A 121,896-nucleotide genomic window follows, 5' to 3' on the forward strand; every position below is an offset into this window, starting at 1 on the left:
CGGGACCAGTTGATAGTCCTAAAAATTTGTTCTTTATTTTTCCAACTACCCAAATATATACCAGTTGTTTTATTTAAATTAATTTTTGAACCCGAAGCCTTTTCATATAAATTAAGTGTATCGAAGGAATTCACAATTGATTGCTCGTCTTTATTAAAAAGTTGCGTGTCGTCCGCAAACGTGCTAATTTTTGCCTCTAAATTTCGCGCCAAAATTGAAACATTCTAGACAACTGTCTAACCACCTCCATTCAACCCTATCAAACGCTTTCTGTTGATCCAAGAATATTACTGAACCTTCCATATTTTCTTTATCGGTAAATTCAAACATATCTTGGATAAGTCTGTTTGCTTCAGAAATATTACGCCCAGGAATAAACCCCTTTTGATCCGGATGAATGATATCCCCAAAGTATGTTTTTATTCTATTTGCCAAAACTTTAGCTATGATTTCATAATCAACATTTAATAATGTTAACGGTCTCCAATTACGTATTTCTTCTCTTTCACCAGTTGTATAGAGTAATGTTAAAATACCCCTAGTTTGAGATTTTAATAACTCAGCTGATTGGAACATTTCTAATAAAACAGCTATAAAATCGTCTTTTATAATGTTCCAATAATATTGATAAAATTCAACTGCTATCCCGTCATCACCTGGTGATTTATTTTTCTTCATTTGATATATACATTTTGCTATTTCTTCTTCGGTAATGTTTCTTTCCATAAAGTTTTTTTGCTCTTCTGTCAGTTTTTTTTTCTACATTTCCTAGCAAAGTATCTGCGGCATCTCGGTCCCAACCTTCAGATGTAAACAGTTTTTTTTTTTATAAACTTTCTTTTGTTCTGATAAAATCGTATCGATTCCTTCTTTATAGTTACAATCATCAGCTTTTATTCTATACCACATCTTTTCACCAACTCTCGTTTTTTTTTTTCTAAATTAAAAAAATAACGAGAAGAAGTTTCATGTTCCTCAAACTCTTGAATTCTAGAGCGAATCCTATGCCCTTTCTGCTTTTTGCGTGTAATATAACTTTATTTCTTTGGTTAATTTATCGAAGTCACTATTATTATCTTGATTATAAGATTGACATGTACTCAATTCATCAAGTTCCCTTTCTTTATTTTTGATGTCGTTCTCTTTCCTATTTATATTTTTTGAAACAAGAATAGTGAGTTGTTTTATCTTTATTTTTACGATCTCCCACCAATCACCAAGGTTTCTGAATTTATGTTTTTCTGATTTCCAGAATTCCCAAAATGTTTCAAACATTCTTTTGAAAATAACAGACTCTATAATCAATTCTAGATTGTGATTTACCTCTTCTAAAGGTAATTTTTTTTCTTCAGGATTTCGCACTCTCCACACGTCTTTTAATTCAGACGTTTCAATAAATTCTTTAAGCTGTTGTGGTGTCGAGTCGTCTTTCCGGGACGACGGTCTACGAACCGACATATTATCAAGCGTACAATTTAGGTCCCCAGTATAAATATAATTATCATCAGTGCGATTTACTACAAGGTTTTGAAAGATTTTTTTTCTCTCCGCACTTATATTCGGTGCGTATACATTTACTAAATTAAACAAATTAAACAGAGCTGTATCGTCTCTTGTTATAGCGCACTCCAATAGCCTACCGTCGTCGTCTCGTTGATTCTCCGTGACTTTTATATTATAATCTACTCTAAATGTTTGTATGGATATATTTATAGACACTTAAGCATGTTTGTATGTTTTATATGGATATATTTATATACACTTAAGCATGTTTGTATGTTTTGTATGGATATATTTATAGACACTTGAGCATGTTTTGTGTGTTTTAAATGGATATATTTATAGACACTTGAGCATGTTTTGTGCGCTATATTCACAGACCAGTGAACTTATTGGACGGAGATCAGGATAGGCTGGCATACGCTGCTGCGTTTGGCTGTACGACTTCCACTATCATCACTATCCTCACGACAGTGGCTCATACCACACAGTGGTCAGCGCTGGTCTTCTGTAAGTAAAATTTGTAATGGGAACAACCAACCAATTGAAAAAATATATTTTTGAAACAGCCCCTGTGTATAGAACGTTGAGCCAAGGATAAAATGTCTGGCAGCCACTGATTGGCCAGTATGTTATGAAGTGAGAAAATAGATATGTAGCCTGATAGGTAACTACCAATAAGAAATGTTGATATAAATTTCTTAAGTCCGATTGGTTTTTTTCCCAAAGGTTCACGTAATAATAGTAAACAGGTAAACATTTAAGATTTTTGAGAATTTTTACTGCGAAATTCACCTATTTTCAAAATGGCTACCCTGGAGAAAATTTGAGCTGAAGGACCCAACTTTTTTTTTTGATTAGGTGTTATATCAGACCCTAAACTTTTGTTATAAACCATAATCGTCATATTTAATTCAAGCATTTGAATGAAATTATCCAAAACGTTAACACTAAGGTCTATGGGAAAACAATTGGTTGGTTGGTCTCTAATGAAGGGCTGTGAATTCCTTGTTTTAACCTTCATGACGATTAAGTGTCCTTTGACGGAGACCTCCAAACATTGTGTTATTCCATCTGACGTCGCATTGTACATTGTTACCTGCAACAGGCACAAAACATGGCATTATACGTTGTTGTTTTTGTTCTGTGACGTAACGTATTTTCAGCCTTCATTTGTAGTGTGTAATACGATGTTTTATTACAAATGCGGTATTGATGACGTTGTGGCGAATATTATGGAATAAGATGAAATAAAGATGCAGAGGTTGATATTGGTTATATGTGAGCTCCATATATTATATCGATTAAACATAGTACCATATCTGTTTTATTATATCTCGGTATCGATATTAGAACCCTGATTGCGTAAGGTTCTATCCAAATTGCATCTTGTTTTATGATATTCACAACACCGCCATACATATACCGTCTTTGGCATTACATCTAATTCCACTCTCGAGCAATTTTGCAGACAAATAACCACTAGAACAATGCGATGATTCCATTATAATTAAATAAGTGTTTATATAATAATCCGAAATTTTATGTAAATGACGGTAGCGACTAAACAACAACTGTTCTGAATACATGATGACAAAATTAGATGATCTGACCACACGGGAACCTTGTACAATGTTTACTTGCCGAAATATATGCAATTTAATTCCAATCCAAACCGCAACACAGCTTCAGGTCGCCATCTTTGCTCGAATCAAAGCATCTGGGCGTTTGAAAGAGTCTGTACAGCAAAGCTTCTAACTGATCTTGTGAAACAAATTTTAAGATTAAAATAAAAACGAAGTGTGAATTTTAGAATAATTTGATTTCAATTACTTATGCATTAGGTTAGCGAATCGAAGCAATTATTTACGATAAAACTTTAATGTTGCATTAAATATTGATCACAATATATTTATTTAGACATTTTTTTTATTTCTTCCATTTCATTTCATTTCAAGTGTTGATTTAGATTTCCGAATAAATTCGCGGGAAATGAATTTGATGACGTAACCGGAAGTCCACATGCTACTAGAACGTGACCCGGAAAGCATGCATAACGATAATAAAAACAGAAGATCATTTAACAGTATACCGGATTATTTTCGCATTTTTTGAGAAACCAATGTGCTAAAATACAACGGAAGGTAACACTGATTTTATTCCTAGCTATCGTATCAAGTTAAACGAACAGTTATTGCGAAAATAGTAGCATTTGCTTCACCTACATTTTGTAGTTGGGCTAGACCTACTTTCGATTTACAGTTTACAGATATGGTCGAAATCATCTTCTCAACCATAGTCGATCTAATTGCTTATCTGCGGGTTTTTTTCTATTAAGAATATTTGTACTTCTCATGTACAGTGTGTCTTTGTTTAAAATTGACTGGTCTGCATGTCTGATCTGACAACCTCAGCAGACCACAGGGTCAAGTTATTATCGTATCCTTTTGTAAACACCTCATAATAAATGTATCAACGGCAGAATCGTCTGGATTACTTCAATTTTTACCTTTTAAATACTTTAATATATAAATACTTATTACCGGTTAGCTTGTAATGAAATAATAACACTATAACAATGAGATGACACCACTATAACAATGAGATGATACCAATATAACAATGAGATGATACCAATATAACAATGAGATGATAACACTATAACAATGAGATGATACCACTATAACAATGAGATAATACCACTAACAATGAAATGATACCACTATAACGATGAGATAATAACACTATAACAATGAGATGATATCACTATAACAATGAGATGATACCAATATAACAATGAGATGATAACACTATAACAATGAAATAATATCACTATAACAATGAGATGATACCACTATAACAATGAGATAATACCACTAACAATGAAATGATACCACTATAACGATGAGATAATAACACTATAACAATGAGATGATATCACTATAACAATGAGATAATAACACTATAACAATGAGATAATACCACTATAACAATGAGATAATAACACTATAACAATGAGATGATATCACTATAACAATGAGATAATAACACTATAACGATGAGATAATAACACTATAACAATGAGATAATACCACTATAACAATGAGATGATACCAATATAACAATGAGATGATAACACTATAACAATGAAATAATATCACTATAACAATGAGATAATACCACTAACAATGAGATGATATCATTATAACAATGAGATGATAACACTATAACAATGAGATGATACCACTATAATAATGAGATGATATCATTATAACAATGAGATGATACCACTATAACAATGAGATAATACCACTATAACAATGAGATAATACCACTATAACAATGAGATGATACCAATATAACAATGAGATGATAACACTATAACAATGAAATAATATCACTATAACAATGAGATGATACCACTATAACAATGAGATAATACCACTAACAATGAAATGATACCACTATAACGATGAGATAATAACACTATAACAATGAGATGATATCACTATAACAATGAGATAATAACACTATAACAATGAGATAATACCACTAACAATGAGATGATACCAATATAACAATGAAATAATATCACTATAACAATATGATAACACTATAACAATGATATGATAACACTATAACAATGAGATGATACCACTATAACAATGAGATGATATCATTATAACAATGAGATGATACCACTATAACAATGAGGTAATACCACTAAAACAATGAGATGATATCATTATAACAATGAGATGATAACACTATAACAATGAAATAATATCACTATAACAATGATATGATAACACTATAACAATGAGATGATAACACTATAACAATGAGATGATACCACTATAACAATGAGATATCATTATAACAATGAGATGATACCACTATAACAATGAGATAATACCACTAAAACAATGAGATGATATCATTATAACAATGAGATGATACCACTATAACAATGAGATGATAACAATGAGATGATACCACTATAACAATGAGATGGTACCAATATAACAATGAGATGATACCACTTTAACAATGAGATGATACCACTATAACAATGAGATGATACCACTTTAACAATGAGATGATACCACTATAACAATGAGATGATGCCACTATAACAATGAGATGATACCACTATAACAATGAGATGATACCGCTATAACAATGAGATAATACCACTAAAACAATGAGATAATACCACTATAATAATGAGATAATATAACTAAAACAATGGCATGGTACCACTATAACAATGAGATAATACCACTAAAACAATGGTATGATACCACTAAAACAATGAGATAATACCATTAAAACAATGGCATGATACCACTATAACAATGAGATAATACCACTTAAACAATGAGATAATACCAATATAACAATGAGATGATACCAATATAACAATGAGATGATACCACTATAACAAAGAGATAATACCACTAAAACAATGAGATAATACCACTATAATGATGAGATAATATAACTAAAACAATGGCATGGTACCACTATAACAATGAGATAATACCTCTAAAACAATGAAATGATACGAATATAACAATAAGATCATACCACTATAACAATGAGATAATACCACTAAAACCATGGCATGATACCACTAAAACAATGAGATAATACCGCTAAAACAATGGCATGATACCACTAAAACAATGAGATAATACCACTTAAACAATGAGATGATACCACTATAACAATGAGATGATACCACTATAACAATGAGATAATACCACTATAAGAATGAAATAATACCACTATAAGAATGAGATAATACCACTATAACAATGAGATGATACCACTATAACAATGAAATAATACCATTATAACAATAAGATGATATCACATTAACGATAGGATAATGACTCTTTAATAAAGACGTAAAATGTATTTGGTCATCTTCACCTCACTGAAAAGGATGTAAAATGTATTTGGTCACCTTCACCTCACTGAAAAGGATGTAAAATGTATTTGGTCACCTTCACCTCACTGAAAAGGACGTAAAATGTATTTGGTCACCTTCACCTCACTGAAAAGGATGTAAAATGTATTTGGTCACCTTCACCTCACTGAAAAGGATGTAAAATGTATTTGGTCACCTTAACCTCACTGAAAAGGACGTAAAATGTATTTGGTCACCTTCACCTCACTGAAAAGGACGTAAAATGTATTTGGTCACCTTCACCTCACTGAAAAGGACGTAAAATGTATTTGGTCACCTTCACCTCACTGAAAAGGACGTAAAATGTATTTGGTCACCTTCACCTCACTGAAAAGGATGTAAAATGTATTTGGTCACCTTCACCTCACTGAAAAGGATGTAAAATGTATTTGTCACCTTCACCTCACTGAAAAGGATGTAAAATGTATTTGGTCATCTTCACCTCACTGAAAAGGATGTAAAATGTATTTGGTCACCTTCACCTCACTGAAAAGGATGTAAAATGTATTTGGTCACCTTCACCTCACTGAAAAGGATGTAAAATGTATTTGGTCACCTTCACCTCACTGAAAAGGATGTAAAATGAAACTGTCTAAATCTATTATCGTGATTAACATAATCAGAATAGGTGACGACACTTTAATAGTGATAACATTGTAATACCTGGTCATATCACCTAGCCGTTTTGTAATATCATTAAAGGGAATAAGAAATAAGATGGCAACCATTTACGCGTCCACTGCCTCTCTAGACACAGCCCGCCATGTTAACCATGGTAGGATATCATACCGCTTCATTGTAAGGTGTCACTGTTGATTACACGACAGATTGAGACATTAGGGAAATGTCGAGCATATAGCGAATGTATGACAATTTTTACTTCCAGCTTTAGTGGTGATACTATCGTCCATTGCGGTCGGGCTTACATATTACCCCCTGTTTGTATGCCTGACACCAAGCTTCAGATTCGTTCACTCTACGATCGGCTTTGGCTACTCCACGTTATGGTAATGTATCGGCTCTCCATAATAATTCTCATCTATGGCCTTTATTTAGGGATATGGGCATATATCTGATAAGTATAGTGAAACTTTTATGATATTATGTCCAGGGGACTTAAGCTGCTTGGGCCAACACGGTCATGAGCGCAAAAAGGATAAGATTTATCTGTTAAATCAGGTGTCTCTGCTAAAAACAGTAACACTGGGGGAAATATTGCAAAAATATAGAGAAACTTTTTACTGAGCATCAGAGAATTGTTAAGCTATATCATTCAAATGTGTAGACATTATTCTGTGGTGGAGCCTTACTTGTCAGTAAACGAGAAATCCTCCTGCACCTTCCATTCTTGTCATAGATCTCACCTATGTATAGATTTAATGAAACTTAATATGTAACCGTAGATGTGGATATCAAATTCAGCAATGATAAGATTCACTCATGCTATCGATAGGGCCAATTGGTCTTTTTTGATTGGATCATGCGTATTTTTGCTCAATTATTTGCACGCAATAAAATCATCTAGTTATTTATTTTGATTGATATAGTTGTTTTTGTATTTTTCCTTCATTGCCTGAGTTATGATCTTTGCCTTAAATTGAATGAGCAATATTTTTTTCACTGATTTAATTGTGTTCCGCACCATACAAGGCGTGTCAGATCGGGAAAATGCTATATTTGGAAGTAAACAGTCAATCACGTGACAAAACGACACGTGCACCATGTTACTAGGTAGACAAATGTTTTTCGTTTAAACATTATATCAAATATACAACAACATCACATCTACACAAATTACAATTGGTTAGAAAAACAAGCTTAAAGCTTTTATTAATTAATTTCCCATTTACTTGGACACCTTGTTATCATATGAATTATAACAAAAGTTGATCATTTTACATAAATAAATGCACATATACATGTGGTGATTAGAATTTATCATAGACATGGTTGCTGACACCATTAAGTTGTTAATAAATATAAAGATGACATTATGGTACGAAGAATAGGATACCGTACAATAACTTTCAGCACACAATATTAACTCAAACATTTACTAACATAGATACATATCATTTTCTACCGTCAAGAATGTAGTGTTATGCTTTAAAGCACGTGATTACGAATGGACTGCAAAAGGAAGTTGTATTTTTGACCTTCACATTTTTTTTACTTAAATGTAAAAAGAGCATGTTCATACGCAAAATCCATCACATGTTTATGTCTTGTTCTTTATGTATGCAAAAATTATCTTCTTGCTTGGCATATGATATCTAACATGTTAGGATCAGCATGTTCACTTTAGAATAATGCAGAAATCATTTGTAACGTTTCCCCTTAAAACCATACATTCAATTTCATTTTTGGCACTGAAATGTCACTATATTCTTGCATTATGTACACGTGGTGTTTTCCAGATTTGACACGCTGAGTTCAAATATTCAGACGTGGTTAAAGCTGGTATCTAAATTAAAAAAAAAAAATATTGAAATATTTTTACCGGTGCAAACTTTGGCGTAACTACGCGTTAACTCATATAAAATTCACTAGACATTTATGTTTTGTAGGCTCGTGATATGGTCAATGAGAATCACGAATTATGTTATTTGCATAAAGACATCAGAGTTGGTAAGTAGTTAAGATGATGCAGTTATGATAAACAACCAGTATAAAGAAAAATGTATTTTATCTATTCATGCAGCATTATAGACTGAGGCACCTATATAGATGAAGTTGATCTGGTGTGGCGTATTAGATACTCACTGAGGATTTCGGGTCATTCAGGCCTACACAATTGTACATCACTTCAAATGTTGTCATATCAATAACATTAGGCCTTTTGGGAATTAATTACTGATCGAAGTGATCATTAACACAAACATGACGATATTGTTCGTTGTTTATTAACTAAAAATATCTCTTTCATGTTCTCTGTCTGTTTGCGATCTTTTGTCTAATTTACTTTTGTTTTGGTTAATGGGCAATTTGCCTCGAAAAATCGACAATATATGGTCAAAGGATATTGTCCTACAAATATTCATATGCTCTTACATATATACAATGTATATGATATAAACCTGTGCAAAACATCAATTAACGGGTGGCGAAAACTTCAGACTATAATTTTGAATAGCCATCCAGTCATTTGGACTACAAATTAGTCGAGAGGCGATGGAGCCGCTAGAAAAGACACATGATAAGATGTTGTGTGAGTTCTTCAAGTACGTAACATGTGGCCAATTGTCTTTCATTTATGCCGAGTTGGAAGCCGGTTTGGAGTTCGGTATAGAATGACGTTCTTTATTAAGGCGTTGCTGATCATCCCAACTCATGCAATGGTCTATGGGGACCACCTGCATGTCATACCATATATGGTTCGGCATGTTGAAATGTCTCGCTACTCACAGGTCCTGGAGTTTCTGCTTGATGGAACAAATTGATTGTTGATTCAATAGAAATAATAGTTTGACAACCTGACATTTTATTTTAAATTCTTGGCTTATATTGATATATTGATATATTTAATAAGAATTTTTCACATTATATCCATATTTTATAAATATTCTTTTGTAGCATACGCTTTAGTTCAAATCATGATTGTAAAATACTCCGGAAAACAGTCTTTAAAACTGTTACGATGAGGCATGATGAAGATTGATGAGATAACTAAGGACAATATAATTTGATCAATGGTGTAATCTATCAAACAAAGCAATATCGTTTGTAAAATACCTATGACGAATCTGTTCTAAAATGCACAAGTTTCATAAAAAAAAGATACTCATTTTCTTATTTGTTTACTTGTACTTGTTTTTCCAGATCTTAACCGCGGCATTAATAGTGGCTTACATACCACAGATGGTCTGTCTTCTGTACCTCTCTCTAAGGTTCCTCTACATGTTGGCGACAGATGTGACAAGCACTTTCAAGGTCTGTAGAGATGTAAGTTCATGATATAAACGAGGATGTTCATGATATTCACGACATGGTAACCTAGGACTTCTCATAGCAAACGATCTCACGGACGTTCATTGTACTTACGACATAAGAACCTTGGATTTCTCTTAACAAATAATCTCACGGACGTTCATTATACTAACGACATGGGAACCTTGGATTTTCCATAAGAGATGATCTAACGGACGTTCATTATATTTACGACCTGGATAACTAAGATATAACAGTGGTTCTCATGAATGTTCATTATCTTAACGACCTGGGGAACTGGGTTTTTCATAGCAGTGGTACCTGGGTCCTTAGGACCTCTCATAGTAAGAACTTCTATGGACGGTCATTATCTCAACACCTTGGATACTTAGGAGTTATCATAGTAGGACTCCCTTGGATGTCCAATATCTTAATTTCCCGGGTCCTTAGGACCTCTCATAGTAAGGACTCCCGTGGGCGTTTATCATTTGATGACCTGGGTACCTAGGGCTTCTTATAGCGATGGTCGTTATCGTTGACAACTATCACGAAGTTCCAATGATCTCTATTATCCTGCATAAAACAACATTGATTTGTCCGTCTATAGGCAAGATATGGAAAACGTGATAGCGGGAACAAGCCTTCAGAGATTCGGTTAGCAGATATTTTAATTTCAAGAACAACAGAGAATACCAACATAGTAACAGTTACGTAGTTTTTTACTCAAAATCGATAAGACGAAAGTGAAACATCAACAGAAAATATAGACTGTCATGGAGGCCCTTAAAATGTATAAGGAGAATAAGATAAGATATTCCGGAAAGAGTAACGTATACGTCTACTGTTTCAAAGACAGTTATTTATATTCTAGTAGCTATCAAATAATGTTACATCCTAACTAAAATTCGAAAGCTTTAATATGCAATTTATCTTCTGTTCAATTTAGGGGAATCCTGGACATTCGGAGCTAGCCTGTACAATCAAGGTCAGTTATGATATAGCTTTCTTTTATACATTACAATTGTACAGTGTGTGAATTGTTGTTTTATCTACATTATGATGCATGATATATACATATGTATGTAATACATATTTAAAGAATACAATAACAAAGAATAAAAATTAATACGAAAACACTCAAACGTGCTGGGGCTCGAACTAGGGACTTCTCGCTCCGTTATCGAACATACTAAATATATACAACTGGCCAGTGAGATCCCCGCCAGTAAGGTAAGGTGACCTTGTACCTTATATTGTTATGTAACTTTGATTCATGTTCTATGTACTGTCGCTATAATATTTATTACTCATTGTTCAAAGATAATGTTGGAAAGACGGGAAATCGAAAACACTTAAAATTTCATCAGATTGATATATACATTTAATATTTCAATGCAATGAATTATCATTAGCCGGACGATCAAGACAGGACACACCTTTATTCTCTGATTATTTTTAATTGCATGTCGTAATAGTCAAACAATGACCGCCTTGCCAACTCGAAACAAATACAGCATGTGCGAGGGCTATTCCTGAAAACAGAAAAACCGGAACCACCTGGGTAAGTAGATATGTACATACTAGGCTTACAGGGAACGCATATTTCTGGGCGATTAGAAATTATCGTAAAATCTGCAAATCGTTATTAGACAAGTCATATGTAAATCTAGTTTCGAGTTTTAGGTCGTCTCCCTTACCATCACTGACGAGTTCTTGAAGGACAAAGCCGCCGTGTGATGCACCTAATATCACTGACTCGTCAGTGATGTTGGGCAACAAACGGTGACCTTATCCTTCAAGGACTCGTCAGTGAAGTTAGATAACAAGCAGTGACCTTATCCTTTAAGGACTCGTCAGTGATGTTCGACAACATACAGTGGCCTTATCCTTGAAGGACTCGTCAGTGATGTTGGACACCATATAGCGGCCTTGTCCTTCTAGGACTCGTCAGTGATGTTAGGTGCATCATACAGCGGCCGTGTCCTTATGATGCAGTTCCACTGGATTTAACTTTCAATTTGCTTTCAAGGGTTCTACTATTTGTGTGGCTTTTGTACAATCATTTGAGATTGCAGAATCTAGCGAACAACATAACTTTGGAAACGTCTCCTAGTTATTGAAACCCACAGCTTCGAGAGAAAATAAGTAACCCCACTTATCTTATAAAACTATTTATCCCGGTATTATTTGAGCTACCCCTAGTGTTATAAAGTCAACCAGCGCATTATGCTTTGAACTAGAATCCTAATATTATATAGCCGATAACATTTTGGTGATAAGTTTGATTTCTCCATAGTTATAGTGTGGTGTGATAGTTTAGCGAGTACACGATTAGTTTTTCCACCTCAAAATCGGTTTTAACCTAATTAGCGATTGACTAAATCAATATTATATCCAGAGTTCTGTTTTAGTGACAAAAACTTTTGGTACCGTCTGATATAGAAAACACGTACACATTATAACTACATAGCGGCTATTTATCTATCCACGACTTGGTAAGTTAATGGTGAGAACATTTCACGGAGGGTTTTTAGAATATCATGTTTTGGTAAATACATCTGTTGTATCAAACATTGATTTACCCATTCATTAAAAGAAAGTTTGATTTCTTTCAGGCAATACATGTCTAAACTTGTTGACACCATGCAACTAAGCTACAAAGGGGATCGACCTTTTAGGTATTCACATCGTGTTGTCGCTACCTTTACCGTGACACTCATCTGTCTATATCAGGTATATATATACTAACATATCTCTGTATCAGATATACATGTAGTCCAATCAATTTTTTACTTTATGGACTGATAACAAATTTCTAAGCCAATGGAAATGCTTGTTAAACAAAAGAAGATTCAATTATGTAGGTAATGTTCTTAAATCTAACTGTTTCAGGTGTGCAGCGATTACCTTAATGATCTATAAATATCCAAACAGCATCAAGTCATTGTTTATAATTGTTAAATATCGTTTAGGAACTTTCAAACGACACGACAATTATCCACAGATCCCCCCCCCCCCCCCCTTTTTTTATTAGGGTATATCGACAATGCATTCACTAAAACATCTCGTAATTATCTTACAGATATCCAATATGAACACCTTTAGATTTATATTCAAACTAGGTGTTCAATGTAAAAACATGTAATTTACATCCAAAGTATTATAACTTGCATGATGAATGAAAACACACTATTGCTTATTTCTAAAGCTTGATTTCCCATTACATACATACTGGCTGGATGGTTTCAATAAACGCAGAACACCATATATGAACAGTATATTGCTATCGTGAACGTAATAGTGTAAAGAGCCAGTGCGACAGCAACGAACTATCTCGAACCATCCTTTGCATGTTTTTACTCTGTTTATTAGTTATAATTACTCTGAATAAGCAGCTGAATTACCATAGTTCTCGGATATATGCATTTTTTTTAATAGAATTGTTTTGGAAAGAATCTATCAGTTTGTTTAGGCCTGCTTTCTATAAGCCACGTCTATGTTGCGTCTAGTCAAACGATAGGGGGATAGTTATTATAGTTTTTCCCATCAAACATTATCATGATCACACTTTAATTATGTTTGATTATTTTATTATGATTAACATACCTAGTTTGAAAGGTCAACTTCGCTCGCTATTACTAGCTATACAATGTATCTGACTCCTATAGTCTTCAACATTAGGTATTATTCATCACATCAGCAGATCTTACCCTTGGGATCTCACATAATATGGCAAAGACTTGTTATATTGAAGAGCTGATCAGAACAATTAACCTTGCAAAGCAATTAAAGTTTACCAAGAGATATTTTGATGATGTGTTATCTTAAGAAAATTCTGCCAACGACCATTGAATGATCATTATTAGTTCATTTATTAAAATTTCGTGATATTCCCTTCATTTCCCCTTTCCTCTACTTCAAATTCAAATGCTTTTCAGAAATAGCGCCAACAAAATCAACTGGCAAAATCCGGTATGACCACCTGTCGGCCATTTTGTTTCACTGATCATAATCAAAATTAAATGGGAACAATTAGGAACTAAAGGGCACCAATGTATGAAGTTAATCTGTTTACCGCAATCTTTACTTTCATCGTCACCTGAAGGTATATCATACATCTGATCTGTTTCATAAACGTAATGATTTAATTTTAAAATTGTTGATTTTATAATAATATATATCAATATCTCGCTTCCAATATAAAGACCACGATGCATGTTTACTGTGGACTAATATAATCTAACATGGGTCTGTTCCATGGACAAGGATATCTCAACCCGAGTGTGGCCAGTCAGCACGAGGCTTGCCGAGTGCTGGCCAGCCAAACTCTTACACGAGGATTGAGATATCCTTGTTTGCTGAACAGACCCATGTTTGATGATTTTCTCACATACTTCAATTTCCTCGCGCCATCTTCGGTGTTCCTTGGAATATGCGTCAACATTGATGACGTCATCATTTTACATTGCGTAACTATGTCGTAAATGTCGTTTCGCCACGTGTAATCGAGTTCTCATTTTTATTCATGACGGGTGTCATAATCCATGTGCATGTATTGTTTAGATTGGTTTGTATTATCGCATTATTCATTATTTATTGATATCAGGTAGATGTAACAGTTTTCGGAATTGGAACATATTTGATAGTCCAGCTAAACAACGTGACTGCATCTCACCGATCGCAAAACTCTTCCAATGTTTTTTTTAGTTTCATTTCTGAAGAAAATGTAAAAACATTTATTGACGTTCTGAAAGGTAAGTATAAGATTATTACTACATTTGTTACCAGTGAAATGTCGAAAATTATTCAAAAGTAATCTTTTTCAACCCTTTTTGATATATTTTTTTCTGATTTGACCAATCAAAGCACTGTTTTCAAACGACAATGAGAGAGCAATTGCTCTGATAATACAGGGACATTCGCAACGTCATATAGCCAAGCAATATGGTGTACATGAGGCAATACTATCTCGTTTAGTTGGGCGTATCAAAGCCACAGGGAGATTGGGTGACTGTCCCAGCAGCGAACTCCCGCGCATAACGTCGCGACGTCATGATAGAGGCATACACTTCTACGTCTCTCGCACCTCCGTAACCGATTTCAGACGGCGATGGAGCTGCCACGATGTCGGTCAGTGTGTCCAAGAACGGTTCGGAATCGGTTGCTGGAGTTTCATTTAAGGCCATGACGTCCCTTTTTGTCCGCCACTTACGCAGAGGCAAAGCCAACGTCGAATATAGTGGCTGCTTTCACATGCACTTAATCGGTTTCGTTTGGCCTATTGAACATCTGACCGTATTCAGTCGTTATATTCAGTGGTCGGTAAAGTCAACTTTCACTGTTTATACCTCATTCTTAACTTAAACGCCATATCCCTTCTGAGTATGAAAGTTATGGAATTTCATCAAATTTGTAAGAAAATACGTGGACTTATTTGTTCTTTTATCAATGACATATTCGCGGGAAATGACATTTTAATTCAAGGTAACGTAATGCACTACATTCCATAATCCTGTTCAGCTAATTTAACTTGTCTCTAACTACAAATACATACCCGGGATTGACTGTAGAGAATTCTCTCCTTTATAGTTATTATCATTTATTCTATAGTATCTTTCTACGTCTCCTTCCTATTGACAACCCTGCTGTCAGTGGTCACAATTTTCCAAATCATGGTCTCGTATCGGAAGAACATGGAGGCGCTGTATAGAGGAGATTTCACCGTCATTCCTAGCCAGGCTTACCGACAATCAGCAATTACTATAATGGTAAGGACGTCATACCTAGGGAGACTCACCAACAATCAGTAATTATCATAAGGATTAGGACATCATTACCAGGGAGATTTATCTACAATCAGTAATTACTATAAGGGTTAGGACGTCATTCCAAAGATACTTATCAACAATCAGTAATTACTATAAGGGTTAGGACGTCATTCTTAGTGAGACTTATCGACAATCATTGATTACTATGGTAAGGACGTCATTCCTAGGGACACTTATCTACAATCAGTAATTACAATAATGGTTAGGGAATCATAATTAGGTAGACTTATCGACAATCAGTAATTACTATAATGTCGATGACGTCATTCCTAGAGAGATTTATCGACAATCATAGATTACTATGGTAAGGATGTCATTCCAAGAGAGACTTATCAATAATCAGTATTTACTATAATGGTTAGGGGATCATCATTAGGTAGACTTATCGACAATCAGTAATTACTATAATGTCGATGACGTCATTCCTAGAGAAATTTATCGACAATCATTGATTACTATGGTAAGGATGTCATTCCAAGAGAGACTTATCAATAATCAGTAATTACAATAATGGTTAGGGAATCATAATTAGGTAGACTTATCGACAATCATTGGTTACTATGGTTAGGACAGTATCATTAATTTACCGAGCAGTCATTCCAACTGAGGTTTACCAACAATTACCAATATGTTAGAATTTGAAGATTTCAAAATGTTTTGTTGTACCATATACATTGTTTTGTTTCAGACTGACAATTTACATTATCCAGGTTACCAGATAGCCTATCTCTTTTGGAGTGAGTATTATAATATCACATCGTAGCCATTTGCACGTATAAAGAATGTCAATGGCTAAATCCACAACCAAACTCTCTGGACTTACATAAAAATTATATGTAACAGAACCCACTACCAACCTCTCCTGTCTTACCTAAATACTGTCAATGTCTGACCCCACCATCATACTCTCTAGACTTAACAGATGACTGTCAATGTCTGACTCCACTTCCAAACTCTCTAGATTTACCTAATGACTGTCAATATCTGACCCCATTTCACACTCTCCAGTCTTACCTAAAGACTGTCAATGTCTGACCCCACCACTACCAAACTCTCTAGACTTACCTAATGACTGTCAATGTCTGATCCCACTACTTTCTAGACTTACCAAATGACTGTCAATGTCCCCACTACCAAAATCTCTCATTACCAGGTATTACCAAAAACATACTAGTAACTGTTCCTCACTAACATATTATCAGCTGTTACCAAATATTATATAGACGTTCTACCAATCTGTTCATCATTTTTTTTATATATATAGACGTTCTACCAATCTGTTCATCATTATATATGTATATGTATAGGCGTTCTACCAATCTGTTCATCATTTTATATATGTATAGACGTTCTACCAATATGTTTATCATTTAATATATGTATAGACGTTCTAACAATCTGTTCATCATTCTATATATATATATATAGACGTTCTACACATCTGTTCATCGTTTAAGATATATATATGGACGTTCTACCAATCTGTTCATCATTTTATATATGTATAGACGTTCTAATAATATGTTTATCATTTAATATATGTATAGACGTTCTAACAATCTGTTCATCATTCTATATATATATATATATATATAGGCGTTCTACCAATCTGTTCATCATTTCATATATATAGACGTTCTACCAATCTGTTTAACATTTTATATATATATATAGACGTTCTACCAATCTGTTCATCATTTTATATATATAGACGTTCTACCAATCTGTTCATCATTTTATATATATAGACGTTCTATCGATCTGTTCATCATTTTATATATATATAGGAGTTCTACCAATCTGTTCATCATTTTATATATATAGACGTTCTACCAATCTGTTCATCATTTTATATATATATAGAGGTTCTAACAATCTGTTAATCATTTTATATATATAGACGTTCTACCAATCTGTTCATCATTTTATATATATATAGAGGTTCTAACAATCTGTTCATCATTTTATATATGTAGACGTTCTACCAATCTGTTCATCATTTTATATATATAGACGTTCTACCAATCTGTTCATCATTTTATATATATAGACGTTCTACCAATCTGTTCATCATTTTATATATATATAGAGGTTCTAACAATCTGTTCATCATTTTATATATATAGACGTTCTACCAATCTGTTCATCATTTTATATATATATAGAGGTTCTAACAATCTGTTAATCATTTTATATATATAGACGTTCTACCAATCTGTTCATCATTTTATATATATATAGAGGTTCTAACAATCTGTTCATCATTTTATATATGTAGACGTTCTACCAATCTGTTCATCATTTTATATATATAGACGTTCTACCAATCTGTTCATCATTTTATATATATAGACGTTCTACCAATCTGTTCATCATTTTATATATATATAGAGGTTCTAACAATCTGTTCATCATTTTATATATATAGACGTTCTACCAATCTGTTAATCATTTTATATATATAGACGTTCTGCCAATCTGTTCATCATTTTATATATATAGACGTTCTACCAATCTGTTCATCATTTTATATATATATAAAGGTTCTAACAATCTGTTCATCATTTTATATATATAGACGTTCTACCAATCTGTTCATCATTTTATATATATATAGAGGTTCTAACAATCTGTTCATCATTTTATATATATAGACGTTCTACCAATCTGTTCATCATTTTATATATATATAGAGGTTCTAACAATCTGTTCATCATTTTATATATATAGACGTTCTACCAATCTGTTAATCATTTTATATATATAGACGTTCTACCAATCTGTTCATCATTTTATATATATAGACGTTCTACCAATCTGTTCATCATTTTATATATATATAGAGGTTCTAACAATCTGTTAATCATTGTATATATATATAGGCGTTCTACCAATCTGTTCATCATTTTATATATAGAGAGAGGTTCTAACAATCTGTTTGTTATTTTTATATGTAGACGTACTTCCGAATTTGTTTATGATTTTGTATATATAGACGTTCTATCAATTTATTTATATATATACATCCTTTCCAATTTGTTTATGATTTTGTATATGTAGACTTTCTTCCCAATCTGTTCATCATTTTATATATAGACCTTCTTTTCATGACATCGCTTTGTTATATATTACAGGTTACGTGATACATATATTCGTGTTATTTATCACCTGCCTGATTCTTGCATATGTCATTGTTCTCCCGATTCTGGGTAAAGCACCTATGTGCTTCCTGCAGCCCTTTCTAACACTTCTGTAAGTATCCGCTAGTCATACGTAAGGTGTGATTATTTTGTATATAATAAATCGAAATATGATATCTAGGATTTTTTATTTCATTTGAACTTTCATAGCTTACACGTGTGTTAAAAGTAATATGATATCTAGGATTTTTTATTTCATTTGAACTTTCATAGCTTACACGTGTGTTAAAAGTAATTTTTTAGGCTTATAGCATGTGATATATGGTGATGGTATAATGTCATCGTGTTATAAAGAAGGATTATCACCATAGTACAATATAACCATATATTTACATCCTGTGTTGCCTATGTGTCGTTAGTAAACCAAATTGTACAATTTACAATGATTCGGTCAGCGTAGGAATACACTCCATATGTTGTAGGTTACATAAAATTAATGGCTGCCCAGTTACTTTCCGCCTAGAGAGCTTTCGAATGTTAGCATTTATTCATATTGGCCACCACAAAATATAAAGCTACTTCACAAGTTATGACGCTAAGATGTTTTTGATAAAAAAAATGTAGTTATCGGAACCGAACCCCTGTGAAGTTTCACATCGTCTGCTAAGGACACTGATCTAACTGGTTAGAATTGGAATCTGCTTCGAATGAAATATCCTAAGAATCGTTTTCAACTGCTCTCCAGACGACCTTCATTTAAAATAATTTAAGAGCGGACGTTCTGAAAATAGTCCTGTGGTTAGAAACATTCTTGTTTCTGAGGAAACAATCAAGTCTATCCGGTGCATTACCTGTCTAACGCCGCATCACTTTTAAATGATAACGGTTTATCATTCCGCAGGAAAACAGCTTTAATCTTACACAATAAGAAAGTATGCAATAGTGGACAAATTTACGATATCTACACACGTATATAATATATATAATAAAGCCAAAATTTTGCAAAAAAAGAAAAAAAAAAAACAGCAACAACAAACAAACAAAAACAAACAAAAAACAAAACAAAAACTTGAACTTTATGGCGTCAGTGACATGGTGAACGTGTCATAAGCTGCAGTAAAAACAGTTTTTGTTTACCAAGTGTTAGTATATAGTCGATATGAATACAATTTGCGTGACAGATAAGACTTCATGTCGCCATAATGGACGACATTCCCTTTATCTGTCACCCAAATTGTATTCACGGCTGGTACATATACTACCATTTGGTAACAGTTCAATGCTTAAGTCACCATCATCTGAAAACCAGTTTGTGATTAAGAGGGATTATTACCTTAATATAATATAGCCATATCACCATCATCTTTTATGTATAACATCGGGTCCCCTGTATCGCTAGATAATTCTATTCTTATATTGACATTATACAATCATTATTTTTGTAATTCGCAAGACTTGGTTTGATGTTGTTACATGCCAAATTAACACCATTGCCATTTTACGCCATACTTTATTATAAATCCAATGGTTCATGTATAACACTACCACGATTTGAGAGGTTGAAATAGTAAGATGTATTTCACATTAACATACTACATATATCTAAATGTCAGCTGCTATGCATATTGTATGACGTAATTTGAGTGCTTCGGTTTATATCTTTTGCGACTGAAATACTTTTGTAGGTGTTAATATATCGTCACCTTGTCTTTGTGAAGTAGTTAAATGTACCTTTTTACACCTTTTAACAGATAATCATTATAATATTGAACTATTTGTGAGTTTGATTTAAAGTGGTGTTTTCTTGTTACGTTCCAGATCAACAACTGCGATACGCCTTTTGATATATATGATTCAAAAGGTTGTGTCCAGAAAATGGCTACTGCAGAACTATGAAGTATTAAACAAGCGGTCAGACAGCATGGAGAGAGTGTTGTCTCTTCAAAACAGGTAATAGACACATTTTCTAGTCTAACATAACTATCAAAATTGTTTAAAGCCTCTGTATAATTTCGTACCATAGAACTTATGACAAAATTACAACAATATGGTAAATGATAGAATACCTGCACATAGCATAACTAAGATATAATTTGAGAATCATAACTATATTTAGTTGTTAATAGACCCGATTGCAATTTAAACTGGGACACAACCCTATGATTACGGGGAATCTCCAATGCGGCGCTCCACTCTCTAAATGTAAATGAGCCGCTGAAGATATGTCATGCACGCATGTGCAAACTGGTTTGTTTTGAAGAATGGCGGAATGGCAACCGAATCAGAAGTCCGAAGTCGATCAGACGTATTGGTTACTGCTGCGAAGGCAAATGAAAGAATTTGGTAATATGACTTACGGAGTCAACGTTAGTCTGTTAAAATTTTGTTACTAAAATAAAGATATCTGATAGGTTAAACGTGAAAAGCCATAATGAATTGACAGCAAAACTTAAATTAACCTAAATTAACAGCGTTATTGGTATGCCAAGTTTTCTGCCGTAATATCCCATATCTTAATTAACAGCGTTAGTTGTGAACCAAGTTTTCCTCCCTAATATCCCATATCTTAATTAACAGCGTTATTGGTAGGCCAAGTTTTCTACCGTAATATCCCATGTCTAAATTAGCAGTGTTAGTGGTAGGCCAAGTTTTCTACCGTAATATCCCATGTCTAAATTAGCAGTGGTAGTAAATTTATCATATTCATTACATAGTTTTATTCCAAAAAACAGTATTCATCACCCCCAAGCAACATTTGCATTTACTTTAATTCCTTAATTTCATACATAAAATGTAAATACGTATTAAATACATGCATATGGTATACATAAAATAATGTCTTGTTACATATGTATATGAACGGTATATGTTGAGGGGCTGATAATATATCTTGTAGTGTATGCCAGAGACAGCCAGGAAAGACACAAACACCATACCATATAAATATTTACAAAGTAACATATATCCTGAAGGGACTGTGGCTTTGTTTATTGCAGAGAAGCCTACCACAACATTGCGTACTTCATGTTCTTTTACTACATTTTCATCGCTTTAATCCGATGTCTGATGAGAATATTCAAGGCTGTTTTCCTGGGTGTAATCCTGTTTGGAAGAATAGACAGAAGCGGACTCATGAATGGCTTTGAGACCTGGGATACAGGTAAACGTGGGATACAGGTACTGTAAGACGTGGGATACAGGCACTGTAGGACGTGGGGTACAGGTAATGTAAGACGTGGGGTACAGGTACTGTAGGACGTGGGATACAAGTACTGTAAGACATGGGATACAGGTACTGTAAGGCGTGGGATACAGGTACTGTAAGACATGGGATACAAGTAAACGTGGGATACAGGTACTGTAAGACGTGGAATACAGGTACTGTAAGACATGGGATACAAGTAAACGTGGGATACAGGTACTGTAAGACGTGGGATACATGTACTGTAGGACGTGGGGTACAGGTACTGTAAGACGTGGGATACAGGTACTGTAAGACGTGGGATACAGGTACTGTAAGACGTGGGATACAGGTACTGTAAGACGTGGGATACATGTACTGTAAGTCGTGGGATACAGGTAAACGTGGGATACAGGTACTGTAGGACGTGGGATACAGGTACTGTAAGACATGGGATACAATTACTGTAAGCCATGGGATGCAGGTACTGTAAGACGTGGGATACAGGTACTGTAAGACGTGGGATACATGTACTGTAAGTCGTGGGATACAGGTACTAGACATACATTTTGCAAGTTATGCATTGCGAAATGGTATTCTCGTCTGACTATAGAGATAATTTTGAATGCTAGAATGAAGTTTGAAACCACATTTGAAAATACGAGTCTATATGAAAACTCACTTCACATAATGCAATATACATCATGTAAGGATAACTGTTTTAGATGGGTCAATGCAATTGTTGCAGCATTATTGAACATTGCTTGCCGGTGAAAACATTGGTTAAGAAGAATGATCGCTGCTCTGTTTTCGAGCTGGTATGGTTTGAATTCATCAAGGCAATACACATCATATACTTCAAAAGTGTTAAAATTAAAAACACTTTTTGCCTGATAGATCCCACATTTGCTGCTTTCTGAACAACAGGCAAAGCATTTGAATTGTGCTAGTTTACCAGATTAAACTAACATGTTACATTATGTATATTACAAAAGACAGGAGTTGTTAGTGATACCTCAATAGAGCATTATGGTCATTTACTGTTTGTTAATTGTAAGTATATATAATTCCATTTCAATTATCCGAATTAAATTTTCCACTTTTTCACTATTTGTCCACCTATAATATGGAGAGAATTTATTTAGGCTCTGCCTGTTATTCAATCCAATTGACCTTGTAAATAACACCTGTACATATATGTCAATAAAATTTGTTGAAATGAAATGAAATAGGGCATTGTGGTCCAAACATTTGAATGATCACACTAACGACAGGAAGTGACGAATAGCTCTCGTGGTACAAAAGTTCCATGAAAATCGGCATCATAGTCAGATCATAGTGACCCGTCGCGTTCAGCTTCAAAATATATATACGTAACGTTTCATATTTAACATCACCTACGATGTACCAAACACTGTGTTGAAGTAACTCTCGTCGAATGGTGTAATGGAGAACACTACAGACGGATAATTTGCTCAGATCTATACAAAGCTTGGTATAACAATTGGACCATAGCAACATATAACCATTTTAATGTTTTACGCGGTTTTTTTTGCAGGCTATATGGCGTACGTGAGTTTTCTTCAGATGGAGCTGGTTCACTGTCACCCCGTTGTGGTAGTATTCTGTGATCAACTCTCCAATAGGTCACCCGCCAACGTCCAAATACCAATGCATAATGCCAATGCTCTACCAGGAAACACAAGGTCAAGGTCGACATCAAGAGATCCGTTAGTGACGTCATCGTCTGCGGAACGTTATGGAACGACAAAAGATGTCAACGCTGTCACTGTTATACCCAAGTACAATAGGAGGATACATAATCGATGGCTTAAAGTATATACTCTGCTGAAAAACCCCTCTCTGGTAGTCAAATGATGTTAGAAAGGAATTATGGTATAGTACATATATTTGATAGACTGGATCAATGCATGTTCCGACTTTAAAAATTATGGTTGCTATGGCAACTGGTCACTATAAACAGGTTTTCCGATAAGAACCATAACTGTAAGTTTGTCCGGACAAATTATGGTTGCTATGGCAACTGGTCACTATATCACTGGGTTATCTTAGTTACATGTAGGCTCTAATTAATAGTTCCAATTCACCATTGACTCGTGCCGATTGCGGGGGTATTAGCCAGCCATCCTGGCGACATTTCTAGTTTAATTCAAGATTTGCATTTCATTAGCTTAATATGTGTGCATCCCAAGGCTTTATGATTGCGTTTGTGAAACCGGAACACCCTTGTTTATTTGTGAAGCCATACCGGGACACGATAGTTTATTTGTGAAGTCATGCCGGAATACGATAGTTTATTTGTGAAGTCATGCCGAAACACGATAGTTTATTTGTGAAGTCATGCCGGAACACGATAGTTTATTTGTGAAGTCATGCCAAAACACGATAGTTTATTTGTGAGGCCATGCCGGAACACGATAGTTTATTTGTGAAGTTATGCCGAAACACGATATGTTATTTGTGACGCCATTCCGGAGCATGATAATTTATTTGTGACGCCATTCCGGAACATGATAATTTATTTGTGCGCCATTCCGGAGCATGATTATTTATTTGTGACGCCATTCCGGAGCATGATAATTTATTTGTGACGCCATTCCGGAACATGATAATTTATTTGTGACGCCATTCTGGAACATGATAATTTATTTGTGACGCCATTCCGGAACATGATAATTTATTTGTGACGCCATTCCGGAACATGATAATTTATTTGTGACGCCATTCCGGAGCATGATAATTTATTTGTGACGCCATTCCGGAACATGATAATTTATTTGTGACGCCATTCCGGAACATGATAATTTATTTGTGACGCCATTCCGGAGCATGATAATTTATTTGTGACGCCATTCCGGAACATGATAATTTATTTGTGACGCCATTCCGGAACATGATAATTTATTTGTAACGCCATTCCGGAACATGATAATTTATTTGTTACGCCATTCCGGAGCATGATAATTTATTTGTGACGCCATCCCGGAACATGAAAATTTATTTGTGACGCCATTCCGGAACATGATAATTTATTTTTGACGCCATTCCGGAGCATGATAATTTATTTGTAACGCCATTCCGGAACATGATAATTTATTTGTTACGCCATTCCGGAGCATGATAATTTATTTGTGACGCCATCCCAGAACATAATAATTTATTTGTGACGCCATTCCGGAACATGATAATTTATTTTTGACGCCATTCCGGGACACGTTCACTTTATCTGTGACGCCATACCGGAACACGATAATTTATCTGTGAAAATATAATGGGACATGATTGTTTATTTGTGACACCATATCGGAGCAAGATATGGGGTTTTTTTTTGTGACGCCTTACCGGAACACGATAGATGATTTAGGACGCCATACTTCACATGCCATTTCAGTCCCCCGTCAAGATTGCATGTCGTTTTACCATGACCATACATGACATTTCAGTGTTTTCCCCCAGATGATGTGTCGCTCCACATTATCCATACATGCCATTTCAGTGCCCCGTCCATGTACATAGATGACATTTCAGTGTGTGGCACTTTTGTCGAAATTGGCCCCGTCATTCATTGAAGAAGTCGTCTTTTGACTGGAGAAGTAAATGAACTCCTAAGAACACATATTCTCTCATATCTCGCCATGTTCGATAGAGTTTGCCCATGTAAGATAGCATTTCACGCGCGCGGAGCAATCTGCGTTCAAGGGGGACAACTCTTACAAGGTCGTCTGCTTGTGTTTATATCCGACAGTCCTTATGGTCGGTGTCGGTTTTGAAACGTTGGACTTAATAATAGAAATACATACATTCTGAGATAAATATATGTCATACCAACAATAAACCGATAGGGCTACACGTTTAAACGATAAGCCATTTCATCTGAGCGAAAATATAGCCTAACTCCGTTACTGTAGACTAGGGCTACAGTACGGGCTTGTTATAACAGTTTAATAACAGTTACGACTGTACAGTACAGTACTGTACAGACTGGTCTACCCTACAGGTTTGTCATTTGCCATTAAAAACATGCAAATACACTATCACCTGACAATGATAGGAAGTTGAATAAAAGGCCATAAATAAAAAAAAGTTTATAAAAAAGAAAATGTCAAACATCACAACCGATGAAATGGTTCCGTTTGCGTCGGCACAAGGGGCCTGGAATTTGTTTACTCTACAGTACAGTAGGGCTACTCATTAACCTTTGTAATTGGAAATTGAGAATTCGCTCTGAAAAGAACGAACATTCGGTAAAAATGACACCCCTCGATGTTCATATAAAAATAAATATTTATTTTAATTGTAACACATATTCTTTATTTGTGTAGAGTAACCGGGATAACTAACTGTCATCTTAGCATTCCATCGTTATCGACGGACCTTCCTTCATCATTCCATCAAGAAAACCGGTTAAACACATATAATCCTATGTCACAGAAAAGATCGAATACTCGTATCGAGTCACTTTTCGCTGGTTCACACATTAAGTTGCCAAAATCACTGTGAATTTAAAACTACCAACCCACGAAACATGGCGATCGAGACTGACATCACTCTCAATAGCCTTGAACTATGAATGGAATTCCAATGACAGTTGTGACGCCATGTAGTGACGTAGTATTTTATAAAAGAATGTGACTTGGCAATAAAAAGTACATTGTGTTCCGTGAAATGATCAAATATGTCGAGGTGCAAATCAAATTATATGTAAAATTGGAAAACTCATTTCAGAGTTGGATTTTTCAAGTTATTGTTGTTAGAACTACTTTTTCTCGGATGTTGACAATTTGATCACGGCCATGTCAAAAGTCGGTCAAGTTAAAGCAATTTTTATCGGCGAATTTTTCATTCGTCCATCACGTTCATCGTTAACCACAAAAGGAATGGAATTTGGGTGCAAACTGAGTTTGCCAATATCGGGTATGATCTTTCAGAATATTTTTAGTAAAAACGTCAAATAAAGAACTTAAAAAATTGAACAAATTGAATGGCTGAGGGACTCTTTCGCCAGAAATTTGGTGGTGATATGAGAGAAAAAGACTCTTCCATTATGTGTGTATGTAGGATAGGGATATTCCACCCTCGGGATCACAAGATGTGGTAAAACCCTCGGCAAGCCTCGGGTTTCACCACATTCTGTGACCCCTCGGGTGGAATATCCCTATCCTACATACACACATATGAAAGAGTCTTATAATCTTCTAGTGTCCATACCATTTTACTGCTATAAATGAGACTTGGATCATTGTTTTAAGGACTGTATGCGGTAAATGAGTGTGTGTTTGTGTGTGTGTTGTAGACGTGTATGTCTGTTTAAGGCGTATGATGTTGACATGTGTGTGTTGTAGACTTGTATGTCTGTTGTAGGCGTATGATGTTTTCGTGTGTGTATTGTAGACGTTTTGTAGTTACATTCTTTCGATATATTTTATTGTGTTTTTTCTACAATCGAATTTAAATTTCTTTGAAATTAATCCCAATAATGTTTCACATAGTTGAGTATATCTAGTATCCCATGCTTGTTCTTGTTTTACTTGCATTTCCAAGCAATAAATTAAGTATTCATTCAAATCATCGAAACTTATATGGCAATCAACATAAAATAAAAAAAAAATAAAAACTTTTGCGTGTTCCATTTATGACTCGTTATCTAGTGGACAGGTATTGTCCTTTTAAAGGTACGAGGGGACTAAGACTCTGACAGGTATTGTCCTTTTAAAGGTACGAGGGGACTAAGACCCTGACAGGTATTGTCCTTTTAAAGGTAAGAGGGGACTAAGACCCTGACAGGTATTGTCCTTTTAAAGGTACGAGGGGACTAAGACCCTGTCAGGTATTGTCCTTTTAAAGGTACGAGGGGACTAAGACCCTGACAGATATTGTCCTTTTAAAGGTAAGAGGAGACTAAGACCCTGACAGGTATTGTCCTTTTAAAGGTAAGAGGGGACTAAGACCCTGCTAGGTATTGTCCTTTTGAAAGTACGAGGGGACTAAGACCCTGTCAGGTATTGTCCTTTTAAAGGTAAGAGGGGACTAAGACCCTGCTAGGTATTGTCCTTTTAAAGGTACGAGGGGACTAAGACCCTGACAGGTATTGTCCTTTTAAAGGTACGAGGGGACTAAGACCCTGACAGATATTGTCCTTTTAAAGGTACGAGGGGACTAAGACCCTGACAGGTACTGTCCTTTTAAAGATAAGAGGAGACTAAGACCCTGACAGGTATTGTCCTTTTAAAGGTAAGAGGGGACTAAGACCCTGACAGGTATTGTCCTTTTAAAAGTACAAGGGGACTAAGACCCTGACAGGTATTGTCTATTTAAAGGTACGAGGGGACTAAGACCCTGACAGGTATTGTCCTTTTAAAGGTATGAGGGGACTAAGACCCTGTCAGGTATTGTCCTTTTAAAGGTAAGAGGTGACTAAGACCCTGTCAGGTATTGTCCTTTTAAAGGTACGAGGGGACTAAGACCCTGACATGTATTGTCCTTTTAAAGGTACGAGGGGACTAAGACCCTGTCAGGTATTGTCCTTTTAAAGGTAAGAGGTGACTAAGACCCTGTCAGGTATTGTCCTTTTAAAGGTAAGAGGGGACTAAGACCCTGCTAGGTATTGTCCTTTTAAATGTACGAGGGGACTAAGACCCTGTCAGGTATTGTCCTTTTAAAGGTACGAGGGGACTAAGACCCTGACAGGTATACATGTTAACCAAGTGTACTACACAGTGTTGGTCTAGTTTGTGTACAATGTACATGTTAACCAAGAGTACTACACAGTATGTTACTTTAGTTTGTGTGCAATGTACATGTTAACCAAGGGTACTACACAGTGTTGGTCTAGTTTGTGTACAATTTACATGTTAACCAGACGATTTACGCTGCTCCATGGTAACATACGACTGTTCACTAGCAGGCCTATCCATTTAACAGGCTGTATACTTGTTTCCTACACACAGCCCCAAACAGACTACGTTATCGCCAATTCGTCTGGTTTTGTTCAAATAACCACAAATATTGAAATAAAATTAATCTATATGCTGTGTACGCGCGTCATTGCGAGCATTCTGCCTACAAGACACGCGCATTCCTGCTTTTGGAGCCCTCACAAAACTTTCCCTGATAACTGAGGACGCGGGATAAGGCCCTCGTGGATACACATGTATCGTGATTTAGGGGTATATATAGATCAAGGCAATATTATATATATGTGTTTATTTATAAGAAATGTTAGAAAATAGATAACACTTAGTTGAATGAGATGAGAAAATACATTCAAGAGTGTTTTACGTTGCCTTCAAGTAGCATTTTGGAAACCGCCTGATATGTATCCGTATGGTACGTGGACTAGTCAGCAGTGATAAGACAGTTTATTCCCAGGTAAAAACCAATCCTCTGGTGCTAAAATACGCGTGCATATCGATCGTGCAAGCTTCGAGACACCGACATTGTTATCGGGTACAGGTAGCTGCCATCCGTACACAACTACACAAACACTTTATTGAGGAATATCAAACATTGGGAGAAAATAGTAATCAAAATCCATTGAATTCAATTCATATAGAATTACACTTTTGAAAAAATAGATGAAATTATGTTTTAGTGATTATCTTTGTGCAAGAGTTATCTCTCTTTCATATAAAAACGAACAGCTTAAACCCAAAAGTGTCAAATTTGAGAAGATACCAGTGTATATACTCAAAAACCACATCAACATGAATGAAATGTCAAAACTAATGTACGACTATATTTTATGTAAACGTTACATCATATATAAAATAAACGTGCTTTTAATATCTTTACCGGGTCGAAACCATCAAGTGATGACATATAAACCAGTTATGTTTTATAAATTGAAACTTGGGCCTTTCCGCCATTATTTTGGGAGTAACAGAATGATGTGGTCGTTTTAACACGTACGACCTCGCTCATATTCCCCCGTGGTGTAAAACTAACTATACGGGAGTTTGTCTGCGTGGCATCTGTATAAATATGAGGAAACTAGCACTAAACGTAATCCTAAAATACAAAGTTACATTTGAATTGTCGTTAGTAATAAGGATAATTTCACGTTTATAATGGCATGATATGATATGATATTATACGTATTGAAGGAGGTACTCAAGGATGTTGTTTTTAAGTCCTACTAAAGGGCTGTGTACCCAAGGACTGGTCATATTTGGTTAGTTTATGTCGACGAGGTAGCACTCTAAAGTAAACAAGACAAGGGGCTTTTGCAAAATGGACAATATTAGTGAAAGAGCAGTGATCCAATATTTGCATAAAAAAGTTTAACACCTAAGAATAGCAATAATGATATGGTAAGCACTAAGGGCCCCTTCATATGCGACAGTGAAAAGGTGGGTGGCGGAATTTAAACGCGACCGACAGAGCATTGAGGGTGACCCCCGTCCTGGAAGGCCTGTCAATGATGCAACACCAGAAATGGTCAATCAAGTTCATGACATTGTTATGACTGACAGACGAGTCACAGAAAGATATATAGCCAGTAGAGTTGGCATTTCACAGCGAAAAATATGCTAATCTTAACCTTTTGGAGGAAGATCCTGCCAACTTCTTCAGAGATTTGTCTATACGGATGAAACATAGGTCCATCATTTTACCCCAGAGACCAAACAACAATCGAAACCAAGGAAGCATTCAGGCTCTCCCCCGCCAAAGAAGGCAAAGACTGTTCCAACACCTGGGAAGGTTATGACCTCGGTTTTCTAGGATGCAGATGGTATTCTGCTGATAGATTATCTCCAAAAGGGACAAACAATCAATGACACATACTATGCTTCACTTCTGAGGCTGTTACGGGAAAATATTTAACTTAAGCTCTGCAGAAAGCTCACTAAAGGTGTGTTAAACCATCAGGACAATGCTCCTGTTCACAAGTCTGTCATTGCCATGACTGCCATTCACGATTGTGGCTTTAAATTGATTGAGCATCCCCCTTATTCACCTGATCTCGCTCTATCAGACTTTGATCTATTTCCAAAACTAAAAACAAGTATTTTAGGCACCCACTTTCAGTCCGATGATGACGTCATACATGCAGTGGATGGCTTTCTGGGCAGCCACGAAAAGGAGTTATATTAAAGTGGCATTGAGGCCCTTAAACACCGCTGGCAAAAAAGTATAGATACTGAAGGAGATTTTGTTGAAAAATAATACAATACATGTATGTCCCGCAAAATACAAATCCTTCAATATGAGGCTCACAACATATCAATCAGCCCTCGTATGGCATGATATGATATGATAAGATATATGATATGATATGATATATGATATGATATATGCTATGAAATATGATATGAAATATGATATGATATGATATATGATATGATATATGATATATGATATGATATGGTATATGATATGATAAGATATATGATATGATAAGATAATATATGATATATGATATGATATGATATATGATATATGATATGATATGATATATGATATGATATGGTATATGATATGATATATGATATGATATGATATGGTATATGATATGATATGATATGATATGATATGATATGATAAGATATATGATATGATATGATATATGATATGATATATGATATGATATATGATATGATATATGATATGATATGATACATGATATGATATGATATATGATATGATATGATATGGTATGGTATATGATATGGTATGGTATATGATATGGCATGATATGATATGATAAGATATATGATATGATATGATATGATATGATATATGATATGATATATGATATGAAATATGATATGAAATATGATATGATATGATATATGATATGGTATATGATATATGATATGATATGGTATATGATATGATATATGATATGATAATATATGATATGATATATGATATATGATATGATATATGATATGGTATATGATATGATACATTTTTTATATGATATGATATGATATATGATATGTTATATGATATGATATGATATGATATGATATATGATATGATATATGATATGATATATGATATGATATGATAAGATATATGATATGATATGATATGATATGATATATAATATGATATTTGATATGATGTATGATATGATATGATATGATATGATATGATATGATAAGATATATGATATGATATATGATATGATAAGATATGATATATGATATGATATATGATATGATATGATATGGTGTATGATATGATATATGGTATGATATATGATATGATATGATATATGATATGATAAGATATATGATAAGATTTGATATATGATATGATATATGATATGATATATGATATGATATATGATATGATATGATATATGATATGATATAATATGATATGATATGGTATATGATATGATATGATATGATATGGTTTATGATATGATATGGTATGGTATGGTATGGTTTATGATATGATATGGTATATGATATGGTATATGATATGATATGGTATATGATATGGTATATGATATGATATGATATATGATATGTTATGGCATATGATATGATAAGATAAGATATGATATGATATGATATATGTTATGATATGATATGATTCTATATTCATATCTAAATTAACGGAATAGAGTTGATCATCACATGTCGACTTTTTGACGCGAAAAATGTTTTCCAATTAAAATTGCCAAGAACCTGTTTTCTTTAATAATAAATATCATAAATAATTACAATAATACATAGAGGTTCCCCAACGAAAGGTGGTTGCTCCTATTTTGATCCAACTCTCGTTAGTTGATTTTCTAATTTTAAAAAGTCACGAGGTTTAGCGAGTGCCTTTTCAAAATAAGAAAAATGAACTAACGAGAGCTGGATTAAAATTATAAACAATCTTCACAAGACATCACCTAGAGACCGCACCTTCGTTGAAGAGATGAGAAACATAATTTGACAATCAATTATAAAACTATGTCACGACCTATAGGGAGAGAGGGAGAGAGGCAGGGAGAAAAAGAGATGGGGTGACATCTTGGAATGGAGTCATCAAGCTGAGTGTAACAATACAGATGGTCAGAAGACGTGAGCAATAGAAAGAGCTGGATGTCATGTCAACTGTGGCGCCACCACGGTCCACCACATGACTACGAGATAAGTGAAGGTGACGAAAGGTTACAAATAATGACCTGAGATCGAAACCTTCCTTATCACGAATGATATCAGGAAATCTCATCAAGCATGGATAAATGTTTACTCCATAACATACAATGTATTTATCTCAAATGTGGATATCGATAAGTTTGGATTATTTCCAATATTAGATTGTTTTAGATCTTACTATATATCCACATGTAGAACATTGTCGGTGTTTGTAAGGTCCTCTCGGAATACTGTCATGCGGACATACATTCGTTAACGTGATTACGTCGAAATGTCGATCTTATTATTACTTTTTTGTTATAAAATAGTTTCATTTACAGTGTTCAGATATAATATTCTCAATATCAATATATATAAGTCGAGTTTTATAAAACAGGTCATTGTTCCGTGCGTACAAATCAGACTACATTATCATACGTAAAAAATACAGATTCCCGTCAGTAAACATGGCCCAGATAGGCAGGCCCCACCCTCGGGCTAAAGGGTTGTAAATATTTACCTGGTGAGATTGATTGAAGCTGTATATTTAGACTGATCACACGTCACACGCGGGAGTTCGTTCTATTTCGGTACAGCTTCTCCGTACTAGCCGAGAAAACCGTACAAACACCAATTCAGAAAAGTTTAACTCGTGTTTGTACTGATCACAAAAGTGATTCTCTCAAATGAGAACAGGACTCATAGTGTCAATTTAGCAACAGCAAAGGCTATATTTTTCCAGACGACATTGATTCTTATAAACTTTCAATATTAAATATGTTAAATGATCGCAGGACGCATACAGTTGTGGGGATCATCTGTTAGGGGTTCGCACGAGGTCCATCTAGAGATACTACATGTACATACTTGTCATTTGTTTAACATAGAATATCAGAAAACCTTTAAAATCAGCTGGGCAGTATGGAATACGTAGTCATCTATAGATCTGAGTGAGAAATGTATAGCCCATGTATTGATCAGAGTGAGAAATATTAGCCCGTGTATTGACCAGAGTGAGGAATGTATAGCCCATGTATTGATGTAGGTGTGGGATGTATAGCACGTGTGTTGATGTAGGTGTGTGATGTATAGCCCGTGTGTTGATGTGGGTGTGGGATGTATAGCCCGTGTGTTGATGTAGGTGTGGGATGTATAGCCGGTGTGTTGATGTAGGTGTGGGATGTATAGTCCGTGTGTTGATGTAGGTGTGGGATGTATAGCCCGTGTATTGATGTAGATGTGGGATGTATAGCCGGTGTGTTGATGTAGATGTGGGATGTATAGCCCGTGTGTTGATGTAGGTGTGGGATGTATAGCCCATGTGTTGATGTAGGTGTGGGATGTATAGCCCGTGTGTTGATGTGGGTGTGGGATGTACAGACCGTGTGTTGATGTGGGTGAGGGATGTATAGCCCGTGTGTTGATGTAGGTGTGGGATGTATAGTCCGTGTGTTGATGTAGGTGTGGGATGTATAGTCCGTGTGTTGATGTGGGTGTGGGATGTATAGTCCGTGTGTTGATGTAGGTGTGGGATGTATAGCCCGTGTGTTGATGTAGGTGTGGGATGTATAGCCCGTGTGTTGATGTAGGTGTGGGATGTATAGCCCGTGTGTTGATGTAGGTGTGGGATGTATAGCCGGTGTGTTGATGTAGGTGTGGGATGTATAGCCCGTGTGTTGATGTAGATGTGGGATGTATAGCCCGTGTGTTGATGTAGGTGTGGGATGTATAGCCCGTGTGTTGATGTGGGTGTGGGATGTATAGCCCGTGTGTTGATGTGGGTGAGGGATGTATAGCCCGTGTGTTGATGTAGGTGTGGGATGTATAGTCCGTGTGTTGATGTAGGTGTGGGATGTATAGTCCGTGTGTTGATGTAGGTGTGGGATGTATAGTCCGTGTGTTGATGTGGGTGTGGGATGTATAGCCCGTGTGTTGATGTAGGTGTGGGATGTATAGCCCGTGTGTTGATGTGGGTGTGGGATGTATAGCCCGTGTGTTGATGTAGGTGTGGGATGTATAGCCCGTGTATTGATGTAGGTGTGGGATGTATAGCCCGTGTGTTGATGTAGGTGTGGGGTGTATAGCCCGTGTGTTGATGTGGGTGTGGGATGTATAGCCGGTGTGTTGATGTAGGTGTGGGATGTATAGCCCGTGTGTTGATGTAGGTTTGGGATGTATAGCCCGTGTGTTGATGTGGGTGTGGGATGTATAGCCAGTGTGTTGATGTAGGTGTGGGATGTATAGCCCGTGTGTTGATGTAGGTGTGGGATGTATAGCCCGTGTGTTGATGTAGGTGTGGGATGTATAGCCCGTGTATTGATGTAGGTGTGGGATGTATAGCCCGTGTGTTGATGTGGGTGTGGGATGTATAACCCGTGTGTTGATGTAGCTGTGGGATGTATAGCCGGTGTATTGATGTAGGTGTGGGATGTATAGCCCGTGTTTTGATGTAGGTGTGGGGTGTATAGCCCGTGTATTGATGTAGATGTGGGATGTATAACCCGTGTGTTGATGTGGGTGTGGGATGTATAGCCCGTGTATTGATGTAGGTGTGGGATGTATAGCCCGTGTGTTGATGTAGGTGTGGGATGTAAGCCCGTGTATTGATGTAGGTGTGGGATGTATAGCCCGTGTGTTGATGTAGGTGTGGGATGTATAGTCCGTGTGTTGATGTAGGTGTTGGATGTATAGCCCGTGTGTTGATGTAGGTGTGGGATGTATAGCCCGTGTGTTGATGTAGGTGTGGGATGTATAGCCCGTGTGTTGATGTAGGTGTGGGATGTATAGCCGGTGTGTTGATGTAGGTGTGTGATGTATAGCCCGTGTATTGATGTAGGTGTGGGATATATAGCCAGGGTATTGATGTAGGTGTGGGATGTATAGCCCATGTGTTGATGTAGGTGTGGGATGTATAGCCCGTGTGTTGATGTAGGTGTGGGATGTATAGCCCGTGTATTGATGTAGGTGTGGGATGTATAGCCCGTGTGTTGATGTAGGTGTGTGATGTATAGCCCGTGTGTTGATGTAGATGTGGGATATATAGCCAGGGTATTGATGTAGGTGTGGGATGTATAGCCCGTGTGTTGATGTGGGTGTGGGATGTATAGCCCGTGTGTTGATGTAGATGTGGGATGTATAGCCAGGGTATTGATGTAGGTGTGGGATGTATAGCCCGTGTGTTGATGTAGGTGTGGGATGTATAGCCCGTGTGTTGATGTAGGTGTGGGATGTATAGCCCGTGTATTGATGTAGGTGTGGGATGTATAGCCCGTGTGTTGATGTAGGTGTGGTGATGTATAGCCCGTGTGTTGATGTGGGTGTGGGATGTATAGCCCGTGTGTTGATGTAGGTGTGGGATGTATAGCCCGTGTATTGATGTAGGTGTGGGGTGTATAGCCCGTGTGTTGATGTAGGTGTGGGATGTATAGCCCGTGTGTTGATGTAGGTGTGGGATGTATAGCCCGTGTGTTGATGTAGGTGTGGGATGTATAGCCCGTGTATTGATGTAGGTGTGGGATGTATAGCCCGTGTGTTGATGTAGGTGTGGGATGTATAGCCCGTGTATTGATGTAGGTGTAGGGATGTATAGCCCGTGTGTTGATGTAGGTGTGGGATGTATAGCCCGTGTATTGATGTAGGTGTGGGATGTATAGCCCGTGTGTTGATGTAGGTGTGGGATGTATAGCCCGTGTATTGATGTGGGTGTGGGATGTATAGCCCGTGTGTTGATGTAGGTGTGGGATATATAGCCCGTGTGTTGATGTAGGTGTGGGATGTATAGCCCGTGTGTTGATGTAGGTGTGGGATATATAGCCAGGGTATTGATGTGGGTTTGGGATGTATAGCCCGTGTGTTGATGTAGGTGTGGGATGTATAGCCCGTGTGTTGATGTAGGTGTGGGATGTATAGCCAATGTGTTGATGTAGGTGTGGGGTGTATAGCCCGTGTGTTGATGTAGGTGTGGGATGTATAGCCCGTGTATTGATGTAGGTGTGGGATGTATAGTCCGTGTGTTGATGTAGGTGTGGGATGTATAGTCCGTGTGTTGATGTAGGTGTGGGATGTATAGTCCGTGTGTTGATGTGGGTGAGGGATGTATAGCCCATGTATTGATGTAGGTGTGGGATGTATAGCCGGTGTGTTGATGTGGGTGTGGGATGTATAGCCAGTGTGTTGATGTAGGTGTGGGATGTATAGCCCGTGTATTGATGTGGGTGTAGGGTGTATAGCCCGTGTGTTGATGTAGGTGTGGGATGTATAGCCCGTGTGTTGATGTGGGTGTGGGATGTATAGCCCGTGTGTTGATGTAGGTGTGGGATGTATAGCCCGTGTGTTGATGTAGGTGTGGGATGTATAGCCCGTGTGTTGATGTAGGTGTGGGATGTATAGCCCGTGTGTTGATGTAGGTGTGGGATGTATAGCCCGTGTGTTGATGTAGGTGTGGGATGTATAGCCCGTGTGTTGATGTAGGTGTGGGGATGTATAGCCCGTGTGTTGATGTAGGTGTGGGATGTATAGCCCGTGTGTTGATGTAGGTGTGGGATGTATAGCCCGTGTGTTGATGTAGGTGTGGGATGTATAGCCCGTGTGTTGATGTAGGTGTGGGATGTATAGCCCGTGTGTTGATGTAGGTGTGGGATGTATAGCCCGTGTGTTGATGTAGGTGTGGGATGTATAGCCCGTGTGTTGATGTAGGTGTGGGATGTATAGCCCGTGTGTTGATGTAGGTGTGGGATGTATAGCCCGTGTGTTGATGTAGGTGTGGGATGTATAGCCCGTGTGTTGATGTAGGTGTGGGATGTATAGCCCGTGTGTTGATGTAGGTGTGGGATGTATAGCCCGTGTGTTGATGTAGGTGTGGGATGTATAGCCCGTGTGTTGATGTAGGTGTGGGATGTATAGCCCGTGTGTTGATGTAGGTGTGGGATGTATAGCCGGTGTATTGATGTAGGTGTGGGATGTATAGCCCGTGTGTTGATGTAGGTGTGGGATGTATAGCCCGTGTGTTGATGTAGGTGTGGGATGTATAGCCCGTGTATTGATGTAGGTGTGGGATGTATAGCCCGTGTATTGATGTAGGTGTGGGATGTATAGCCCGTGTGTTGATGTAGGTGTGGGATGTATAGCACGTGTATTGATGTAGGTGTGGGATGTATAGCCCGTGTGTTGATGTAGGTGTAGGATGTATAGCCCGTGTGTTGATGTAGGTGTGGGATGTATAGCCCGTGTGTTGATGTAGGTGTGGGATGTATAGCCCGTGTGTTGATGTAGGTGTGGGGTGTATAGCCCGTGTGTTGATGTAGGTGTGGGATGTATAGCCCGTGTATTGATGTAGGTGTGGGATGTATAGCCCGTGTGTTGATGTAGGTGTGGGATGTATAGCCCGTGTGTTGATGTAGGTGTGGGATGTATAGCCCGTGTGTTGATGTAGGTGTGGGGTGTATAGCCCGTGTGTTGATGTAGGTGTGGGGTGTATAGCCCGTGTGTTGATGTGGGTGTGGGATGTATAGCCCGTGTGTTGATGTAGGTGTGGGATGTATAGCCCGTGTGTTGATGTGGGTGTGGGATGTATAGCCCGTGTATTGATGTAGATGTGGGATGTATAGCCCGTGTGTTGATGTAGGTGTGGGATGTATAGCCCGTGTGTTGATGTAGGTGTGGGATGTATAGCCCGTGTGTTGATGTAGGTGTGTGATATATAGCCAGGGTATTGATGTAGGTGTGGGATGTATAGTCCGTGTGTTGATGTAGGTGTGGGATGTATAGCCCGTGTGTTGATGTAGGTGTGGGATGTATAGCCCGTGTGTTGATGTAGGTGTGGGATGTATAGTCCGTGTGTTGATGTAGGTGTGGGATGTATAGCCGGTGTGTTGATGTAGGTGTGGGATGTATAGCCCGTGTGTTGATGTAGATGTGGGATGTATAGCCCGTGTGTTGATGTAGGTGTGGGATGTATAGCCCGTGTGTTGATGTAGGTGTGGGATGTATAGCCCGTGTGTTGATGGAGGTGTGGGATGTATAGACCGTGTGTTGATGTAGGTGTGGGTGTATAGCCCGTGTATTGATGTAGATGTGGGATGTATAGCCCGTGTGTTGATGTAGGTGTGGGATGTATAGCCCGTGTGTTGATGTAGGTGTGGGGTGTATAGCCCGTGTATTGATGTAGGTGTGGGGTGTATAGCCCGTGTGTTGATGTAGGTGTGGGATGTATAGCCGGTGTATTGCTGTAGGTGTGGGATGTATAGCCCGTGTGTTGATGTAGGTGTTGGATGTATAGCCCGTGTGTTGATGTAGGTGTGGGATGTATAGCCCATGTGTTGATGTAGGTGTGGGATGTATAGCCCGTGTATTGATGTAGGTGTGGGATGTATAGCCCGTGTGTTGATGTAGGTGTGGGATGTATAGCCCGTGTATTGATGTAGGTGTGGGATGTATAGCCCGTGTGTTGATGTAGGTGTAGGGATGTATAGCCCGTGTGTTGATGTAGGTGTGGGATGTATAGCCCGTGTGTTGATGTAGGTGTGGGATGTATAGCCCGTGTGTTGATGTAGGTGTGGGGTGTATAGCCCGTGTGTTGATGTAGGTGTGGGATGTATAGCCCGTGTATTGATGTAGGTGTGGGATGTATAGCCCGTGTGTTGATGTAGGTGTGGGATGTATAGCCCGTGTGTTGATGTAGGTGTGGGATGTATAGCCCGTGTGTTGATGTAGGTGTGGGATGTATAGCCCGTGTGTTGATGTAGGTGTGGGATGTATAGCCCGTGTGTTGATGTAGGGTGTGGGATGTATAGCCCGTGTGTTGATGTAGGTGTGGGATGTATAGCCCGTGTGTTGATGTGGGTGTGGGATGTATAGCCCGTGTATTGATGTAGGTGTGGGATGTATAGCCCGTGTGTTGATGTAGGTGTGGGATGTATAGCCCGTGTGTTGATGTAGGTGTGGGATGTATAGCCCGTGTGTTGATGTAGGTGTGGGATATATAGCCAGGGTGTTGATGTAGGTGTGGGATGTATAGCCCGTGTGTTGATGTGGGTGTGGGATGTATAGCCCGTGTGTTGATGTAGGTGTGGGATGTATAGCCCGTGTGTTGATGTAGGTGTGGGATGTATAGCCCGTGTGTTGATGTAGGTGTGGGATGTATAGCCCGTGTGTTGATGTAGGTGTGGGATGTATAGCCCGTGTATTGATGTAGGATGTGGGATGTATAGCCCGTGTGTTGATGTAGGTGTGGGATGTATAGCCCGTGTGTTGATGTAGGTGTGGGATGTATAGCCCGTGTGTTGATGTAGGTGTGGGATGTATAGCCCGTGTGTTGATGTAGGTGTGGGGTGTATAGCCCGTGTATTGATGTAGATGTGGGATGTATAGCCCGTGTGTTGATGTAGGTGTGGGATGTATAGCCCGTGTGTTGATGTAGGTGTGGGGTGTATAGCCCGTGTGTTGATGTAGGTGTGGGATGTATAGCCGGTGTGTTGATGTAGGTGTGGGATGTATAGTCCGTGTGTTGATGTAGATGTGGGATGTATAGCCAGGGTATTGATGTAGATGTGGGATGTACAGACCATGTGATGATCATTGAGCCTATTGAGGTTTAAATGATATTAGCAATGTATTAAACATAGCGTAAACATATACCAGAATACAAGAGGGGAAAAAACTCTATCATTCGTATCAGTCTTTTTAGAAATTTGAATTAACATCTGCAGAGATGACGTCATCGGTAAACCGAGCTTTAATATTGGTTTCTGCAGGACGGTAATCTCTAGTACAGGCCACAAGATGTGTTTTTTTAGTTTGGACGAGTTTACCAGAGCGCTAGTTATAATATTTCAAAACTGATTGTTTGGGGTAGCTGTCTTCGCCAAACTCATCAGAGGGAACCGGCTATTTTATCTTCACGTGTCAATATATGAGATGACATTTTTATTAGAATGACTTTACAGGCAGTTAAACACATCTACTGCTTGACTAAGTGATAACTGCTGTCGAGACGTGTTCAGACGGAGGAGGGACGCCCTGTCATGACACGGATACTCCCCCTGGTGACCAGATCATTTGACATCGTCTGGGTTTTATGCTTCTGTTTTACATTGATAGAATACCAAAATGGTGGTGAATTGATAAATCTAGCTCCTCATTGATAGAATACCAAAATGGCGGTGAATTGATAAATCTAGCTCCTCATTGATAGAATACCAAAATGATGGTGGATTGATAAATCTAGCTCCTCATTGATAGAATACCAAAATAGTGGTGGATTGATAAATCTAGCTCCTCATTGATAGAATACCAAAATGGTGGTGGATTGACAAAACTAGCTCCATATTGATAGAATACCAAAATAGTGGTGGATTGATAAATCTAGCTCCTGGTTGATACATATGGTGGTGGATTTTTAAACCTAGCTCCTCATTGATAGAATACCAAAATGGTGGTGGATTGATAAAACTATCACTTCGTTTGTTGACACACTGGTTCAGATTTCTCTCTCAAATGGGTTTTTACTGATACTAGAAGATCGGACATATTTTAGGCAATTATATTAGCATTAGCAATGCATTGATTCCGTGGTGATTTAGTTAATCGTTTCACGTCCTTTTCGCATAATAAGTTTATCAAAGGATGGCGGTTGTGATGTCGATGTTCCATCGGGCAACGGATTCATTTCGTTAAATACGCAGATATTCACAAGTCTAAGACATTCAGGGGGTCACAAAAGTTTAATCCATTGTAATACACTGACATAGACACGTCATTTTTTAGTTTGATTAATAACACAGTAATTTGATATATGATTTCTTCGGGTTGTACATATATAAATAGTTTGGACAAATAAACAAATAATGACACACATTTCCAACACCTGTTAGACAAAGTGGACATACTTTACTCTCCCCAAGTGTTTGTACTAACTCAACTGAACGACACCTTTACTGAAACCGAAACTCCAATTCAGAATATGAAGCACGTGGACAAAGCACGAACAAAATACAGCGAGAACAAGACCAGGCGCCCCGAATGGGCAAGCGTCTTCTATATCATCGACGACGACCCCAAAATCTTACGGCTGTTTCGTTTCTCTGTGATTCTATTTTTTGTAAAGTCTGGGTCAATGTTTAACAACTTTAAAACAAAACACTAGATAATCATACCTGTTTTTGTAACAATATATATACATTGTACCTACACTCCAGGTGTAGCGCGTGCGGGATGACTGAAACACACTCATTTCCTAAGGCTGATTTGTATAGTGTAACAGTAGGCAATCAGATGAGCCTGATTATGATTAATTTTCCGTTTTGTGTGTTGTGGGCGTGAAAACAATGATTGCTTTGCCAGCAGATCCATTTTAAAGTGAATGCACATACAGTAAACGTTTCATGTAAAAGTAAATCTTGCTATATAGGAGGTGCATCCACCTTTAAAATCCCAGGTAAAGTGCAGTATTTAAACATTGATCCCCATCTACAATGCAGCTCTTTTTGTCTTATTCCGCAGTAATTGGTCGAACAGCAGTACCGTCATAAGCTATTATATAATCCAAAACGAACCAAGGACTGCCCAACAGCGTCATTAAATAATGCTATTTCAGATATATGTTTATAAGAAAATAAAACATTTCCAATTATTATTTTCATAGGAGAGCATTTTCGTTTCAAATTATCATTATTAAATCATACCTTGTTGCTTCGTAACCGTTATTAAATAAGATAATAATGATATTGTTTCTGTAAAATATACCGAAGCTTGTGACAGACCAGCATCTTATTAGTCTGGAGATCAGATATCGACATCTTATTTTAATTCTCCGATAGCATAGATCCAACACCTGTTGTCTCGTCCAGTGAGTGGGAGTGTGGTGGGGCCCCTCGTCCTGTGAGTTAGAGTGTGGTGAGGCCCCTCGTCCTGTGAATGGAGGCGTGGTGAGGCCCCTCGTCCTGTGAATGGAGGCGTGGTGGGGCCCCTCGTCCTGTGAATGGAGGCGTGTTTGGGCCCCTCGTCCTGTGAGTGAGAGTGTGGTGGGGGCCCTCGTCCTGTGAGTGAGAGTGTGGTGGGGCCCCTCGTCCTGTGAGTGAGAGTGTGGTGGGGCCCCTCGTCCTGTGAATGAGGGTGTGGTGGGGCCCCTCATCCTGTGAGTGAGAGTGTGGTGGGGCCCCTCGTCCTGTGAGTGAGAGTGTGGTGGGTCCCTCGTCCTGTGAGTGAGAGTGTTGTGAGGCCCCTCGTCCTGTGAGTGAGAGTGTGGTGGGGCCCCTCGTCCTGTGAGTGAGAGTGTGGTGAGGCCCCTCGTCCTGTGAGTGAGAGTGTGGTGAGGCCCCTCGTCCTGTGAGTGAGAGTGTGGTGAGGCCCCTCGTCCTGTGAATGAGAGTGTGGTGGGGCCCCTCGCCCTGTGAATGAGAGAGTGGTGAGGCCCCTCGCCCTGTAAATGGAGGCGTGGTTGGCCCCTCGTCCTGTGAGTGAGAGTGTGGTGGGGCCCCTCGTCCTGTGAGTGAGAGTGTGGTGAGGCCCCTCGTCCTGTGAATGAGAGTGTGGTGGGGCCCCTCGTCCTGTGAATGCAGGCGCGGTGGGGCCCCTCGTCCTGTGAATGCAGGCGCGGTGGGGCCCCTCGTCCTGTGAGTGAGAGTGTGGTGAGGCCCCTCGTCCTGTGAATGTAGGCGCGGTGGGGCCCCTCGTCCTGTGAGTGAGAGTGTGGTGAGGCACCTCGTTCTGTGAATGAGAGTGTGGTGAGGCCCCTCGTCATGTGAATGAGAGTGTGGTGTGCCCCTCGTCCTGTGAATGAAAGTGTAGTGGGGCCCCTCGTCATGTGAGTGAGAGTGTGGTGGGGCCCCTCGTCCTGTGAATGAGAGTGTAGTGAGGCCCCTCGTCCTGTGAGTGAGAGTGTGGTGGGGCCCCTCGTCCTGTGAGTGAGAGTGTGGTGAGGCCCCTCGTCCTGTGAATGTAGGCGCGGTGGGGCCCCTCGTCATGTGAATGAGAGTGTGGTGAGGCCCCTCGTCCTGTGAATGAGAGTGTAGTGAGGCCCCTCGTCCTGTGAGTGAGAGTGTGGTGGGGCCTTTCGTCCTGTAGTGGAGGCGTGGTGGGACCCTTCGTCCTGTGAATGGAGGGGTGTTGGGGCCCCTCGTCCTGTGAATGGAGGCGTGATGGGGCCTTTCGTCCTGTGAATGGAGGCGTGGTGGGGCCCTGCACAAACGATATCATTATCGACTTTTCCATATTACATAATACAATAATAATGTACCTGATATCATTTCGATATTTCAAACTTATATTGTCCATACCACAATCTGATTCCATTACAGATATAAACACACATCATATTAGATTATACTGGAGACAAGCGCACTACTCTCAGTTCTAGCTGTTTTTTTATAAAAAGACCAGTGTTTTTTGGGTTTTTTTTTTTTTTTGCTTTTTTTTATATATAAAATTCAGAGTTATTAGTTGACAAAATAGTAATAAGATTATATAAATATATATATATATAAAGCGCTATTGTTTTAAAACTTATCATATTTCCCAGTCTTTTAACTTTTTCTATATAAATAAATATAGTATTATGTTAAGAATTATCCCAACGGACGAAGTAATACATAACAAAGAAAAATCGACAACATGCCTTTAGTACTTTCGTCCCATCTTGGCGATTCTTCAGAATGTTTTATTCAATAATCTTTGAATTAAACAGTCAGAAGAATCGCGAAGAAGCGACGAAAGTATTAGAGACGTGCTGTCAAGTTTTTCTTTATATAAAAAGGGCAAGAAGTAATTCAAACATTGCGGACAACTAATAATGTCAAATTTTCGAGGCAATCCGCTCCTTTACAACAAAGTATTCTTTGCTCCATATTAAAATTTCAATAATTCGTATCCTACAGATACACGTGTGCAAGGATCTATTGTTATCCGAAAAATTACCGTTTATATTACGTCTTTGGCAAATAAAATCTCACTGTCTAGAGGAAAAATGTGTTCCTGAGGTTTCTGGTAAAAGTTGGAAATCATTTACTTATTTACAACAAGAGGGTAAGAAAGTGTGAAAGAAACCGTAGTTTTAATTTAAAAACAAGAAAAAGATGGCATAGAAATTATATTCGTATAGAAAATTTTCCTAAAGTACAATTAAAACCTTGTGTTGTGACAGGGTAAGCGTCTCCGGCAACTTCGATGTTACCTTGCATATAAGATAAGTTACGATAAGATATATTCTATTTAAGTGTCACACATTTTAAATACATAAAAGTACATAAATCACACACATATAATACATTAAAATGTCAAGTCTTATCAGACTTACGAGAGACATATCTAAATAAAAGTCAAATCCAAGGTAATGTTCTCAATTTGTGAATCATAGTGGTGATAAGAGAACCACCAGGATCATATCGGAAGGAAATGGATCCCAATGAAATCGTGATGTCGACCACACATCTTCCAATAGTCTTTATCACTGTCACTGACATTGTAAGGTGGGGAAGCAGTGGTGTTACTATCTAGAAAAGGAAAGTTAGCAATAGCAAAGGTGGAATCATCTTATCATACAGCTGTCCAAGATGAATACGTTATAAGTGAAAAATTGAGTAAACAGCAGATTTCAAGTTCCTCATGGTCAATAAATTCCTTGTTTTATTAAGACCATGACATTAACTTTAAACATAGCCAGCAGGTACAGCCTATAACTACACTTTATCATAAGAGTAATGATTTCAATTTCCTTATTTTTCATTTCTATTTCTAATTATATACAGTTGCAACATGCATGTTGACATGCCTGGTGGTTACCATCCTAGGTCTTATTTGACATGATATTGATTTCCATGGCGGGTGTCGTCGTGACCTAGATTTCAATAGCGGGTGTCGTCGTCACCTAGATTTCCATGGCGAGTGTCGTCGTATGAGTTAGATTTCTATAGCGGGTGTCGTTGTGACCTAGATTTCCATGGCGAGTGTCGTCGTTTGACCTAGATTTCCGTAGCGGGTGTCGTGACCTAGATTTCCATGGCTGATGTCGTCGTGACCTAGATTTCTATGGCGGGTGTCCTCGTGACCTAGATTTCCATGGCGAGTGTCGTCGTCAACTAGATTTCCATGGAGGGTGTCGTGACCTAGATTTCCATAACGGTGTCGTCGTGACCTAGATTTCCATAGCGGGTGTCGTCGTGACCTAGATTTTCATGGCGGGTGTCGTCGTGACCTAGATTTCCATAACGGTGTCGTCGTGACCTAGATTTCCATAGCGGGTGTCGGCGTGACCTAGATTTCCATGGCGGGTGTCGGCGTGACCTAGATTTCCATAGCGGGTGTCGGCGTGACCTAGATTTCCATGGCGGATGTCGTCGTGACCTAGATTTACATGGCGGGTGTCGTCGTGACCTAGATTTCCATGGCGGGTGTCGTCATGACCTAGATTTCCATAACGGTGTCGTCGTGACCTAGATTTCCATAGCGGGTGTCGTCGTGACCTAGATTTTCATGGCGGGTGTCGTCGTGACCTAGATTTCCATAACGGTGTCGTCGTGCCCTAGATTTCCATAGCGGGTGTCGTCGTGACCTAGATTTCCATGGCAGGTGTCGTCGTGACCTAGATTTCCATAGCGGGTGTCGTCGTGACCTAGATTTCCATGGCGGGTGTCGTCGTGACCTAGATTTCCATGGCGGGTGTCGTCGTGACCTAGATTTCCATAGCGGGTGTCGTCGTGACCTAGTTTTCCATGGCGGGTGTCGTCGTGACCTTAGATTTCCATGATGAGTGTCGTCGTGACCTAGATTTGGTGTCGTTGATTGAGCAGACAATGCTTACCCTTCCGGAACCCATGGTCTTGTTCTTCTAAACATTTTGTGACCAATTTTAGGGACTTGGAGGGAGAGGGGATGAGTTAGCTTGTACGTCGATATGCTCTATTGGTATTGAAAGAGTTGGCATGGTTTTTGTTCTGATACATTGAAAGCCAAGTATAAAACAAAAAATAAGCTTGGTAAAGGAGGGGCTCAGTTTATCCACAAATGCAAGCCAGCAGTCTGTTAGAACATCCTCCAATATAATCAACAAATCCATTGTCAATCATTTCACGATTTGTATCCTCTTTATTTTTACTTCAGTGTTGTCAGAAGATAAAATATCTGTTAAGTTATCCAGGCTATTTGTAAAATATAGTATGTACTTTGTACTTGACGTTTCCTGTGCAACAATGATATTGATAAATGTATCGTTTATTCCATAAGGTAAGTAATTTACCTAAACGTGTTTTTTTTTTTTTTATCATATTAATCGTATGAATAAATGTTAAGTTGAGCTGCTGTACTGAACGTCTGTTCCTGTTGTGTCCTGTCACTTCCGGTAGCACCAACACTGTTCCAGTCATCACTGTGTTACCACACTAAATCGCATGGTTTTGCATCATGCTCAACATACTATCAGTTTAAGTTTTCTGCAACTGTAATTCCGATTTATAGAAAAAAAAGATGGGTTCATTAAACAATATGTTATCATATAATTATGACTTTATATACTTTATGATGAAACCGTATCTGTGTTACATAGCAGCGTACACGTCAATCAGGAGGATCGCTGTGAACATGCGTACCCGTTAGTCAAACCAATGTAATTAGGTAACACGTGGTTAGGTACTTTAGTAGTTAGGTATGTCTGGTATGTCTGGAATCTCTGTACTTTTAACAAGTCTCGTACGGGTGCATTTATACTGTTGGCACAGTGGTAACATAAAGGTATTGTGTCTCTTCACGAACGTAGTATGCATATAGATTCAATTTAGATCAGTAATGTTATATTTCCAATACATGTAAGTGTATTAGGAACTGTACAACAATATAACGGTAAATTAACACGAGAAACATATCACGCTTTACCACTTAGGAAAGGTCGCACGTGCCTTAACACTGGTCACCGTATGATTACACGCTGACATGGACGATATCTGCGGACTAGAATTTGTCAGACATCTTAAATCATTAACTTATCATTTAAATTAGTTTCATTCTATTTTTAATTGTCTCCAAATAAATAACATGTTGATCTTTTTTTTTTTCTCTCGTCTTAATTTTACAGGTCGACATTCCATGTGTTGCTAGTTTGTCTCGGTTAAGTTGTCAGTGTATCAATTGATAAAACAAAATACAAGCAATAAGTGAAGAAAGAACGTGGCTTTAAGATTGTAGTTTCGACTGCGATATACAATATAAAATGTCGGTAATGGCCTCCCTAACAAACTGATAATACCTAACTTTATGATATTAGTTTGTGTAGGAATAACATTTCTCGGAGATAACATATCTGTCGCACATTAACGAAACGTTTTGGATAGAAGCGATTTATAACTTTTATTAGGTTATTGTTTCCAATCGACTTTATATAAATTCTAAATTTACTTGAAGGAAGCTGATGTACCGTTTGGGTTCATTTTATTTTAAAGAACAGCACAACCCCCTAACATGTTAGTCGAGGATGATAAAAACTACTAATAAACACTTGTATTTTGTCCAACATAAAACGGCGTAACAAAAATAGGTAAGATAAAATACAATGGTAAACTCTGTGAGAGGAGCCGGTACCTAGTATACATGTATCGGAGTCTTGGCGTCCAGGTGCGAACGTTAAGGAACAACCTGGAGGCACAGGAGAGCGCGCCTCCGATAGGTCCAGCTACACGTGCATGTGTACGCGTTCGGAGGGTGGGTACCACTCACTCGACCACCTTCCTTACAAGCGTGCCAGAACAACTCTCATGGAAGGAATTTCCAAATCCTTAGATTGTATCATTCTACAAAGTTAACTGCACAATGTAACCGTGCCTGCCTCGTATCTGTACGTAGGGGGACGATGGTTTTATTGGTGATAGTGTGTTGTGTTTGTCTAGCTAGTACTTGTGTCACGATGTTGTTGGGTTGGTAAATTGTCCGACCATTGTTGTGTGCTCTCAGAGAACCATATGAATGACGAGGCCAGGTCACACAACCTACACCGAGCTGTCCGTTGTTGCCTCCGGCTACCTCGATGCAGAGTCCTCCCAGGAATTCAATACCACAATCGTAAACCTTGACCCCCGGCCTACCCACAGGGATGAAGATGTCATCCCTATTATACTGGGACACGGGGATACGCCCGTCAATAATACCCCTGTGTCGTGCCGTCGCTTTGACGTCACGAGCACTAACAGCGCTGTCTCGAACGCGGTGGACGATGACGTCAAGGAAAATGGCGTCAGCGACTCCGACTCGTCACTTGAAGCGCCTCCTGTTGACACTCAGAGGCGCGGCTCCAAGTGGAGCGCGACCATTCTTTTTGTGGCCTCTGAGGTCCAGCTTATGCTGAATCTGGCTGAGTTCTGTCCGGAAGAGGGATTCGAACACGCTCCTAAAAGGGTGAGTTTCGTTTTGTCATTCTATACGCATATCAAATTATTTTGAAAATGACGTTGAAACTGTTTAAGCGGTATATATACAACAGTTACCATCAATTGATACTATTTTGTCACCGGAGTTCAAGGTAAACCTCACGTTGTGTGTACTTATACGGGCAACTTTATAAAACATGTACTGGGACGCAGTGGGCATATCTTATCATTTTTAATTGGTGTTTTTAATTCATTAATGCTAATTAATACAGGTAAAGATACATGCTGCTGTATATAGCGGGCATATTGTTTAAACAAAATGAAATATAGTCTAAGATATGTGTCACATTTGTATGATTTATTACTAATTTACACTTTTGAAAATTGCTGTAAGTCTGACCTTGTCCGTCATCAATGAACTCCTCTCTTGTAACTTGAAATACTTCATCATAAATCAGTTTGGTAAACCTTTAAGTTTATAACAGCCGCAGCCCACAGCCTTGTTTGTTTAAATTCCCCGAGTTGTTCTCTGTTGATGATATCTACACCTTCTGTTTGGCATAAACAATTTTTACAATAAAAAGCTACCTTGTTTTCGACATCATTAATTTCTCGAGTGCTTTACCTAGGCCTAGACGTGTTCTGTGTGAGACGGGTCCTAAAACATTATGCCTTTTGATACTATCTCAGATAAGGAAATTAAACTCCATAGTCAAATTAAAATTCATATTCAAGGATTTCATTAGATTTCTGGTTCAAATCCTCCTCGCTTTCGGAGTCAGTCAAATTGGGTCCACTGATATGATTCACTGTATAATCGCTGTTTTTTTTTACTCGAGACTGTTAAGTAAGCAGGCACCATACGTATCTATCTCAAATCTGGTGTTCCTAAGCACCTTCAAAAATCACATTACACAGTTAAAACAGCAACCATTCAATTAATCGCCACATTCACGATCAACTAAACACCGCACATGTTCCCGTTAACAAGGGATGTAGCATGGTTTGTGACGTAAGACGTCACAGTTGTCATTGAAAGGTTCGTTTAATTAAAATGTGAGAGAGAGGAACTTTGTATAGAAAAGTGCTATATATACCGGAAATATAGTCTACCGTGTGACGTACCCTACTAAATCACTTCGTGGTATGGTTTAAGGGCAAGCTTGGTTACCATGTACCTACAACGTTACGTTGGAAATCGCCTTTATTTCGTCTAACACCGAACAGTTGCCTGAGTTTTTTTCGGTTACATTCGGAAAGGTCAAGGTCATCAGTATGTGATATTATCTTTCTATGTCTAAACAGAAGATGATGCCGACGACTTTATATAGGATATAATGAAAGGTCAAGGTCGATAAAATATCACAAACTTTCCCGTAGCTAAACATTTCGATCTTATCATTTTACATCTAAAGAAATACGGTGCCATTGTCATGGTAAAACAAAATGTATGTCATATTAACACAGACACTAGACATTATTTAAGAAATAATTAACAATGATTCGTGTAGTGTAGCAGGATATACCATGTATTATTGGAAAATAATACATAGTTTTAAACCAATCAAAACTGTCATTGCATAGCAAACATGGTAGAATACCATATTACCATAGCCATTATCAACTACAATGTAGACGTGCTTAGCACGTAGACTATGTCAAATTACTAAAACTAGGTATTGCAAGGATGGAAACAAGACATTTTACTTATGATTATGCCTACAACACAAAAAAAAAAGTATTTGAGTATGTATCTTAGTATTTAGCATGCGTACACAACGACGAGATAGACGTTCGATATGGACGCGCGTGTTTAGGATATCTTTATTTACATAATAACTTACATTGTATAGGTGTATTTTACACTCTCTGTTTAAGACATGTACTATTGGAACATGCGGAAATAGAACAACGTACCTTGATGTACTGGTAATTACATACATATGTAACTAGCTCTTTCTTAAATGAAATTGCTATTAGGTGATATTGCATGTGATACTGGAAATGTGTATACAATGTATCTAAACCTTAATGTAGATTTCAATTACAGGATTTAATCATACAATATACATATATATCCGAAAACCCACAGATATAGCGCTGATCTGCCATCAATGCACATGTTAGGGTTCTACTAATGGCGAGTGTATCTCATTCCTGATATCAATAATACAAATTGGCTACAGTTACAGTTCCAAACGGTAACGCACCACCAATACACAGTCTGCTACCACTTTACCTACCCACGACAGATTTATAAACGTTCCATATCTAACAACAATATTAGAACCGCAGCATTGCCTGGACACCAAATGGATAGGAGCATTGGAAATGTTAACAGAGACGTTGTGTTTAGAAATTGTTTTACACGATGGAAATGAGATTAGAATATGTCGTAATGTCCCCGACACTATACAGATGGATTACTTGTTTAATCATCGTGTTCTTTATATTTATCTAAAATAATGGTCTAATATTTTAATTGACACTGGAATGAAATATAAGAACGTTATAGTTATAAAGATTTAACTTTGATATTTTGAACCAGTATTATAATTTGTCTATTTCGTTATCCTTGTGTGGTAAATGTTGTGTTGTAACCCTCACTATGAACGATTCGTGCTTGTCAATAAAACAATTCCTCAGTAAAGACGTATACCGGTATATGATTATGTATATGTACCTGATTTACTGATAGCTTCATTTTTGTGAGCATTCCTAACGATATATCATTCGTGTGTTGTTTACATTTGGGTATATCTCCTCGTTGTACTAGACAAGGCTACAACTCCGATATAAAATAACTATACTAAATGCATACAACACCAAACTGTGTATGAAAACCGAGTTCTGAAGATCATTTTACTAACTTGATTTCGTTGTGTTTTTACAAAAGCGTAGTTGCCATTTTACAGTCGGGAAACGTTTCTGTGTGTTCCTATGTTCAAAGGCCAGCAGCCGACTTTTTAACGATCATATATAATCACGGAGTTGTGGTGTGTACTATATATTCTGACCGGGCGTTCTGTGACAGGAACAACATACTATTGTTTAACACATTTAACAGTAGGTAGGATTGTCTACAGGAACGTCTGACCAGACTTCATAACGAATTCCCTTCCTTGTTAACCAACTTTGTATTGAAATGCTTCAATGAGCTCTCTACAACGAGCAAAACACGAAACCCCACAGTCAATGCCATCGGTATACTCCTTGGTGTTTTCTGGTTAGAACTTGGCTTTGTAGACCTGTTTTATTGGTACCGTTTATATATACCCGGGAATATCACCACAACAGGTCAAATAAAAAAAAAACTTTACTTCACAAGGTCAAATTCGGAATGTGTCCACCACAATGTCAAATCTTTAAACCCGGCACTTCTTAATCCAGCCATTCCCCAACGGGAGGCCATATTCCATCATATTTTGTAAATCTTTACCACACCAGATCGCATCCGGAAAATCATAAAATTTACACATAATCTTTACAAGTATATAAAACCGTAAAACTAGGCTAAAAAATGAACTCATCATCGCCGTATTTTCTCCGCAAACCATACATGTACGTTGGATGGACGGATTATCTGAAAGTAAGAGAAAACAAAAGGAAGATTTATTAATTTGTTAATTAAGATTGACATTATTATCCTTATTTCGAGTTCAATTTTTCATCCGTTTTATAAAAAAACGTTTGTCTGTCGAGAACGGAGAGGGATGCATGGTTGTATTGTTACTGAAATCCATGCCGTTTTATCATTTGATTTGAACAGTTTGCAATGGTTTCATTCCGCTTTATACTGCGTTCATTGTTCACGAGTATGTCCTTTATAAGCCATGACGAAGCTTCTGCGTGGTTTGCACACCTGTGTGATGTAGGTGAGATAAACACGATTTACCTGTCAGATAATGTTCTGCTGAGCCGCACTGACCATCGTGATAACGAGGCACACATCACTATTACCATGTGTAGTGTGTTAATGATGACAGGTCGCTAATTGTGTAATTATCTTGTCCTTGTGTTAATACGAGGGAGTTGCTGGCAGACGGCCACCACTTTCTGTGCATCTAGATACAACAGATAATCATTCCCAGTTTTTTTTAATTGTTTTGCTGCATTCCACATGATACGTACATTAACGACACTTTGATGACGTTCGACGTCATTCAATGTTATATCATGCTATTTGTAGAATTCGACTTGCATGCGTAAGAAAATATATGCCGGTCCATATCCTGATATAGATGGTTCTGAATATAGATCTTTTATTGTAAGATACACGACTGGGCCAGCAAGGTAACAAGATCCCTGCCTTGGAATAATATGCAAGGCAGTAACAGCAGTATGACGTTACCGTGACGTATACATACAGGTCGATTATATAATAATAGGGACATTCAATTATTCAAAGGTTATGTTCATAAAGTAGAATTTATTGTCACTCTAAAAATATCCAAACAAACTTTATTTCCCGTGTACATTACAATAGAGATATGGACAATGTAGATAGTTTGATATACACCAGTTAAACTTTTCGTCACGTGTAATACTTTGATAGGGTCCGAAGCCCGAACAAGACAGACAAAAGGCTATTGCCATTGCTCTGGCCTGTTTGAAGCTCCCTGCTTGTTCTGTTAAACATGTCAGTATTTGGAGCCACAACTGATAGGTCAAAAGAGATCAATATTATCTTAGAACGACAATTTGTGTAACGTCTCAGATATTTTGCTGTGTTAAAAATACATTCACTCTGTAGGGAAGGAATGAGATCGAACGCCATCTGAGGTCCAGATACCGCAATCATCCATTTGTCACTATTATACATTATTGTTTATGTATCATATTTTAGGTGGTACAAATGACTCGCTATAATCATTGTTTGAAAACCTGGACCATGCGTAAATAAGATAGCGTGATTTGAGAATTTGAGATTTGACATGTCATCCCCTACACTGAGGTATCACATCATCAAGAATTGCTACCTTTGCTGCTTTATGCAAATTAGGTCAAGGTTCACCGACAGATGATGCTCTTGACCACAAGACGATACACTTTGATGGGTATTTACACACCTGTTGATGGTGCCGGTATAAGTTACGTAGCAGAGACCATTACGGTCGATTGGTGGTTCTGGCTTGTGATTGTGGCGATAAGGATAGATTGAATGTTTTGACACGTTGATGGATGCTGATAACACATTACTGGGGGTAAGTTACACATAGACGAAATAGTTCTGTCCAGATCGCGATAGTTTAGTCTTCCTGGGCGACGGAGGTAACACTTGTCGGGATTAACGGCCTTCTATCTGACTCCTATTTAGCCAGATAGGAATGACGTAAAGTAAGAAACATAGACCCTACACATTCATTCAGAGGAAATTAGTTTTAAAGTAGCAACACTTCAAAACTCGCTGAGCATCCAAAAGCAAATGTCTCTCTGCCTTTTAAATCAATTAGGTAGTAAACACTCTGACGTGAAGATTTTATCTTGTCGGTAAAGATTTAATTTTTTGGTTTTTTTTTGTTTTTTTTAGTTGAGGAGGAAAAAGACAAATATATCCCGCCTCGTTTTTTAGATAGCTATATCACCCGGTATTGGTACAGTATGTGTGTCGTCAATTCGGTAACTAAAGTCTGTCTAGATACAACTTACTGTGACAAGAATGAAAAGTTAGCTGGTATTCACTTTTATCAATTCGATTTGTTTTCATTCGTTACACTGACAAAAACACCAGTTAGCTGTGGTTACTGGATGCTTAAGACAGACACCAGCTTTTGAGTCACGTGCAATTATAAAAGCACAAAAGATACAAAAGGCTCCCCAGCTTTTGGAACACATGAACTAAGACCAATCACTTAGCGTACAGTAAGGACGGAACAACACCTTTGCTGTTAAGACATATTAACTGTTACAAATTAACGTGCAGTAAGTACTCAGGGAGCGCCAACTTTTCTGTTAAGACAAGTTAGTATTGGTTCGAGAACAATCTATTTGCTGTTAAAACACGCTGGCATTGGTTTTAGAGCAGTCTGTTCATTAAGTAAGAGTATTTATTAAATTAGTATTGACTTTATAACAATCTGTATGTTGTTAAGACCAGTTAGTACTGGTTTTATAACAATCTGTAAGTTGTTAAGACAAGTTAGTACTGGTTTTATAACAATCTGTATGTTAAGACCAGTTAGTACTGGTTTTATAACAATCTGTATGTTGTTAAGACCAGTTAGTACTGGTTTTATAACAATCTGTAAGATGTTAAGACAAGTTAGTACTGGTTGTATAACAATCTGTATGTTGTTAAGACAAGTTAGTACTGGTTGTATAACAATCTGTAAGATGTTAAGACAAGTTAGTAGTGGTTTTATAACAATCTGTATGTTAAGACAAGTTAGTATTGGTTTTATAACAATCTGTATGTTAAGACAAGTTAGTATTGGTTTTATAACAATCTGTAAGTTGTTAAGACAAGTAAGTACTGGTTTTATAACAATCTGTAAGTTGTTAAGACAAGTAAGTACTGATCTTTAAAACACTTTGTTTGTTGTTAAGACACGTTATTATTGGTTTAAGAATGGTATTTGCTTTTAAGACACGTTAGTGTTGGTTTTAGAACAGTCTGTGCTTTAAACGCTTTTTCGCTGTTTTAACAACACGATAAGTGCTGCAAAAGTGCTTTACGTTAATTTCCGCACTAATGCAAAATTAGGAAATGTTTGATTTACTTAAAGACATGGCCTGCTCAAGTGGCTGAGTGCATGTTCGTAACATTTAGTTAATGAAGTTTACTGGAGGAAATTGTGCACAGGAATCCATCACTGTTTAATGTAAGATTGTGGTCAGATGCTTGTCTGCACAATTGACCTTATCTAGTAAAGGCTATGATACTAATTTATCTGGAGAAGTTTGTACCCCACAAAGACTGAAACACTTACAAATGAGTTATTTACAGGTAGCAAGTGCCCCGTATCTTAGACGTCGTTAATTTTACTGTCAAATCTGATATTGAAAACCATTTAAATGTTGTTGCCATGTAAATGTATATACAGATACCTTACCGGCGCCATTAGTAACTGTCAATAGTGATTTACACACACAGGGATGTTCGTACCATTAACTGGTAACGAGTATCACACTCCTCCTTAGTCTCCACAGGCACGTGAAATGCACGTGTATCCCGGGTACAATACTGATGTATCGTTGTCGACCTTCCTGACCTCACGTGATGGACGTACCACCCAGGTGACTAGCAATGTTTCCTTTAGAATGATCTTATCACTCGGTGACGATTGTTCTAAACTGTATCCATTGATTGTACAAAAGATAAACATTTCAACACCTTCTAATATACAGTCTGACCCTGTTACTATCGATAACGTATCTTATCCCCGATGTTATAATTATATACAATGTTCATGTCATACTGAATTAATTGATCGCCTTTTTTTCATTCATATTCAATTAGAAAACGAGTTTATTGAATTCAATAAAACATCGAGGCGTGAACAAAAAGATTTTATTTATAACTCCAGAAGTAAGTGATTTTAATGTCTCGTCTTTATATCGACGAAGCCATGTATGTGTACCATTCAGGTATATGACGTCAGTATAGCGTTTCCACAGTAATATAGATTGCATGTTGTCTTAATTAAATGTGGTATTGCAGAACAAATAACATATGTTATGCCATAAATACATTTTGTATGCATTGATTACTACAGAAACGAAGAAAGGAAATGCTTTTAAACCATTGATGAATCGATACAGAAAGTCAAACAGGAGTTTTATAACTCGTCAGACGTATTATGTAATGATAAATTAGTGAAGTAAAAGCGACAGAAATAATAAATAAATTGCCGAATTATTTAGAATTTGTGGATTTCCTTTTTCGTAATATTTCGTAAACACTTCACTATAGTCTTCTGTTGAGCTGTACCGTAGATTGCATGAAAACACTCTCAATAATTATTCTTATTTCGACTCTGTCCATTTTAAAAGTTATCAGTCATAATGTTTTACTTAAAATGAGTCGTTAAATAACGAGATTGATCCATTACGCAAGTGTTTAGACTGAGTCCGACATGCCTCAGAGCTCTGCAGTGTTGTTTAAGATTTTTGTTTTAAGGTATTGTCATATTTTCATGTAATTGGTCTATAGAGCTGAACATTTTTTCGTTCATTACTGACGCACTATGAACAGCATAGCCATTGGCTCAGTTGTCTCTGTACATCTAATTTTGTGAAGAGAAATGAAATAAAATTTGAAAAAGTTGGAAAGTTGGAAACAGTCGTGGCACCGTTTCAGAATGTACAAAGTTAAATTATGTTCTTTCAAAATTACCAAACTTTCAGAATGTTCCGGGGTTAAGGTATGGTGCCTCCCCCTCTAACTTTCCCTCCTGCGTGTCTAAATTATCCCTGACATTACTGACTGGACCATGGAGGGTCTGTATGATACAGGTTTACATTTGACTAACTTTCCCTCATAAGCTTACATATTTCTATCCCTGACATAACTGATAACTGACTAGTCCAGGAAGGAGCTGTTTGATACAGGTATATATTTTCCTAACTTCTCCTGAGTTTCTATATTTTTAACCCTGACATTACTGACCGGTTCTTGAAGGGGCCGTAAAACAAAGATTGACATTTTCCTAACTTTCCCTCCTAAGTTTCTATATTTCTATTCCTGACATTACTGGCTAGTCCAGGGAGGGACTGTATGTTACAGAGGTTACACACTGGCTAGTCCAGGGAGGGACTGTATGTTACAGAGGTTACACACTGGCTAGTCCAGGGAGTGGCTGTATGTTACAGAGGTTACACACTGATTAGTCCAGGGAGGGGCTGTATGTTACAGAGGTTACACACTGATTAGTCCAGGGAGGGGCTGTATGTTACAGAGGTTACACACTGACTAGTCCAGGGAGGGGCTGTATGTTACAGAGGTTACACACTGACTAGTCCAGGGAGGGGCTGTATGTTACAGAGGTTACACACTGGCTAGTCCAGGGAGGGGCTGTATGTTACAGAGGTTACACACTGACTAGTCCAGGGAGGGGCTGTATGTTACAGAGGTTACACACTGGCTAGTCCAGGGAGGGGCTGTATGTTACAGAGGTTACACACTGGCTAGTCCAGGGAGGGGCTGTATGTTACAGAGGTTACACACTGGCTAGTCCAGGGAGTGGCTGTATGTTACAGAGGTTACACACTGGCTAGTCCAGGGAGGGGCTGTATGTTACAGAGGTTACACACTGACTAGTCCAGGGAGGGGCTGTATGTTACAGAGGTTACACACTGACTAGTCCAGGGAGGGGCTGTATGTTACAGAGGTTACACACTGGCTAGTCCAGGGAGGGGGTGTATGTTACAGAGGTTACACACTGATTAGTCCAGGGAGTGGCTGTATGTTACAGAGGTTACACACTGATTAGTCCAGGGAGTGGCTGTATGTTACAGAGGTTACACACTGATTAGCCCAGGGAGTGGCTGTATGTTACAGAGGTTACACACTGATTAGTCCAGGGAGTGGCTGTATGTTACAGAGGTTACACACTGGCTAGTCCAGGGAGGGGGTGTATGTTACAGAGGTTACACACTGATTAGCCCAGGGAGTGGCTGTATGTTACAGAGGTTACACACTGATTAGTCCAGGGAGTGGCTGTATGTTACAGAGGTTACACACTGACTAGTCCAGGGAGGGGCTGTATGTTACAGAGGTTACACACTGACTAGTCCAGGGAGGGGCTGTATGTTACAGAGGTTACACACTGATTAGTACAGGGAGGGGCTGTATGTTACAGAGGTTACACACTGACTAGTCCAGGGAGGGGCTGTATGTTACAGAGGTTACACACTGACTAGTCCAGGGAGGGGCTGTATGTTACAGAGGTTACACACTGACTAGTCCAGGGAGGGGCTGTATGTTACAGAGGTTACACACTGGCTAGTCCAGGGAGTGGCTGTATGTTACAGAGGTTACACACTGATTAGTCCAGGGAGTGGCTGTATGTTACAGAGGTTACACACTGATTAGTCCAGGGAGTGGCTGTATGTTACAGAGGTTACACACTGGCTAGTCCAGGGAGGGGCTGTATGTTACAGAGGTTACACACTGACTAGTCCAGGGAGGGGCTGTATGTTACAGAGGTTACACACTGACTAGTCCAGGGAGGGGCTGTATGTTACAGAGGTTACACACTGGCTAGTCCAGGGAGGGGCTGTATGTTACAGAGGTTACACACTGACTAGTCCAGGGAGGGGCTGTATGTTACAGAGGTTACACACCATGCAAGTGTTCATTGTTAAAGCTGATATTTTTGTAACATTTAAAACATAACTAACTCGAGTGAAAGAAATACCATGACAGAAAAAATATTTTGAGGATAAATTGTCCTCTTTTGGATCAACGTGTTTTCATTCACAATAACAGTTTGGGTGTAAAGGTATGACCTAATGTGAAATGCCGCTAATTGATATGTAAAACTGACAATTTCGGAAATGTGTGGAAACATTGCAATTAATTACAAATCATAACAAACAAGAAGCAATAAATTGATAGAAATCTATATACATGTATGTATGTATATATTTATAGATATAACATAAAACAACTATGAACTACTTGTTGTGTGTTATCATTTCCGGTACCTCGTAAAGCGGCCTCAATCATAGTCAACCAAAATGAATTGAACCACGCGATTAAAAAAACTGTCTTGCTAAAAGAATCGTGCACATTTCTTCGATTTATATTTCCCACTGTTTGTCATTCATAATAAGTTGGTTAATGTATCTATTGTGAACACCGTTATTGTGTTATATATGTATTGTAATTTTGATTATCTATATTTGTAAAGGGAATAAATAAAATTGTTAAGTATTCGTAAGGATAATAGCACCGATTAAGAATAATATACATGGTTTTGATGATCTTTCATCGCAAAGGGTAAAGATGGTTAATGCATTTCTCTTTTGTAACAAAATTTCTTCTGAACTATTTTAGTATTCACTTGTATTACTTAGGAGATCTAGACGGGCGAAAATGATGTAGAATACAATTTTTATATTTCTTCTTATACCAATTAACTGTGCTAGTAGTATCTGAGTAGTTTTCAAAGTCAGCATTAAGAAATAGATGAAGGACCCTTTCGCCTTTTATAATAGACCTGTCTATTACAGTCTGGGGAACATGCTCAGCTTCAATAAGTTAACAACCGTCCGTTTAGTATTTGTCCCATGCTTTACTATCTATATTTCTGTGAATTTTGTCTTGCTCAAGAGTGCTGTTTAAGATACGATTTTTTTCTAAAAACATATGTTTGCGTTCTGCAAGCTTTAACGGAAAGGATTTACTCGTAGTTTGATGATTTCTGGTACGCATTTATGCAAAATCTCCTGACCGATTGGTATTACCACGGGGAACAAACTGTGTTAATCGCATGACCACCTAGTATTACCATGGAAACAGACTGTTGTCCTCTCCTGAGCAACAGGTATTACCATGGAAACAAACTGGTGTCCTCTCCTGAGCAACAGGTATTACCATGGAAACAAACTGTTGTCCGCTCCTGAGAAACATTTATTACCATGGTCTTACCAATAAAAGTAATTGCCCTTCTGAACTTGAAATAAAGGACAATGGCATATGTTCTACACCAGCTGCTATACTAACGACGTCACAGGTAATGGCAGTAAGCGAGTTTTCACTTTCTCGTTAGTAGCATTCCTACTTCCCTAAGTCATGGTGTCCAACTAGATAGCGCGATTTCTAAGATAGATGTCAACTACGGGCGGAATACATTACAGTACAAGGTTTCGACTTAGTAAATGATCGTCAGTATTTCTTCAAATGGGGAAAACAAACTTTGTGATGCCGTGTTTCTATTTGGGAACTGTTCATTATTTATTGATATCTGTGGTGGCGGGTTTTTATTTGAGAGCTGTTTATTACTTATTCATCTTTGTGATGTCTGGTTTCTATTTGAGAGCTGATCTTTGTTGATATGGAATATTCAACACTTTATGTGCTGGGTAACAGTTCCTGACAGACACAAAACTAGATACGGGATACCCAAACACTTCCTGTGACCTTTGACACCACGATATACGACATATTAACAATTGTGTTTTGTTTTTGATGGCGATGGTACAGTTGATACAGTACCACCAGTCGTTCCAGTCAACCGTGACCCCATCTTTTACGTCACGGTCACTATCTTGAGCCTATATATAATCACGGAGATGTCTAACGAGTTACCTTTACACAGAATCAAAATGATTGGTCGCCAGTAAAGCGAACTAAAACATTAATTATCTTCAGTGCCTGAAAAGATAGGGTAAAAATAGAAGATAGACGATGAGGTAATAGACGGGAGACAAAGTCACTTGAACCTTCGGATGTTCCTGACAGTGACTCTGTCCGATCCAGTGCTACAATAGTTCCGCTGATGTTGCCGAGGAATATCGTTACTTAGAGTATCACGTCTAATCTTTTATAAATACTGGACCGGCTCGGAATATATATATATAGCCATATCCCATGTCCGGTTTTATGTTCATTTTCGTCCTTATCAATCATACATATGTACGTGTCCATATCTCCCCCTCCCAATGCTATCTACAATAGTTACCTGAACCTGGATTAAGAGACCACCTGTCGTATGCGACCATTTTATTGCCTCCCTTGGAGGGTCGTATATGACAAGGTTTACTGTCATGTTTACCTACTCATTATATACTATAAATTAGGTGTGATAATCAAGTTGAGGTATAAAGCCATTCGGATGTATAAGTCTATTCTAATGCGTAAACCTTGCTGTCTATTAACTGAATTACCGTGTGAAATGAACATCACAGAAGATGGGAGTAATCCGTTATTGTAGGAAAAGTAGGGGATCATTTGATATGATATAGATATATAGCTGATGTACACTTATTGTGTGTCAATTAGAAGTATCACGTGTTGCTAATGGCAAGATTTGTAAAACGATCGAGTTTCCTTACAGTTGACAGTCATCGATGTAAACTGTACAATATCAATACACTTCCAAATTCGCCGACGGAATACGTCATTATAATTAAACTAGGTCTACATTTTGGCTAATCGAATGAGTGCGCTGTATATATTTTTATAGGTGTATCGTTTGAAGTATTTATCGTAACATTAGAAAACAAATAACATACAAGTCTAAACACCGTCTACATAGAGTCAAAATATACTGTTAATCGCTGTCCTGACACGAGATGGCTAAAGTAAACCATAAAGTTAGGCGTTAGTGGTAGTTTATATCCCTCTGGTGTGAGAGTAATGACCACTCGGCTAAGTTATCGACTACTTAAGAATGTGGCTTGTTTGATCGTCATCAAGTAATCACAATTCATACATGATAAAAGTAATTTTATTGCTCATAAAGTAATAAACTTAATTAGAATCACGGCGAATACACAGGCTTAGGTTTGTCGGCAAAGTAATGTAACATTGTGTAATACACGAATTTGGACAAGTGAAGGTGACTATTCAAGGTTAAATGTAATTAGAGGGGAGACGTCCGAGGGGTAATTACACATACAAGATAATATAGCATGGTACACACTGAACCTATCAAAAACACCGAGATATCTTAGAATGTCCTTCAAATACCATTCCGAAAGTATTGCCAGGCTTTTGGTGCGGATAAGGCAACACAATCAGAGGTGTCCATCACTTGTTCTGTATGCACTTAATTTGATACCTTTATGTATTTTTAGACAGGGCGTTTCTGTACAAGTTAAGAAATCACTTGCACATTCAGGGTAACACCCTGACTCCGTCGCCATTTCTCGTCGAATGGCGATACACCGTTACAAGAGTTATCACCGTTAGGAACAATTACTGACGGCCCTGATCTGTGAGTTTGTTACATTCTCGGCTTTATGGTTTAGATATGAAATCTGCATGTATAGTAAGTGTGTCCTTGAAGACAGCAGTATGGTTTACCCATGTGCTTACTGCATGCTTTCTCTTCGACGTAACAAGCGTTCGTCTAACCCCGTCAGTCGAAGGTCGTGTGGTCACGTTATCATCAATGACGTCACATCTACCGCTCGCTTTCGTGTTCTATGGGAAATAATAAAACAAATTGTTAAAGGTTAGAGGTTCCACTGTCACCATATGTTTTTTCTCCTCCGTAACGTCGGTGAAGGGGTGTGATAATTGCTCCTCCTTTACCCTCCATCTGTTACAAACAATAGGTATCCCGAATATTTCTGGAGCGACGGGCGTTAATGGTTTACCCGGAAGTCGGGGGAGTGGAGTACTCTCCCAACTGTTGTTTGGGAGATTAAGTACAGACACCTTATCTATACAAACATAATTTATACACATTTATCTTGTATTCCATTTGACGGTATCATGGATAATACAACACATACTAGATTTTAGTACAGGTTTATTCCTTACCTTATGGAATTCCTTCATGTAAAAGTATCCTTAAGAAATCATTACAGAATTTAAGGAAAGTTTCTTTACTCATTTCCTCCTGAAATCCAACAATGCTTTCCTTTGTAAAATTGTGAGATCACAAATATACCCTAAGTTATTGCACGTTAATGAAATCGGTTCTTAATTATTCACGTGAATTCCAATATAGAACATGTCATATATGTAATATGTCGTCATACATGTAATATATCGTCATACATGTAATATATCGCCATACGTGTAATATATCGCCATACATTTAATATATCGCCATACGTGTAATATATCGCCATATGTGTAATATATCGCCATACGTGTAATATATCGCCATACGTGTAATATATCGCCATACGTGTAATATATCGCCATATGTGTAATATATCGTCATACATGTAATATATCGCCATATGTGTAATATATCGCCATACGTGTAATATATCGCCATACATGTAATATATCGCCATATGTGTAATATATCGCCATACGTGTAATATATCGCCATACATGTAATATATCGCCATACATGTAATATATCGCCATATGTGTAATATATCGCCATACATGTAAAATATCGCCATACATGTAATATATCGCCATACATGTAATATATCGCCATATGTGTAATATATAGCCATATGTGTAATATATCGTCATATATGTAATATATAGAGGATATCTAACAGTGTCTTTAGTAATACCAAATATATTTCACGAGTGGGGCTAATATTTTGATATTTTTCACGAGTGCGCAGCACGAGTGAAAAATATCAAAATATTAGCCACACGAGTGAAATATATTTGGTTTTACTGAAGACACTGTTAGATATTCTGTTTATTACATTTTTTATCAACGAAAACCCTACCCCGTATGCTAACTAGGACTACAGCGATAATTTGTAAACAAAAAAAAGTAGTTTCCCCTGTCCAGGTGCTGACATATATGTCGGGCTTTCTGATTGGTCAATTATTTTGGTATTTTCTAATCATTAATTTGATTGGTCAAATCAGCAAGAGATATTTTTCACTAGTGAAAAATATCATTTTGATAGAATGAATAATTTTTGATATTTCACTGGTAAAAATGTAATAAATCGTCATACATGTAATATGTCGCCATACATGTAATATGTCGTCATATATGTTTATATCGTCATACATGTTTATGACGTCATGCATGTACTATTTCGTCATGAATGTTTATGACGTCATACATGATATGTGTCGTCATACATGTGTATGCCATCATGTGTCGTTAGTCACCCTTTATGGCGGAGTATTTTCTATTCTACAAATACTTACTTCTGATTACATATTCTTTACCAAATATTTCCGACTTAATCTATTCTACCAAATACTTCCGACTACATATATTTATCAAATTAACCTGACTGCATCTATTTTTATCAAAACAACATCTATTCTACCAAATACTTCCGACTTCAGCTATTAACCAAATACTTATGACTACATCTATTCTACCAAATACTTCCGACTTCAGCTATTAACCAAATACTTATGACTACATCTACTCTGCCAAATACTTCCGACTTCAGCTATTAACCAAATACTTATGACTACATCTATTCTACCAAATACTTCCGACTTCAGCTATTAACCAAATACTTATGACTACATCTATTCTACCAAATACTTCCGACTTCAGCTATTAACCAACTACTTATGACTACATCTATTCTACCAAATATTTCTGACTACATCTATTCTAGCTATTTTTCATTTCTGTTAACATCTATGCTGGTCCGAATCTGTTAACAACTGTGCTGCCTACCACTTTACTACTACGCGTGTAGGATAGTATATACTGTTATAATTATCCAGTAAGTTGTAAACTTACGGAAATAAACGTTGTCTGTTTACGTCTTTTCCACATAACACTTACTGCTGTTTCATTTAATACCTTTATGTTTTATATTCCCCAGTAAGAATTGTACCTGCTGCCCCCATTGCATGATCGTAAGAGGCGACTAAACTTGGGATCTTTTCTTTTCTCTTCTTTCTTGATAACTTTCTTCTTCCTAATGTCTCCCTTGACAATGTCTCACTTTTGACCTTTAGTTGAGCGTTCGCCGCTGTGAGGAAGGTTTTGGGTTCTGTCCCCTAGCCGAGACATACTAGAGTCTTTAAAAATTGTAGTTGCTATTCCTGCTTATCGCTCAGCATATTTGGAGTGGGACGACTGGTTGGCCCGTTGTCAGTATAATGTGACCGGGTGGGGTGTGCTGCTGGGTGTCTTCGGCAGTATGCTTCAGTGAGATAGCACTTTAAATCGGCAAAAGTTCTGGCCTATCACAAGGAGACTTAACACGAACATCCGCAGCCTCCCAAAACACACATACGCACTCACCACACACGCATGCATGTCGCACGCACGGGAGGCCGTCCTTAAATGACCTTAGCTGTTAATAGGACGTTAAACAAAATAAACCAAACCAAACCAAAGTTTAATAGCTGTCGTATTCGTTATTACCTGGTCGCTTCTCGGTCCTTTCTTGACATTAACTGATGTTCATGTTGTCTCTCGATTATCTTCAGTTCTTGAATGACAAAATAAATTCTTGATAGATATTAATCATGAACTCTGGTTTTACGGGATCATTTGATAGTGTAGAATGTTTGAATTGGTCTGTAACTAGAGAGGCTTTGTCATATCGACAGGAGAGTTTAAGCGAAGACACTAGCATGAACATATCCGTAATTCTAACTCAGAATCGGTAAATCAAGGACAGATTATATACTTATAAAGAGCCTCAAAATATGAGCTGAGAAAATTAGAAGTACCAGGCAAATTCACGAGTATTGAACCTCGTGCAATAAAATTCATTTCCAGACAAAAGTTTAACACCTTCCCATGCAGCCGAGGTGCGTGTTGTACAGACGGACGAGCGCTGCGCCATTTGACAGCCGACACAGGAGTAATGACAATCTTATTGCTATGTCTTGTTTAAGTAATGTAACGCCGTTAAACAAACGGCAAATCAGAAACACCTCACTGAACAGTATCATAAACTACGGGGAAAGCATTTACAACGATTATTGAGACTTAGTAACGCTTGGAAAATGTCCAAGCGAATTCTGAGTGAAATCCGACATTGAGGAATAGTTGCAATTAAGATGTATTTTCGGCAAAGTGGAGAAAAAAAATCATATTTGAACAAACGAAATTGACCCGATATATTTATAGCCGCGTTTATGTCCAGCACGGGTAGTTACGATGTGTCCCTGGGTAAGGCAAGTTAGACCCCGCCAGAGAAACGGTTCTCTGGATAGCATACAACCAGCCTCCGTAGTTAGTCGGTGAAGTAGCCGCCAACCTAAAACAAAGTGGCCCAGCCTTTAAAGGTGGGGCCATGTAATCTCACTTTGTGTTATAATGAATGCAGTATCTAGTGAGTGTATTACTGAAACCCGGGGTCATTACCTGTACGTACAGTGTAATACTGAAACCCGGGGTCATAACCTGTACGTACAGTGTATTACTGAAACCCAGGATCATAACCTGTACAAACAGTGTATTACTGAAACCCGGGGTCATAACCTGTACGTACAGTGTATTACTGAAACCCAGGGTCATAACCTGTACGTACAGTGTATTACTGAAACCCAGGGTCATAACCTGTACGTACAGTGTATTACTGAAACCCAGGGTCATAACCTATACGTACAGTGAATTACTGAAACCCGGGGTCATAACCTGTACGTACAGTGTATTACTGAACCCAGGGTCATAACCTGTACATACAGTGTATTACTGAAACCCAGGGTCACAACCTGTACGTACAGTGTATTACTGAAACCCAGGGTCATAACCTGTACGTACAGTGAATTACTGAAACCCGGGGTCATAACCTGTACGTACAGTGTATTACTGAACCCAGGGTCATAACCTGTACATACAGTGTATTACTGAAACCCAGGGTCACAACCTGTACGTACAATGTATTACTTAAACCCGGAGTCACAACCTGTACGTACAGTGTATTACTGAAACCCGGGGTCATAACATGTACGTACAGTGTAATACTGAAACCCAGGGTCATAACCTGTACATGTACGTACAGTGTATTACTGAAACCCGGGGTCATAACCTGTACGTACAGTGTATTACTGAAACCGGGGGTCACAACCTGTACGTACAGTGTATTACTGAAACCCGGGGTCATAACCTGTACGTACAGTGGATTACTGTAACCCGGGGTTATAACCTGTACGCTCAGTGTATTACTGTAACCGGGGGTTATAACCTGTACGTACAGTGTATTACTGAAACCTAGGGTTATAACATGTACATGCAGTGTATTACTGAAACCGGGGGTCACAACCTGTACGTACAGTGTATTACTGAAACCCGGGCCATAACCTGTACGTACAGTGTATTACTGAAACCCAGGGTCATACATGTAACCTGTACGTACAGTGTATTACTGAAACCCAGGGTTATAACCTGTACATGCAGTGTATTACTGAAACCGGGGGTCACAACCTGTACGTACAGTGTATTACTGTAACCGGGGGTCATAACCTGTACGTACAGTGGATTACTGTAACCCAGGGTCATAACCTGTACGCTCAGTGTATTACTGTAACCGGGGGTTATAACCTGTACGTACAGTGTATTACTGAAACCGGGGGTCACAACCTGTACGTACAGTGTATTACTGTAACCGGGGGTCATAACCTGTACGTACAGTGTATTACTGAAACCCGGGGTCATAACCTGTACGTACAGTGTATTACTGAAACCCGGGGTCATAGCCTATACGTACAGTGTATTACTGAAACCCGGGGTCATAACCTGTACAAACAGTGTATTACTGAAACCCAGGGTCATAACCTGTACAAACAGTGTATTACTGAAACCCAGGGTCATAACCCCCACCCTTCATGTACCCTACCCCCCGTGTACCCCCACCATCCATGTACCCCTACCATCCATGTACCCCTACCCTCTATGTACCCCCACCCTCCATGTACCCCACCCCCGTGTACCCCCACCCTCCATGTACCCCCACCCTCCATGTACCTCACCCCTCGTGTACCCCCACCCTCCACGTACCCCCACCCTCCATGTTCCCCCACCCTCCATGTACCCCACCCTCCATGTACCCCCACCCTCCATGTACCCCCATCTCCATGTACCCCCACCCTCCATGTACCCCCATCCTCCATGTACCTAACCCTCCATGTACTCAACCCCTCGTGTACCCCCACCCTCCACGTACCCCCACCCTCCATGTACCCCCACCCTCCATGTACCCCCACTCTCCATGTACCCCCACCCTCCATGTACCCCCACCCTCCATTAACCCCACCCTCCATGTACCCCCACCTTCCATGTACCCCCACCCTCCTTGTACCCCCATCCTTCCACGTACCCCCACCCTCCATGTACCCCCATCCTCCATGAACCCAACCCTCCATGTACTCAACCCTCCATGTACCCCCATCCTCCATGTACCCCCATCCTCCATGTACTCAACCTTCCATGTACCCCACCCTCCATGTACCCCACCCTCCATGTACTCCCATCCTCCATGTACCCCCACCCTTCATATACCCCCACCCTCCTTGTACCCCGCCCTCCATGTACTCCCATCCTCCATGTACCCCCACCCTTCATGTACCCCTATCCTGCATGTACCCCCACCCTCCATGTACCCTGTCCAAAAACTACTGACATGTGCCAAGATTAACTATGTTGACAATTACCCAGTGTGCGGTACATGTATCTCATATCAGATAAGATACGAACACTTTTATAGGCCAACGGAAACACGCAGAAGTTCGTCAAAAAACATTGTCTAGTCCAGACCCAGACAGGACGACAACCAGGAAGGTGCTTCCCTGCTTCCGAGCCTGTATTACATGCATACATGATTTAATGGGAAATTGGGCCTTCCATCGTGGAACATGCTTGGAATGATTTTACATTAATTATGAAAAAAAACTCGTTTGTCGCTATTCTGGAAGGTTTGTGTGACATACACGCAGTAGTATCACGTGGTCCAGGCTGTGGCAGTGTGACGGAGCTTCAACCTGTCGTTATTCTCATCCTATATGAGCACAACCTTCATCTGACTTTGGTTGAGGACAATAACACCAGGAAAGGAAACACAACTCATACCTGTTAATAATTTACCTGGATCATGTTATATCCGATAAGTTCGTACATCACACGCTTGGGACAGATACGTCTATTATATAGATTTGTAGATATGTATAGAATGTGTAGACACTTATCGCCCGATTTTTTTCCAACATTTAAAATTTTGTATAACTTGTGAAGATATACGTTACAATTAAGGAAGGCCCGGGAGGATACCTCTATCAGATCTCACGATTAATCGTCAAGTGCTACATCGCTTATGATGGTAGGTCTCTTTCTAATTTGTAATCGGTGTTCACGAACAAGACGTTTACAACGCGCTTCACATCGTAATGTACAAACTGCTCACAGCAGCTTTACCAATCATAAGGGGCTGCTCCGATTTGGCCCTGAACATGAAGTAATCTGAAAAAAACTAAAGATTAAAAGCAGAAAAAAGTCTTTATTATAGATAGGCAGCATTCTATACAATACATACGGCTGTACTTCTCCATCGCTTTTAACTCGCCCCATCAATAAGTTGTAGACTTTGCACTTTTTCAATTTTTTCAGGAAACTTTCAAAATATATATTTAGAATACTTTTAGGTAACATGCAGCATTGCATCACAGAGCATGTACTTCTATAATGGTTTCCCTCATACACACAAATAAAGGAATGTGTGGCGAACTTATTTCAGGTAAATTTACTTCAGTGTTAGTTAAATAAAAAAAAATTGTTCACATATTTTTTCAGAGAAGGAACTCGTCGTCCATGAAGTATTGGTTGGCCTGGTCCACCCAAAAACTACTGGACATATATTTCTGGCATTCTTGCTGGCACGGTTCCACGCATGTAGTGCATGTCCACACTGAAAACAGGTTGTTTCCGAATATCAAGAACATCAATAGTACCACAAGGAAAAAAGACGAGTACATCCATACTCGGAACATCTCTTGACCATGACTGTGATACTTTATATGAAATGGAACTTCTGCCAACTCCGTAGTTTCCATTTTTTCCCCTGTCTCTGCTTCTGGAGTGCCCTTTTCGGCGATGGCGAGATGGGGTGTCTTTATAGTACAAAGAACATTCATCAATTGGCGGGAGATGTAGCGATTCTCGAGTTCCCGCCAGTAGGTCAGAGCTCGACAGAACGCCATATTCTCTATGTAGTCTTCCGTATCCGGCGCCATCTGAGGGAAATAGCCAACGAAATGATAGATTACATGTACGCTAACATGGGACTCTAAACTACATGTAACAACGCTGTCAAGAATGCTTAAATCCGAAAACCGTTTGAAAGGATCAACTTAAGCTAAGTATAACTTTTATTACAACGACAGGTGTTGTTTTGAATGTTGAAGGAAAATCAACGTGTCGTCGATGGAGAAACACCTTACCCAACAGACATCTCCTCCCCTGCCACCAGCGCCTCTCGAACCCATGTTCTGTGGGAGAGTTCATAAACACTAGCCATGACAGCGTTCTAGTGATCACGACTACCGAACAACCAAAATTTTGTAAAATTTCAAAGCGAACTCTGCCAAAATTCTGGTTTCTAATTTACCAAACAGATTTTTAGATTTAGGTTGAGAATGCTAACAACCTTATTTACAGACATGTCGATGATAAACCAACAAGCCCGTACTTGTCTTATGAATTGGTGTCTAATTAAATGTCCCTGTTCGTCGTCGTCTCGACATCTGCGCCTCGATTGGCATGTCGGCGCCACTAAGGCGATAGGATGACAGCGCATATATATATGGCACTGCAAGTGTTCGGTTTTCAATTGAGTTCTTCGGAATTCCGGGCATGTTTGGAACAATGCTGCACGATCAATTCAATGTCTTGTAATCCAATGGAACACCATGTCCCTTAAAGTCAGTACCTAATTGTACGTACGTCACTAACTCTACTGGACTCCTCAGCAATCATAAACGGTCTACAACATTACTCTGTACAATAAACGGTGCCGATTACGTTTTAGTAACAAACATATGTATAAAGCAGTTGTCAAAATATACCTTGTCAATCTGTTTAAATGTAATGTCTTAATGTATATTTGCATTTTGTATCATAATGATTAAACATATTGAATGTAATTGACAGAAAGCATGGATCCCTAAGATGCATGGAATTCCATGTTTCGACAAAGGGTGATTATAGTGTTCTCTAAGAAGATACTTGTATACAGAATGATTACTCAGAAGGCTATACAATGATGAGACAGTGTTTCGTGAAATACCCTAAGTGGACCTTCCAGTCTTCGGGATAAAGTTAAAACATAATACTTACATGTTCTGTGTGTTGTGTCTGAGCTGTCAACAAACAAGGCGTCGTTAGGATGACGATCTATTATGACGTCACAAAATTGTGACGTAACTACAGTAGCAGCAAGTCACGTTACACTTGTGTACATTATCGCACATTCTAATAGCGTTTAAAACGAAAGTATTAAAAATATTTCAGTTTATTGGTAACGTGTACATATGGAATTTGAATATGGAAATAGACATTGCACAAAGTTTACGGTAAAGTACAAACATAGTGCAGGTAATTTTTAATGATAGCACTATTTAATCTATTATTTATCTTAATCATTTTACCTTGGACTTATCGATACTGATGTAAAATAAACAGAAATTGAAATAAAAGCATTAGGATGAATTTTGCAGTTCACAGGAAATTAAAATAAATGGACCCGCCTGTGGTCTTGGCATAACGTTAATGTTGCGGGAAGAAAGGCAAAGCGAAGGAACTTCATATTTGAATGCATTGTATATCAAATATAAAATATGTACATAGGACACTTACAAAATATTAATATTACAGCTCATAACACCATGTGCCCTGCCACACAAACAAACATGGAAATATGTAGCGGGACTGGACTGGGTCGATCATCGGTGTCCAGGTAGCTCAATTTGTAGAGCATCCGGCTAGTGTTCGGATGTCCCGGGTTCGAACTCCGGCCTGGCCGCTACATTTTCTCCTTTCCTGTTACAAATAGAACAAATGATGCACTAAACATTCATATTGAAATAATGCATATATCTGCAACAGCTAAGCAAGGAAGATATTTAGTGTTTGTTATAATTGTATTTCACCGTTAGTGTCATTAATGAAGGACAAGGTCGCAAAGATAAATACTTACGAAACTAAAGCTGTCTATATCAATTGCGCTCAGATACCGCTTCTATCTAACTTACAGAAGACCAGTGCACCCTACTGGTGACAAATATGCAAAGTAATCAAGAATCTGGTTGAATGAGACTACCGTGACGAAGGATTTTGGAAACACAGTATTCGACTACATGACTACAATTGCGCGTACAGGTAACCGGAAAAGAGCTGCGCTCTTAGTTTAAATTGCTGATGTATTCCCCAACCGTCCGCTTACCTACAGTCTCACTTCAGAAGTGTACCGATCTGACGGTACACAATGGCCATCTTTTACACAATTATAACATATGTATGGCCCATTTCCGTACAATTTATGTACAGATAAGTGTTTTGATATCTCCCTCCCGTCCCTGCCACCGATGTTAGTTGTCCATCATCACACTATGCTCTATCCCTCCCCCCTTCCCCACCGCGGGGGACGCTGTCTGGGAGCTAAGCTCTACAAGAGATATCACTGGGTGCAACATTTCACTTTTATTTATGAAATGTTATTAATCATATATAGTTATCTTGGAATTGACACGAATATCTGTAGCGAGCTCACCGTGTAATGTTTTTTACCGGTGAGGGTTGAGGCATTCAGGCTACCATTATCACAGTAAGAATGATGTAGACCTAATGGTTGATTTTACAATAAAGATTTATCTATCTAGCAATTCCACTTGTTTTGATTCCAACATCTGTTTGTCATTGATGATCATTATTATTCCCCACTCAGCAAAGTTGGCGGGTGAACTGGAGGTCCTTCCCTTCGTGGTTTGGGAGAATTGTTTCTGCCTTCTAAAGATGGATCAAACCCTCACGAATTGGTGATGAAGCTCGGCCTGCTGTACTGCGTGAATCTATAACGTATGTCGAAGTTAACTACGCCTCGGTGTCTTATGGAATATTACGTACTGAACGTTGGAGATGTTTACGCTACAGTGACGTATAACATAATTTATTACATAATGCGTTTGATTTTCCTTAACTATACGCATAAGGCACGTTTTTGAATTGTTACCCGACTCTCTATGTAAATGTAAATTAAGTAATTTCGGCTGTTGGCCGGTTAATATTTTTGACTGTTGATAGGCGAGGAACATCCGCACGCGCACAAACACCCAAAGATTACGATGAAGCGTCTTTCTGATTGTGATTTGTAAACAGTATCTCTAGCAACGCCTAGATTCGAAGTCAGAAAGTTTAGAAGAAATCTCCAATCAGGGTTTGTTGTATCTAATTGAAAACAGGGATTTAGCTACCAAATAAAATGTCATAAAAGGATCTGTATGAATTCTTACAGTGTACTGCGCGACCAAAGGAACGTCAACTTTGGAGTTAGAAATGCACCAAAGTTGGAATTAATAGTGATTCTAAGTATGTTTTAGTGATTATGTAATAAAATAAGTATATCATGAGTGTCTGTGCAATAGTTCAGAATATTTGACCCGAGGTACTGGTAATCGCCTGATGTTTTATTCCGGCCTCGTGCAATAGAACAGCGGTCGATTACCAGTAACTCGGGTCAAATATAAATATTCTGGACTATTGCACAGACATTCATGATATATTTGTATAATAACGTATGCTGAAGTTGTTTACGCTTCAGTGACTTATAATAGTATATAACGTATGCTGAAGTTGTTTACGCTTTATATCTTATAACAGAATATAACGTATGGTGAAGTTGTCTACGCTTCAGTGAGTTATAATAGTATATAACGTATGGTGAAGTTGTCTACGCTTCAGTGAGTTATAATAGTATATAACGTATGGTGAAGTTGTCTACGCTTCAGTGAGTTATAATAGTATATAACGTATACTGAAGTTGTCCACGCTTCAGTGACTAATAACAGAGACTTGAGAATTAGTTACTGTCTATATGTATTTGGACATCCCGTGTGTATAGCACATTTTCAGACCTCCCAAAACGTCTGAAAATGAGCTATACACACTAGGGGATGTCCAAATACATGTAGACTGTAACGAATTCTCAAGTCCCTGTGTGACTTACATTGTATAACAGTATATAGGTCTCTGTAACAGATTATCATTACGTATGCTGAAAAGTCAGATAACCATAACCACAAAGCATAACTCCAACCCCCACGATCCACATACAGGTGTTACATAAAATGACGTTGGAGAGTCAAACTTTTGACAGCCTGAAGACAATGTAATCCTCCAATATAATGAATCCTACAGGATAATGATTTTGGTGCTTTTCAGAACTTCAGACGTGTGTACACCACATCCGGACAGAAATAAATGCCATTGGTTAAATTAGAACAATGTACCTAGCTTCGAATTTTGTACTAGAGATTGTTTCCTTCATGAACTTAAACATTGGAAAGTTTAAACTTAATATTGCAATCAGCATACAGAAACAGTCCTGAATAAGGTTATTTAGATGAAAATTCTCACTGATTGAATATTGATTTGTCATTGTTATAACATACAGTTTACTAGCCAACGAAGTTTACTCCACCACTATCTGTCCCTTCATTCGGTGTGGGAGATTATTGTACTGGTGTGTATATCGTATTGATAAACTAAAAAAGGTCAACAAGTTTCTTACAATACCATTCTCGCTATATGTGTCAGCACTACACACCGACCTGTCATAACTAGCCCTACTCCTGTCTGAGATTGGTCCGGTATGGTAAGGTCATACAGCATCAAACAAAGGCCAGCTACATGGACATGGAACATCCGTACGCGATAATAGATAACCAAATAAATGTGTATTCGGAAGTGGTTTCTTCACTTTTAACTATAGATAAATCAATTCGAGGTTCGAAGATAGGCGTTGATATTAATACTACAGACGAGTACAGGGGAAAATGCCACTCAGCACGCGCCAAACTCGGTCTTGCACGCCAAATATCAGGAATAAGTAAGGTATTGAATTAAAGTATGCCCTTATCTTCGCTTGTCGTACATAAATATTGACATCGCTTTCAAAAGGGAACATTCAATCTATAGAATTTGTGGAATGTTCTCAAAGCTTTAAACTTTTTATTGTGAGAGCTTGTTGCGGTGAACACGTGTAGCGACCATGCGGTTATCTATGTTAAATTTAGAAATGCTCGTACGTACAGTCTATAAATATGCTACTGTGGGATACATTTGATATTAAAGAATGCTAATATTAGTTTTGATACCTAAACGATAAGATAAAGCTCCCACTAATTACTCGTCCTGCCGAGCGAGATCTCTTGTTTCTGCATTTCTCTTGGGATATTTCAGAGATTAAATGCGTGAAGTTAGCGCGTCACGACGTTGGCCCTCGGTCGTGACCTTTAACACCTTAACATGGCCGTTAGAAGTATCAGGACGTACAAAAAAACGGATCCAAGCAACGTCATTCCAGAAATAACCAACGAACTTAGGTTTTCATATTGAAATAGCAGCATCAAGCTCAACATAGGTATTGTATTTACTCAACGTCGAACCGTAAACTGAAAGTATATCACTGTAGAGTAATATTTACGGGAAAGCAGGTATCCCACAATGCCAACATCGAGGGGGGGGGGGGGGGGGGGGGGGGGGGGGGGGGAGGATCACACGTCAAATTGTTCAGCTACCTCAGCAGGAAAAGCTTTTCAGATAACTAAAGTTGGCCGATATAATCTACTTTTTTCCCTAATTGGAAGAGAATAAGTATGGGTGTACCTGCCTTCATCGTCCTTAACTGACTTTTTTTTAAAAGGACATAAAACATCATACGTACGATATTGTATTAGTCCACTGATCAGAAAGCAACAGTTCGTATGTTTAATTTACACTGATGAGTCTAAAGTCTTTACGCACAATCTATCTTACTATTTAAACGGACTTTTAGGTCATTTTAACAAATGTTTGTACGTTGAAAGATATTGGTTTCGAGTTCATTTTCATAATAATACCATGTATTTCTGTTGCCGTTTCAAGACAATTCAAAAGGTTATTTACTACATTGTATATCTCATTAATTCGCATTTAAGTGTTGGAGAAACACCGAAAACAGTGGCATAGTTGATAGTAAGATGATGGATTGTTCGAGGTCCGTTATGTTTTATTATCTTGACTATTCCACAGTTTGAGGTGTTCCTCATACTTAAAACACGGTGTCATAAAACTTGACTATTACACGGGTGTATTGTTTAACGATTCCACTGTTCAAGGTAAACCTTTTTGACCAATCAGACTGGCCGATAACGTACACTTGTTGGGTTATTAACAGTCCCGTTTACAGTTTGGCCCTCGCCACCACACCAAAAGCGTGGTTGATATAAGTTGTTTTTGTAATCATATTTAAAATAGTTTTCATTAATGCCGTTATAAACCAATGGGTACGAGGGTTTTGTTTTAACTTCATGTATTGATAATATGTACATGCACAAACTGATATTAATAAAGGCTTCCTTCTACTGCACAGACTGTGAAATTCAGGATATCTATAGATTTGCCTTACGCGAGAGAATGGGTGAAGTGGTAATGTTCAGAGTGTTTTGGATTCGCTTTCAAAGCTGGATAAGCCCATTAAGTTCCACCATTTCTTAAAACAGGAAATGTCTGTATTACAAGTCAATATTTAATTATCTTCATGACAGGCATCGAATAACTGCCGTTGTCTGTATGATAACAATACCTGGTTAAAATCTATCTTACTTAATGACCAAGGGAAGTCTACCTACACATTGTCACGTTCCTAAGACTGAGGAATCATGCTGCCTGATACTGACTGTCACCTTGAGATTACCGTTTGTTTATATCGGATTCGTACTCCTCACACAAATCATTAAAAACAACGGTTGATCGTGACTGGCCTTATTTATAAACAACGGTTTATTGCGTCTGGCCTTATAAGCAACGGTTTATCGTGACTGGTTTTATAAACAACGTTTAATCGTGGCTGGCCTTATAAATAACGGTTTATCGTGACTGGTCGTATAAACAACGTTTAATCGTGGTTGGCCTTATAAACAACGATTGGTCGTGACTGGCCTTATAAACAACGGTTTATCGTGGCTGGCCTTATAAACAACGGCTGGTCTTGACTGGCCTTATAAATAACGGTTTATCGTGATCATTACTTGCCTTATAAACAATGGTTAATCGTGACTGTCCTTATAAAAAACGGTTTTTTTAGACTGGCCTTATCAACAACGGTTGATAGTGATTGGCCTTATTATCGTGACTGGCCTACTGCTCCACCAAACCTTCATTACAACGTTTTAATTTACATTGAATCAGAGTTGCCTTCGTATTTTACTAGTGTGATTCAAAATACGTTCCGACAAATTATATATGAACGTCCACTCCTGAAAAAAAAAGAACATATTGTTCAACTACAGTACCGATTTCAAATTTAAGAATAGCCCTCTTTATTGTCTAATTGAGACTGTCTTTTCCAGGAAAGGCGATTTGGCGATACAGTTCTATGGCTGTGAGCTACTATGTAGTGTATTTGATAAAACACAATACGAGGGCCAAGGTAAATATCCGAACGACCATCAAAATCTACCGACAGACTACTGGTACTAAATCCCCAGTCTCCGGGAATTAACTACTGTCATCTGTTGGACGACTTACTATTTTGTTTTCAAGTGAAGTTGAATTCATCAAATATCTAATCAAAACAGATATAGACCTTCCCCTAATGGTTTGCCTATCACGACCGCGTTGATTGTGATAGATATCGAGATATCATGATTTACGATGATATATTACTGAGTCAGATGAAACAACGTCAGATTGTTGAAAGTGTAGGAGAGGTTTATCATTGGCATTGTATCTCATCAGGAAACCATCGGTCGACATAAAGTTACATGTATGTTAATTTGAATATTTGGTTTTTCAGGTGCCACTACTCCGACTCTCATTTAGAGAACGTGATCTTTGATCTAGATTAACACCAATGTTGTCGTCAATAAATTAGAAACCTACTCTTCCGGAAGTTATTGTCTTATCCGCTTTGCATTATGTCAATGGTATCCGTATTAATATATTTTTGTTTAAATTTGACAGCCACTTTTTATTACTGTTTTGTTTACATGTCGTTATTCTTGTTGCTGTGTACAGAGTTAGTTTGAACACCGAGTTTTAATTACATAGTGTAAATCATGACTATGATACAAATATAGATTACACAAAGTCTTTACATAGTTATTTAACACGAGCTTTAGCGAGTTAGTTGGAAATTAACTAACGACAGTGAAAAAAATACCATATACAATAACCACGAGTGTCAACCAATCAACATTCATGTACAGTTTTTACCACGTGTGGTATAAAACTGAACGTTATTCCACAGTTGTAATTAATATTTTTGGAGTCGAATAACACCAACCTATTATCATGATCTTAGATTTTTTCTTATCTGGCTATGTACATAGAAGCGTTATTGGGGATGGATTGACTGGCGAAACGAAATTCTATCAAGAATTCTGCGAAAAACTATGTTCGGAAAATACAAAAAAAATATTTGGATATTTTCTTATCTAGATTGCAAAGTTACTCACTCAGTTTCAAAGCAGGTCTTTTATAGAAACAAATTAAAATAGTTCTCCGTTTAGTTTGTTAATTATCCAGATGGGTTAAGATGTACATTTTATTTTGTCATCTTATGATTATCTGTTCAATGACGATAGTGATGTCAAACTTGAAAACTAAACTTTAATTTCAGTTATATGTCGTAGCTTGAAACAATATAGACATTCTTTCAACTTTCAAATTTCTTTATTCAATCTCTTTACAAAAGTTCAATTTATAGAGAAACATATTTACAACATTCAACAAATACAATATATAAGGAGGACAAATTATATAACTTTTTTAAACAGAACTTTGATCAATTTACATAAATTTCTTAATGTTTTGATATTTGTAGAGTTCATTAGCTGTGAAAATTTTATAATATTTGGTATCGTATAATAGTATTTATTAATATATAATTTTCTTTCCAGAGTCAAAAATGGGCATTTTAATAGATAATGAAATTCATCACCGATGTCATTGGTATCACAATAAGGACAAATTCTATTTTGATAATTTACGTTATTCCATCTACCAGTTTCCACAATGAGTTTATGATTACTTGTTCTAAATCTACACATCAAAATTCTGTCGTTGTCACTTAATATATCAAAATATTTTTCAAAATTACACCTTTTTTATATATTCTATAACAGACTGACATCGATGAATTAAAAATGTCATTATTCCATTTTTGTAAAAATTGATCACAATATCTGCTTAACTTGAGCTTTAACCCATTGTGGGTTCAAATTATTATATTTACATTCTGTGTTGCATTTTCCTATATGTCGTTAGTAAACCAAATTGTATTCATGAGACTGTATACTACAATTTACAGTGATTCGATCAGTGGAGGAATACAGTTCCAGGTGTTGTAGGTTTAACAATGGCCGCCAGTTACTTTCGGCCTAGAGATCTTTCGAATGCTAGCATTTATTAACAGAAGCCACAACAAAAAATAAAGAAATGTCACAAGTTATGAGAGTATAATTTTATAATACTAAAAATGTAGTCAACACGAAATTACTATAAGCGCCATTCTTGATCTATACGAAATTATCAAATTGTCAATGTCGCCACACTCACAGGGGCTCGTTTCCAAATTTTCAGAAATGAAAGACACGACAACATTAAAAGTCCAGTATTTATAAAAACAAAATCTTGTAAAAAAAATCGGGAGTATCGACATAGTTTCCGGTTGTGTATGTATATGCCTACTGGATTTTAATTTTGTGATTATTCACTGATAACAAAGGCCTACCTTACAAAATCGAGCCCCTGTGAAGTTGAAAATCGTCTGCTAAGTTAGCGACACTGATGTGACCGGTTAGACTGGAATCTGTTTCGAACGAAATATCCTTGGAATCGTTTTCACCTACTATCAAGACAACTTTCATTAAGACTTAAGAGCTGTTATTCTTCTGAAAATAACGTAAATCCAGTCAATACCAGAAACATAAACTTGTGTTTCCGAGGAATCGAGTCTGTCCTGTGCAATGCCCGTTCAACGCCGCATCACTTCTAAATCTTAATCGTACATCATTGCGCATAAAAACGGTTTCGATTTTAAACAATCAGAAATTATGTAGTTATGAACAATTTGACGATGCCTACACACGTATATGAAATATAAAATAAAGCCAAATTTGTGCAAAAACCACTTTATGTGTTTGCTATTAATAACGTCATGAGGGACTATATCATTTCTTCTAGAAATTTCGCTGTTCAGGTATTTGAACTTGATGACGTCAGTGATAGGGTAAGCGGCAAATTTAAACGCGTCATAACCTACAGTAAATAAAAAATCTTTATGAATGTAAATATAAGCATTGAACTGTTACCAAATGGTAGTATACAGTCGATACGAATACAATTTGGGTGACAGATAAATATTTCATGTCGCCCTAACGGGCGACATTCTATTTATCTGTCACCCAAATTGTATTCATATCGACTGTATACTACCATTTGGTAACAGTTCAATGCTTAAATGGAATTGAGAATTCCATATATACATCAGACCACAATCATTTAAAATATTTTGTATAAAACTTAAGTATGGAACAACTCTATTTTCATTAATAAATACATGATACAACATATTATACATTACAACATTCAATTTACTTTCTTTTGATATAATCATATTTGACCAATAATTAATCATCTTTATTTCTATGTCAATTACAAGTGGTTTTGTACCCAGTTCGCAATATACCATGTAACTTGGTGTACTTTTTTTCAAACCTAATAGTAATTTACAAAATTTTAAATAAACACGCTCAATTGATTGTATATTTGTAAAACCCCATATCTCACAACCGTCTTCAGGGTGTATAACAACAGAACGAAAGATAGAGATTGACAATTGTTTTGTTACGATGGCACTTAATAAGAAAATCAAAGGTACCCTGCAGGGACGTGTCTAGTTACTGTGGAACCTAAGACAGTACTATTGTGATTGATGTGTTAGGTAAACCCTGGAGGGACGTGTCTAGTTACTGTGGTACCTAAGACAGTACTATTGTGATTGATGTGTTAGGTAAACCCTGGAGGGACGTGTCTAGTTACTGTGGTACCTAGGACAGTACTATTGTGATTGATGTGTTAGGTAAACCCTGGAGGGACGTGTCTAGTTACTGTGGTACCTAAGACAGTACTATTGTGATTGATGTGTTAGGTAAACCCTGGATGTCTAGTTACTGTGGTACCTAAGACAGTACTATTGTGATTGATGTGTTAGGTAAACCCTGGATGTCTAGTTACTGTGGTACCTAAGACAGTACTATTGTGATTGATGTGTTAGGTAAACCCTGGATGTCTAGTTACTGTGGTACCTAAGACAGTACTATTGTGATTGACGTGTTAGGTAAACCCTGGAGGGACGTGTCTAGTTACTGTGGTACCTAAGGCAGTACTATTGTGATTGACGTGTTAGGTAAACCCTGGATGTCTAGTTACTGTGGTACCTAGGACAGTACTATTGTGATTGATGTGTTAGGTAAACCCTGGATGTCTAGTTACTGTGGTACCTAAGACAGTACTATTGTGATTGATGTGTTAGGTAAACCCTGGAGGGACGTGTCTAGTTACTGTGGTACCTAAGACAGTACTATTGTGATTGTTGTGTTAGTTAAACCCTGGAGGGACGTGTCTAGTTACTGTGGTACCTAAGACAGTACTATTGTGATTGATGTGTTAGGTAAACCCTGGATGTCTACTTACTGTGGTACCTAAGACAGTACTATTGTGATTGGTGTGTTAGGTAAACCCTGGAGGGACGTGTCTAGTTACTGTGGTACCTAAGACAGTACTATTGTGATTGGTGTGTTAGGTAAACCCTGGATGTCTAGTTACTGTGGTACCTAAGACAGTACTATTGTGATTGACGTGTTAGGTAAACCCTGGATGTCTAGTTACTGTGGTACCTAAGACAGTACTATTGTGATTGGTGTGTTAGGTAAACCCTGGAGGGACGTGTCTAGTTACTGTGGTACCTAAGACAGTACTATTGTGATTGATGTGTTAGGTAAACCCTGGAGGGACGTGTCTAGTTACTGTGGTACCTAAGACAGTACTATTGTGATTGATGTGTTAGGTAAACCCTGGAGGGACGTGTCTAGTTACTGTGGTACCTAAGACAGTACTATTGTGATTGATGTGTTAGGTAAACCCTGGAGGGACGTGTCTAGTTACTGTGGTACCTAAGACAGTACTATTGTGATTGATGTGTTAGGTAAACCCTGGATGTCTACTTACTGTGGTACCTAAGACAGTACTATTGTGATTGGTGTGTTAGGTAAACCCTGGAGGGACGTGTCTAGTTACTGTGGTACCTAAGACAGTACTATTGTGATTGGTGTGTTAGGTAAACCCTGGATGTCTAGTTACTGTGGTACCTAAGACAGTACTATTGTGATTGACGTGTTAGGTAAACCCTGGATGTCTAGTTACTGTGGTACCTAAGACAGTACTATTGTGATTGATGTGTTAGGTAAACCCTGGAGGGACGTGTCTAGTTACTGTGGTACCTAAGACAGTACTATTGTGATTGATGTGTTAGGTAAACCCTGGAGGGACGTGTCTAGTTACTGTGGTACCTAAGACAGTACTATTGTGATTGTTGTGTTAGGTAAACCCTGGAGGGACGTGTCTAGTTACTGTGGTACCTAAGACAGTACTATTGTGATTGATGTGTTAGGTAAACCCTGGAGGGACGTGTCTAGTTACTGTGGTACCTAAGACAGTACTATTGTGATTGATGTGTTAGGTAAACCCTAGGAGGGACGTGTCTAGTTACTGTGGTACCTAAGACAGTACTATTGTGATGGATGTGTTAGGTAAACCCTGGATGTCTAGTTACTGTGGTACCTAAGACAGTACTATTGTGATTGATGTGTTAGGTAAACCCTGGATGTCTAGTTACTGTGGTACCTAAGACAGTACTATTGTGATTGATGTGTTAGGTAAACCCTGGAGGGACGTGTCTAGTTACTGTGGTACCTAAGACAGTACTATTGTGATTGATGTGTTAGGTAAACCCTGGATGTCTAGTTACTGTGGTACCTAAGACAGTACTATTGTGATTGATGTGTTAGGTAAACCCTGGAGGGACGTGTCTAGTTACTGTGGTACCTAAGACAGTACTATTGTGATTGGTGTGTTAGGTAAACCCTGGATGTCTAGTTACTGTGGTACCTAAGACAGTACTATTGTGATTGATGTGTTAGGTAAACCCTGGAGGGACGTGTCTAGTTACTGTGGTACCTAAGACAGTACTATTGTGATTGATGTGTTAGGTAAACCCTGGAGGGACGTGTCTAGTTACTGTGGTACCTAAGACAGTACTATTGTGATTGATGTGTTAGGTAAACCCTGGAGGGACGTGTCTAGTTACTGTGGTACCTAAGACAGTACTATTGTGATTGATGTGTTAGGTAAACCCTGGATGTCTAGTTACTGTGGTACCTAAGACAGTACTATTGTGATTGATGTGTTAGGTAAACCCTGGAGGGACGTGTCTAGTTACTGTGGTACCTAAGACAGTACTATTGTGATTGGATGTGTTAGGTAAACCCTGGATGTCTAGTTACTGTGGTACCTAAGACAGTACTATTGTGATTGATGTGTTAGGTAAACCCTGGAGGGACGTGTCTAGTTACTGTGGTACCTAAGACAGTACTATTGTGATTGGTGTGTTAGGTAAACCCTGGATGTCTAGTTACTGTGGTACCTAAGACAGTACTATTGTGATTGATGTGTTAGGTAAACCCTGGAGGGACGTGTCTAGTTACTGTGGTACCTAAGACAGTACTATTGTGATTGATGTGTTAGGTAAACCCTGGAGGGACGTGTCTAGTTACTGTGGTACCTAAGACAGTACTATTGTGATTGATGTGTTAGGTAAACCCTGGAGGGACGTGTCTAGTTACTGTGGTACCTAAGACAGTACTATTGTGATTGATTGTGTTAGGTAAACCCTGGAGGGACGTGTCTAGTTACTGTGGTACCTAAGACAGTACTATTGTGATTGATGTGTTAGGTAAACCCTGGATGTCTAGTTACTGTGGTACCTAAGACAGTACTATTGTGATTGATGTGTTAGGTAAACCCTGGATGTCTAGTTGGTACCTAAGACAGTACTATTGTGATTGATGTGTTAGGTAAAACCCTGGATTGTCTATTACTGTGGTACCTAAGACAGTACTATTGTGATTGATGTGTTAGGTAAACCCTGGAGGGACGTGTCTAGTTACTGTGGTACCTAAGACAGTACTATTGTGATTGATGTGTTAGGTAAACCCTGGATGTCTAGTTACTGTGGTACCTAAGACAGTACTATTGTGATTGATGTGTTAGGTAAACCTGGAGGGACGTGTCTAGTTACGTTGTGGTACCTAAGACGTAACTATTGTGATTGATGTGTTAGGTAAACCCTGGAGGGGCCGTGTCTAGTTACTGTGGTACCTAAGACAGTCTATTGGATTGATGTGTTAGGGAACCCTGGATGTCTATTACTTGTGGTACCTAAGACAGTACTATTGTGATTGATGTGATAGTGGTGTGTAGGTAAACCCTGGAGGGACGTGTCTAGTTACTGTGGTACATAAGACAGTACTATTGTGATTGATGTGTTAGGTAAACCCTGGAGGGACGTGTCTTGTTACTGTGGTACCTAAGACAGTACTATTGTGATTGGTGTGTTAGGTAAACCCTGGATGTCTAGTTACTGTGGTACCTAAGACAGTACTATTGTGATTGGTGTGTTAGGTAAACCCTGGATGTCTAGTTACTGTGGTACCTAAGACAGTACTATTGTGATTGATGTGTTAGGTAAACCCTGGAGGGACGTGTCTAGTTACTGTGGTACCTAAGACAGTACTATTGTGATTGATGTGTTAGGTAAACCCTGGATGTCTCCTTACTGTGGTACCTAAGACAGTACTATTGTGATTGATGTGTTAGGTAAACCCTGGATGTCTAGTTACTGTGGTACCTAAGACAGTACTATTGTGATTGATGTGTTAGGTAAACCCTGGATGTCTAGTTACTGTGGTACCTAAGACAGTACTATTGTGATTGATGTGTTAGGTAAACCCTGGATGTCTAGTTACTGTGGTACCTAAGACAGTACTATTGTGATTGATGTGTTAGGTAAACCCTGGATGTCTAGTTACTGTGGTACCTAAGACAGTACTATTGTGATTGTTGTGTTAGGCAAACCCTGGAGGGACGTGTCTAGTTACTGTGGTACCTAAGACAGTACTATTGTGATTGACGTGTTAGGTAAACCCTGGATGTCTAGTTACTGTGGTACCTAAGACAGTACTATTGTGATTGGTGTGTTAGGTAAACCCTGGATGCCTAGTTACTGTGGTACCTAAGACAGTACTATTGTGATTGATGTGTTAGGTAAGCCCTGGATGTCTAGTTACAGTTGATGTTCCGTTGTTTAGTACCGTCGAGTATTCAATTGTGAAGAATTGATCTTAATTCCTTTTTTTTTCGTCATTTTTTTTAATTTCTTATTCGCTGTTACTTATTGATAATTTATTGATGCCTCTTTGTTTATACTTACATTATTTTGTTTATACTTATTTTGTTTTGACTTATTTGCTTATACTTGTAAATACTTATTTGTTTATACTGATTTGTTACTACTTATTTGTTAATACTTATTTGTTTGTACTTGTTTGTTAATACATGTAATTATTCGGTATCCCTAATTTGTTATTGCTTATTAAGCAGGCGAGCTCTGTTCAGTAAAATATATCAATCAAGTGTGTCGATCAATGTTAGAATAGCAATTTAGATATATAATTTTGTCAGGTAGCCTTAGAACGTTCAGTCGAAATAATCTAATAAGAAATAAGTTATGACAAATAGGTAATATGCAATTAAAGCTTTTTGATAAGATAAATAAACGGATTTATGAACCTGAAAAATTGACCGAAAACAGAAGACTATACTAGTTTTATCATAAAATAACTGTTTTTATTTTTAATAATCATGCAGTATATATGTATAGACTTGGATATGTATTGATAGAGACTGATTTGGGAAGCATTTGTAAATAATTCATAATTAATCTATTTTTAGAAACACCCACTTAACCAGCATTTTTACCAGCTTTTTTTGCACGGCCGGTCAAATTGGCCCTTTTATCGGGAATCACGTAACACTATTTTAGCCTATCAGAGATTTTCGAAAAATGGATCTATGATAGTAACAAATAAGTTAGATAGGCGGTAACTGAAATGTACCTTAATTCAAGGGCTTCCGTAGCTAGATGATATAGTATGAGTACGTCGTATATGTTGTATGTATACACTACAACACTACAGAGTTTGATACATCTGTCGTTATAACAGACTCGTAAATCGTTCGATGTAACACAAACACAGTTTAAGAGGTTATTGACTCCTTTTTACAAATAACAACAGACAATACTCCTTAAAACTAAGGTCCGTTATCTGGTTTCAGTGAATTCGGCACCAAATGTATACCTGTAATGAAATATCTTGCACTGCATCAATTATTTGTCTGTGGTAGCGTTAGTGACAGGTAGCGGTGACCTGCAGACCCAGTTTAACTCGCTCAATTACCTGTGGTATACAGTGATTAATGTCTACACTCTTACTCTCCCTCGGCTTCTAACTTAGCGCCGTCTCCGATTTCTGTGAAATTCAACGGCCCGCAAATGTTTCTCTCGCACAACCTCTCAGCCAATCAAACTTCATGGCTGATCACTCGTAACCCAGGAATGGCCAATCGCATGCGATCATGCAAAAGTTGTAAAATATAATTCGACGAATGATAAATCTGTCCTGTTCTGCACAATGAAAATCTTTAACACAACATACTGACATTTCACTTTGAATGGCTTTCTGCAATTGATGCCACAAAAAAACCTATCCTAATCTTTTGATCATTCTAAAAAAAAAGAAATAAAAGCTCCTGCTAGTCGTAATTAATTTACAGATACGGTGGTGAAGATCATCCTATGAGTTGTCTCCCGTGCGTGTTAATGCGACTCCGTTTTACCGTGGCCTTCTGTCATAGATCTAGGTTGACGGTAAGTGCCTGGTTCACAGGCTCATTTTGTTTATGGCTGTTGACCTAGTCATACGTTCGGACATTCGTAAACACAGGCACATTGGAAGTGTTACGCTACCTGCGTAGGACTGACCACGGTCATCAGTCTCCTCTCGCTCTAATTATGAGTTATGAAATGATACTATAAACATTTATAGTAAAATATTTGTTTAAATGTAGTTCAAACGCCACAGAGGAAAGGGCTGTAGTACATTCTAGTTGACCACAACGTGTGTCAGAGTGTTTATTTATCTAACATTCATTATCAACTATTGATTGCAGAAGAAACAAGAAAATTCCGACGACGAGGACGACGATACCTACGACGACTTCGACTTTAGTGCTCCGGACCACAGTGACCTCTCAGATAGTGTAGGTGAGGACAGTTCCAGGAACTCAGGTTCCACTGCCAATACGATGGAGCTCCAGGCGGTTATTCCGACAGATATTTCCAAGGACCAGTTACAAAACGGCAAGGACCCTCCACGAGACAGTCCAGATGCCGAGAAGAACTCTCTGTTGTCAGAGAAAGTAGACGATATTGACGACATTCCTGACCGCTACCCAGACGAAGACGATATCAAACTTCCAGTAGAGAACTGGGGTAACAAGGCCGACTACCTGTTAGCTGTGATTGGTTACTCTGTAGACCTCTCCAACGTCTGGAGATTCCCGTATCTGGCCTACAAAAATGGCGGCGGTAAGTACCTTAAACCTCTCTACAGGCTGAAAACGAACATGTTATGATTGTAAATGACTAGTGAAAAATATCATTTCATCATTGTAACAAAAACATCTTACATTTTAATCGTTCAGTTAAATAAAATCACCGATTAAAGCCTTATCACAAATAGTGTAAGTGAATATCACTATCAGTCTATAACCACATCACCATCCGTTTATAACCTCATCACTATCAGTTTATAACCACATCACTATCAGTCTATAACCACATCACCATCCGTTTATAACCTCATCACTATCAGTTTATAACCACACCACAGTCAGTTTATAACCACATCACTACCATTTATAACCACATCACTGTCAGTTGATAACCACATCACTGTCAGTTCATAACCACATCACTGTCAGTTTATAACCACATCACCATCCGTTTATAACCACATCACTGTCAGTTGATAACCTCATCACTGTCAGTTGATAACCTCATCACTGTCAGTTTATAACCACATCACTATCATTTTATAACCACATCGCTATCAGTTTATAACCACATCACTAACAGTTTATAACCACGTCAAGTTCAGTTTATAACCATATCACTGTCAGTTGATAACTACATCACTGTAAGTTTATAACCACATCACTACCATTTATAACCACATCACTGTCAGTTTATAACCACATCACTGTCAGTTTATAACCACATCATTGTCAGTTTATAACCACATCACTGTCAGTTTATAACCAATCCACTGTCAGTTTATAACCACATCACTGTCAGTTTATAACCACATCACTGTCAGTTTATAACCAATCCACTGTCAGTTTATAACCACATCACTGTCAGTTTATAACCACATCACTATCAGTTTATAACCACATCACTGTCAGTTTATAACCACATCACTGTCAGTTTATAACCACATCATTGTCAGTTGATAACCACATCACTGTCAGCTGATAACCACATCACTGTCAGTTTATAACCACATCACCATCCGTTTATAACCACATCACTGTCAGTTGATAACCACATCACTGTCAGTTTATAACCACATCGCTGTCAGTTGATAACCACATCACTGTCAGTTTATAACCACATCACTGTCAGTTGATAACCACATCACTGTCAGTTTATAACCACATCACTATCAGTTTATAACCACATCGCTGTCAGTTTATAACCACATCACAATCAGTTTATAACCACATCACTATCAGTTTATAACCACATCGCTGTCAGTTGATAACCACATCACTGTCAGTTTATAACCACATCACTGTCAGTTTATAACCACATCACGGTCAGTTTATAACCACATCACTGTCAGTTTATAACCACATCACGGTCAGTTTATAACCACATCACTACCGTTTATAACCACATCACTGTCAGTTTATAACCACATCACTATCAGTTTATAACCACATCACCATCCGTTTATAACCACATCACCATCCGTTTATAACCACATCACCATCCGTTTATAACCACATCACCATCCGTTTATAACCACATCACTGTCAGTTTATAACCACATCACTGTCAGTTTATAACCACATCACGGTCAGTTTATAACCACATCGCTGTCAGTTGATAACCACATCACTGTCAGTTTATAACCACATCACTGTCAGTTTATAACCACATCACTGTCAGTTTATAACCACATCACTGTCAGTTGATAACCACATCACTGTCAGTTTATAACCACATCGCTGTCAGTTGATAACCACATCACTGTCAGTTTATAACCACATCACTGTCAGTTTATAACCACATCACTATCAGTTTATAACCACATCACTGTCAGTTTATAACCACATCTATGTCAGTTGATAACCACATCACTGTCAGTTTATAATCACGTCACTTTCAGTTGATGTCCAGACCATTATAAGTTAAGAATTGAATGTATATCACTGTGAATTGATAACATGATTACTGTTATCTAATTACCTATTTTTCTTCTTTCTTAGTATAACTGCTTGTAAACATTTTAACTAGAAAAGTTTGCTACTATTGTTAACTTGATACGGAGATGTATTGATGGAACTGTTTATTTCATACCGTTGATGTACTTTTACATTGCAATGTTTACCTACAATGGATTTTTTGTATTGTACGATATAAAAATTGACATACAATATTCGCTACAAATAAACGTCCGAGACTTTGATATCAGTGGAGTTTATGTAGTGTTGTATCTACCGAGGTCTGGGAATGTCTTTGATATCTTGAGGTAACCTTGAGGTAACTATGTAAATATCTTATAATGTCATTTTATACTTCAAACTTAATATTAGATAATGATATCCGAATTCCAGCCACTTCAATTCAATAACACTTTTAAACATTCATTCAGGGCGTCATGTAGATTCGATTAATGTTCCTCCTTATTTCAAATGCGAACACCAGTGAATAATGTAAAATGATGATAACGAAAAGAACTAGATAGAAAGGAAAGGATATCGTTTAAAGGGAGTACAAGAGGACATTTGTAGGCCCGCATAGAACATTTGTAGGGTAGTATAGAACATTTGTAGGGTAACATAGAACATTTGTAGGGTAGTATAGAACATTTGTAGGGTAGTATAGAACATTTGTAGGGTAGTATAGAACATTTGTAGGGTAGTATAGAACAGTTGTAGGGTAATAGAACATTTGTAGGGTAGTATAGAACATTTGTAGAGTAGTATAGAACATCTGTAGGGTAGTATAGAACATTTGTAGGGTAGTATAGAACATTTGTAGGGTAACATAGAACATTTGTAAGGTAGAATAGAACATTTGTAGAGTAGTATAGAACATTTGTGTGTAGTATAGAACATTTGTGTGTAGAATAGAACATTTGTAGGGTAGTATAGAACATGTTGTAAGGTAACATAGAACATTTGTAGGGTAGTATAGAACATTTGTAGAGTAGTATATATAACATTTGTAGGGTAGTATAAAACATTTGTAGGGTAGTATAGAACATGTTGTAAGGTAACATAGAACATTTGTAGGGTAGTATAGAACATTTGTAAGGCAGAATAGAACATTTGTAGAGTAGTATAAAACATATGTAGGGTAGTATAGAACATTTGTAGAGTAGTATGGAACATTTGTAGAGTAGTATAGAACATTTGTAGGGTAACATATAACATTTGTAGGGTAGTATAGAACATTTGTAGGGTAGCATAGAACATTTGTAGGGTAGTATAGAACATTTGTAGGGTAGTATAGAACATTTGTAGGGTAGTATAGAACATTTGTAGAGTAGTATAGAACATTTGTAAGGTAGTATAGAACATTTGTAAGGTAGTATAGAACATTTGTAGGGTAACATATAACATTTGTAGGGTAGTATAGAACATTTGTAGGGTAGTATAGAACATTTGTAGGGTAACATATAACATTTGTAGGGTAGTATAGAACATTTGTAGGGTAGTATAGAACATTTGTAGGGTAGTATAGAACAGTTGTAAGGTAGTATAGAACAGTTGTATGGTAGTATGGAACATTTGTAGGATAGTATAGAACATTTGTAGGGTAGTATAGAACATTTGTAGGATAGTATAGAACATTTGTAGGATAGTATAGAACATTTGTAGGTAGTATAGAACATTTGTAGGGTAGTATAGAACAGTTGTAGGTAGTATAGAACATTTGTAGGATAGTATAGAACATTTGTAGGGTAGTATAGAACATTTGTAGGGTAGTATAGAACATTTGTAGGATAGTATAGAACATTTGTAGGGTAGTATAGAACATTTGTAGGGTAACATATAACATTTGTAGGGTAGTATAGAACATTTGTAGGGTAGTATAGAACATTTGTAAGGTAGTATAGAACAGTTGTAGGGTAACATATAACATTTGTAGGGTAACATATAACATTTGTAGGGTAGTATAGAACATTTGTAGGGTAGTATAGAACAGTTGTAAGGTAGTATAGAACAGTTGTATGGTAGTATAGAACATTGTGGGTAGTAGAACTAGAATAACATTGGTTAGGGTAGTATAGAACATTTGTAGGGTAGTATAGAACAGTTGTATGGTAGTATAGAACATTTGTAGGGTAGTATAGAACATTTGTAGGGTAGTATAGAACATTTGTAGGGTAGTATAGAACAGTTGTAAGGTAGTATAGAACAGTTGTAAGGTAGTATAGAACATTTGTAGGGTAGTATAGAACATTTGTAGGGTAGTATAGAACAGTTGTAGGGTAGTATAGAACATTTGTATGGTAGTATAGAACATTTGTAGGGTAGTATAGAACAGTTGTAGGGTAGTATAGAACAGTTGTAGGGTAGTATAGAACATTTGTAGGGTAGTATAGAACATTTGTGTAGGGTAGTATAGAACATTTGTAGGGTAGTATAAGGTAGTATAGAACATTTGTATGGTAGTATAGAACATTTGTAGGGTAGTATAGAACAGTTGTAGGGTAGTATAGAACATTTGTAGAGTAGTATAGAACATTTGTAGGTAGTATAGAACAGTTGTAAGGTAGTATAGAACATTTGTAGGGTAGTATAGAACATTTGTAGGGTAGTATAGAACATTTGTAGGGTAGTATAGAACATTTGTAGGGTAGTATAGAACATTTGTAGGGTAGTATAGAACAGTTGTAAGGTAGTATAGAACATTTGTAGGGTAGTATAGAACAGTTGTAAGGTAGTATAGAACATTTGTAGGGTAACATAGAACATTTGTAGGGTAGTATAGAACATTTGTAGGGTAGTATAGAACATTTGTAGAGTAGTATAAGAACATTTTATGGTAGTATAGAACATTTTGTAAGGGTAGTATAGAACATTTGTAGGGTAGTATAGAACATTTGTAGAGTAGTATAGAACATTTGTAGGGTAGTATAGAACAGTTGTAGGGTAGTATAGAACAGTTGTATGGTAGTATAGAACATTTGTAAGGTAGTATAGAACATTTGTATGGTAGTATAGAACAGTTGTAGGGTAGTAATAGAACAGTTGTAGAGGTAGTATAGAACATTTGTAGAGTAGTATAGAAACAGTTGTAAGGGTAGTATAGAACAGTTGTAGGGTAGAATAGAACATTTGTATGGTAGTATAGAACAGTTGTAGGGTAGTATAGAACATTTGTATGGTAGTATAGAACAGTTGTAAGGTAGTATAGAACATTTGTAAGGTAGTATAGAACATTTGTAGGGTAGTATGGAACATTTGTAGGGTAGTATAGAACATGTGTAGGGTAGATGGAACAGTTGTAGGGTAGTATAGAACAGTTGTAAGGTAGTATAGAACATGTGTAAGGTAGTATAGAACATTTGTATGGTAGTATAGAACATTTGTAAGGTAGTATAGAACATCTGTAAGGTAGTATAGAACATTTGTAGAGTAGTATAGAACAGTTGTAAGGTAGTATAGAACAGTTGTAGGGTAGAATAGAACATTTGTATGGTAGTATAGAACATTTGTAGGGTAGTATAGAACAGTTGTATGGTAGTATAGAACAGTTGTAAGGTAGTATAGAACAGTTGTATGGTAGTATAGAACATTTGTAAGGTAGTATAGAACATTTGTAGAGTAGTATAGAACATCTGTAAGGTAGTATAGAACATTTGTAAAGTAGTATAGAACAGCTGTAAGGTAGTATAGAACAGTTGTAGAGTAGTATAGAACAGTTGTATGGTAGTATAGAACAGTTGTATGGTAGTATAGAACAGTTGTATGGTAGTATAGAACATTTGTAGGGTAGTATAGAACATCTGTAAGGTAGTATAGAACATTTGTAGAGTAGTATAGAACAGTTGTAAGGTAGTATAGAACAGTTGTAGGGTAGAATAGAACATTTGTAGGGCAGAATAGAACATTTGTATGGTAGTATAGAACATTTGTAGGGTAGAATAGAACATTTGTAGGGTAGTAAGGATCATTTGTAGGGTAACATAGAACATCTGTAGGGTAGTATAGAACATCTGTAGGGTAACATAGAACATCTGTAAGGTAATTGAGAACATTTGAAGGGCATCATATAACCTGAATACCATACAATATCAATAGTGTACCATAGAAGATTTCTAGGGTATCATTTAACATTGGTAAGTTACCCTAGGGCACCATTGAACATTCATTTGGTACATTAGAACAATAGAAGTGTTTCATTAAACATAAAGAATGCTACCTTAGAACATCTGTAGAGTACCTTCGAATATCAGTAGGGTATCATTCAACATGGGTAAGGTACCTATACACATATGTATGGTATCATAGAACATTATTACCTTAGAACATCAGAAGGATCCCTTAAAATATACTAGTATGTTTGCCACCTTAGAACATTTGTAGGGTACAATAAAACATATGTAAAATATCATACAATATCTGTAGGGTAGTAAACAACATCTAAAGGGTACATAGAACTTATGTGTAGGGTTCCATAGAACTTATGTAGGGTACCATATAACTTCTGTAGGTTACCATAGAACTTCTGTAGGTTACCATATAACTTCTGTAGGTTACCATAGAACTTCTGTAGGGTACCATAGAACTTCTGTATGGTACCATAGAACATATGTAGGGTACCATAGAACTTCTGTAGGGTACCATAGAACTTATGTAGGGTACCATAGAACTTCTGTAGGGTACCATATAACTTCTGTAGGTTACCATAGAACTTCTGTATGGTACCATAGAACTTCTGTAGGTTACCATAGAACTTCTGTAGGGTACCATAGAACTTATGTAGGGTACCATAGAACTTCTGTAGGGTACCATAGAACTTCTGTAGGGTTCCATAGAACTTCTGTAGGGTACCATAGAACTTATGTGGGTTACCATAGAACTTATGTGGGTTACCATAGAACATATGTGGGGTACCATAGAACTTCTGTACGGTACCATAGAACTTCTGTAGGGTTCCATAGAACTTCTGTAGGGTACCATATAACTTCTGTAGGGTTCCATAGAACTTCTGTAGGGTACCATAGAACTTATGTGGGTTACCATAGAACTTATGTGGGTTACCATAGAACATATGTGGGGTACCATAGAACTTCTGTAGGTTACCATAGAACTTCTGTAGGGTACCATAGAACTTCTGTAGAGTACCATAGAACTTCTGTAGGGTACCATAGAACTTCTGTAGGGTTCCATAGAACTTCTGTAGGGTTCCATAGAACTTATGTGGGTTACCATAGAACTTATGTGGGGTACCATAGAACTTATGTAGGGTTCCATAGAACTTATGTAGGGTACCATAGAACTTCTGTAGGGTACCATATAACTTCTGTAGGCTACCATAGAACTTCTGTAGGGTACCATAGAACATATGTGGGTTACCATAGAACTTCTGTAGGGTACCATAGAATTTATGTAGGGTACCATAGAACTTCTGTAGGGTACCATAGAACTTATGTGGGTTACCATAGAACTTCTGTAGGGTACCATAGAACTTCTGTAGGGTACCATAGAACTTCTGTAGGGTTCCATAGAACTTCTGTAGGGTACCATAGAACTTCTGTAGGGTACCATAGAACATATGTTTGGTACCATAGAACTTCTGTAGGGTTCCATAGAACTTATGTATGGTACCATATAACTTATGTAGGGTACCATAGAACTTATGTAGGGTACCATATAACTTATGTAGGGTACCATAGAACTTATGTAGGGTACCATAGAACTTATGTAGGGTACCATAGAACTTCTGTAGGGTACCATAGAACTTCTGTAGGGTACCATATAACTTCTGTAGGCTACCATAGAACTTATGTAGGCTACCATAGAACTTCTGTAGGGTACCAAAGAACATTAGTAAGGTACATTAGAACATATGTAGGGTACCATATAACTTATGTAGGGGTACCATAGAACTTCTGTAGGGTACCATATAACTTCTGTAGGGTACCATAGAACTTCTGTAGGGTACCATAGAACTTCTGTAGGGTACCATAGAACTTCTGTAGGTTACCATAGAACTTCTGTAGGGTTCCATAGAACTTCTGTAGGGTACCATAGAACTTATGTAGGGTACCATAGAACTTATGTAGGGTACCATATAACTTATGTAGGGTACCATATAACTTCTGTAGGGTACCATAGAACTTATGTAGGGTACCATAGAACTTCTGTAGGGTACCATATAACTTATGTAGGGTACCATAGAACTTATGTAGGGTACCATAGAACTTCTGTACGGTACCAAAGAACATTAGTAAGGTACATTAGAACATATGTGGGATACCATAGAACCAATTGTATACTAGAACATGAACTAGATATTGTATGAAGTATACATTGATACAATAGGTTTACTGGTTAATATTTGTTCCATGTACATGATCAAAAGTCCACACATTGTTCACTATGTACCATATGCACTATGTGCTATTTACTGTAGGTAAGTCTGAATAGTCTGAACAGATTTTGTTTTCCCTAAATCATGTTTACTTAGACAACGAATTCCTCTTTTACACAAAATACCGATATTCTTATCATTTATTAATAATCTAAAGATGAAACGTGAGTATAATATGAAAGGTTTGTTTCAGGTGCGTTTATCATTCCATATTTCACTGTATTACTGCTGGGAGCCATTCCCGTATTTATGATGGAACTTTCCATGGGCCAGTACACACAAGAGGGACCTATAGGTGTCTGGAAAATGTCTCCGATTTTTAGGGGTGAGTATTTCTAAGGGGAAATATTCGATGTTTTCAGGGTTCATGATTTTGAAAAGTAAAACACCCGAGTCCCCTATTTGATAACGTAACGCAAAATGTGTTTGCTCTCGATTTCCAAATTATTATGATATCAAACCATTTACCGAACATTTAGCTGGCACTTTTTAATATGAAAATTCCGAAAAATTTTGTGGGTAAGGTGTCTGGCGTGAGAAGATTAGCACTCGGTAGGGATACCACACATTCATACATTATCCCGTAAGGTAAGTGCCTTGCTGAACATTTATAAATCCTCTTTCACCTGTAACACTGCAGAAAGTGTCTATCGGACAATCTTATCAGAATCAGGAGAGTAATGCACCAAACCAGATCTCTGAATGAAACAGATTCAACGTGTAGATAGAGAAATAGACAGTACTGTTAGATGTGGATTTCGGAGATATGGCTTAGAGTGTGTTTACGGATGTTGATGTGTGTAGTTAAACAGACTTAGTATAAAATAGTTCGGAGGGTCAGTATTACTGATATATAAGACGGTAGTGTCCATTACTTTACATTATATTACACAGACTAAGTATAAAATAGTTGGGAGGGTCAGTATTACTGATATATAAGACAGTGGGTACATTACTTTACATTATATTACACAAACTAAGTATAAAATAGTTCGGAGGGTCAGTATTACTGATATATAAGACAGTGGTGTCCATTACTTTACATTATATTACACAGACTAAGTATAAATAGTTCTGAGGGTCAGTATTACTGATATATAAGACAGTGGTGTCCATTACTTTACATTATATTACACAGACTAAGTATAAAATAGTTCGGAGGGTCAGTATTACTGATATATAAGACAGTGGGTACATTACTTTACATTATATTACACAGACTAAGTATAAAATAGTTGGGAGGTTTAGCATTACTGATGTGTCCATTACTTTACATTTATTCTGTATGTACTGATGTTCTGGTTAAATCGTAATACGGTTTTACAGAAGTGTTAATATATGCAGATATGCCTTATATCATTTTTAAACAATAACACACTTTCACAGAGTTATCAAAGACATTCATTGAACACTTTCTGTTGTGAGACCATCATACAATACGGACCATTTTTCAGTGTCCTGTTTTATTGAAGTGTCGTTAATTAATAATGCCGATTAAATGATATGATTTTTTATGTTTGTCAAAATTTCTTCTCGCTGTCATTAATATAAGATAGTGGCAATAGTAAGTTTTACCTATAATACTAAACCACAAGTATCAGGGTATATGGTATCGTTTAAGATATACACAATCAATGATCTGTATCCAGTATACCCGACCGGGAAGTTATACACAGTGGACGGTGTGTATCCAGTATACCCGACCGGGAAGTTATACACAATGGACGGTGTGTATCCAGTATACCCGACCGGGAAGTTATACACAATGGACGGTGTGTATCCAGTATACCCGATCAGTAAGTTATACACAGTGGACGGTGTGTATCCAATATACCCGATCGGGAGCTATACACAATGGACGGTGTGTATCCAGTATACCCGATCGGGAGCTATACACAATGGACGGTGTGTATCCAGTATACCCGATCGGGAGCTATACACAATGGACGGTGTGTATCCAGTATACCCGATCGGGAGCTATACACAATGGACGGTGTGTATCCAGTATATCCGATCGGGAAAGTTATACACAATGGACGGTGTGTATCCAGTACACCCGATCGGGGAGTTATACACAATGGACGGTGTGTATCCAGTATACCCGATCGGGAAGTTATACACAATGGACGGTGTGTATCCAGTATACCCGACCGGGGAGTTATACACAGTGGACGGTGTGTATCCAGTATACCCGACCAGGAAGTTATACACAATGGACGGTGTGTATCCAGTATACCCGATCAGGAAGTTATACACAATGGACGGTGTGTATCCAGTATACCCGACCGGGAAGTTATACACAGTGGACGGTGTGTATCCAGTTTAACCGATCAGTAAGTTATACACAATGGACGGTGTGTATCTAGTATACCCGACCGGGAAGTTATACACAATGGACGGTGTGTATCCAGTTTACCCGATCGGGAAGTTATACACAATGAACGGTGTGTATCCAGTATACCCGACCGGGAAGTTATACATGTACACAGTGGACGGTGTGTGTCTAGTATACCCGACCGGGAAGTTATACACAATGGACGGTGTGTATCTTGTATACCCGACCGGGAAGTTATACATGTACACAGTGGACGGTGTGTATCCAGTATACCCGATCGGGGAGTTATACATAATGGACGGTGTGTATCCAGTATACCCGATCAGGAAGTTATACACAATGGACGGTGTGTATCCAGTATACCCGATCAGGAAGTTATACACAATGGACGGTGTGTATCCAGTATACCCGATCGGGGAGTTATACACAATGGACGGTGTGTATCCAGTATACCCGACCGGGAAGTTATACACAATGGACGGTGTGTATCCAGTATACCCGATCAGGAAGTTATACACAATGGACGCTGTGTATCCAGTATACCCGACCGGAAAGTTATACACAATGGACGGTGTGTATCCAGTATACCCGACCGGGAAGTTATACATAATGGACGCTGTGTATCCAGTATACCCGACCGGAAAGTTATACGCAGTGGACGGTGTGTATCCAGTATACCCGACCGGGGAGTTATACACAATGGACGGTGTGTATCCAGTATACCCGACCGGGAAGTTATACACAATGGACGGTGTGTATCCAGTATACCCGACCGGGACGTTATACACAATGGACGGTGTGCATCCAGTATACCCGATCGGGACGTTATACACAATGGACGGTGTGCATCCAGTATACCCGATCGGGAAGTTATACACAATGGACGGTGTGTATCCAGTATACCCGATCAGTAAGTTATACACAGTGGACGGTGTGTGTCCAGTATACCCGACTAGGAAGTTATACACAATGGACAGTGTGTATCCAGTATACCCGACCGGGAAGTTATACACAATGGACGGTGTGTATCCAGTATACCCGACCGGGACGTTATACACAATGGACGGTGTGTATCCAGTATACCCGACCGGGAAGTTATACACAATGGACGGTGTGTATCCAGTATACCCGATCGGGGAGTTATACACAATGGACGGTGTGTATCCAGTATACCCGATCGGGAAGTTATACACAATGGACGGTGTGTATCCAGTATACCCGATCGGGAAGTTATACACAATGGACGGTGTGTATCCAGTATACCCGACCGGGAAGTTATACACAATGGACGGTGTGTATCCAGTATACCCGATCGGGGAGTTATACACAATGGACGGTGTGTATCCAGTATACCCGATCGGGAAGTTATACACAATGGACGGTGTGTATCCAGTATACCCGACCGGGAAGTTATACACAGTGGACGGTGTGTATCCAGTATACCCGACCGGGAAGTTATACACAATGGACGGTGTGTCTCCAGTATACCCGACGGGGAAGTTATACACAATGGACGGTGTGTATCCAGTATACCCGATCAGGAAGTTATACATGTACACAATGGACGGTGTGTATCTAGTATACCCGATCAGGAAGTTATACACAATGGACGGTGTGTATCCAGTATACCCGACCGGGGAGTTATACACAATGGACGGTGTGTATCCAGTATATCCGATCGGGGAAGTTATACACAATGGACGGTGTGTATCCAGTATACCCGATCGGGAAGTTATACACAATGGACGGTGTGTATCCAGTATATCCGATCGGGGAAGTTATACACAATGGACGGTGTGTATCCAGTATACCCGATCGGGAAGTTATACACAATGGACGGTGTGTATCCAGTATACCCGACCGGGAAGTTATACACAATGGACGGTGTGTATCCAGTTTACCCGATCGGGAAGTTATACACAATGGACGGTGTGTATCCAGTATACCCGACCTGGAAGTTATACACAATGGACGGTGTGTCTCCAGTATACCCGACGGGGAAGTTATACACAATGGACGGTGTGTATCCAGTATACCCGACCGGGAAGTTATACACAATGGACGGTGTGTATCCAGTATACCCGATCAGGAAGTTATACACAATGGACGGTGTGTATCCAGTATACCCGATCGGGGAGTTATACACAATGGACGATGTGTATCCAGTATACCCGATCAGGAAGTTATACATAATGGACGGTGTGTATCTAGTATAGCCGATCAGGAAGTTATACACAATGGACGGTGTGTATCCAGTATACCCGACCGGGAAGTTATACACAATGGACGGTGTGTATCCAGTATACCCGATCGGGGAGTTATACACAATGGACGGTGTGTATCCAGTATACCCGACCGGGAAGTTATACACAATGGACGGTGTGTATCCAGTATACCCGATCAGGAAGTTAAACACAATGGACGTTGTGTATCCAGTATACCCGATCGGGAGCTATACACAATGGACGGTGTGTATCCAGTATACCCGACCAGGAAGTTATACACAATGGACGGTGTGTATCCAGTATACCCGACCGGGAAGTTATACACAGTGGACGGTGTGTATCCAGTATACCCGACCGGGAAGTTATACACAGTGGACGGTGTGTATCCAGTATACCCGACCGGGAAGTTATACACAGTGGACGGTGTGTATCCAGTATACCCGATCAGGAAGTTATACACAATGGACGGTGTGTACCCAGTATACCCGACCGGGAAGTTATACACAGTGGACGGTGTGTATCCAGTATACCCGACCGGGAAGTTATACACAGTGGACGGTGTGTATCCAGTATACCCGATCAGGAAGTTATACACAATGGACGTTGTGTATCCAGTATACCCGACGGGGAAGTTATACACAATGGACGGTGTGTATCCAGTATACCCGACCGGGAAGTTATACACAGTGGACGGTGTGTATCCAGTATACCCGATCAGGGAGTTATACACAATGGACGGTGTGTATCCAGTATACCCGATCAGGGAGTTATACACAATGGACGGTGTGTATCCAGTATACCCGACCGGGAAGTTATACACAATGGACGGTGTGTATCCAGTATACCCGACAGGGAAGTTATACACAATGGACGGTGTGTATCCAGTATACCCGACCAGGAAGTTATACACAATGGACGGTGTGTACCCAGTATACCCGACGGGGAAGTTATACATGTACACAGTCGACGGTGTGTATCCAGTGTACCCGACCGGGAAGTTATACACAATGGACGGTGTGTATCCAGTATACCCGATCAGGAAGTTATACACAATGGACGGTGTGTATCCAGTATACCCGACCGGGAAGTTATACACAATGGACGGTGTGTATCCAGTATACCCGACCAGTAAGTTATACACAATGGACGGTGTGTATCCAGTATACCCGATCAGTAAGTTATACACAATGGACGGTGTGTATCCAGTATACCCGACCGGTAAGTTATACACAATGGACGGTGTGTATCCAGTATACCCGATCAGGAAGTTATACACAATGGACGGTGTGTATCCAGTATACCCGATCAGGAAGTTATACACAATGGACGGTGTGTATCCAGTATACCCGATCAGGAAGTTATACACAATGGACGGTGTGTATCCAGTATACCCGATCAGGAAGTTATACACAATGGACGGTGTGTATCCAGTATACCCGATCGGGAAGTTATACATAATGGACGGTGTGTATCCAGTATACCCGACCGGGAAGTTATACACAATGGACGGTGTGTATCCAGTATACCCGATCGGGAAGTTATACACAATGGACGGTGTGTATCCAGTATACCCGACAGGGAAGTTATACACAATGGACGGTGTGTATCCAGTATACCCGATCAGGAAGTTATACACAATGGACGGTGTGTATCCAGTGTACCCGACCGGGAAGTTATACACAATGGACGGTGTGTATCCAGTATACTGTACCCGACCGGGAAGTTATACACAATGGACGGTGTAATGTTACAATCGTATTTAACTAAATCTCTTCCAAAACAGCGAAGAGTTATGGTAACCAAATTACGACTCACATCACACAATTTAGCAATCGAATCCGGAAGATACAGGAATATTGATAGACGTTTTAGATATTGTTTAAACTGTAATGTTTTAGATGTTGAAGATGAATATCATATTCTTCTTGTATGCCAGTGCTACGCTGATATCAGGAAAAAATATATCAAAAAGTATTTCTGGGATAAACCTTCAGTTTTGAAGGTTATTGAATTATTAAAATCAAACAATCTAAAGGAATTAAACTTGTTAGGTAAATATATTATTGAAGCTTTCAAGCGTAGAATTGTTTAACTTAATCCGTCAGTGTGTATCTTATTTCACATAAACACGGCTCTCTGACCGATCAGTAATATTTAATGTTCTCCTTCCGGACAGACCACTATTTATGGAATCTTAACAATAAAAATGTATGGTTTAATTGTTTATGATTCTGTTATTACATGGTTCTACATCTTATGTTCTGATTATGTAGATGAATTACAGAAAATATTGAATGTAATTTTTGTACGGATAATAGCTCTTAAGTAACATTCGTATATACATTGACTTAACTACATAATGTAATTTTTGCCATATTTTGTGTTCTTGTAAGTCATATTAGCATAGTTACTCCATGCCATATTTTGTATTATCGATGTTACAAATGAATTCTGTATATACTGATAGGCTGTATGGCCTAAAGTGAATAAAATTGAAATAAAATTGAAAATTGAAATCACAATTCTCGTGACCTTTTAATCCATACAGAAACATATACTACTGTCCATGTTTTTATTACCATATCTCGTCACCTTATAATCCAGACAGAGGTCTACTGTCCAAACCTTTAATCTCATATCTTGTCACTTTAAAATCCAGACAGAAGCCTATACTACTGTCCATGTTTTTATTATCATTTCCCGTCACCCCATTTTACAGACAGAAGCCAGCTTTTCATGCCTTTAATCTCAATTCTTGCTCATTGACAACATCATAGCATGGTTTATTTTTCCGTGGTATGTATCATCAGGTTCGTTTACTGCTACAAAGTCCCGATATGATAGAAATATAAAGAATACCTCAACTGTTTTAGGATTACTTGAAATGAATTTGGCGCATTGGAATAAAACGTATACATACCACAAAAGTAAAAAAAAAATAAAACTGCGATTTCATAAAGAAGATACTCCACTGTAAATAAGACTTCATTGGACATTTCCATCATAAATGCTTCTTTATTCGAGTTAACAAATTGTTGAATGTTGTGAAGTTAAATGCATCTTTCCAAACGAAAATGATATAAGAACCATTACGGAGAGTTTGTACAGACACGTGGCCATACGTTGGGTATAGACTATCATCACACCTTCCGCTACAGGCACACCTGACTTCACCGAGTCGGGCCAATTCTCACACTAATAATATCAGTTCAAAGACAACTGTAGACCGACAAGTGCTTGTTTATAGCCGAGCCTGAGTGAGGAGAGGCAAACATTTTGAAAGATTTACCAGCTACAAGGATAATGTATCGTGTATGTACTCCATTGTTCGCCTAGGTGAACAGACCGTCTTTAAGTGATGGCAATCAGTTAAGTAGACAGCGTTTGTTTCTGAGTCCTTGTAATAAATGATCACTTACTTGTTAAAACTTTCTTTAAAATAACTTAACAGGTGATAAAATTAACATGTGGCTTAATGAATTGTTAAATGGCAGCACTTGAGTACACAAGCGTTATGTGTTACCGGTAAAGTCTTCACAAACATTAGCAAATGATTCTAACATCAGTGATGTACACTTTCCGAATGTTGTCTTGTTGTTTCTCGGTGATCGTAGTTTTAATTAGTCACTGTTAATACGCCAGACAACAATATTGTAAAGAAACAAAGAAAAGACACCTGGCATTTCCCGTCAAATTAAGTCGCGGAATCGGTAATCAATTTTCTAACAAAAAAGCCACTAACCACAGTACACATCCAATACATGATAGATTTCCGTTCAGTGCATCCATAGTGAAAATTGTCATTGGAATAATTAATATAGGTCACTGCATGCCGGGAAAGAGAAAAAAAACTATTCTGAAAATCTTAATTACGATTATAAACACATGTGACTTGTGATCTGTGGAAGACAATTGAGATATGATTGTTATTTTAATTCATTAATTCGGTACGCCTCCTGTCTGATGGCCTATATTGTGATCTGTCTGTCTCTATTTCAGGTATCGGGTACGCCTCCTGTCTGATGGCTTATATTGTGATATGTCTGTTTCTATTTCAGGTATCGGGTACGCCTCCTGTCTGATGGCCTATATTGTGATATGTCTGTCTCTATTTCAGGTATCGGGTACGCCTCCTGTCTGATGGCCTATATTGTGGCATTTTACTACAATCTCGTCATAGGCTGGTCGTTCTACTACCTGTTTTCCTCTTTCTCATTGGTCCTACCTTGGGCCACTTGTTCTCATGAATACAACAGCGATAGATGCTGGCAGATTGACTGGGACACCAACAAGACATACCTGAATCGTTCATACGACGCCAACACTTCCGTGTCCTCAGCTTTCGAGTTCTATGAGTAGGTACATGTTGCGCAAACCATTTTAAGTGAGCGCTTGGTGCGTTAATATCTTTATTGCGGTTATAGATAAGTCAATATATGCATGGGAAACATGTTTATTACGGTTACAAACAAAGTCATTATATGCATGGGAAACGTTGCAACTAGAGTCATTATTGAGCATTAACTCTTCAAGATTTTTGTAATAATGTGAACATATTTACAACAAGTACTAGTCGTACAATATGTCATTGGTAATTGAGAAGGCATCACATTCCCCAAAACTAAAAACATACCCAAATATATGGCCACGTGATGGCAGAATCATATATATACAATGATTACACGATTGGTTAAAATGTACCTAAATATAGCGTTACTGATGTCAGATCACATTTCGGTTAGAGGTAGAATGATATTGCAATGAAAACGACTTGTTCATTTATATTAGGGACAATTTAAGCCCGATAAAACACGTGCGTTTGTCAAACACAAATCTCACGTGATACCATGTATGACACGAATTGTTATGTCAGTTTCTACCACAATCTAATTAAAATCAAGATGGTCATTCTCACTACGTTACATGAACATCTAACAACATCCCATATGGGGTCACGTTCTGATGACCTTTGAGATATGTGTATGTCACTTTCAGGGCGAATTGTCTATTTGTCGATGAAATTAAAGCAAACCATTTCGTCATAGCATGCATCTGAAGCAAACCATTTCGGCACATCATGTATCTAGCTATATGCTTTGTAGGACGAAATGACTTGAAACAAATTGACGGATGATTCAACCTATGCACTATAGTCATGCTAATTCGGACATATAAAATTCACTTCCAAGATTCTGGAAGTAGTCATTTGATTGCCTAATCCAAAAGGTCACCCTGACGTGACCTCTTATGGGATGCTGTTAAATGTTCGTGTAACGTAGTAATAAACATATTGGTAACATACTTTATAGATTACATTCCTTGGTGACCTTTGATGAATTATTAGTGTACTTACTTGATACAGGAGAGGGATGCTGGGGCTACATAAGAGTAAAGGGATAGGCGACCTAGGTCACATCAAATGGGAGCTGGTTCTCTGTGTTCTCCTCACCTTCATCATCCTCTACTTTAGTCTCTGGAAAAGTGTCAAGAGTGCTGGAAAGGTAAGCTTTATTCTAATTGTTTAAACTAGGGATTATAATATCGATATGTCATTGTTTATATTTGTGATAATAATATCGATATCTGATTGTTTTTTGTTCGTGATAATAATATCGATATCTTATTGTTTATAATCGCAATAACAATATTGATATATCATTGTTGAGACTCGCAATAATAATAACGATATGTCATTATTTAGACTCGCGATGATAATATTGATATCAGATTATTTAGATTCGTGATAATAATATCGATATCTCAATGTTTAGACTCGCGATGATGATATCGATATCTGAATTATAAGACTCGAGACGATAATATCGATATCAGATTATTTAGATTCGTGATAATAGTATCGATAATAGTATCTATATCTGATTGTTTAGACTCGCGATGATGATATCGACATACCATCCTTATTCTGAATGACGAGTTTTCATAAAACTTTTACTTCAGCATTTAACCAATAAATGCATTTACTTTCATATCACATCGCATCTGTTTATGATTTTACCTGTCCGCTTTGAGTAGAGACAGCCACTGTCACTAGTTATCAACACAGACATCGAAACATAAAACAATCTTTTGTTTTAACATGTGAACACAGCCAATCACAGATGACGTCATGAAAAATGCCGTCATATGCGATTGATTAATAGAATCTTAAGTGTAAAATTGTTTTATTGTTTGTATTATCCCAACATTAAAAAATGTTAGGAGAGGCTGAGCGGAAACGTAAAAAGAATACTTTTATCAAAATTAATAATACTGGAATATAGCTCTGTGAGCGTTAACAGTGTTTTTGTAAGAGGTTTACTCTAAGAGACTGTGTATACATATCGCTATACTATTATCGACCATAATTCCAATAAAATGAAAGTTAGATAATGTCACATGACAAACTTAGAGGAGAAGATTATTTTCTGCTTAAAATTGTTAGTGTACTATTTGTAATTTCAGTTCAAACAGTAATTTTCACTCGAATTCTTATCTAAACCTTATATACTATTTTATCCACATGTCGTGTGGCTTACGTTATATGATGTTTTACCCACAGGTCGTGTTATATACTGTACCTTATATACTGTTTTACCCACAGGTCGTGTGGTTTACCTTATATACTGTTTTACCGACAGATCGTGTGGTTTACCTGATATACTGTTTTACCCACAGGTCGTGTGGTTTACTTTATATACTGTTTTACCCACAGGTCGTGTGGTTTACTTTATACACTGTTTTACCCACAGGTCGTGTGGTTTACCTTATACACTGTTTTACCCACAGGTCGTGTGGTTTACCTTATACACTGTTTTACCCACAGGACGTGTGGTTTACCTTACATACTGTTTTACCCACATGTCGTGTGGTTTACCTTATATACTGTTTTACCCACAGGTCGTGTGGTTTACCTTATATACTGTTTTACCCACAGGTCGTGTGGTTTACCTTATACACTGTTTTACCCACAGGACGTGTGGTTTACCTTACATACTGTTTTACCCACATGTCGTGTGGTTTACCTTATATACTATTTTACCCACATGTCGTGTGGTTTACCTTATAAACTGTTTTACCCACAGGTTGTGTGGTTTACCTTATACACTGTTTTACCCACAGGTCGTGTGGTTTACCTTATACACTGTTTTACCCACAGGTCGTGTGTTTTTTACCTTATACACTGTTTTACCCACAGGTCGTGTGGTTTACCTTATACACTGTTTTACCCACAGGTCGTGTGTTTTTTACCTTATACACTGTTTTACCCACAAGTCGTGTGGTTTAACTTATATACTATTTTACCCATATGTCTTGTTGTTTACCTGATATACAATATTACTAAAAATGTCGTGTCATTTACGTTAATTACTGTTTTACCCACAAGTCGTGTAGTTTACGTCATATATTGTTTTACTCAGAGGTCGTGTGGTTTACCGGACCTACTATTTTACCCACATGTCGTGTGGTTTACCTTATATACTGTTTTACCCACAGGTCGTGTGGTTTACCTTATACACTGTTTTACCCACAGGCCGTGTGGTTTACCTTATACACTGTTTTACCCACATGTCGTGTGGATTACCTTATACACTATTTTACCCACATGTCGTGTGGTTTACCTTATATACTGTTTTACCCACAGGTCGTGTGGTTTAGCTTATATACTGTTTTACCCACAGGTCGTGTGGTTTACCTTATAAACTGTTTTACCCACAGGCCGTGTGGTTTACCTTATAAACTGTTTTACCCACAGGTCGTGTGGTTTACCTTATAAACTGTTTTACACACAGGTCGTGTGGTTTACCTTATAAACTGTTTTACCCACAGGTCGTGTGGTTTACCTTATAAACTGTTTTACACACAGGCCGTGTGGTTTACCTTATATAATGTTTTACCCACAGGTCGTGTGTTTTACCTTATACACTGTTTTACCCACATGTCGTGTGGATTACCTTATACACTGTTTTACCCACAGGCCGTGTGGTTTACCTGATACACTGTTTTACCCGACAGGTCGTGTGGTTTACCTTATACACTGTTTTACCCACAGGTCGTGTGGTTTACCTTATATACTGTTTTACCCACATGTCGTGTGGTTTACCTTATACACTGTTTTACCCACAGGTCGTGTGGTTTACCTGATACACTGTTTTACCCACAGGTCGTGTGGTTTACCTTATACACTGTTTTACCCACATGTCGTGTGGTTTACCTTATACACTGTTTTACCCACAGGTCGTGTGGTTTACCTTATACACTGTTTTACCCACAGGTCGTGTGGTTTACCTTATACACTGTTTTACCCACAGGTCGTGTGGTTTACCTTATATACTGTTTTACCCACATGTCGTGTGGAGTACCTTATACACTGTTTTACCCACAGGTCGTGTGGTTTACCTGATACACTGTTTTACCCACAGGTCGTGTGGTTTACCTTATACACTGTTTTACCCACATGTCGTGTGGATTACCTTATACACTGTTTTACCCACAGGTCGTGTGGTTTACCTTATACACTGTTTTACCCACAGGTCGTGTGGTTTACCTTATACACTGTTTTACCCACAGGTCGTGTGGTTTACCTTATACACTGTTTTACCCACAGGTCGTGTGGTTTACCTTATACACTGTTTTACCCACAGGTCGTGTGGTTTACCTTATACACTGTTTTACCCACAGGTCGTGTGGTTTACCTTATATACTGTTTTACCCACAGGTCGTGTGGTTTACCTTATACACTGTTTTACCCACAGGTCGTGTGTTTTTTACCTTATACACTGTTTTACCCACAGGTCGTGTGGTTTACCTTATAAACTGTTTTACCCACAGATCGTGTGGTTTTACCTTATAAACTGTTTTACCAACAGGTCGTGTGGTTTACCTTATAAACTGTTTTACCCACAGGTCGTGTGGTTACCTTATACACTATTTTACCCACAGGTCGTGTGGTTTACCTTATATACTGTTTTACCCACAGGTCGTGTGGTTTACCTTATACACTATTTTACCCACAGGTCGTGTGGTTTACCTTATATACTGTTTTACCCACAGATCGTGTGGTTAACCGTATACACTGTTTTACCCACAAGTCGTGTGGTTTACCTGATATACTGTTTTACCCACAGGTCGTGTGGTTTACCTTATATACTGTTTTACCCACATGTCGTGTGTTTTACCTTATACACTGTTTTACCCACAGGTCGTGTGGTTTACCTTATACACTGTTTTACCCACAGGTCGTGTGGTTTACCTTATACACTGTTTTACCCACAGGTCGTGTGGTTTACCTTATCTACTGTTTTACCCACAGGTCGTGTGGTTTACCTTATACACTATTTTACCCACAGATCGTGTGGTTTACCTTATATACTGTTTTACCCACAAGTAGTATGGTTTACCTTATATACTGTTTTACCCACAGGTCGTGTGTTTTTTACGTTATACACTGTTTTACCCACAGGTCGTGTGATTTACCTTATATACTGTTTTACCCACAGGTCGTGTGGTTTACCTTATACACTGTTTTACCCACAGGTCGTGTGGTTTACCTTATACACTGTTTTACCCACAGGTCGTGTGGTTTACCTTATCTACTGTTTTACCCACAGGTCGTGTGGTTTACCTTATACACTATTTTACCCACAGATCGTGTGGTTTACCTTATATACTGTTTTACCCACAAGTAGTATGGTTTACCTTATATACTGTTTTACCCACAGGTCGTGTGTTTTTTACGTTATACACTGTTTTACCCACAGGTCGTGTGATTTACCTTATATACTGTTTTACCCATATGTCGTGTGGTTTACCTTATACACTATTTTACCCACAGGTCGTGTGATTTACCTTATATACTGTTTTACCCACAGGTCGTGTGGTTTACTTTATACACTGTTTTACCCACAGGTCGTGTGATTTACCTTATATACTGTTTTACCCACAGGTCGTGTGGTTTACCTTATACACTATTTTACCCACAGGTCGTGTGTTTTTTACCTTATACACTGTTTTACCCACAGATCGTGTGTTTTTTACCTTATACACTGTTTTACCCACAGATCGTGTGTTTTTTACCTTATACACTGTTTTACCCACAGGTCGTGTGATTTACCTTATACACTGTTTTACCCACAGATCGTGTGTTTTTTACCTTATACACTGTTTTACCCACAGGTCGTGTGTTTTTTACCTTATACACTGTTTTACCCACAGATCGTGTGTTTTTTACCTTATACACTGTTTTACCCACAGATCGTGTGTTTTTTACCTTATACATGTATACTGTTTTACCAACAGGTCGTGTGGTTTTTACCTGATACACTGTTTTACCAACAACTCGTGTGGTTTTTACCTCATACACTGTTTTACCCACAGGTCGTGTGGTTTACTGCCACCATACCCTACCTCATACTCACCATTCTCCTCATTCGGGGTTCTCTACTGCCAGGAGCAGGAGACGGTATCAAGTACTTTGTCACTCCCAACGTTAGTCGGTTAGGCAACGTCCAGGTAATGATGCACCTGTTGGAATGTCTGAATCTATATAAGTAATGAATGTATACAGTGCTTTTTAAGATACCTGATTATTCCCTCATCGTTCTTAATTATTTACACATATTATCTTATTTACCACTTACTGACTAGATATTGTAAGACGTATTACTAAGATAGGTAAAAAAACAAAACAAAAATAAAGTTAGATTTTTTTTCTTTTGTTACCAACAACGACATGTACGTGTCATGCTTAACTGATTGATTAATAAATTATATATACACAAGGATGTTGTAGTTGTATCTGTCGAGTTTTCTCCAAGTATCCCATTAAATCAAATTGTTTTATACAGTAAAATTGATTTGAAAAATGAGCAAGACACCGGAACCCGGCCTTACTGTTTTAACCATTGTAGACAAATTATACTCTCCCAAGACCTATGATGTGTGATTTTGAATTACATTTAAATGTTTCTTATTTATTCTTTTATTAGTCCAATTATATTTTTTTGTATTTATTTTAATCTTTAAACAATTTTTTTGCTCTTTGCTTTTTGTTTTTGTTTTTTGTCTGGTTATTTCAAAGATTCAAATATCTGTAAAAATAAATATGCAATGTCAGTGTTCGGTGTTAATTTAACTACCGGTATAGGGTTTTTTAAAATCCATAAACTTAACGACAAAAACTATGGCGCGTTCCTCAGAATAACCTTGGTGGTATGGGCTCATTATTTCCGTAAGTGCACGGATCTGACATGATGTTTGGGTTTATTGAGGTTTCCTTGTGTTACAGGTTTGGATTGATGCGGCTGTGCAGATTTTCTTCTCCATAGGTGCAGGCTTTGGGACGCACATAGCCTACGCCAGCTACAACAAATTCCACAACAACTGCTTCAGGTGCGTCCGTCGAATCAATTCGATCTATTTAATTGGTTTCAATACGTGCCAAAAATATTTCAAGACAAAAATGTCATTTAATCTTTGCGATACCTTTCGGTTAACCACTACTTCCACGTCCTTTGCAGTCAAAAATTTCAAAATAGTGGTGATAGATTTAGCCTAGGTAGACGGCATATCTTATCTGTAAAAGTTTTAAAATGAAAATGTGTGCGGCCGACTGCTGAGTGTTCCTATCTGATGGCCTGGCATCACTCATCGATGTCGACGTATTTTCCTTCACCGCATTCTTCATCAACTCAATGTTACGTCAAGGTCATACACCTCCTTAACTTCAAACTAAAGAACAAACACGTTTGCTTGCAGAAATATGTATATGAAAATTACTTACACGTGCTTATTGCGATACTACATGTAATTGTGTTATGGTATTGTAACAGACCCATGAATAAACCAATCTCATTGTCCACCACCAAACCTGTACATGATTACATGGCATGTTAAACCAATCTCGTTGTCCACTACCAAACCTGTACACAATGACATGGCATGTTAAACCAATCTCATTGTCCACTACAAAACCTGTACATAATTACGTGGCATGTTAAACCAATCTCATTATCCACTACCAAACCTGTACACAATTACGTGGCATGTTAAACCAATCTCGTTGTCCACTACCAAACCTGTACACAATTACGTTGCATGTTAAACCAATCTCATTATCCACTACCAAACCTGTACACAATTACGTGGCATGTTAAACCAATCTCGTTGTCCACTACCAAACCTGTACACAATTACGTTGCATGTTAAACCAATCTCATTATCCACTACCAAACCTGTACATAATTACATAGCATGTTAAACTCAGGGTATAAATGTTACTAGTAATGAGAATTTTCTGGAATTTTTCTTCAAGTTAGATCTGATATTTTAATGGTGAAAGGATTGTACAAATATATTGTGACATTTTTATACCCATACTGAGTTAGATACAGTATAGCCAAATATTACCTTATCTGTATCATACAACTGCTCCTTCTTTCTAGAATCAAAGTGTTGTCATCACCTATGAGACAATGTAGAATACAAAGTCAAAACAGGTCGAACAAGATGTCAAAGAATGACTTGTGTGGTGCAATTGTCCCGTAAATAGAACATTTCATAATTTTCAATACTGGATTTCATAAGAATATGTGTACATTCTGAGCCCTGTCACTATCCAAATGAATTGAACAGTAACAGAGGTTACATAGAAAAACCATGGGGAATAAAGTCTGCCAGCAGTGTCTACCACCAGTAATCCAAAGGATCATACAAAAGACATACAAAATATTGACATCATTAATACAAATCGATACAGAAACTAATGCATACTTGTTCTCTCACCCGTATAACGAGATAAAGTTCTTATTTTGACATATAAACGTTTATCGATATAACACCATGTCGTTTTGTTTCTAGTTGTTTGTTTTCCTGGTTGTTGCAGAGATTGTTTGATCACGGCGGGAGTGAACAGCTTCACCAGTATATTTTCTGGGTTCGTGGTATTCACCTTTCTTGGCTACATGGCGGCTAGACAGAACAAAGATATCAACGACGTGGCCCAGGACGGTAAGTGTCACTGTATAGCAAATTAATCTCGTTAAACATAACGGGTACCGAGGGGAATGTTAGCTGCGTTTTGAGTAGTTCATAATTGATTTCCCAATTTCCTGGATGTACGAGGTAAAAACAGTAGTTTTTAAAGGATCTTCGTCAGATTGCCCAATTATTGCGAACAGAGCACATCTAATGTTTACGTTATACAACAAAACTGAGTTTCCAACTAATAACAATTTAGGTCAGTATAGGTCAATTAAGGTATATGATAGAAAAATAAACAAATATACACTATAAATTGATAAACAGGTGTGTTGATATGTTTATACTACCGACAGGGCCCGGACTGGTCTTTATTGTCTATCCTGAGGCCATCGCCACACTGCCTGGCTCTACAGCCTGGGCCATCATCTTTTTCTTCATGCTGGTCACCCTTGGTATGGACAGTGCGGTAAGTTCTTAGATCTAGTCATGGACGTATGTTGTAAGTCCTAGATATGGGTTGTGTTATTCAAAAGTTGAAATTCGACAAAGAATCGATAGATATGCACTTTGTGATTGAATATCCTAGCACTTATGTTACGTATACTTTCACATCGATGCACGTGATTGCTATTATTTTTTTTATATTTTATATAATCTACAGTAGAGTAACACTATATACATGTATATGTAGATATTTTTCATATCTGATTATCATATAATTCCTTATTAATCTAGGAACCAAGAAACAATTGAAATTAATATGTTTGGTAGCTTGGTGACATTGATTAAATTAATATACTCTACAGTAGAGTAAAATATATTTGTGGATATTTTATCTCATATATGTTTGGTAGTTTCGGGATATCGAGTAAATCCTGACCATGTGTATTTAATAGTTTGGTGGTTTGGAGTCGCCTCTGACTGGCCTTGGTAACCAGTTTTACCGCCTGATCCGGTTCGGCTGGTCACGTGAGATTCTCACCTTCATCATTGTGTGCACCGCTTTCCTCTTCTCATTACCCTGTACAACTAACGTACGTAGCTTCTCTGTTTTCTATGACTGTGACGATATCAGATACAAAATACATGTAAAATGCTCTCGTGGTTCCTGTGTTTTTCTACTCTACCCGAATCGAGACTTAGTGTAGAGATATACAAATATAATTCGGATAACCAAAAGAACTGTAACTGACACCCTTTGGTAGAGTAACAGATGAGGCATTCAATGTCTTTTCTCCTAACTATCCACCCTAGTGCCAGTATATTTAAGTGATGCTGACTCTGATCGCCTTGTTATTCTTGGTAAAATCCGTGAAACGTTCTTGAAGAGATGATCGAGGTAGTGACAACAAGCAAGACCACTATTTAACTGTTGATAGTCTCCAGGAACTTGCAGATTTGTCCTTAAGCACTTGGTGTCTACCATGGAAGTGTCTTTGACGTGACATGACGTAATGAAGTTAAACACTTTGACTAGATGTTAGTACTGATCTTTTAACTCGAACCATTATTTAACATAAACTAATGTCTTATGGTTTACCTTCCACAGGGCGGCATGTACGTGTTTAAGATTCTGGACACATTCGCGGCGGGGACATCCATCCTGTTTGCTGTGCTTTGTCAAGTGATTGCTGTGTCCTGGGTGTACGGTAGGTATTTCTACAGGTATTGGGTAGAGCATATCACCATTTGTGAGTTTGCTAATTTTGGGTTTCATTTTCAAGTCGCTACATACTTTTACGGTATCCAGAAGTTACTTACATTTGACCTAGTTAAAACTTAACAATATATCATTTGTTTTGATTTTTTGCGTTTTGTTTTTATCAATATAAACGTATCATCTTAACACTTATTAATGTTTCTCATGAATGGATTTGCCCTGTTGTAGGTGTGGACCAGTTTTGTCGAGACGTTAAGCAAATGACCGGATACACGCCGGGATTGTACTGGAGAATCTGCTGGAAATTCCTTTGTCCAACATTCCTCTTAGTAAGTCGCTCTATACGTTACACGTTATACTTTTACATTACACATTATACTTTACATTACACTATATACTTTACATTACACATTATACTTTACATTACACATTATACTTTACATTACACATTATACTTTACATTACACGTGATGCTTTAAATTACACATTATACTTTACATTACACATTATACTTTACATTACACATTATACTTTACATTATACCTTACATTACACATTATACTTTACATTACACGTGGTACTTTTAAATTACAGATTATACTTTTACATCACGCATTACACTTTACACCACAGTTATATTTTTACATTACACATTATACTTTACAATAAACTCTATACTTTACATTACACATACTTTACATTGTACATTTTACTTTTACATCACATGTTACAATTTTACATTTCACGTTATGAATTCATCAAACTATATGCTTTACATTAAACGTTATACGTTTACATTACACAGTATACTTGACAATACTCTTAATACGTTTTCATCCGTCCCCTAGGACCATTTTCTTTTGATTGAGTGGTGTCAATTGTTTCTTGATATTTTCTTATGTTGAAATTTTTCTGCATCGAACTACACCAATTCATAACTCGTAAAAGGGTTAAATCTTCTCTTTTCCTACGTTTTTTAATTGGATCTTAGTGACGACATATTTTTACATATATATTTATTTCACGAAGTTGTCATTTTATCAAGAGGACCTAATTGTACTTTATATTACACGTAAAAGATGACGGTACAAGTTACATATTTATAGTTAAAATTTACTTGTTTTTTTATTAATAAAACTACGTGACTTTTCGCGCATGCTTTCACTCATCACTGACCGTTCGTGTAAAGATAATTAGTATCACACTCCCCGTAACCTGATTGACCTAAAAACCGAGGACTTACGACGACTTACCTGAGGTCATAACAGAGTAGAGAAGATGGTCGATTCTTCTCAGCTCTCGAAAGTTCTCTCAAAATAATATTTGCACACAATGAAACTGAAAATAATGAATGCATATACGTTTCTTTCATGTCGGCTCATTTCATGTTTTATTAACAGTCTTTATTATAATTTGTTTCTTTAATTTTCTTTCATATTGCAACCATTTTGTGGTAACTACCTCGTCATATTCCATATCCTGTTCTGTACTTGGTATACTGTAAAAGTCCTTGGGGGAAATTCGAGAGCGTACGTCGTACGAGATGTGCCACTTATATTGGACTGATAACCGGTTTGATCTTAAGACCTTTCGACCTTTTACTTACGTTATAAGCTTTAACAGTTTTGTTAATTATGAAGGGCGATATGTGCTTATAAAATATTAAATTTCTTGTTATACTTACAGATCCTTGTGATATCAAGTTTTTTACATTACCGACCGCTGATATACAAGGGCGGAGGCGGGGTATACACATACCCGGCCTATGCCAACTCCATAGGGTGGAGCGTCGCCTTCTCAACAATGGCGCTAATACCACTCTACGCCATCTACAAACTCATCACCACGGAAGGCTCGTTCAAACGTGTAAGTAGGTCATTCGATTGCAAAATATAGCATAGTGTAGATTATTACGTTAAATCACCGTTAAATGGATAATAGCAAACACCGAGACAATAAAATGTACATTAGTGTTTGACAATTCATGATGCTTGTAACAAATTTGTTTGAGAGTTCATGATGCTTGTAAAAAAATTGTTTGACAATTCATGCTGCTTGTTACATATTTGTTAGACAAGTCATGGTGCTTGTTATATATCTGTTTACCCTTTTCCAACAGTAACGAAAATCAATACGAACAGAAAATATTACCAATCATGGTGTTTATAAATATTTCCATATAATTGAGTCTACGACCGGTTCAATAATTAGTAGCGTGATTCATTGGCAGAATTGTTTATACCTATATTAATAATTATTGTCCGTTCATTTCCTATCCTAAACTTTCAGAGACTTGCGCTGTGTATATCCCCGACAAGAGAGCACGCCCTCATAGAAAGAACCGGCGTTGTCCGGCGTTTCAAGGTAATACTCATCAGTTTTAGTTACGTAATTAATTATAATTCTTCCTTAATTTTAGTTACGTAATTAACTATGATTCGTAGTTGATTTTAGTTACGTAATTAACTATGATTCGTAGTCGATTTTTGTTGCGTAATTAACTATGATTCGTAGTTGATTTTAGTTACGTAATTAACTATGATTCGTAGTCGATTTTAGTTACGTAATTAACTATGATTCGTAGTCGATTTTAGTTACGTAACTAACTATGATTCGCTGCCGATTTTCAGATTCTATAAGCGCACATTTCTTAAACATATCTTTAGATGTATAATATTCTTGTAATGTCTTGAAACTGAGTTTGTCGATATATGAATGTGTATTTATTATTAGATTAAATCAAAAGAACAATGTGCTGTTTATTATTTACTTTTTTTTTTAAATTTTCGATAATTTTTTTCAAAGTTAATACAAAAGAGATAAATGTGGAAGCAAATGATCATGCATACGTCTACAAATTAAAATGAAATAATTGGTTTTGTTTTCAGAAGGAGCACTGGATATCCATCTAGAATGCGCTTCCCTACAGATAACGGTTTACCCATGTACCAGACAACAGGTTATGCCACATGCGGTGAATGTATAGTGAAGACATTGAGTGATAATTCACATATAATGGATACTCCTCCTTTGGCATATGATGTTTATGCGTATTCGTTGTAAAAGCTTGTGTAATACGTACGTGTCCTGTGGTGTACTGACTAAACCGGTGAGACTTGGTTCAACTAGCGACGGATCAAGGACTAACAAAGACATGTGTTCACGACAATGTGTTCACGACAATGTGGTCACGACAATGTGTTCACGACAATGTGGTCACGACAATGTGTTCACGACAATGTGTTCTGTAATGGAAGTCTTGTTTTACAGTCTCCGAATTAGTGACGGACGTAAATTTCATGTTGGTTTATATATACCAGTGTTATAATGTGATATGTTTTATGTCATATATAACCGTCGTAGACAGACGCCAATTGTTACACGTTATGGTGTTCATTACTCTATAACGGCCATCGCTGTATTACAATGAGACGCTTTGATAGTCGGATGTAATAGCGTCCGTCACAGTTGTGTAACGGCCAACTTTGTAGAGTGATTTGGCACTGCTGTTTGCGTTAGTATTAGCCAATCATATCTCAGGATCTCTGACAGTCCTCTGACATCACCTTATAATGATTATATTCCCTCATGTATCATTAAATATTCGCATGTTTTGAATCCTGACCATGTTGAACATTTCCTATGTAGAAAGCATATCAGATGTACATCGTGAGCCATCACGTGATAACACGGGCCAATCGTTGTGGATAGTTATTATGTATATAAATTGTGCGTATATGAATGTGTATGTAAACATACATAGTGTTACAAGACACATGGCTGGTATCCCTGTGCATTCATTAGAAATAAATACATATTTAAAAAAAAAACACAATTTACTGGTTTTTCTTTACAAGATTTGTTTGTTTTCAATACTTTATAACAGAATAATTAATCTATGGAAGAACACGGCGTGGAAATATTCACCAATGTCTTGTGGAGCAGATAAAAAAGACTAGAAAGATTAATGAATTCTCCAGGATTTCAATAGCATGGGAAGATCATCAATAGGAGATTAAACACTTCACCAAGGTCAATATCACACAGAGCTAAGAAACCATCTCGAATCACATGCTCTTGTATGCAAATGGTTTTTGTCAACTGACTTCAATTGGGAGAATATGGCGGGCGTCAACATGTCACACGAAATGAAAATGTCTCCAGCATGCTACAGTGTTTCAGCATTCCTTCCAGATTTCCAAACATGACGCCGAGTACCACTGATGAGTGGTAAAAAGACGAGCGAGAGGCATGATTTGCATACTCACTGTGTATCATATACTGACTAATACCCCCATAGTGTTCAAGTGTCATTCAATCTTTTATACGATCCTCAAGAAAAAAAAAATCATTTTGATTTTTTAAGTGAACTTATAACAATACTTCCTATTTCCTTCTTATTTCGAAATTGTAACTTGTACTATTTTTGTTTTATAATTGTAGGCCAACAGTATTAATAAGATATTTTACTATGACGTGATTTAAGTAGTACAACTGTATTAATACGATATTTTACTATGAGATTTAAGCAGTAAAACTGTATTAAGGAGATAATCCAATATAGCGAGATTCAAATAATAAAACTTTATTAATGAGATACTTTACTATGACGTGATTTAAGTGATAAAATTGTGTTAATGAGATAATTTGCTTTAACACGATTCAAGTAGTATAACTGTATTAATGAGATAATTTACTATAACGCGACTCACTGTGTAAAACTGTATTAATGAGAGAATTTACTATAACGCGACTCACTGTGTAAAACTGTATTAATGAGATAATTTACTATAACGCGACTCACTGTGTAAAACTGTATTAATGAGATAATTAACTATAACGCGAT

The 121,896-nt window shown here is 37.9% G+C and overlaps 2 protein-coding genes and 1 long non-coding RNA gene across 3 annotated transcripts in view; all 3 read left to right on the forward strand.

Moving 5' to 3' along the window:
* Positions 1-8,623, forward strand: part of LOC117338216 — a 14,849-nt gene extending 6,226 nt beyond the window's left edge. The window contains exons 3-4 of the long non-coding RNA XR_004534987.1: positions 1,880-2,010; positions 7,362-8,623. This is a non-coding gene — a long non-coding RNA (uncharacterized LOC117338216). The remainder of the gene's footprint in view (positions 1-1,879; positions 2,011-7,361) is intronic.
* LOC117338214 (stimulated by retinoic acid gene 6 protein-like) overlaps positions 1-25,247 on the forward strand; it is a 123,965-nt gene extending 98,718 nt beyond the window's left edge. Inside the window, exons 8-12 of the mRNA XM_033899472.1 lie at positions 16,919-16,967; positions 19,365-19,482; positions 21,189-21,320; positions 22,367-22,530; positions 24,110-25,247. Of these exons, the coding sequence (XP_033755363.1) occupies positions 16,919-16,967; positions 19,365-19,482; positions 21,189-21,320; positions 22,367-22,530; positions 24,110-24,429 (783 nt within the window). The 3' untranslated portion in view covers positions 24,430-25,247. The remainder of the gene's footprint in view (positions 1-16,918; positions 16,968-19,364; positions 19,483-21,188; positions 21,321-22,366; positions 22,531-24,109) is intronic.
* Positions 25,248-49,359: 24,112 nt separating this feature from the next.
* On the forward strand, positions 49,360-120,874 carry LOC117337676 (sodium-dependent noradrenaline transporter-like). Its single transcript, XM_033898772.1, has 15 exons — positions 49,360-50,027; positions 89,125-89,542; positions 98,046-98,177; positions 106,530-106,767; positions 107,775-107,913; positions 112,787-112,921; positions 113,697-113,800; positions 115,293-115,417; positions 115,744-115,856; positions 116,287-116,424; positions 116,940-117,039; positions 117,279-117,379; positions 118,737-118,916; positions 119,340-119,414; positions 119,939-120,874. The coding sequence occupies exons 1-15, from the start codon at positions 49,599-49,601 to the stop codon at positions 119,960-119,962; spliced, it is 2,451 nt and encodes an 816-aa protein (XP_033754663.1). The 5' UTR covers positions 49,360-49,598; the 3' UTR covers positions 119,963-120,874.
* The last annotated feature ends 1,022 nt before the right edge of the window (positions 120,875-121,896 follow it).

The sequence above is a fragment of the Pecten maximus genome, chromosome 11 (genome assembly GCF_902652985.1).
Source record: "Pecten maximus chromosome 11, xPecMax1.1, whole genome shotgun sequence".
In the NCBI taxonomy this organism is placed as follows: Eukaryota; Metazoa; Mollusca; class Bivalvia; order Pectinida; family Pectinidae; genus Pecten; species Pecten maximus.

Coding starts and splice junctions, on each gene's coding strand:
- LOC117337676 (XM_033898772.1), top strand. CDS start 49,599: ATGACGAGGCCAGGTCACACAACCTACACCGAGCTGTCCGTTGTTGCC. Junction 107,914..112,786: donor GTGTCAAGAGTGCTGGAAAG/GTAAGCTTTATT, acceptor TTTTACCCACAG/GTCGTGTGGTTTACTGCCAC. Junction 116,425..116,939: donor CATTACCCTGTACAACTAAC/GTACGTAGCTTC, acceptor TACCTTCCACAG/GGCGGCATGTACGTGTTTAA.